This window comes from Corylus avellana, chromosome 1, assembly GCF_965113065.1.
Source record: "Corylus avellana chromosome 1, dhCorAvel1.hap1.2, whole genome shotgun sequence".
NCBI classification, from domain to species: domain Eukaryota; kingdom Viridiplantae; phylum Streptophyta; class Magnoliopsida; order Fagales; family Betulaceae; genus Corylus; species Corylus avellana.
Genome location: NC_142490.1, coordinates 16,797,380 through 16,908,405, shown reverse-complemented (window position 1 = coordinate 16,908,405; position 111,026 = coordinate 16,797,380). Strand labels below are relative to the sequence as shown.

General features: G+C 37.1%; 5 protein-coding genes across 5 annotated transcripts; 4 read left to right on the top strand and 1 right to left on the bottom strand.

Moving 5' to 3' along the window:
• Positions 1-9,242: 9,242 nt before the first annotated feature.
• LOC132169256 (protein neprosin-like) lies at positions 9,243-11,213 on the bottom strand. Its single transcript, XM_059580320.2, has 7 exons — positions 11,058-11,213; positions 10,684-10,770; positions 10,416-10,592; positions 10,152-10,310; positions 10,002-10,055; positions 9,746-9,877; positions 9,243-9,650 (listed from the first exon to the last, which is right to left on the bottom strand). The coding sequence occupies exons 1-7, from the start codon at positions 11,211-11,213 to the stop codon at positions 9,243-9,245; spliced, it is 1,173 nt and encodes a 390-aa protein (XP_059436303.2).
• A 15,664-nt stretch (positions 11,214-26,877) lies between these two features.
• Positions 26,878-32,752, top strand: LOC132169267 (protein SUPPRESSOR OF FRI 4-like). Its single transcript, XM_059580328.2, has 7 exons — positions 26,878-26,916; positions 27,403-27,534; positions 29,079-29,141; positions 30,135-30,498; positions 31,306-31,460; positions 31,541-31,594; positions 32,335-32,752. The coding sequence occupies exons 1-7, from the start codon at positions 26,878-26,880 to the stop codon at positions 32,404-32,406; spliced, it is 879 nt and encodes a 292-aa protein (XP_059436311.2). The 3' UTR covers positions 32,407-32,752.
• Positions 32,753-58,180: 25,428 nt separating this feature from the next.
• LOC132169253 (protein neprosin-like) lies at positions 58,181-60,142 on the top strand. The gene is made up of 7 exons (XM_059580317.2): positions 58,181-58,364; positions 58,647-58,733; positions 58,817-58,996; positions 59,087-59,245; positions 59,346-59,399; positions 59,471-59,602; positions 59,735-60,142. Exons 1-7 carry the CDS (start codon positions 58,209-58,211, stop codon positions 60,140-60,142), a joined length of 1,176 nt encoding a protein of 391 aa, XP_059436300.2. The 5' UTR covers positions 58,181-58,208.
• A 10,588-nt stretch (positions 60,143-70,730) lies between these two features.
• Positions 70,731-72,685, top strand: LOC132169252 (protein neprosin-like). Its single transcript, XM_059580316.2, has 7 exons — positions 70,731-70,915; positions 71,198-71,284; positions 71,368-71,541; positions 71,632-71,790; positions 71,888-71,941; positions 72,013-72,144; positions 72,278-72,685. The coding sequence occupies exons 1-7, from the start codon at positions 70,760-70,762 to the stop codon at positions 72,683-72,685; spliced, it is 1,170 nt and encodes a 389-aa protein (XP_059436299.2). The 5' UTR covers positions 70,731-70,759.
• Positions 72,686-93,253: 20,568 nt separating this feature from the next.
• LOC132169249 (protein neprosin-like) lies at positions 93,254-95,525 on the top strand. The gene is made up of 7 exons (XM_059580313.2): positions 93,254-93,438; positions 94,061-94,147; positions 94,231-94,404; positions 94,493-94,651; positions 94,751-94,804; positions 94,876-95,007; positions 95,118-95,525. Exons 1-7 carry the CDS (start codon positions 93,283-93,285, stop codon positions 95,523-95,525), a joined length of 1,170 nt encoding a protein of 389 aa, XP_059436296.2. The 5' UTR covers positions 93,254-93,282.
• Positions 95,526-111,026: the final 15,501 nt, after the last annotated feature.

The following is a 111,026-nucleotide window of genomic DNA, read 5'->3' as shown; positions in this document are numbered from 1 at the left end:
GGCTTGTGATTGATCATTATTAAATTTTGATCAAAGAGTGATTTTAATAGCTACATCATTCTTAGTAGGACACAAGTAGGACATTTAGAATTACTAGACACATTAGCTACATCATTCTTAGTAGGACACAAGTAGGACATTTAATGCCTATTTTTCCTTTTTGAGTTAGGTCTCTAGCATTTTGGGAATTGAACTGCAGCATTTTTCTTCCTACTCTTCTATACTATGCTGATTAGTCTTATCCCTAAGAAGATGAAGAGCATATATACTCCAGGCAATCAGTTTATAGGAGAGAATAAAGATATATTGTTTTCAATGAAGTGATGATACATGTTCCAAAATGTCTTCCTGATGCACTGTGTAGTACTTTTCAAATAAATTTATGTCTATAGAATGCAAGAACTTCACCCAAGTTAGCTAAAATGCTGAAATGGCTTCCACGCAAAATGGCAATGGGAGAGGTTTTGAACTTCGGTTGTTCTTGGTGTACGGAACTGGTAATAGCCTCAAGTCACCTTCTAGGAAGGAATTTCATCTACAAAAGAGGTGGAAGATGTCAGAAGCTCTTTAGACTTGAGGGTTGGAGGAACTCGGATGTTTAAGTAAGGGGTGAGAGAGATAGCAGATTTGGTAAGAAAAGCATTATTGGTATAGTTGTGGAATTGTAAAAAATGTGTATCTTAGGCCTTATATACAAGCATGTAGAATATTCTAGAGTTTTCTGAAGTGTGCCAGAAGGGTAATGGCTCTAGGTCCATTGGATATTAGGCTCCTTCGATGTACTGGAGGTAAGTCTATTCGGGCCCTTTCAATGTCGTGGGCTTTTAGGAGATTCCTAGGTTCTACATGAGTCCTTCAATTTCCTTACATGATTAGTAAATTTATCAATGAAAATTTTAAGAGCGTGTTGAAAAGTTCATGGTGGGTCTTAGCTTGTTGAGTCCTGTTGGTTCATCTTTGGGACCCTCTATGGGCCGTGGGCTTCAGGTGATTCCTAAATCCCACAATTCTAGAGCCATAACTCGTTGGTATTTGTGTTTGGATTCAAAATGACGGTCAATGTGAGAGGTTATCATGACTTGTTGATAGAATTTTGCCTCATTTTGCTATCCATTAATCTGATATAAAGTGTTTTTAACCAAAAACGTGACCCTTAACTTTATTTTTCTCGTTCTTTTTTGTTTGTGATTGATAATAGCATATTACCTTTTTTTTGTTCATTTTTGTTTATTATCCTTTATTAATATTCTATTTAATCAAAAATTTCATAAGAAGTAAAATTTTTGAAGATTTTGTAAGAGAGAATAGTATAGCTTTACTTTTACCCATCACCCATATACTAAATCTGAGTTAACTTACTTTGCAGGTTCATTGGCTCATCTACTTTGTTACTTTTTTTGGGTTTTCCAGAGCAGGTTCAGCTGATGAGTTAGCGTAGGTAGCAAGAAACAAGTCATGGATAGGATATGGTTGGAAGAAATTTCTCCATGTATCCGTGATGTAATTTTGATCGAGAAACAAAACTCTATCAGTTTTTAATTTTCTTATGATAATACAAATCTTATTATTTCCAAAAAAAAAAAAAAAAAAAAAAAATTATTAAAAGAGAGACATGGAGAGGACATCTAGCGTTATTTTTTATTTTTATTTTTTTTTGATAGATAACCAAATTGTGGAATTTCATCAAATACTATGTTTTTTTTCTAGCACCTTATCTCTAATTTCTAATTTAATGCTATTAGATTTCTACTTTGGGGGACAATTCATATCACGATTGCCTAAAATTCTTAGCATATTATACCGAATATATCTATTCAAATTTCGAACATTATATATTAAATAACTATTTTTACCAGATTTATAATGATTTACCATATATTAAATTACTATTTACCGCATTGGTGAGAATGGAACATAAGATATGCGGCTCATAGCCGGAGTATTGCATGTGCATATGAAAATGCAAAATTTCATTTTGTCAATCCAATTGATACGGAGTTGTATATGTACATCTGACTCACATGCATACAATATTCTAGATGTTGGACGGATATATATCGTGATGAATTTTGGGGACGTGTTATTTTATAGGATGGTCCTGGTGGAATCAAAATAGCTAGCTTGAGTTGTATTAATTTAACGTCCAATTTTCATAATAATGAGTTTTCTCAAATTATTAATGTTCTATATATGTGACCATATATATATATAGGTAGTTTGTTACTGATCACTTACGTTCTACTCACATGGAAGTGGGTTGCATTTATTTAATACATGGTGGAATGCACCTTTTATTAGGAAGCATTATCTTCGATCGGACGATCGAGAATAAAATTATTATTATTATTTTATTTTTTAGCTTTAATTTCACTACATTTTTCATTTTTGTCTTAATTTTCCATTTTTCCAGCTCAATTTCTCATTCATGATATATATATTACTTAAATCCCAATATAATGCAACCGAAAAAAGACTCTTACTTACCAACTGAATGGAAGACATCAAGATAACTTTTAGTTGCATGGGTATGATATATATATATATTGTTTTTCTTTTTTATTCGTTTTTTTTACTAGGTTATTTTAATTTAATAATTTATCCCAATGATCCCAGCTAGCCCACTCTTAAAGGGTTTAATAGTAATTACCAATTACAACAGCTAGCCGTGCATGCCAAACCTTGGTACAGGCATTATTTAGAGTGAAAGTTATGCATGCAATATATATCAGCTAGCCATTAATGATCTATCCAGACTCCACCTCACCATTTGCCAAAAAAGATACGTGGAACTGCCATTAACATAGCCAGAAATGGCAGAAAAAAAATAGTGGAAGACAACTACTGGTTATCCCTCCATGGCAAAAATCAGTTGTTTTTTTTTTTTTTCCACGTCGAACTAATTAATTAAATGATCAACAACTTATGGAACATAGAACATTATGTGCAATATTGGCCTCTCAGAGAACCATATCAATTTGTATTAATCAATAAAAGACAGATGCAGAAGAGAGAAGCACATGTACTAGTATTTCTCATTTGACGAGGAATAACTTCAATAATTACAAACAAAACAAAAACCTGAAATTTTCCATTTTAGTCAAGTGGATGCTTACTTTTTTAGTAATGAGCTTCTTCTTCCGCTACACGTTCTTTTAAAAATGTACACATTTCTTTCAAGCTTTAATAGCTTTGCTGGTAGAGTTTTAAGCGTCCAGTCCATGTCTTTCCAAAAAAAACCAGCCCTCTTGTATTTAAAGCATTTCTCATTCTCTATAAAGTTTCTGATTTACATGGAGTTCTCCCAAATGCTTCTCAGATGATCGATCCTAAAGGGAACTAGCCAAGTGAAAGCGCTGTGTGTTGTGCAAAGATATCAAGGTGAGATTCACTTTCTTTCACCATGAATCTCTTTCTTCTTTTAATCTTCTTTAATTAGCATGTCTTCTTCTCTTTTGGTTGCAATTTGTTCGATCTTCGATCCATAGTTTCTTTCGGGCTAAGCCCACAAAATATATTTCACCATGAATCGCCATAAATGCAGCTTATTCTGTCTTTGCATTTTTCTGATATTACCTTCGAAAGCAGTGAACCCACCAATCACATCACAAAGAATGGGCACCTCCTAGTCACAGAACCGAACCTCCTCGACAAAGACCGGCATTGCGCACAGTGACATGATCGATGCCGTGCAAGGCATGGGTTGGGTGTCATGTGGCCGCCGGTGCCGGCCGCGTGTAAGTGCCGGCGGGGAGGGTGAAATAAGCTAATTCGGGTCATGTAGATGGGTACGTAGTTATTACCTGAGAAGGCCCAGCCCGGTTTTCTAATTATGTCTTTTAAAAAAGGTAGGCCGACTCATTTGATTCAGCCCAGTCTAGGCCTAATTTAGTTTTTAAAAAGGCTGGACCCACCCATTTGGTTCAGCCCAATAAAAAGGAATCCATTGGGATTGCGGGTGGAACCAAGCAGGCCTTCAGCTCTGCCAGGTCCATTTCATTAAGAAAAAACAAAAATGGTTTTGCCGGTTGAGGGCCCGATCTTTCCTTTTGACGATGATAGTTGAAAACTCTGTTAGAACCTAGAATCTGTCTTCACCTTTAAGCCAAGCCATAACTTCTTGATGTTTGTGTTTGGAGCGAGAATGACAATCAATGTGAAATTATCATGACATGCCGATAGGCTTTTGCCTAATTTTACGATCCTCTAATTTGACATAAACTATTTATTTTTACCAAAAACCCGACCCTTAACTCATTTTTTCTAGTTCTTTTTTGTTTGTTATTGGTTCATTTTGTTTGATATCCTTAATTAATATTCTAATTAGTTTTTGAAAATCAGTAAATTATAAATCAAATTTTTATGAGAACTATAAAATTTGAACATTTTGTAAGAGAGAATAGTATAGTTTTATATATATATATATATATATATATATATATATATATATCATTTTTGTCCTAATTTTGAGTTTTGAATATATATAATTTCATATACTCTCATTAACATTGTAGAGTATATCAAATCATCGTATCGGTGATTGCTCCTCTCAGATGGCTCTTACTTTGGTGCGTGCTCATACTTTGGTACGTTCTTCTCTCTCCCATTGTATTATTAATGATGTATTCTCCAATATTCATTTACTAACTACTTATTTAAGTAAAAAAACTGACTTTATTCTTTTTCTTTTCTTTTTGTAATAAACATAATTTTTTTTTTTTTTTTTTTTTAAATTGATCCTCAATTGTAACGAAGGCGTAAACGAACTTAGTAGAAAGTCCAAAGCAATTACAATTACACTAAATGAAAATGATGAAGAATTAATTACGAAAAATGTAAAATCGAAACATTAATCAAAACGAAGTATCATAATGTATCTCCCTTTGTCCCAAGGCATTTTAAACATAACATGCAAATTAATGTGTGCATGCATGTGATAGTTCCTCCAACTTAGTATATGCTTTCTTGCCATGCCACCTAGTTTACTTGCTTCGTGCCCTGAAAAGGGAAAAACAAATAGAAAAATATTAGTTAACAATGAACGTACATTTTATCAAAACAAATTAAGTTAAGCACATAAAACACTTTAATGTAAGATAAATACTAACTTCAAAAATTTTCTGTTACGTACCCTATAAATCATTATTTAAATTTTGATCGAATTTAAATAAATGCATTTGTAATGGGTAAGGATTAATATTACTTTCCTCGTATCACCTTTATATTTACAAGATCCAACATTGATCAAGACCTATCTCACTTAAACTAGTTCGATCTGGACAGTTTGCACTTAACTCTTTAATGTACCTAGCTCCTACGAAATGGCTACTATTATAACCTGAATATTTTAGGCTTTGATTTCAGTAATCCCTGCTAATTGTTAATTCCCAAGTATTTATATATATCTAGAATTTTAGCTCTCTATCTTAGGGTTCGTTTGGGATTGCATGCGGTTTCAATAAGTGCGATTTTAAAAATAGCGTTTTTAAAATCGCTACTTTTTAAAATCGTAAAGGCCTTTGGTAAAACATGTTAAAAAATATTTTTTTATTAAATATTTGTTATGCGAATTCATGATTTTGGTTTAAATTTGCACTTTTTCAAATAAGCACCCCTTAGCTTGTTTATTGATATCGCAGATTTTTTTTCCTATTTTAAATTAAGTGCTTTTTAAATAGCAATGCCAAACGCTTTACGTTTTACAATATCTTTTAAAAACACAGATTATTCTTGCGAAATCGCAATCCCAAACGCATCCTAAGATATTATATATAATTTTCAATTTGATTGGCTTCAAGTTATATATATTGTACCATATAAATTACATTAGACTTCTAGAGCAACCAAAGCATGTATATATGTAGGTCATTCTTTAAACGACCCATATGCATGTGTAGATATCATATGCCTAATTCTAATGTGACTTATACACTAAATGGAAAAAATATATTATATATCTAACATATATATATATATAATTTGCATGCAGATTCATATTATTTGCTCCATTTGTTTCTTTGCTTACGCCGGAGTGCAAGCAAATGATGATGAGGAAAATAAGCATCATCATGATCATGACGATAAGTGGAATGATTCTAGCCTTTGGGTGTTTGCCGCTTATATGGCTATCTTGATAGGCATTACCCTAGTTCTTTTCCTACTACTCTTTTTGTGGCACCGCTTCTGCCATGTGGATCCAGTGGCTGCTATGATACAAAGGTTCCCTGTTTTCACTTTTGTTCCTGGTGGGGAATCCGGGTTTGGAGCCACAGAGTGCAGCATCTGCCTGACGGAATTTGCCGATGGGGAGCATCTCCGGATGCTGCCGTGTGGACACATATACCACCGGCAGTGTCTTAGAGAGTTGGTCGCTTCAGGGAGCATGACTTGTCCAGATTGCCGCCATAATTTTGGCAATAATAATGCATGGGAAGTCAGATAATTAATTAGAGGTTTTATTTGTAAAGCTTTTGCTTACAGAACTTTGTAAAAGAAAAAACCTATATATACTACTTGAAAGCTTATAGTAACCTTTTGATATTAAAATGAAATATAATACTAATTAAAGATGTGTTTTAATTTCCATTTACAAGGGATCTCGTCAATAATCAACAACGAATATCCATATCTTCTATCAAATAATGTATAGTCAAATGTTATAACTTGAATGATTTCATAAACACGTAATAGGATAATTTGTTAGGTTTTAAGGAAGTTTAGATTCTTTCGAGTTTGATAAAGGTAAAGTTTTAACTTCATCCAAACAGACATGCAGTACATGATTCTAACACAGAAATGCATTGACAGTCAAGTAAATCCAACAAGAGGGCTGCCTTACAGTTCAAGTTTCCGGCTGGTATATATGTGTTCTCAAAGGAGCTAACTGCAGAGAAGTCATGGTGGTTGTGAGGGTCTTCTTATACAATTGAAGATGTTCTCTGTGCTGTATTATCCAATAAATCTCCATAATTCATCATTAAGTTAGAAGATCATACTAGCAATTAGAAGAAAAAAAAAAGAAAAGCAGAAAGAAAGAAAGAAAAAAAGTGAGAAGATACTAGCATTTGCTGAAATTGAGGCCTTAGCTTAGTTCTAATTCTCACCTCGAGTAATGTTGAAATTTTCATTGTGAGATTTGAACCCACGCCCCTAGTGTGTGCCTAACAACTTGAGAGTTTCCTTAAGACAACTGGATTAATTACCACGACCGCCAATAGTGAGAGAAGTTGATGTAAACCTATAATACCCTTAGGGTTGGTTTGGTCCAATATGCACACCAAAAGTCATGCATCGTTGAGAAATAAGTGTCAATTTCCTTTTCAGATCTCATTGGTTCTTAGAACCTAAAAGAGCCCCCATGCTAAGGCAGTCCCCAATTAACTTTTTAGTTTTGTCCCACCTAAAGTTCTAGTTTCACTATTGAGAATAAATTCAATAGAGATTTGACACAAATCAAGGAGTTATAATATATAGCTCAGATCGATCTTTTTGTGAAAATTGATATATATTTTTTTTTGTGTAATTTAATTTTTTAATGAGATCTTCCATAGTTGTTGGTTAGTAAATGATAAATCAAATATTGACTATGAAGCAGAGAAGAATAGTTTTTGTTTTTGGAAAGTTTTGGCTTGCTGGGTTCTCCATTGCTGGTCAGTTCTGTATTCTTCTTCCTCATTTGGTGTGTTTGTAGGATTGGTTAAAGTTGTGTTTTCGTCTCTCTCATTTGGTGCAATAGACAGGAGTATCTATTTCTTATTGGATGGCACAAAGAACCAGATATGTTCCAAGTCCCTATAGAAGTTATTATCAATTAAAAAAGATTATGAATCAAATATTTGTACTTAGAGGTTGGTCCACCCTTGAATAGCCTGTCATTGTGACTTCCTCCATTTCTTTTCCCTTAATTCATAACATTATCTTTTCATTAGTTCAATTGTTCCCATAAAGATAAATCACTACAGTTCATTATGAGCCAAATTATAGAAGAACTCGTATGAAAATAAAAGGTTCATAGGATTGAGAACAATTGAATTATAACAAACTTCTTACCTTAACATTGTGATGCCATTTTATTAGCCCTAATACAATGTTCATTGCCATGGATTAGGATTCACTACAATTGGCTGTCCGAATTTCAATAAAAGCCCACTTGCTACATGATTTATTGCATTTGGTCGATACATGATTCATGAGTCTGCTATATATATCGATCAACATCAATTTTGACCACTCTTAATTTGCCTCTTCCGAATCAAGGTTCTTCCCAAGAGGCGACCATTTGCCTCTGCTTGTGAAGCATCAACCATTAATCCATGAAAAACCTTTTGGGCATTTGGGAAAAAAAGTTCATTAGCCTTATTACGCCTTAGGTTACATTTTTGCTAATACCTCTAGTGGTTCCCAAAGAGTTTATGCAAATGCACAAATAATGATGCCCAAGAGTAATTTTTCAGCCTCGCACAATGTCATGACATAAACAACCTAGTCCACCGGCATGCATGGTTCTACCTATCGTTGGCTTCTCCTATACCTATTGTTGCCTTATACTAAACGATTCTCCTCCTAGCCGAATGGTCAACTTCAATGTAATGGATTTAAAAGCCCACCGTATTGATGATATGGGGACTTCCATTTTTTTTTTATTTTTTATTTTTTATTATTATTATTTTTTTTAAATGTCCACACAAGAGGGGGAGATGAGATTCGAACTAATGACATCTGCTTCATAAGGCGCGATCCCCAGTCGATTGAGCTACCCCTTGGGAACATGATATATATGAGGACTTTTCCTTCTTATGCTTTTGTGCTTTTCTTTGCTAATCAAGGGAATCTTCAACTTTCCTAGAAAAAAAAAAAAATTATATTCATGTCTTCCATAATTCCATTCAGTTGGCAAGTAAGAGTCTTTTCTAGGTTGTATTGGGATTTTAAGTAAAAGAATAAACCAAATTTTAATAAATGAAAAAATGAGCTAAAAAAAGGGGAAATTAAGACAACAATGGAAATGTATTTAAATTAAAGCTAGAAAAAAGAATTAAAAAAAAAAAATTCAAAATCATTCTATTCCCAGAGATTATGCTTCTTAATAAAAAGTGCATTCCACACAAAAATTACACATGCAAATGCAGGTGAACACAAGTTACACAATCATGGTAATGGTATAATAACAAAATGGTTATGGTCACATCCAATATTAATAATTTGAAAGTAATTAATATTTTGAAAATGAGACCTTAAAATACAAGTCAAGCTCCTTTGATTCCACCAGGACCATCATATAAAATCGTACGTCCCCAATATTCACCATCATATCCAACATCTATAATATTGTATGCATTTTGATCAGATTTATACAACTCTGTATCAATTGGATTTGAAAAAAGAAATTTCGCATTCTCATATGCACATGCAATACGCCGACTATGAGCTAAATCTATTGTGTCCCAATCCTGTTGACGCGGAAGTTTGCCAGTGCCCATTGGAGGACTAGGTTGGTCCAATGGACTATAAACTTCTCCTCCCCAATCAGCTTGATTTGCGAACTCACTTAATTTGCTAAATAATGTTGGGGGCCAAAAACCAACTACAAAATTCTCATCATCAAAGTACAATGTCCATAGGCATTTTGTTGAATTTGGTCCGTCACATATTCCCTGCCATGAGGAAGAAAGAAAAACAAATAGTATTCGATTATAAGAACATATATTTATGGCTATTTATTTTTCCATGCACATATTAATTTTCTTACCTTATTGATTCGCAATTTTATTGCCTTTCGTTCTGGATGGGCATCGGGGCAGGTCCAGCCTAGAGGTATGTTAGAATTGATTTGTACATATCCGGGACAATCTTGATTAAAACATTGTATTCTTCCATCGATCTGATAAAGTTCACGGAATACAAGTGGTTTTTCTTTTTATCAATAAAAATATAAAATATAAATACTTTCATTTTTTTTTTTTTAAAAAAAAAAATTACTCGACATAGTTATCTACTAAACCCACCGTTACGTGAGTAAATAGCCGGGTCTTGTTGTCTTTGAACAATAAAGGATTTACCTGAAAGGAAATTTACCCCAATCCATATTACTTTTTATGTTGGGATAAAGGAAAAAATCATGACAAATGAAAAACTATTTCACATTAGAGAAGTACCGTGAAACCTGTTTTTATGCTGTCAAGACCGTTTGATAATGTCATCCGGAATGCACTATACTGGGATCCAATGATTCCTCTTGGGTTAAATAAGCGAAAGTAAGATTCAATTCCATCAAGCTTTCTATTGGGATCATCTTTTGTTCGAAGTATTGCATACTACATGACAACAATATGCATGGTAGATTAAAGGACAAAAAAAAAAAAAAAAAAAATGAAACAAGTATTTTTTGTTGCTAAGCACATGCAAGAAATGAAACTTACATGATGTCCAGGTTCTTCATCAATATTCGTCGGATGCATTTTGGCTCTTCCCAAGTCATCTTTATTGACTCTTCTAATCGGAACTGTTCCATAAGGACAACCTACGCCTTTAAACCTAGTATTTAATGGTGAATTCGCATTGGTTCCCCTTCCTTCTACAAACAACTTACGTTTCATCTGTAATAATACACTAAAAGTTAGAACGATATCAATGATAGGAGATGAGATTGTAAAAGAAATAGGTTTCAATAATGAATAGTACTTCAACCTCATATGTAGTATTCTTCCAAAATGGATGATTAAAGCCAGGTTGTTTGTAGAAATCAATACAATCATATATGTCTCCATCTCCTATCTGTAGATGTCAAATTAAATTAATGCAGATTAAAAAGTCAACAAATCGTTATGGTTATAATTAGGATAAAAACAATATTATAACAATTAAATATGGCTTGAGCATATATAGGCACACTACGTACTCTCCATCTCCTACGCAGAAATGCTAGGATAGATAATTTGATTTTTATCATTAATTATCAACTTGGTCATAACAATATTATTGGCATAATATATAAAATTTACTTAGAAAAAATGAATAAAAAGGACTTAATAAAATTAAGGAGTAACTTCCAGAAATCTTACTTGAATGCTTTTAATTGCAAACTTCTCAAGATTTAGAAATTGCTTCTTGAATTCCAACTCTTCCTTTGTAGATAATCCCCAGTCCGCTTCAGTTAAATTGTTGCTAACACAGATAAAGCAAAGGAAGAAAACTATTATGTCCACCCTTAAAGCCATTGCCCTCGACAAAATGGTTTGCCAAATCCGAGTTTGTCACGTATGTATATATAGATGGTATATACAAACTGCATTAATTACAAAATTTGTAGGATTTCCCAAAAATAATGACTCTATCGAAAAGAAAAGGAAAAACATAAAAACTGTATCAATTACAGAATTTATAGGATTACCAAATTCGAATGAATTAGGATCCTATTCCAATTGACCAAACAATAATGACAGATGATTCTAATTTTTTTTTTTTTTTTTTTTTTGAAAAATATTATTCCATTGAAGAAATTATCAAGAGCATAGCTCTAACATGACAGAGCAGACTGCTCTAAAGTTACAATAGAGATAATACATTCCGGAATTTCCTCCAACCAAACTTGTTCCGAGGAGCATGACAGTCCTAACTTTGCCAGTTCATGAGCTGCCATATTTGCTTCCTTCTTTACATGGCAACACATCCATATCCTCATTCTCCCCAGAATTGTCTTGGCATCCTCTATCACCTGACCGTAAAATATGAAATTAGCTCCAGGATCCATGAATGCTTGAACAACCTGTAGCGAATCCCCCTCCATGATAACTTCTTGAAGACCCACGTCCCTACAAAACTCCACAGCCTCACGAGCTGCCGTGGCTTCCGCAACTGTTGGTTCTTGGAGGATGGGAATTTTCTTACTTTGAGCAGCAATGACGGCACCCTGATAATCCCGTATGATCACTCCACATCCCAGGCAGGAATTTTTCCTATCAATCGCCACATCCCAGTTGGCTTTGTAGGTCCCCTCAGCAGGTGGCCTCCACTTGGTCTTAGCTGTCCTTACTGCAGGATCTGATTCACTCAGTTCCACTGCCTTATCGTTGGCAAAGCATAACTGGTCCCGGGTCAGCCTTGCTTCTTGAACAATCTTATTTGGATTTGCAAATTCCCCCCCATGCAACACAGAGTTACGACGTGCCCAGATGCGTTTTGCAACCAAAGCAAAAAGAGACATTTCCTCTTCACTGCACTTCATTAATAACTGAGCCACCACGTCAATGAACTCCAGCCCCACCAACCTGGATATTTGGATCTTTGGATCACAAACCCCCCACACGTCCGAAGAGGAGGAGCATTCCCATAGAATGTGCGCCACAGTCTCCTTCTCCTTAAGGCAAAACAGACACATATTTTCAGCCACAACCTTCCGCTGCATTAATTTTTCCTTGGTCGGTAAAATATCCGCACATGCCCGCCACAGGAAGACCTTGGTAGCATTAGGAACTTTCAGGTTCCAAACAGATTTCCAAACCTGTTCATATCTCGTGCTGCAGGACCCTTCCCCTTTCAAAGACTCCATTCTCATTTTTTCCATGTAGTAGGCGCTGCGGACAGTGAACACACCAGTTGGAGTGGCCCTCCAAATCAATTTGTCATCTTGCCTATAACGGCTAAGAGGCAAATTGCAAATTGTTGTAGCTTCCTGACTTGTGAAAATCACCTTAATCAGTTCGGTATTCCACCCTCCTGTAGACTGGTCCATTAAATCCACAACCTTCGCCTCTTCCCCCAGCCTAATGCATGGAGACTGAATTGAAAACGTTGACGGCGTAGGTAACCATCGATCTTGCCATATACGGACCGTACGCCCATCCCCTATTCTCCATATTAAACCCTCTTGGAGTAGTTCCATAGCCGACAATAGACTTCTCCACGCATAGGCGCGGAAGGCCGACTGCCCAATTTGGTCCCAACAATGAGTTCCGTGGGTAATATTTAGCTTTAATGATTTTACCAGCTAGGCTTTCCTCATCCTGCATTAATCTCCAACATTGTTTTGCCAATAAAGCTTTATTAAAGCAGCAAAGGTCACGGAAACCCATACCTCCTTGTGATTTTGATACCCCCATCCTCTCCCAACTCATCCAGTGAATTTTTCTATCATTGGCCTTATGTCCCCACTAGAATTTTTGCATGATGGAATTTAATTCCCTACACAACTCCTTAGGAAGGAGGAAGATGCTCATGCTATAAGTGGGGATTGCTTGTACCACCGCCTTAAGAAGGACTTCTTTGCCCGCTTGGGATAAGAACTTCATTTTCCAATCCGAGACTTTCTTCTTAACTCTCTCAACTATAGAGTGAAACTCACTAACCCTTGACCTCCCAACCAAAGTGGGGAGGCCCAAATATGTATCAAAGCGCTGTGAGGCTGGGATACCCGCCAATTGTATCAAGAGTTCACGAACCTCCTCCTTTGTATTTCTGCTGAAGAAAATTGACGTCTTTTCTTTGTTAAGCCGTTGCCCCGATGCCCTTTCATATAGCTCTAAAATCCCTGACAAACACTCCCACTCTGCTTGGTTCGCCTTGCAAAAAAGGAGACTTTCATCAGTAAAAAATAAGTGATTTAGTTTTGGACCTCCTACCAATGTCGGAACACCCCTCAAAACTCCCATTCGTTCTGCTTTCTGAAACATTGAGCTCAGCGCTTCTGCACACATAATAAATAAATAGGGGGATAGGGGGTCCCCTTGATGGATCCCTCTGGATGGGTGAATGTACCCCACATGAGTTCCATTGATTAGAATGGAATAATGAATTGTAGTAATACAATTCATAATCAGCTTAATCCATCTGTGATCAAAACCCAATTTTCCCATGGTTTCTGCCAAAAACGACCACTCCACTCGGTCGTACGCCTTGCTCATATCAATCTTGATGGCCATAAAACCTTCCTTACCCCACATGCGAGAGTGCATAGTATGTAAGGTTTCATAGGTAGCCAAGATATTGTCTGAAATGAGCCGACCTGGTATAAAAGCACTTTGGTTACTTGAAATAATTTGGGGAAGAATTTTTTTCAGCCTATTTGCCAACACTTTAGATAATATCTTATACACCACATTACACAAACTAATAGGCTGAAATTCCGTGACTTTTGTGGGGTTTTTTATTTTTGGGATCAAAACAATATGAGTATAATTTATATCTTCATCAATAAAACCAGTAGTAAAAAAATGCATAATAGCCTCACAAACCTCCTGGCCTACCACCTCCCACTGTTCTTGATAGAAGCACGCTGAAAAGCCGTCCGGGCCCGGTGACTTGAGCGGCCCCATGTCTTTTAAAGCTGCAATAATCTCCTCCTTAGTCATGTTTTGAAGCAGCCTCTCATTCATTTCCACCGAGACCATTCTTGGCAAAGCCTCAAGGCATTGAGAGAATTCCACCGGTTGTGAAGTGGTAAAAATATTTTGGAAGTGCTTAATAAATGCTGATTGGACAGCTTCTGGAGTAGTACACCATCTTCCCTCCCCATCTGAAATGCACTGAATTGTGCTCGCCTTCTTTCTTTGATTAACACAGGCATGGAAATATTTTGAGTTTCTATCTCCCAGTTTCAGCCAATGTTCTTTCGCCATTTGTCTCCATTTCAGCTCATCCCGTTCCAGAATTTCATCCACTTCTGCTTGTAGCGTTTTGATGGAGTTAACGTCTAAGAGGCCATCATCTCCATAAAGCTTTTGTAACTCTCCCACCTTTTGGTTTATTATGTTTTCAGATGTGCCCTTGTTTATTTTCCTCCAGACCAACAGCTTCTTTTTACTTCTTTCCAAATTGCTTTTGACCGTTTCCCAAGCACTTCCACCCACCACCTTTTTTCTCCAGACCTTCCTGACCTCCTCTCTTGCCTTCACATTTTTCCCCCACTTTGCATCATATCTAAATCTTTTATGTCTGGACTGGGGCAGTCCCTTTTGCTTCTGAAAATAAATATCCAGTGGGGTATGGTCCGAGCAGACCGAGGCTAGAGCTTCTACTTGTCTTATAGGATAACGTCTAATCCATTCTTCATTTGCCAATACTCTGTCTAGTCTCTCCTTTACAAACTGGCCATCACTCCTCATATTGCACCATGTAAATTCAGGTCCTTTAAAGCCCAAGTCCCATAGTTGACAGGCTTCCAAAGTAGACCGGAAAGCCTCCATTTGGTTTTTTGCTTTTCTGACTGCACCATACTTCTCCTTTTCCTCCAATATTTCGTTGAAATCACCTAAGCATAACCAAGCCTCAGGGGGATATATTCGCAAATGCTTCAGAAGAGCCCATGCATCATGACGCTTCCACACATTGGGTTGGCCGTAAAACCCAGTGAACTTCCACGGCTGGCCATTAACTTCAGATTGCACCACAGCATTGATATGTCTCCTGCTATAATTTTGAATCTCCACAGAAATATCATTGCTCCACAAGAGAGCTAAACCCCCACTTCTTCCGACACTATCCACCGAAAAATCACTAACAAAACCTGTTCGAACTCTAATTGCTGCCATTCTCCGAGCTGATAATTTGGTTTCCATTAAGAACACCAAATTGGGTCTCTTAGTCTTTACCAAACGGCAAAGATCCCGAACTGTCCGAGGGTTCCCAAGCCCTCGGCAGTTCCAACTTAAGGCTCTCATGATGCTTGGCAGGGCTGTGAGCCAGCCACCGCCTGAGTCTGCAGCTCCTTCTCCACTTCCATCGCCGTCGGTTTTCCCCTCTTATTCGAAGAGCCACCGACCTCTTTGCTTTCCACCCCATCATCGAAAGTCTCCTCCTCCAACGTCCCAATTGGGCAGCTCTTTAGTCGTCGTTTTTTGGTCTGACATGGACCCCTTTGATCCATTAGGTGGTGAGCAAAGAGAGTAGCCATGTTAGCAATTGGCTGCTCCGTAACATCTTCATCTACCAGCACTGTTCCACGTGTACCCTTGGTGGACATTACCCCTTCGTTGGATTCCTTCCGCTTAACTTTGATGGACTTACGTGTCTTCTCTGTTTTTGCCTTTTGCATGCCAAAGGATTTTGGTATATTCTCATCAAGAGAACTATTCTCCAGAATCTGCGCTGCCCCTTCCCCATCAGATTTTTGCATTGAATTCAGCGCACCTATCTTGGCCTCTTGTGGGAAATTAATTCCCTCATCACTTTCCCACCTTGCATGTTCGCCTCTTGCACGTTTTTCCGCCAAATCTGCTATGTCATTACTATTATTCTCCATAACCGTTCCGCCATTTTTGTTACCGTTATGGGAATTATTTCCTGAGGAAATATTCTCATAATCAATATTCGTGCAATTTTGGGGATGCCCAAAATTTCCGTTTCGAGTCTCCCCATCGAAACGTCTCTCCGTCGACCCAGCATTCCGGTGAACCTCTACCCACGAGCCCCCACTCCTCTGTCGATCACTCCCTTCCAGTGTCTCCGCATCTTCTCCATGTCCCCACTGGCCCTTATCCGTCCCTCTCAGGGGTGGACTCACCCTCAACCATGGACCGTATTGCAGTTTCGTGGCATCCCCGGAGACGCTCCGTGGTTCCTTGACCGGGCAAGCCTAACCTCCGTGACTGATCCTCCCACACCGATAACAATACCAGGGTATATTCTCGTATTGGAAGGGTGTCCTAATAGATTTATTCTCCAACTTCAGAATTCTCCCCCTAGCGAGGGGTTGAAGAACATCGATTCTGATTTTCACCCGCAAATATTTGCCCCATCCAATACCATCTTCGTTTGTATCCACATCCTCCACTATACCCACCGTAGCCCCCAGCTTCATCCCCGTAACTTTCCCCATACAAGCCAGGGGTAAGTTGAACATTCTGATCTAGAACGCTACCTGTGTGAAAACAATCTGAGTTGGTGGCGTTAAGCCATCAAACTCCTCTACCGCAAATAGATTTCCCTCAAAAATCCAGGGTCGCCTCTCTAACACTCTAGACTTGTCCCAGAAGTGTTCGAACTGAATAAGAAAAATATTGTCTCCTAACACACGAAAAGATAAATGCCCAGTAGGCTTTCACCACCGAATCAGTTTGGCTCTGATGGTCTCTTTATTGACTAATCGATCCCCCAAAAGTTTTCCCACCAAACAGTCTTGACCCTTATGAACCACCTCCACCACATCCTCTATTCTTTCCTCCACTCCAGCACTTTCTTCCTCCATGAGTGTAAGATTATCCCACATTTTCACGAGATCGTCCGCCACATTGCCTCTGTTCATCATCGTTTCTTCTTTGGTTGCCCTCACAATCGTAAAAGACGTGAGAAAAGTTTGCTTCTCATCTAGCAGCCAGAGCCCTAGAGAGAAAATTTTAAAACTAAGACTACCTAAAAGCCCTGATTAGGTAGTCTATTAGCAAATCTATATGAAAAATTAGACAGATGATTCTAATTTATAATTAAATGAAAAGCAATTAAGATGGATGGCCATTAGCAAATCTATATGAAAAAAAAAGTGGAAACTTCACAAAACCAACCATGAAAGCACAATTTGAAGTTAAAAAATCCTCAATTAAGGTATCAAACTTTTAATTTCTTTCAATTATCCTATTTTGTTAGCATTTTATGTTAAATATTGTTAAATTTTCAAAACACTCCTTTTTTTTATTATAAAAAAAATATAATAAAAATTGAAAAGATTCATACGTTTATTTATTTATTTTTATAAAAACATATCTTTGCACTATTTTTGCAACATTTTACAATTTTTTTATTTTTTGAAAATAAAAAAGAAAAATAGTATTTTGGGAATTTTGACAAAATTTAACGGAATAAAGTAATTGAAAGAAATTGAAAGTTCGATACCTTTTAATAATTGAGATTTTTTAAACTTTAGAGGAGTAGTGTCAAAGCGAGTGGAAGTTTAGGGAGATTTTATGAAGTTTCCCCAAAAACATATGTCCATATGAATTTATATTAAAAGAAATTTCTAGGGTATTCTACTATTAGTAGATTTATTTAAATCTCAACCCTATTCAAAACAATAATTAGGGCTAAATACTTTATTCACCCTTATGGTTTAACTTCTTTATTTTTTGCTTTCTGGGGTTTACTGTTTATCACAGGAGGTATCTTTGGTTTGTCTAAAGATGGAAATGGTACCTTCGTCAAATTTTTGTCCAAAATTTGGTGGAACGCCACATCAGCACCAATAAAAAATTGACACGTGTCCATTTAATTAATTAAAAAAATAATTTTGTTTTTTAAAAAAATTAAAAACATTAAAAATAATATTTAATAAAAAAAGAAAAAAAAAATTTGGGGTGGCTCTTGGCCATTTGGAGGGTGGCTAGCCACCCTATTTGGTCGGATTGGGGGTGGCCGAACCACCCTATGGTCTATGTGGGTGGTTCGGCCACCCAGAGTAAATGGGGGTGGCTGAAATCACCCCAAATGGCCGAAGAAATAGCAAAGATCCAACCGGCAACAGAAGATCCGATTCTCATCAACTAAGAATATCGGGTTTCCGACCAATGATGGGTTGCATGGAATGTAGCAATGGTTGAAGATGGGAATCAAGAGCGGAGCTCTCTTTAATGCATTCCTGGCAACCCATAAGGCCTTTTCCAGGTCGGCCGGTCTCGGGCCCCAAGTCTTAGACCAGAGTGTTTCGAGCGATCTGGAAGGTCCAGCGAGGCGCGGAGGTAGAGCCGAGCGCCAGTGGCACGCCAGGTGAGGAAGCCAGGGCTGACAAGCAAGCCAGCAGAGAGGACCGCTCGAAGGTTAGGTGGGAAAACAAACCCAAACTCCACCTCAGCCTTTGTGAACTCAGCATCTAAGAGCTCAGGTTGTACTTGAATACCCGAATTCTGAAAGGTGGATCATGACCTTCTTGGCCAGAGAAGCGAACGAAAAAAGACTGTTGCGAATGGGGAGTGATGTAGCGCCACCCCAATAGGGGTGGATTGGGGTGGCCAAAACCACTCCTAAACCCATTGGGGGTGGTTTCGGCCACCCCATTGGGGCCCTTGGGCCACCATGGGGGTGGCTCACCACCCCCAACCTAGCCCTTTGGGGGTGGCCGAGCCACCCCCTTGGCCATATCGGTTGTAATCACCCTAGCATAGTTGAGTACCATGTCAACTTATAAAATGACACTGCCAAAGCATTCATCTTCTTCCATCTTGCACTATATCTTGTCAAGCCATTTGTGTGTAGACCTGCCCAAAGTCTTTAAGATTTCCAAAGTATGATACGATCCTAAGTGTTCCACATGACTTAAGTACAAGCTTAATCATGTGTATATAAGTTCTTGAGTACACTGCCCTTGCAAGCTAATTTTTAAGGGTGAGTTACATCGAAAATTTGTATAATTTGGTATCAAAGTGATGCAGCCTCATTAAGTGGGAAGCAAATAAAACAATACAAGAATAAGGAGAAATAATTCTTAGATCTTGAGTCTATCAAGGATCTGAGAATTCTTCTCAAAACTATAGAGTTTATCTAAGGTTTTAAGACAAAATATGAAGAAAACTCCACTGAGTAATTCTTATTTAGAGAAAACTGATCAAATAACATAAACTGTCTTTTCAAGACGCTATAATCATGTATTTATAGCCCCAAGACTCCTAATACTAGTAAAGGACGGAAATAAGGCTCCCAAAAACCCTAATCCTAGTAAAACAAGTAAACAAAGTTGGTTTAAAGCAAATTACAGCGAAAATTAACATAGATTACCCCGAGTGCACTCGGTCCCAGGTATAGTACGATCGGTAGCACTACTAGGGACTTGTGCGCTATACCGTGCGCTCGATCACAGGCTCGGTCGTACTTCCAGGGACTTTGGCGCTCGATCACTGATGCAGGGGTGGATCGATCGTAGTTCCAGGGACGACCATCTCCATATCAAGTGCATTGCGCTAGATCACAGTTCTAGGAACTACCTCCGTTGCCGCGCGAGTCTGGGAACGTGTCACCATCTTTTGGGGCGTCTTCACACAATCATCCATTCTGGTCTTCCTCATATACTCCCGGGCATTGTAGTCTACGTCATCCTCCCTAGGTTGAATAGAATTCGCCCTCAAATTCGCATCCTCCTCCAACGAGTCTTCCATAAACGGCACAAGATGCTTGACATTGAACACATCGGACGCCTTGATGTGGCTGAGCAATTTCAACTGATATGCATTGGGGTTGATCTTCTTCACAATCTCTATTGGACCAATCTTGCGAGCCGCTAGCTTATTGTACTCACCAATAGGAAATCTATCTTTAGTTAGAATTGCCCACACAAAATCACCTTCTTCAAATTCCAAAGCACGACGCTTCTTGTCCGCATCCGCCTTGTACTTCGCCATTGATTCTTGTAGATTCTTGATGGTTAACTTGTGACCCTCTTGTATTTACGCAATAAGATCCTCCGCCTTGGTGTGCATCCTTTTTAAATTAGGAAGAGGTGCTAAATCCAGTGGTGCTCTAGAATTACTCCCATAGATGATGGTGAACGGACTAAGGTCGGTGCTCCGGTTGACGGACTGATTGTAAGCGAATTCAGCTTGGTACAACTGCTGGTCCCATGACTTGAGGTGCTCACCCACCAAGCTCCTAAGTAATGCCCCCAATGACAGATTAACAACCTCCGTTTGCTCGTCCGTTTGTGGGTGGTCAGCACTACTGAAATCAAGCCTTGTGTGAGATAACTGCCATAAGCACCGCCAAAAGTGGCTAAAGAATCGCATGTCACGGTTGGAAACTATGGACAGTGGTAAGCCATGGAGGCGGTAGACCTCTCGAAAATATAATTGCGCCATGTTCACAGCATCGGCAGTCTTTTTACATGCAATAAAATGAACCATCTTAGAAAATCGATCAACTACCACAAAGATGAAATCATTACCTTTTTGGGTCCGAGGTAAACCCAACACAAAGTCCATGTTCACATTAGTCCATGGGCCCTCCAGAATAGGTAGTGGCATATATAAAATGACATTTATAGTCACTCATTTTGATACTTGGCAGACCCTACAACAGCGCACCAATTTCTCCGCCTCCTTCCTCATGCTCGGCCAATAAAACTTATCTGCCACCAATTGGAAAGTTTTGTCACACCCCATGTGCCTTTCATTATGGCGCTCTTGAATAATCATCAATCGAAGACTGCCGTCGGGAATGCATAGCTGAGTGCCTTTGAAGAGGAACCCATTATGTAGCCCAAAATCACTTTGAACCCCCAAAGATACATCATCAACAATAGGGCCAAAAAGAGGGCCAGTTGATAAAGAATCCTTTAAAAGGTCAAACCAATTACCTCATTCTCCATGTTGGTCAAAAGCGTCGACTTCTGGCTAAAGGCGTTGGCCACCTTGTTCAAAGTTCCTGACTTGTGTTTGATGGTGAAGGAGAATTGTTGCACATATGCAGTCCACTTTGCATGCCGGGAGGATAGTTTATCTTGACTATTGAGGTGCTTCAACGCCTCATGATCCGAGTACAAGATAAAATCATTGTAGGCTAGGTAAGAGCTCTAATGCCTCAATGATTGCACCAATGCGTAAAACTCCACATCATAGGTGCTATAGTTGAGCCTTGAGCCACTCAACTTTTCACTAAAGAATGCTACCGGTCTTCCACCTTGACTCAATACTGCTCCAATGCCGACTTTGGAAGCGTCACAATGCAACTCAAATGGCAATTCAAAATTCGAAAGGACAGGCAATGTGGCTGATGTCAACTTGAGTTTAATCAACTCAAATGCTTCAGTAGCCGCCTCACTCCAAGAGAATTTTCCCGCCTTCATGCACTCCCTGATAGGCGCCATGGTGGTGCTAAAATCATGAATGAAATGCCTATAAAATGAAACCAATCCATGGAAACTTCTCACCTCATGTAATGTAGTAGGAATGGGCCAATCCCGAACGCCCGCCACTTTCGATTCGTCACCGCCAACACGTCTTTAGATACCACATAGCCAAGAAAAAGCATTGAATCTATCATGAATCTGTTTTCCACTCATCACTTGGCCGCACTCGAATTTGATGATACCCACTCCTTAAATCCAGCTTGGTGAATATCGTTGCCCCACTCAATTGGTCCAACAAATCATCCAACCGAGGAATAGGAAACTGATACCTCACAGTGATCTTGTTGATGGCTCTACTATCCACGCACATCCTCCATGAACCATCATTCTTGGGAGTGAGTAAAGTTGGTACCGTACATGGGCTCAAACTTTCTCGAATATGCCCTTTGGCCAATAACCCCTCCACTTGTTGCCTCAACTCTTCATGATCTTTGGGGCTCATGCGGTAGTGCGGTTGGTTAGGTAGACTCGATCCTGACACCAAATCAATTTGGTGCCGTATGTCACGAAAATGGGGTAGGTCATCGGGTAATTCTACCGAAAATACGTCTGCAAATTCTTTTACTAACCCCTTGGCTTCTTCTAGAACCTCTTCTATTTTATTGCCTTCTTTACCCATTAGTAGGTACCCATATTCTGATTCTAGCAACTCCTTAATGAACTCATGTCTAGTCAACAGAGTTTGACCCATCCCTACTGAAAGTTTGGGCCCTTCTCCCATTCAGGTAGGAGAGTGAGCTTCACATTATCCACCAAAAAACTGTAGGTGTTCTTCTTTCCGTCATGATGCGCATTCTTATCATATTGCCATGGCCTCCCAAGTAGTATGTGGCATGCATCCATTGCCACCGCTACACCTTATACTTATACCTCTTCCTAATGGAAAAGTTCACAAGGCAACGTTTAGATACAATTAACTCGTTGCCCTTTTTGAGCCACTCCAAGCGATATGGTGTAAGGTGCTTCTCCGTCTCAAGGCCCAACTTCCGAACCGTTTCTTCAGCCACGATGTTCTCATAGTTGCCCCCATCAATAACAAGTTTGCATCCCTTACCTTCAACCGTGCAAATTGTGTGGAAAAGATTATGGTGCTGCCCGTCATCCCCCTCTACCTTCCGAGGTGTATAACATATCTTCCTAACCATCAATAGAGGAGTGTCATCCATAGTAGCAAATTCTTTGTTGACCCCACCGAAGTCGTCAAAATTTGCTTCTTGCTCATCTCCATAGCCTTGCTCATTGAAGGCTTTTCCCGAATCCACGAATAGGCCCTTACCATACTTCTCCCTCTTGCGACAATCCGCCATCCGGTGACACAACTCCCCACATCGATAACACTTGGGACCGGTTGTAGCCCTGGGTCGGCTTGGTTGCCCCACGGTTGCGGAATTTTTACTTGGACCGGTCAATTAAGGAGAGGTTTCCCAAGCTGTGAATGACCCCTTGATCGGTTGTAGCTTCCAGTGCCGCCACGCCCAAATGTGTTTAAAGACTCTCGTGCTGACGCCTTCTCAATTAACAACGCCCTTTGGTGGGCCTCCGACACCTTGGCGGGATCAAAGAGGTTCAATGTATCTTGGATTTGTGGCCACAAACCCCCAATATACCGGGACTCTAATTGTTCATCCGACTCGGACAAATCAACTTGTGTCAATAACTTGTAGAACTCTTCCGTGTACTCATCCACGGACTTCGAACCTTGACTCCAATTTTGCAGCCGTTGATACATCGTTCGGAGATAATTGTGGGGCAAAAAGGTGGGTCGCATCTTCCTCAACAATATCTCCCAATCGTCGAGCTTTCTCTTGCCTTTTCGCGCCCTAGCTTGCTTCAACTGCTGCCACCATGTTGCAACCCTTCCTCGGAACTTGGTTGAGACCAAAGAAACTCGTCGATCTTTCGGTACCCTTTTCAAGTCGAGAATCTCTTCAATTGCCGCCACTCGATCTAGGAATTCCTTTGGTTGAAGACCCTCTTGGAATTCTAAAATCTCAAGTTTGAATCCGCTTTCCCACCGATTAGCATGAGCTTGCGCAGGGGGTTGACGACCCTACGTTTGGCGCTCCGCAAAAGGGTTTGCAGATCCATACCCATTATCGTCATCGTCTTCCTCCAGCATGTGTGGTGGGGGTCGGCGTCAACGCTAGTCATGGAGGCATGCGTCGGCCAGTTGGGTGGTGAGGTCTTCAATCTGATCCCTCATAGCCGCAATCTGCCCTTCCTCGCGCCTTCCCTCTTATTCTTCATGACCTGAAACATTGCATTCATACATGTCGTGCAACCTTGCAAAGCGGTTGCGCTTCCTTCCTCTTGTGTTTGGAGCCATGTAAAGTGACTGAGCTCTGATACCAACTGATGCAGCTTGACTAGGTGGGAAACGAATAAAACAATACAAGAAGAATGATAAATAATTCTTAGATCTTGAGTCTATTAAGGATCTAAGAATTCTTCTCAAAACTATAGAGTCTATCCAAGGTTTCAAGGCAAAATATGAAGAAAACTCCTCTGAGTAATTCTTATTTAGAGAAAACTGATTAAATAACATAAATTGTCTTTTTAAGAGGCTATAATCATGTATTTATAGCCTCAAGACTCCTAATACTAGTAAAGGATGGAAATAAGGCTCCTAAAAACCCTAATGTTAGTAAAACAAGTAAACAAAGTCGGTTTAAAGCAAATAACAACGGAAAATTAATATAGATTACCCCGAGTGTGCACGATCGCAGCTATAATGCATTCGATCGCACTACCAAGGACTTGTGCGCTTGACCGTGCGCTCAATCACAGGCTTGGTCCCATTTTCAGGGACTTCTGCGCTCGATTGCTGATACAGGGGTGCATCGATTGCAATTCTAGAGACGACCTTCTCCATATCTGGTGCACTGCGCTCGATCACAGTTCTAGGGACTACCCTCGTTGCCGTGCGAGTCTGGGAACGTGTCACCATCTTTCAGGGTGTCTTCAAACAATCATCCATTCGGGTCTTCCTCATATACTCACAGGCATTGTAGTCTACAACACAAAGCCATACACCAAGTCATGGGGTTAAGTCATATAGTGGGTCATCACTACTAAAAAACCGGACGTTAATGTCATTTGTTTTAGCGTACTTTCACAACAATGACACTAATTAACATCTTTTCTTGTTTTATTAAAGTTCAATTTACTTTAGGGAATGCTCTCAAAAGCTAGTTGCGTCAAAAAAAGTGCAAACACAAGTGTAGGCTCTAACAAGTAATAAATTCTCATTAAGTACGAAGTCGATCCACAGGGAATAGTAGATACCAAAATAAAATTTCTATTATTTTGTAGAAAAGTAATGTTTCTTTTTTTTCAATAAAAAGTAGAGCAATTGAGTAAATAAAGTTAAATTATCCAATCTATATTAATAAAAATAGAGCTAAAGAAAATTAATAGGAAAAGCACTAGGGATTCAATGATCCACTTAGCATTCTACGTATTTTTTAGACATATTTCTTTTAGCTCAACTAGGTAGAAAATCAATTCTCCTAATCAGAATATTTAATAGTAAAATACTAGTAAAAAATAACTAAAGAAAATTGAATATGAGTTTGATTAAAAAAATAATAATTTCAATAACATGTTACAATAAATTAAGCATTCAATATATTTTCGAATCATAGCAAATTAAACAAAGTAAGCATTTGATATAAAGAAAAATCTTAAAATATTCTCATGAAATTATTCTCAAATTAAAGTTATCTCCAATATTCAATCATTAATCTATGAAAAACAAATAAATAGTCTAAAAATACAATAAAGATAATAGGCTTCACCTGGACCTTAGCAAGAGGATTAGCTATTAATCATCATGAAAATAAATTCTAGGGTTAAATACCTTATTCACTCATGTGGTTTAATTTCTTTATTTTTTTGACTCTTAGGGTTTACTTTTTATCACAGGAGGTCATCTTGGTTTGTCTAAAGACGGAAATGGTCATTTCATCCAAAATTTGATGGAACGCCACATCAGCACCAATCACGGTTTGACATGTGTTCATATAATTAATTAAAAAAAAAATAAAAACACAAAAGAAAACATTAAAAAATTATATTTAATTAATTTTTTTTTTTAAAGAATAAAAAATTTGGGGGTGGCAATTTGGCCATTTAGGGGTAGCTGTCCACCCCCTTTGGCCATGGGTATAGTTCGGCAATCCCAAGGTCCAAATGAAAAAAAAAAAGAAAAATTTGCCGGAAAATCCTTGGGGGGGGGGGGGGGGGGGGTGAATCACCCCATGGCCAATTTTTTTTTCCTTTTTTAAAATTTAATTAAATATAAATTTTTTTTAATCTTTTTTAGTATTTTTAATTTTAAAAAAATTATTATTTTTTTAATTAATTATATAGACATGTGTCAAGCCGTGATTGGTGCTGAAGTGGCATTTTGTCAAATTTTGGACGAAATTTTGACAGAGAGACCATCTCCCTCTTTTGGCAAACCAGAGAGACCTCTTGTGGTAAAAAGTAAACCCTAGGGGTCAAAAAATAAAGAAATTAAACCACATGGGTGAATAAGGTATTTAATTCTAAATTCCATAATCAAAATGCTTATAGTAATTACCTTTTGATATTAAATGAAGATTCCAAATTGAATGTTTGGCATTGTACAGAGCATTTTGCTCAATTTGATTGTTATATTAATGAAGAGATAACTCGTTAAGAAAAAAAAAAGGTGACAATTTATTCATATCAATATTTATTATATTACTATTTATTATATTACTATTTACTATGTCTAAAATAATTTATCACAACATTATGACAAATATGCTAAGTAATGAAATGGTAAAATCTCAATCGTTTGGATTAGAAAACAATGTTTAAGATTAAATAAAACTACTTATGGCCTGTTTGAGTGTGCGTTTGAGGGACTTAAACATGTGTTTAACACTTTAAAAGTCAATTTAAAAAAAGTATTAGTTTAGTAAAATAAATTGAAAGCGCTTTTAAGGGTCAAAAAAGCAATAAAAACAAAAAACAAAAAACACCAAAACTCACTTAAAAATAAAATTTTGCCAAAAGATATTTTTTTGACCTAAAAGATGCATCCTTCAAATACAGATGATGAACCTGGACATCATGTAAGTACTATTTTTTGTGCTCAATCGGAGATAAGTCTACGCTATTGTAGTGATGCAAGCAAGTTAATAGGATCATTATTTCATGCAGTATGCAATACTTCGAACAAAAGCTTATCCCGAAAAAAAGCTTGATGGAATTGAATAGTACATTTCCTTATTGAACTCAACAGGAATCATTGGACCCCAGTATAGGGCATTCCAATTGACAATTTCAAACGGTCTTGACAGCATAAAAACAGGTTTCACGGTAATTCTCTAATGTAAAATAGCTTTTCAATAGTGATGAATTTTTTTTTCTTCTTATATTCGAACAGAAAAAGTAATTCAAATAATGTAAATTTATTTTAAGGTAAATCCTTTATTGTTCAAAGACAACCAGACTTGGCTATTTACTTATGTCACGGTGGGTTTTAGTAGATAATTGTGTCGAGTAATTTCCTTTTCCTTTTCCTTTTCCTTTGTTACATTTTTCTTGAACTTAACCAGATTGATGGAAGAACACAATGTTTTAATCAAGATTGTCCCGGATATGCACAAATCAGTTATGAGATACCTCTAGATTGGACCTTCGTTAATCCAGATGGAAAAAACTATTCCGAAAATTTGCGAATCAGTAAGGTAAGAAAATTAATATGTGCATAACGTTCAATTCATTGGTTTACGAAACCAATCCAATGAAAAAAGCAGAGAGCCATAACTACATGTTCTTATAATTGAATACAATTTTATTTAATGGCTTCCACATGGTAGGAAATAAGTTGCGAACCAAATTCAACAGAATTTCTTTGGACATTGTACATCACTGAGCATAATTCTATAATTGGATTTTGGCCCCCAACACTACTTGGAAAATTAAGCAAGTATGCCAATCAAGCTGAGTCAGCTGACTGGGGAGGAGAAGTTTATAGTCCATTAGACGACCCTAGTCCCCCAATGGGCACTGGTATTCTTCCACATACAAAGTCTTGGAACACAGTTTATTCAGCTCATAGCTAGTGGATTGCATGTGCATATGAGAATGCAAAATTTTATTTTGTCAGTCCAATTGATACTGAGCTGTATGCATCTGATCCACAGACATACAATATTGTAGATACTGGATATCATGATGAAAATTGGAAACATTTGATTGTATATGATGTTCCTGGTGGAATCAAAAGAGCTTGAGTTGTATTTTAACATCCCATTTTCATAATAATGATTTTTCTCAAATTTTTAATTTTTTTTTTTTTATTGTACCATCATTCTGTTCACATTTAAGTGGGTTGCATATGTTGGATTTATTGGTAGAATGCAACTTTTATATATTAGGGAGCTTGATCTCTCAGGAATAGAATGATTTTCATTTTTTTTTAAGCTTTAATCTAACTACATCTCTATTGTCGTCTTAATTTTAGCTCAATTTCTCATTTATGATAATTTTTTACTCATTAATTCATGTATGTAGGTCATTCTCAGATCTTGAAACCTCATACATTAAAACTTTATTAAATGACCCGTGCATTTGTAGATCTATACCTTAAACCCTACAATATGCAAACTAGAGGTAAAAATCATCAAATTAACTCAAAGTTTCATACGTCCCCAAGGGGTAGCTCAATCGACTATGGACCACGCTTCATGAAACGGAGGTCACTAGTTCGAATCCCTCTTTCCTTGTATGGACATGTTAAAAAAAAAAAAAGAAAAAAAAAAAAAAAACTCAAAGTTTCATATTTTGTTACCTTAAAAACCTGCTCCCCGAAAATCTTGGTTAACAAAGTTTAAACTTTGCTGTTTTCCTCCTCTGCTTGTTTTCTAATGACATGCACTATTCATCACGTGATTGATATTGAAGGCAAGGATTTCTACACTGCTTGGAATAAGGCTTAAGCTAATAGAAATATATAGATTTAATCATTTAATTTATAATCTAACACTTTGGCTGTGCGACAAACGCTTAGGCAACTAGATTTTCCTCTGATTTTTATGCTACACATTTATGCTGCATTTGGTCTCTAGTGAAGTAGATCCTGCGTTCTCAAAATTTTCACTTTTCATAGTAGTTTGTAGAAAAAAATGCAAAAAACAGTGTTCTGTGCTCTGCAAGATATGTGATTAATGCATACATGATTAGCTTACATTTTGATTTCTTTTCTTTTCTTTGGGGGCTTTGGTTACAGTTACAGTTCTGCAATGCCAGTGCCTCCAGCTGCTTGGCCAATTCCACCTCGTCCCCAGCCCTGGTACCCACAGCTAGGGGTGTAAACGAGCCGAGCTTGAGCGAACTTCCCTTGTTCAGGCTTGGCTCATTTAAATTTTACTTGAGCTCGAGCTCGAGTCAAGCTCAAGGGCGAGCTCAAAAAATTGAGTTCGAGCTAATAATAAGTTGAGCCGAGTTAGCTCGCGAGCTGGCTCTTATATTTAATGTTTTTGTTTTAATTTTTTTTTAAATTTCAAGTACTCTTAAACAGCTTAAGACGTTAGTTTGCATATGAGTATTTGCTTAGCCTGGATAGTCGAGTATGAAGCCTGAGTCAATACAGCAAGGCATTTGGTTTCAAAGAGAGAGGATATGCATCCTTTTATAGATAAGCAAACTTGGAGATTGATGTTTTCTTAACAATGTGAGACAAGTTAACAGGTTGCATTCAGACTGCATTGGGACAACGCCCCCTACAAAAAAATATTTTTTTAACATCTCTCTCTCAATCCCCCTCACTAGTCACAACGGATCTTCCACTTGAACTCTAATTTCCCACTTTCTCACTCTCGCTCACCAGACAGGTAGTGATAGTGTTTGGGTCTGTTTGATTCTTCAATAGTTTATGTTTTTCGCAATCTCCCTCAATAGTTTCTGCTTGATTCTTTTTCCTTTCGTTTGAGTCTGCTCTAATTAAATCGAGGTCTTTTTGATGATTGCTCTCTCTCTCTTTGATCATGAGGGGTCTAAAATTTTTCATTATCTAATGCTTAAATATAAATGCAATTTTAAGGTTTTAATAATTATGAGATTTATAATTAATTATGTATTACTTAGTTTATATATATATATATATACACGAGCTTATACGAGCTGTTCACGAGCTTAGCCGAGTCGAGCCGAGCTAGTTTCGTTTAATATTCGAGCCAGGATTTGTGTTCATGAAGTGCTTCATTTAATATTCGAGTCGAGCACGAGCCGAGTTTATGCGAGCCGAGCCCGAGCTTGCTCGCGAGACGCTTCGCTCACTTAACAGCCCTACCCACAACATCCAGCTGTTTCAGTTCCTCCTCCTCCCCCATTGGGTTATGCACAACAACCATTGTTTCCTGTGCCGAATGCGAGGCCTCCTTTGCAGTCACCGGCATCATCTGCACTACAGCCTTCACAGATAACTCCTCCAGGACTGCCCGTGTCCACCCCTTCTGCCCCTGTATCACAACCATTGTTCCCTGTTATTGTGAACAATAATATACCTACTCAAAGTTCACCTTTTTCTGCTCCTATGCTTTCAACAAGTATTATGTCAAGCTCTCCAGCAGAACTTAAAGGCTCAATTGATCCACATTCAGGTGCTAATGCTTTGGTGACAAGTAACTACCAAGCACCTAACATTCCAGGTTGGATATGTTTTACAATTGATTTCTGCAAATTGGTTTTTTCAATTCTGGCTTTCTATTGATTCTCATAGTGGTTGATTTTGGAAATAGGTCTCGAATTGAGTTTTACAAAAATTTCAGAATACTGTAACAAATTGTTAGGTTGTGATTAAAATAATTTGAAAATAAACGATTAATCAAGAAATTATGTCATAATATATAGTCATGTTGTTTGAGTTGTACTGGCATGGCTAGATGTTAATTTACATTGGTGGAAACAATCGTGTGTATTCAATCATGTTTAATTGAACTGCTACCTTGTATCTCTTAGTTTGGAGACTTAACAACGCCATACATAGGAGTCCAAATTGGTATCTCCTTTGTTTTATTTAATTATATCTACAAGAAATCTATCTAAATACTGTTATTCTATGAATTTGACTCTCTCTCTCTCTCTCTCTATCTATATATATATATATATGTGTGTGTGTGTGTGTGTGTGCATGTGTCTACACATATACCTACAAAATCATCACCTATTAAATGTGAAATCAACCAACTATTACGATAGGAATAACTTTGCTGCTGTTGTGCATTAGTTGGGCCACAATGCTACTTCAATTTGGTTTGTTTTGGTTATAAGGTGGCTGGGTAATTTTCAATGGATTCCAGTTCAAGAAGTTGAACTTTGATAACTAGGTGTTTGGCTGCTTTGGTGTGGACTTGCCCAAAAATACATCTCACTCCTAATTGGTGTCTTCATAGTTTATAATTATGTTGATTTTGTGAATCTCTGTAATTTAATGTATTTTTTTGAACTTACATTAGGTGGGCCGTTGAGCAATTCCCATTCTTATGCATCTGGTCCAAATACTGGTGGTCCTTCAATTGGACCACCCCCAGTAATTGCAAACAAAGCTCCTGCCACTCAGCCAGCCACTAATGAAGTCTATCTAGTTTGGGATGATGAGGCAATGTCCATGGTTAGTTGTTTTCTCCAAATGCCCATTATGGATGCTTTTGTCTATTATCATTGCTAAATTGGTACACCTGGTTATTGCAGGAGGAAAGAAGAATGTCCCTAACGAAGTATCAGGTGCATGATGAAACTAGCCAGGTAAGTTATACTACCTCTTTAATATATGGAGATGGTTTCGCATCTAACCCAATGGGTAGGCTTTACTTTTCGTGTTTTCAGATTCAATTCTTTACGCTTTCTTTCCTATTTGGAGAGGTATTTTCTGTATGAATCTTCAATTGCTTCCTCTTTAAAAGAACAACACAATTGGTTAAGAATATATTAAACCATTTAATTGTTCCATTTTTCTTCTTCCCACCCATTCGGTTGATGGGCATATAAACTGCCATCTTCGGTTTGCACGCAATGACACCACCCTTGTTGGGCATCGAAAAATGCAAGTAGGTACTTACATTATTTTTGCTGGTAATTAGTAATTACAATTTTGTCAAGCTTGCTACTTATCAAAAAAACAATTTTGTCAAGCTTGCTGGAATCAACTCCAGGATTCTTCAACTAGCATTTGTAGTCACTTAAGAACAATTTGTATGTATTTTCTCTTTTAAAATTTGAATTTACCTGTTGTTATTCATTCTCCCTATGCTTGATTCCGAAATGTGGGGTTTTGGGTGGAACAAGATCTTACCCATCAGATTTTTGCGTATTCGTACAATTTGTTTTATGATCGAACAGTGAATTCAGACTTGGCCAGGTCAGCTTCTTCTGCAAAGTTTGGTATATCTTGCTTAGGACCAAGCTTTATGACGTATCTGGTTTGTCCAAGGGGTTGACAGTGAGGGTTCCTTTCTGATCATCCCTATTGTGATTATATGTTGCAGATGAGCTCAATTGATGCAGCCATAGACAGAAGAATATCGGAAAGCAGGCTTGCTGGTCGAATGGCCTTTTAGATGAAATGGAGGCCATGGTGAATCATTTCTGTCGATGCATTGAAGTACAAGACGCAGCCCTGGTCTTCATTCTCACCCGCTCAACATTTATTTGTGCTGTATTCTTTGCAAGAGAGGTTGGAGCAGTAAATTTTGTTAATTATGAAATGGGAGGGGTCTCCAGAGAAGTTGCAATAACAATTTTTTCTCTTTAATTTTGGGTTAAACGTTTTAGGATCTAGTTTTGAACCCCTCTTGACATCGCATCTAATTGAGCCCTCTGGATACATATGTATCATTGGATCTTTGTAAACAATTACTTGCTCCCTTGTCTTTTAATATTAACGAAGAGATAGCCTTCTCTCTCTCTCTCTCTCTCTCTCTCTCTCTCTCTTCTGTGGTCTTGGCATTGATTTTTGTTAGTCTAATGTCAGTAGTAGGATTTCTATCATCTTTCTACTTTGATCTTCATTAATGCTATTTGTTCAGAAATAAAAAAATACCCATAAAATAGATTAATAGAACAATGGGATTGCCGGTTGCTTAAAGGAATATATTTTAGATCTGGGCATAGAGATTGCTCTTGAGGAGTATCTGTTTCAATTCTATCTGAACACAGAAGAGGGTCTTTATGTTTTATTTTTTATTTTTTGAACTTGATAAAACATTGGGTTGTCATAAATATAATGTGAAGGGGCTAAATTATTCAGACTATATAAATTGATACTTACATCAAAGTTCAAGGGTGATAATTGTGTTTCCAAAAATGAATTACGTGAATTTCAACGGAGTAAATGAAGATACAAAGAAGTGAATTAAAATGGATGTAGAAATAGCTTGACTTCATAATATAATTTCCTAGCCGACGCAATTGGTTTAGCGGCTTTAGCCTATCTTTCCTTTTTGAGTTACGTCCCTAGCATTTTGGCCATTGAACTGCAGCATTTTTCTTCCCATTCTTCTATACTATGCTGATTAGTCTTATCCCTAAGAAGCTAACAGCATACTCCAGGCAATCAGTTTATAGGAGAGAATAAAGATATATTGTTTTCAATGAAGTGATGATACATGTTCCAAAATGTCTTCCTGATGCACTGTGTAGTACTTTTCAAATAAATTTATGTCCATAGAATGCAAGAACTTCACCCAAGTTAGCTAAAATGCTGAAATGGCTTCCACGCAAAATGGCAATGGGAGAGGTTTTGAACTTCGGTTGTTCTTGTTGGTGTATGGAACTGGTAATGGCCTTAAGTCACCTTCTAGGAAGGAATTTTATCTACAAAAGAGGTGGAAGATGTCAGAAGCTCGTTAGACTTGAGGGTTGGAGGAACTTGGATGTTTAAGTAAGGGGTGAGAGAGATAGCAGATTTGGTAAGAAGAGCATTATTGATAGAGTTGTGGAATAGTAAAAAATGTGTATCTTAGGCCTTATATACAAGCATGTAGAATATTCTAGAGTTTTCTGAAGTGTGCCGGAAGGGTAATGGCTCTAGGTCCATTGGGTATTAGGCTCCTTTGATGTGCTGGAGGCAAGTCTATTCGGGCCCTTTGTATGTCGTGGGCTTTTAGGAGATTCCTAGGTTCTACATGAGTCCTTCAATTTCCTTACATGACTAGTAAATTTATCAATGAAAATTTTAAGAGCGTGTTGAAAAGTTCATGGTGGGTCTTAGCTTGTTGAGTCCTGTTGGTTCATCTTTGGGACCCTCTATGGGCCGTGGGTTTCAGGTGATTCCTAAATCCCACAATTCTAGAGCCATAACTCGTTGGTATTTGTGTTTGGATTCAAAATGACGGTCAATGTGAGGTTATCATGACTTGTTGATAGAATTTTGCCTCATTTTGCTATCCATTAATCTGATATAAAGTGTTTTTAACCAAAAACGTGACCCTTAACTTTATTTTTCTCGTTCTTTTTTGTTTGTGATTGATAATAGCATATTACCTTTTTTTTGTTCATTGTTGTTTATTATCCTTTATTAATATTCTATTTAATCAAAAATTTCATAAGAAGTAAAATTTTTGAAGATTTTGTAAGAGAGAATAATATAGCTTTACTTTTACCCATCACCCATATACTAAATCTGAGTTAACTTACTTTGCAGGTTTATTGGCTCATCTACTTTGTTACTTTTTTTGGGTTTTCGAGAGCAGGTTCAGCCGATGAGTTAGCGTAGGCAGCAAGAAACAAGTCATGGATGGGATATGGTTGGAAGAAATTTCTCCGTGTATCCGTGATGTAATTTTGATCAAGAAACAAAACTCTATAAGTTAATTTTCTTATGATAATACAAGTCTTATTATTTCCAAAAAAAAAAAAAAAAAAAAATTAGAAAAAGAGAGACATGGAGAGGACATCTAGCGTTATTTTTTTATTTTTATTTTTTTTTGATAGATAACCAAATTGCGGAATTTCATCAAATACTATGTTTTTTTTTCTAGCACCTTATCTCTAATTTCTAATTTAATGCTATTAGATTTCTACTTTGGGGGACAATTCATATTATCACGATTGCCTAAACTTCTTAGCATGCATATTATACCGAAAACATCTATTCAAATTTTGAACATTATTTATTAAATTACTATTTACCATATTTATAATGATTTACCATATATTAAATTACTATTTACCGCATTGGTGAGAATGGAACACAAGATATGCGGCTCGTAGCCGGAGTATTGCATGTGCATATATATGAAAATGCAAAATTTAGTTTTGTCAATCCAATTGATACGAAGTTGTATAATACATCTGACTCTCATGCATACAATATTCTAGATATTGGACGGATATATATCGTGATGAATTTTGGGGACGTGTTATTTTATAGGATATGATGGTCCTGGTGGAATCAAAATAGCTAGCTTCAGTTGTATTAATTTAACGTCCAATTTTCATAATAATCAGTTTTCTCAAATAATTAATGTTCTATATATGTGACCATATATATATATATATACTATATAGGTAGTTTGTTACTGACTTACTGTACTATATATCGTTCTACTCACATGTAAGTGGGTTGCATTTATTGATTAGAAAAAAAAAAAGAAAAAAAAGTGGGTTGCATTTATTTAATGGTGGAATGCACCTTTTATTAGGAATCATTATCTTCCGGCCGATCGAGAATAAAATTATTTTTAGTTTTTTTTTTTTCATCTTTTCTCTAGCTTTAATTTCACTACATTTTTCATTTTTGTCTTAATTTTCCATTTTTCCAGCTCAATTTCTCATTCATGATATATATATATATATATATATATTTTTACTTAAATCCCAATGCAACCGAAAAAAGACTCTTACTTACCAACTGAATGGGTCGATATATATATTGTTTTTCTTTTTTATTCGTTTTTTTTTATTAGGTTATTTTAATTTAATAATTTATCTCAATGATCCCCAGCCCATTCTTAAAGGGTTTAATAGTAATTACCAGTTACAACAGCCGTGCATGCCAAACCTTGGTTCAGGCATTATTTAGAGTGAAAGTCATGCATGCAATATCAGTTAGCCCTAGCTCGAGAACACCATTAATGATCTCTCCACCTTGCCAAAAAAGATACGTGGAACTGCCATTAACATAGCCAGAAATGGCAGAAAGAAAATAGTGGAAGACAACTGGTTATCCCTCCATGGCAAAAATCAGTTGGTTTTTTTTTTTCCACGTCGAATTAATTAAATGATCAACAACTTATGGAACATAGAACATTATGTGCAATATTGGCCTCTCAGAGAACCATATCAATTTGTATTAATCAATAAAAGACAGATGCAGAAGAGAAGCACATGTACTAGGAATAACTTCAATAATTACAAACAAAACAAAATCCTGAAATTTTCCATTTTAGTCAAGTGGATGCTTACTTTTTTAGTAATGAGCTTCTTCTTCCTCTACGCATTCTTTTAAAAATGTACACATTTCTTTCAAGCTTTAATTGCTTTGCTGGTAGAGTTTTAAGCGTCCAGTCCATGTCTTTCCAAAAAAGAACAGCCCTCTTGTATTTAAAGCATTTCTCATTCTCTCTAAAGTTTCTCATTTACCTTCCAGCTAGCGTCGTCTCATGGAGTTCTCCCAAATGCTTCTCAGATGATCGATCCTAAAGGGAACTAGCTAAGTGAAAGCGCTGTGTGTTGTGCAAATATATCAAGCTAGGTGAGATTCACTTTCTTTCACCATGAATCTATTTCTTCTTTTAATCTTCTTTAATTAGCATGTCTTCTTCTCTTTTGGTTGCAACTTGTTCGATCTTCGATCCATAGTTAATAGTTTCTTTCGGGCTAAGACCACAAAATATATTTCACCATGAATCGCCATTAATGCGGTTTATTCTATCTTTGCATTTTTCTGATATTACCTTTGAAAGCAGTACTGAACCCACCAATCACATCACAAACAATGGGCACCTCCTAGTCACAGAACCGAATCTCCTCGACAAAGACCGGCGTTGCGCACAAGGCATGGGTTGGGTCATGGGTGTCATGTGACCGCTGGTGCCGGCTGTGGGTAAGAGCCGGCGGGGAGGGTGAAATAAGCTAATTCGGGTCATATAGATGGGCCAAAAGGTAGTTATTACCTGCGAAGGCCCAGCCTGGTTTTCTAATTATATCTTTTAAAAAAGGTGGGCTGACTCATTTGATTCAGCCCGGCCAGTGCAGGCCTAATTTAGTTTTTTTCAAAAGGCTGGACCCACCCACTTGGTTCAGCCGAATAAAAAGGAATTCATTGGGGTTGCGGGCTGAACTAAACAGGCCTTCGGCTCTACCAGGCCCATTTCATTAACAAAAACAAATGGTCCGTTTGATAAACGATTTTGTTTTGATTTTGGTTCGATACTGTAGCAAAAAATGATTGATGTGAAAAAAAGTAAGAATAATTTTTTTTTTTTTAAAAAAAAAGTGAAAGTAAGAATGTTTGGTATGGAAAAATGAAAAAAATTTTGTTTTGTAGTGACTTTTTTATTTGAATAATAATATAAAATGATTGATGTGATGTAAAAAGTAAGAAAATATTAAAAAAATAAAAAAATAATATAAATAGTGTAGATCCAAAATCATGGCAAAATCGATTATCAAACGGAGCCAAAAAGGTTTTGCCGGTTAAAGCCGACCTTTCCTTTTGACGATGATTGTTGAAAAATCTGTTAGAATCTGGCTTCATCTTTAAGCCAAGCCATAACTTCTTGGTGTTTGTGTTTGGAGTGAGAATGACAGTCAATATGAGATTATCATGCCATGTCGACAGGATTTTGCCTCATTTTACGATCCTCTAATTTGACATAAAGTATTTATTTTTACCAAAAACTTGACCCTTAACTTATTTTTTCTCCTTCTGTTTTGTTTGTTATTTGTTCATTTTTGTTTGATATCCTTAGTTAATATTCTAATTAGTCTTTGAGAATCAATAAATTATAAATCAAAATTTCATGAGAACTATAAAATTTGAACATTTTGTAAGAGAGAATAGTATAGCTTTAGAGTCATGATATATATATATATATATATATATCATTTGTGTCCTGATTTTGAGTTTTGAATATATATATTTCATATACTCTCATTAACATTGTAGATTATATCAAATCATCGTATCGGTGCTTGTTCCTCTCATGGCGCTTACTTTGGTGCGTGCTTATCTCTCTCTCTTCCATTGTATTATTAATGATGTATTCTCCAATATTCACTTGCTAACTACTTATTTAATCAAAACCAAGCATCATAATGTATCTCCCTTTGTCCCAAGGCACTTGCTTTCAATAATAACATGAAAATTAAAACTCCCCAAATTTTTTTACTTTTTTACTTTTGCTCCCAAACTATAAAAGTTAGTACAAACTAGAGCTATAGGCCGCATCAAGTAGGAATCAAAATCCTACTCGGGTAAAATGTATAAAATCCAATAGCTCAACATTTGGGCGTATGTTATTCTAGCTTGAGTGTCTAACCAGTTTTAGCAAATCAAAACCCGCAATCAAATATACGGTATATATATATATATAGATTCTAATTAACAAGCTAGCTCCACACTTTAATTTCCCCATTCATTTTCTCTTCATTTACTGATTAAAAAGATTGATTCTTCTAATTTTACTTATACATGCACACCGCAATTAGCTAAATGGAAAAGATATGGTTATCTAATGTATATTAATGTTAACTTACTTTGCAGATTCATATTATCTACTTTGTTAGTCTTTTTGCCTTTGCCGGGGCGGGAAAACAAGAACCTTCTAACGACGGACATGCAGGCAATACGAAGAGGAATGATTCTGACCTTTTGGTGTTTGTCGTTTATATGGCGGTCTTCATGGGTATTATCCTAGTTATTTGCCTACTAGTCCTTCTTTGGTACCGCTGCTGCCGCGTGGATCCAGCGTCTGCTATTTTGAAGAGGTTCCCTGTTTTCAAGTTTGTTCCTGGTGGGGAATCCGGGTTTGGAGCCACCGTGTGCAGAATCTGCCTGACGGACTTTGCCGATGGGGAGCATCTCCGGATTCTGCCGTGTGGCCACATGTACCACCGGAAATGTCTTAAACAGTTGGTCGCTTCAGGGACCATGACTTGTCCAGGTTGCCGCCATAATTTTGGCAGTAATAATGCATAGGAAATCAATTAGAGGTTTATAGACCTTAGAGAGTTGGTCACTTCAGGGACAGGGAGCATGACTTTTATTTATAGAACTTTGTAAAAAGAAAAAGAAAAAAACCTATATATATACTACGTACTGAAAAGCTTATATACTGTAATTACCTTTTGATATTAAAATGAAGTATAGCTAGCACAAAAGAAGTGTTTCCCATTTACAAGCTATGTACTTGAAATTTATAACAATAGTTTTCCTCTCTTCTTTCTCTGCAACTCAACTCAGCTGTTTCTTCTTTTTAATTTCCCCTTTCTCTTTCTTTGGTTCTTCTTCTTTAATTAATTATCACTTGTGCGTTTGTTTTGGTTTGATTGTGAATAAACTGATTGGGAGAATATATTCTCTTATTGAATCTTGGCAAAACGAAGTGCACAAAAACTGCACTTTGGAAGTGGAATAATAAATAAAACGGAAAGCATTTTGGGCATTTTAACCCAAAAAAAAAAAGAAAAAAAGGTGAAATTAAAAAGGGAAAAAATCTAGTGTTTTCTTGCCTATTTTATTATATTGTACTAGGTGGTTTTAGATGATGTGTCAGTTTTTTATTGGATGACGTAAAAGTGAGCTTTTACAACCGAGAAATGCTACAATATAATAAAAACTCTATATTTTGTTCATAAAAGGTCATGTGGCAAGATGATGCAGATCGCAGGTTCCCTAGAATTGCGATCGATCGCACATGTACCTGCGATCGAGCGCAATTCCAGACATTTGCGCACCAAGTCCTTGGAACTGCGATCGATCGCACTTGTACCTGCGATCGATCGCACACGGAGCTGCTTATGTTATATTCCGCGCTTTAATTAGGTCAAGCCGTCTTTATTTCCTTGTTTTAGTAGGATTAGGGTTTTGGGAGTCAATATTTCGTTATTTTATTAGGTTTAGGATTTTGGGGGTATTTATGTCATATTTTATTATGTTTAGGGTTTTGGGCTATAAATATATGCTTATAGCCTCCAGAGAAAGACAGTTGTTGTTTATTATTGATTTTTATTAATGAGAATACTCAGAGTTGAGTTTATTTCTCTTTTCCTTCAAAACCTAGAGAGTATCTAGCTTTTGTCAAGAAGAATTCTTAGATCTTTAATAGAATCTAGATCTAGAATTAGTTATCCGCTACTTTATTGTTGTTTTTCGCTGCAGCCTACTAAGTCACACTGTATCAGTTGGTATCAAAGCTCAGTTACTTTCCATGAATGGGGAGGAGCAACCGCTTTGCAGACATGAACGAGGTGTACGTGCGCACGGAGACAGTATGTAAGGAGCAACCGGCAATTCGTTTGAGGCACATGAGTGGTGGGCCGAACAATTGTCGTCGCCAACCAAGACCGCGATTCGCGGAGGCGGAGGGCAAATCTATCGATGAACCTTGGCAACACACGGAGGATCAATTCAGGGCTATGGGGGATCAAATTGAAGACCTCACTACCCAATTATCCAACTTGTGTGGTCAATATGGGAATGGATCTAGAAACTCGTTTGCGGAGCACCGAACGCACGGACGTCAGCACCTTGCGCAAGCTCATGCCAATCGGCGGGTAAGTAGATTCGAACTCAAAATTCCGAAATTTGACGAGGATCTAGAACCCGACGAATTTCTGGAATGGGTTGCTGTTGAAGAGGTTTTTGAATTCAACGGGGTGCCCGATGAACAACAAGTCTCTTTAGTGGTACATACATTCCGGGGAAGAGTTGATGCGTGGTGGCAACAACTGAAGAAAACTAGGAAGCGGGAAGGCAAATTGAAGATCAATAGTTGGGAAAAACTATTGAAATATATGCGGATCACTTTCTTGCCCTATAGTTATACCATGGGTCAAAAGTCACAAAATTGGAGACAAGGGTCTATGGCTGTGACGAAGAAAACAGAAAATTCCTACAAAAAAGAGGTATTTAGGGAGACATGGAATGAAGCGAAGAGTCCACGACAGGGCAATTGGACCCTTACTTGCCAACCACAAATCCATAAACCGAATCCATATTCTGTGGAGAAGGAAAAAGAATCTGTGGATGAAGAGTTTGAGGAGCCCGAATTCATTGATGAAGAGTTCAGACATGAAGATGTTGAAGATCCTTCACAAGGATTCGTGGATTGGGATTCCCCACCAACCTATGATGACGATGTCAATGAGAAAGAACCGATTGAAGAACCTTTGGCATCCGACCTAGAGGACGAGTACGAAGAGGATGGATTTTCTCCCATGCTCGACGGCATCTATCCCGAAGAAGATGACCAAGAGGAAGAGTACAAAGAAGATGGTTGTTCTCCCATGTTTGGCGGCCTCTACCCCGAAGATGATCAATTGGAAGAGGAAGAGCCCACAGGTGACATCGACAATTATGAAGAGGCTGATGAAGACTTTTCAGGTGAAGTGTTTAATTATAATGATGAAGAGGGTTATGTTGATTTTCTTGGTGTTGAAAGTATTTTAAATTCTCCTAACAACAATTGTGATGAGTTCTATGCGGATGAGGAGAATTATATGTTCACAAGGGAAACAACGGTTGACCTGTCCTCGAGTATCTTCATGGCACGTGAAAGGGAGAAAGAACGAGAGAAGAATGGCAAATCTGAAGTATTGCCAAGTGGTGTGTGGGGCTTTCATGACAACCATCAAGGTATTTCGATGATGAGAAGCGTCACGTATATTTTGGGGTGTTGTATTGTTTTGATCTTAAGGAAGAGCGAGTGGAATGAGTTGACTGGACATCCGAAGGACCGTGGAAAGAACCGGCCGAATTCGAGGGCGAATTCTCTCCAACAAAGGGAGAATGATGCAGATCGCAGGTTCCCTGGAATTGTGATCGATCGCACATGTACCTGCGATCGAGCGCAATTCCAGACATTTGCGCACCAAGTCCTTAGAACTGCGATCGATCGCACTTGTACCTGCGATCGATCGCACACGGAGCTGCTTATGTTATATTCCGCGCTTTAATTAGGTCAAGCCGTCTTTATTTCCTTGTTTTAGTAGGATTAGGGTTTTGGGAGTCAATATTTCGTTATTTTATTAGGTTTAGGGTTTTGGGGGTATTTATGTCATATTTTATTATGTTTAGGGTTTTGGGCTATAAATATATGCTTATAGCCTCCAGAGAAAGACAGTTGTTGTTTATTATTGATTTTTATTAATGAGAATACTCAGAGTTGAGTTTATTCCTCTTTTCCTTCAAAACCTAGAGAGTATCTAGCTTTTGTCAAGAAGAATTCTTAGATTTTTGATAAAATCTAGATCTAGAATTAGTTATCCGCTACTTTATTGTTGTTTTTTGCTGCAGCCTACTAAGTCACACTGCATCACAAGATGCCACATTATATTTTTTGTGGAGAAAAAAAGAAAAAGATAAAACAAAAAGAAGATGATGTGGCATCTTACCACATGGACTTTTTATGGGCAAAATATGGACTTTTTATTAGATTCTAGCATACCTCTTTACAACCCATCCTCATTAAAGGTATTCTCATAAATAAAACCGAAGCATTTTGGGCATTTTAGCCAACAAAAAAAAAAAGGTGAAATTAAGGGAAAAAATCTTGAAAGGGTAGAAATTTCCTCCAAATCAATCGGAAGGAAATATCCTTCAACCTATTTAAAATAATGCAAAGTGTCTATAAACAATATATTTAAAACGCTCATTAAATTTTTAAGGTCATTAATTGCAGTTTACGAACTTAAACTAATGTTTTAAATGTTTATAGACACTTGACACTATTTTAAATGGGTTGGAGAATATTTCTTCCAGGTTTGGAGGAAATTTCTGTCCATATTTTTTTTTTTGAAAAGTTGAGATTCTTATTCAAAAAATCACCGTGGAAAAGTACATTCATGGAGGGGGAATGACTTCCTCCCTCCTTACAATACCATAAATGCATGGTGGGATCTCCTCCCTCCATGAAACATCTATGACATGATCGGTAGCATTTTTTGCTAACCCGTGCGCCGCAAAATTTGCTTCCCTTGGACGGTGTACTACACACACATTATCCATAGACTGCATCCCATTCTGAATATCTTCTATGAAGTGCCCATAACTACTTCGACATGGATTCGGAGAAATAATTGCCTTGATAATCTGCTGAGCATCTCCTTCTAGTATACATCCCGCGCCACCCAGCTCCTTACCCATCATCATGGCATACACCCCAGCCATAGCTTCAGCGGTAGCCGGATCAAGGAGCTGATTGATTGTGATACTCCGTGCTGCATAAATTTTGCCCATTGAGTCTCTAGCTATAATCCCTAATCCAACACATCCTTTGTTTTTGGAGATTGCTGCATCCCAGTTCACCTTCAAGATATGCCGAGTAGGTGGCTGCCATTTAGCACTTGATAACTCCTGCTGAACCGGCGCATTTTCATTTGTTCCATCCGCCTTTTCATTTGCATTCCTATATTCCTCCAAAGACATGCCTGCATTCCGGACCAACTGGTTTGGGGGGGTAAAAATCCCTCCATGTATCACCGTGTTTCTTCTTAACCAAATCTGCCTGGAAAGGACAGCAAACATTTCTAACTCCTCCAGTTCGCATCTCCCCATCATTGATTCAAATACCTTATAAAAAGAAAACTCTTCACACACCCTTTTTTGAAACTTGATTATGCTACCACCCCAGACATCTTGGGCAGTGGGACAACTCCATAGTATGTGTTCCGTCGTCTCTTCATATCGTTCACATAAGGGACATAAACTTGTGTTGATCACTCCCCTTTTAAACAAATTAGCCCTTGTAGGGAGGATATTATGGCAAGCTCTCCAAGTGAACATTTTAACAGCATTTGGAACTCTTAAATTCCAGCACGCTTTCCACACCAGACTATTTGTGTTTGGACTAGACCCTCCACCCATTTCCATAGCCTGAAACTCCACCTCCATGTGATATGCACTCCGAATAGAGAATTCACCATTAGAAGTACATCTCCAAATCATGCGATCTTTTGGACAAAGTAGGCTGAGCGGAATATTTTTTATTAAATCTGCCTCCTCCTTAATAAAAATGCTGTCCACAAGAGGGCCATTCCATGCTTTCAAGTCTTGGTCAATAAGCTCCACTACTCTTGCTTGGGCCGGCAACACCCGAACTGGAGTTTGTATGGCGAAAGTTATTGGTTGCGGGATCCATCTATCCCCCTCATATTCTTACGTCTCTACCATCCCCTATTCGCCAAATAAGCCCCCGACTAAGAACTGATTTTGCAAAGGAAGGTCGTTTCCCCATATTTGCCTCCAAAATCGAAACATTGGGGTGGTACTTGGCTTTGAAAATTTTTGATACCAGAGATTCCGGGTTTTGTAACATTCGCCAAAGCTGTTTTGCTAAAAGTGCCTTGTTAAAAGTCACCAAATCCCGGAAGCCCAATCCTCCATTCGCTTTTGCTTTTCCCATCCGTTCCCAGCTCATCCAATGAGTCTTGGAAGTGTTCTCCTTATGCCCCCACCAAAACTTTTGCATCATCCCATTGATCTCTTTGCATAACACCCCCGGAAGTTTGAAGACGCTCATGCAGTAAGTGGGTATAGCTTGGGCCACCGCCTTCAATAAAACTTCTTTCCCAGCCTGTGATAGGAATTTTACCTTCCAATTATGAATGCAGTTCCACACCCTATCTTTTATGCTTTTGAAAGCTTGCACCCTCGACTTTCCTACCAAAGTGGGTAGCCCCAAATATTTATCATAGCTATTTGATGCTGGGAGACCCGACAATTGGGAGATTTCGGCCTTCTTCCGTTAGGAGTGTTGCGACTAAAAAATAGAGAGGTCTTCTCCTTATTTAATTTTTTGCCTGAAGCAAGTTCATACTTTTCCAGTATTTTTGTGAGTCGTCTCCATTCCACCATGTTTGCTTTACAAAATAGGAGACTGTCATCTGCGAAAAAAAGATGACTGATACGCGGCCCATTTTTTGATGTTGGAACACCCGTGATTATCCCTCTACTTTCAGCTCTTCTCAGCATTGCACTTAAAGCCTCTGCACAAATAAGAAACAGATATGGTGATAATGGATCACCTTGTCTTAAACCCCGAGATGGGACAATATGTGCCATTGGTGAACCATTAATCACCACAGCATAAGTGACAGAGGTGATGCACTCCATGATTAAATCAATCCACCGCTGTGAGAAGCCCATTTTTACCATGACGACCTCCAAAAAGCCCCACTCCACCCGGTCATATGCCTTACTCATATCAAGCTTTATACCCATAAAACCCACCTTACTCCACATTCTAGTATGCATTGAATGTAGAGTTTCATATGCAGCTAGAATGTTGTCAGTTATCAATCTGCCTGGGAGAAAAGCACTCTGAGTACATGAAATAACATGAGGTAGTATGGGTTTGAGCCTGTTTGCCAAGACCTTGGAAATTAATTTATACATCACATTACACAGACTAATCGGTCTATAATCTGTCACACAGACCGGGTTTTTAATTTTTGGAATAAGAGTAATGTTAGTAGCATTAATACTTCCATCCAAAGAGGCACCATTTAAAAAGTTTACAATTGCATGGCATACCTCCGGACCAACTGTGGCCCAATTTTGTTGATAGAATTCTGCAGAAAAACCATCCGGACCCGGGGCCTTCATGGGCGCCATCTGATCAAGGGCTTGCTTCACTTCAATTGCCATAAATTCCTTTGTCAGATTTTGGTTCATAACATCTGTCACCTTGCTCTCCAATCCGCTGTTGCAGTCTTCTATTCCACTCGGCTTGGCTGATGTAAATAAGGCTTGGAAAAAATAGACAAAAGCATTGCCCACAGCAGCTGGCGAGTCGCACACCTGCCCATAAACATCCTTAATAGAGATCACCTGATTCCTCCTCATACGTTGTTTGGCACACGCATGGAAGTATTTTGTATTCCGGTCCCCATTTTTTAACCACTCTACCTTGGCTCTTTGCCTCCATTTAAGGTCTTCTTGTTCCAGCAACCCATGCAAATCAGCTTTAACCTCTTCTTCAGCTTGGTAGTTCGGTTCTCCTGGCTGGGCTTGTAATTCTTCAAGGAGTGCAGTTTTTTTCCTTATAATTTCCTCATTGGACATCACCTTCTTTTTGCACCCATACCTTCAAAGAATTTTGGCAGGAAGTGAGATTGTTGTTGACCCTTGTCCAAGGGTTTTCGTCTCTTTCTTTTACCTTCCAGGCCCGCTGAATTGTTTCTTTGTAGCCCTCCAGCTTAGTCCATCTTGCTTCAAACCGGAATTGCCTCTTTCTCTGTCTGCTAGAGCTGCCCACCGGATCAAAAGAAATAAAAATGGGGTTGTGGTCTGAACTTCGTCTCGCCATAACTAAAACTTCTGTCTCAGGATAGAGTGCACACCATTCCCCATTGGCGACTGCCCTGTCTAGTCTTTCTTTCGTGAAAGCCCGTCCATGCCTCCCATTGGTCCATGTGAATTTTGGACCCCGAAATCCCATATCGCTTAAATTACAATCCGTAAGGGCCTTCTGAAAATCCTCCATGAGACTTCGAGCCCTTCTCCCCCCTCCCCACTTCTCACCAAGATGTACAATTTCATTAAAATCCCCCATGCATAGCCATGGTATTGGGGAAAGCAGTGCAATATGGCGTAACAGAGCCCATGCCTCCCTTCGTTTTGCTGCTTCGGGGTGCCCATAAAAGCCGGTGAATTTCCATTCATTCCCATCATTCGTTTTTTTTATCACCGCATTGATGTGTCGACGACTATAATTTTGTATAGTTACTTGAAACTCATCATGCCAAAGAAGAGCCAACCCTCCACTACGCCCCACACTTTCAACCACAAACATTTGATCGTATCCCAATTTTATTCGTAAAAACTCAATTTTTTTATTCATCATTTTGGTTTCCATAAGAAAAACCTAACGGGGTTTCTTTTCCTTTACCATTTGGCAAAGGTCGCGAACTGTCTGAGGGATCCCAAGCCCCCGACAGTTCCAACATAAGGCACTCATTGATGACGGCGGGGCTGTGACCCAGCCTCCGCCATACTAGTTTCTGCAATTACATTTGATTTTCCTTTTTTTCTTTGATCTCTGTCTGCCTCTACTACCAAAGAGGAGCCTTTTCTTTTTCCTTGCTGCAGTTGATCCCCCCGTATATGCTTGATTCTCCACTACTGTCACGTGCCTTACGTCTCCATATTGGTGAATTACTCCCCTTCCCATGTTGTTGTAGGTGCCCCGTATTCCCTTTTCTGTCTCTTTGGGATACTTGGCGATTTTGGGCTGCAGGTGGCGAGACAATGTGCGTTGGGCCCCCCACATCATTGAACACCTTTGCCATATTATTCTGAATTTTTTCCACGTATTCCTTCTCAGCTGTGCCCCATACCATTTTTTCTTTTAATGCATTCCACTGGCCCACGTAGACACTAGAGCCTTTTGTGGTTTAGAAATTCCCCATAATATCTTCTTCTTCATTAATTCTCGAATCGCCGTTAACATTAAAATCCCGATTTTTCAGCCCTATATCGCTGTGATTGGGCGAACCAGAATCTCCCCCTTCAGACAAGCCTTCCGTATCTTCATTATACCTCATTACTTTCTTTCCATATTCAGCTCTTTCCGTTTCGGGCGTTACTGTATTCTGCGAGGGAAAAGATTCCTCCTCTTCTCGCATTGGTTGCTCCTCCGTGCCGGATTGCCCACCACCGTGGTGCCCCTCCTCCCGTCTTTCTCTTCCTCTTCTGTCGGTGGAGTCTGCCCCCCACACACTTTCTGTCCTCCGGTCATGTGGACGTCCTCCCCCAGACCCCACTCTATGCTTAGCCGCAGAAACCTTGAGCCAAGACCCAAATTGTGCCTCGCTCTCCATTTCTTTCATCTTTCTTTCTCCTAGACCATCACACCTTTTATTTCCATGCCACACTACACCACAGGAATAACAGAATTTTGGTAGCTTTTCATATTGAAAAGCTACCCAAATCTGCTTATTCTTCACCATTATTGTTCTTCCTCTAGCCAGTGGTTTTGAAAGATCAACCACAATTTTCACCCTTAAAAATTTGCCCCATCCAATGCCGTCATCTAACACATCAACGTCCTCCACCATCCCAACAGATGATCCAATCTGCATTCCTACCTCCTTTCCCATACAAGCAAGAGGCAAGTTATACATTCGCACCCAAAGTGCCGCTCTATCAAATTCCAATTCCGAAAGAGGAGTCAGCCCGTCAAACTCAGCCAAAGAAATAAGATAGCCATCAAAGGTCCAAGGCCGACCTTCCATGATTCTAATTTTATCCCATACATGCTCAAATTCAATGAGATAAAGGTTAGAACCCACCTCCTTGAATGTTACTCGTCCAGTCGGCTTCCAAATCCAGATCAAAGGAGTCCTGAAAATATCTTTGCCAATATACTGATCTGCCAAAAGTTTTCCAACCAAACATAATTGGCCTCGTTGAATAATGGGATCCATCGTGCTCTCCTTGATAACCATTGCTACACCTTCCTCCTCAGACAGTGAGAACTTACCCCAAAGGGTCATCAACTCCTCAGTTTTGTCTCCCATCCCCTCACTGGCACCCTCTCTCCCACCAATCGTTATCGATAACTCTCCCCTAAAAAGGTTCAAGAACAAAACTCTATCTCTGTATGCTCTAGCAGGAGTCACAACGAAACCCTAGCAGAGCTTAGAGAGAAGAGAAAAATAACCCTCAATTAAACTCACAATCTTAGGGATAAAGCCAATTAAGCTAAATTTCTGTCCATATTGAAATGTAGACATTGCAAATTTTTAAACTCCGAGAGTATGATTTCAAAAAGGCCTATACTTCGAGGGATAAGTGAACTTTTACCTACAATTTATTACTATAAAATAATTAATAATTGCACTCTAGGTTTTATGTAATTAGAAAAAAGCTCCTTATATATCATACTAATGCCTCTAAATAATTCTCTCCATGATCCCAAGTGATGAATAAGGTATCCATATATGATATGCTGTTACATTTACATCTTCAATTTTTGAATCTCAATTTTCTTAGACGTATTGAATACCATGATAGATATATAGATGTACCCCAGTGGCGCTTGATTTTTGTGCGATTATTGCCAGGCGAATTTGGTTCCATAGAAATACAGTGATCCGTGGGGGAGAATTCACTCATCCACTCCGTGTAGTTCAAGAGGCGGAGGTACTTCTGTTGGAGTATCGAATGGCAAATGTAAATGAAGAGGAAATGGTTTTACTCCCTCTCCCCCCCCCCGCCGGCCCACATGCTTGGTCTCTCAAGTGGTAAACTCCATAACAAGGTTGGTACAACTAATTGACGGTTGGAAGTTGGGATCATAGTGAGAGACTACATAGGCTAGGTAAGACTATTGGTATTGTCCAAGAATATGTGATGGCGGAAGCTGCGGAGTTTAATTAGTTGACATTTGGGCTTGCAAAGCATTATTTTGGAGGATGACTCGTTGCAGGTAGTCAATGGTCTTAAAAAAATGGGCCAAACTTAATTAAGTAGATACAGACAAATTGTAGAAAATACTAGAGACGTATTAAAAACCCTTCAAAGCTGCCAGATTTGTCATTAAAAGGGAAGCTAACTTTGCTGCACATTTGTTAGAAAAGGCCGGGGTAAAACAAATCATGGATAGGGTCTGGGACTTTGGATAGAAGAAATTCCATGTTGTATTCGTCATGTTGTTTTTCTAGAGCAATCTTTTGGTCTTGTTGTTTAGAGCTCTTATGCTCTAGATGATTTTTCTGAATGAATGAATGACGAAATTTTTCTCAAAAAAAAAAAATTCTACATTATCATTTACAACAACTCCCATCAAAGAATTGAATTCTTTAAGTAATTAATTTTAGTAACCGCTTTACTAAAACTATCACAACATGTACTTAGATGACAAATTATGTACTCAATTACCTGAAAATAACATCTTTTTATTTAGGGAAAAGTATACTCTACCCCACAAAGTTTGAGCCGATTTTCAATTAGACTTCCAATGTTTCAATTTCTGCAATGCACCCCCCCAAAGTTTGAGCCGATTTTTAATTTGACCCCAATGTTTCAATTTTTGCAATGCACCCCCCAAAGTTTGAGCTGATTTTCAATTCAACCCCCAATATTTTAATTTTTGCAATGCACCCCCAAAGTTTAAATTTTTTTCAATTTCGCTTCTCTGTTAGTCAATGCCTTCTTATCTGACGGAACTGTGGTCACGTGATCACTTAAGCCCATTCTTTCCCCAAAATGCCCCCACCCACACGATTAATCCTTTACCCTTACCCAAGCTCACGTGCTTCTACCCAAGTTAGCTCACCTCACCATCACCAACACGCATCTCACCTCACTTAGAGCAACTAGGGTTCTTGCGCTGATGAGAGAAAGCACGCTGGTTCAAGGGCAGACGCAGACATTAGTGAGAGTCATGGTGCATCGCTTGGTTCCACTCAAAGCAGAGCTTCTTTTCACCACAACCGCTTTGCTATTGTGAGCGGCCAATGATTGTGAAAGCAGCTCAAATAGAGAAAATTTTTGGGCTTGAGTGATAACGTGCGGGTCATGTGATCACAATTCCATAAGATAAAACGCCATCGACTAACGGAGAGGCGGAATTGAAAAAAATTTAAACTTTTTTTTGGGGGGGGGGGGGGGGTGTATTGCAAAAATTGCAACATTGTGGATCGAATTGAAAATCGGCTCAAACTTTAGGGGGGTAAAGTGTACTTTTCCTTTTTATTTATTTTTATGAGTTCAAGGACATCTATATCTCTTATGGAGATTACATGAATCCTTATTGAAAGTAATTGCTCTGTTCCCAAGAGGTAGCTCAATCAGCTAGGACCGTGCCTAATGAAGCGGATGTCACTAGTTTGAATCCCTCTCCCCCCTCTTGTGCGGACATGTAAAAAAAAGAAAAGAAAAGGGAAAGTAATTGCTCTCTCCGTTAATACTCAATGAAATTCACCAAATATTCCAATGTATTGACCATGGAAATCTCTTTTGTTGACAAATCAAAGTGATTAAGATTTCATATCAGATTCCATTATTCTCATTGGATTGGGTGATAGTATTTCATATCAGATTCCATTATTCTCATTGAAATTTTTTGTCCCAATTAGTAGATATATATGAGTAATGTGTTTAGGTGATAGTATTTTGTAAAACACAATCTCATGTTAATTAGTCGAGTTCAATGTATTTTGAATGCACCAATATATTAACTACAAGTCTCCATTTCTATGATCTAGACAAATTATCATAACATATAATAGTAATATATATGTAAAAAAAAAAGGGAAAAAAGTACACATACGGCATACCTCCCTCAAACTACAACTCCATTGTTAGTGTCCCTCCTCAAATACTAATTGTATCAATGTCTCCTCTAAGGACAAAAATACCCTTCATAAAATTAAAAAAACTCTTCAAATTATTTTTTTTAAAAAAAGAAAAACTAAAAAAAAAAAAGAAAAAAAAAAGAAAAACCAATTTATAAGGATATGTTTAAAAAAATAAAAATAAAAATAATTATTTAATTTTTAGTTTTTTATAAAAACAATATAGAATTGTTTTTTTTTTTTTTAAAAAGGGAAAAAACAAAATCAAATATATATATTAATTTAAAATTTTTATTTAAAAAAAAAAGGGAAAAAAATTATAAGGATATTTTTATTTTTTACTTATTTTTTTTTTTAAAAAAAAAAGATACAGAAAGAAAAACTAAAAATTACAGAATAAATGAAAAAACAAGAAAAACCAATTATAAGGATAGTTTTTTAATTTTTAATTTTATTTTTTTATTAAATTAAATTAAAATTTCAAATGTTTTTTTTTTTTTTGTTTGTTTAATTTATAAGAATATTTTTGTCTTATTGAAAATTTTTTAGTCATTTTTGTCGTTTTGTTAGGCTTAAGAGGACATTGACATTTGTTGGTGGTTTAAGAGGGATATTATTGACACAATTGATAGTTTGTTGAGAACATTGACAATGAAGTGGTAGTTTGAGGAGGAGAGTGGGGGAGGAGGGGGTATGTGTACTTTTCCAAAACTATATATTTGTATATTTGTGTGTGTGTGTATTAATATGTAGCACCCCAGATTTTTAAAGTCTTATTTTAGAGATATTAAATTTATGCTATGATTATATTAATATTCATATTAGGCAATGATATAAATTCTTGGGAAATTTATGAGAGTGGTAATTAGAGAATGGTAATTGGTGAAATAATAGGATAGTAAATGGTAGGTATAAGGATGGTAGAATAAGAAGGTAGAATAGTATAGGGTAGGTAGAATAGTATAGGGTTGGTAGAATAGTATAGGGTAGGTAGAATAGTATAGGGTAGGTAGAATAGTATAGGGTTGGTGAAATAGTAAAATGAGGGTATAATTGTAAATTGAAGGTAGAATAGTATTTGATTTTCTCCTATAAATAGAGCTCTTCTCCTTCACAATTTTCACCACTCATCTCCTCTCCCATCTCTTGCATATATTCTTCCTTCTTCCGCTTTTTACTCGGTCTTTCTTCTTTCTAAGAGTGTTTACTCAGAACAGAGAGAGAAAGGGTGAGACCAAGCGCTACAAGAAAGAAAGAACACAAGAGAAACCGAGAGTGAGATGGGAAATTTAAGACAGAGAGCTGAAGAGGAAGAAAGAGAGTTTAGGCGAGAGAGAGAGAGAGAGAGAGAGAAAGTCAGTGAAGGGATTGTTATGGGTATGGACCAACTGCAGCAGAACGGGTTTCAAGTAATTACCTTTGATGATCCATTCATGTAATCCACTGTAAGTATTCTTACTTATTGAGTATGATATTGATATCCAATAATACGGATTTTTGTGGTTTTATAACTTGTCTAGCATTTTGCTATATATGATTCAACAATGATTTATATTGTCGGAAATCAATTGACTCACTACTTCACAGTTTTTTGTAGTGCTTGCAGGAATGGAAAATCAAGGTAATTATGCAGTTGTGATTAGAGATTCATATTGAGATGTACAAAGATTCCAAGTTGGTTAAGTTTTGTCTAGAGTTTAGACTGTCGGATAGATTTGTATAAATGCCTTGTACGACATAGCTTTGGGTATTTTTGTATAAAGAAAAGTATTTTAACAGTATTTTTTTGTATTGATAATTACAGTTTTTCCGCTATATGAGATTATTTCAGCGTAACATTCGTGTTTATCTACAAGATAAAAGAAGAGAAATATCGGGATGTTACAAAATGGTATCAGAGCCACCTAGTAACGCCAGGTCATGTGGTATTGAAGCACTGCATGACGTGGACCTGACGAGGACGTCAGGAGTTTAAGAGGGGGAGTTTGTAACACCCCGGTCCCATATTGGGAAGATGAGAAGAAGCCCACATTGAGTGGGTAGTTTATAGAGATAGTCATGGGTGCTAAGTCCCACATTGCCTAGTTACTAGGTGAAACTGGGCTTTATAATGAATTCTAGGGAAGCTCCAAATTGACTAGTCCTTTTGGGGTAATAGCGCAGATGTGGCTAGCGCTTTTCCCTGGGATGTTACAAATGGTATCAAAGCATTACCCAGCCTGAGATGGTGGGAGTGTGCACAAGCCTATGAGGGTCGCTAGTGGACACACGTTGGTGATGCCAAAAGTGGGTTATATTATAATGGTGTCAGTTAAGACACAATGAAATGTATAAGGGCCAAAAGTTAAGGGCCGAGAATGAAGAAATTCCCTGAGGATTGCCAACGGTGACACTGGTGCCCAAGAAGAGTGCTTGTAGAGTCTCACATCGCCTGGGTATGGAATATGTTATGATATTTATTTATGAACAGATTGAATTTAAAAATTTTTATAGTAACTTGAGTAAGTTATGGTTCAAGTATGATTTGTTTTTAATTTGGGTTGCTCAATTTGAAGATAGGTGGTAATTTATGGGCTTTAATTTCGAGGACGAAATTCTAATAAGGAGGGAAGATTGTAGCACCCCAGATTTTTAAAGTCTTATTTTAGAGATATTAAATTTATGCTATGATTATATTAATATTCATATTAGGCAATGATATAAATTCTTGGGAAATTTATGAGAGTGGTAATTAGAGAATGGTAATTGGTGAAATAATAGGATAGTAAATGGTAGGTATAAGGATGGTAGAATAAGAAGGTAGAATAGTATAGGGTAGGTAGAATAGTATAGGGTTGGTAGAATAGTATAGGGTAGGTAGAATAGTATAGGGTTGGTGAAATAGTAAAATGAGGGTATAATTGTAAATTGAAGGTAGAATAGTATTTGATTTTCTCCTATAAATAGAGCTCTTCTCCTTCACAATTTTCACCACTCATCTCCTCTCCCATCTCTTGCATATATTCTTCCTTCTTCCGCTTTTTACTCGGTCTTTCTTCTTTTTAAGAGTGTTTACTCAGAACAGAGAGAGAAAGGGTGAGACCAAGCGCTACAAGAAAGAAAGAACACAAGAGAAACCGAGAGTGAGATGGGAAATTTAAGACAGAGAGCTGAAGAGGAAGAAAGAGAGTTTAGGCGAGAGAGAGAGAGAGAGAGAGAGAGAAAGTCAGTGAAGGGATTGTTATGGGTATGGACCAACTGCAGCAGAACGGGTTTCAAGTAATTACCTTTGATGATCCATTCATGTAATCCACTGTAAGTATTCTTACTTACTGAGTATGATATTGATATCCAATAATACGGATTTTTGTGGTTTTATAACTTGTCTAGCATTTTGCTATATATGATTCAACAATGATTTATATTGTCGGAAATCAATTGACTCACTACTTCACAGTTTTTTGTAGTGCTTGCAGGAATGGAAAATCAAGGTAATTATGCAGTTGTGATTAGAGATTCATATTGAGATGTACAAAGATTCCAAGTTGGTTAAGTTTTGTCTAGAGTTTAGACTGTCGGATAGATTTGTATAAATGTCTTGTACGACATAGCTTTGGGTATTTTTGTATAAAGAAAAGTATTTTAACAGTATTTTTTTGTATTGATAATTACAGTTTTTCCGCTATATGAGATTATTTCAGCGTAACATTCGTGTTTATCTACAAGATAAAAGAAGAGAAATATCGGGATGTTACATAATATGTTATAGTATTCATTAATGTTTAACTTAATGGTTTAGGATTTTCAAAGCCATACTATTTTTTTTTTTTTTTTGAGAATTGCAGACTTTCATTTATATTGGCTGATGCAACGCAGAAATCTCTGCTTGCAAAATTTCACAGATACATGCCGGCGGGTTGGTAAACCACACCATATCTACTTTGTCTTTCACTGCTAGGGCAGCGAGCCCATGTGCTACTCTGTTTTGCTCTCTGCGCACGTAGTGCATTTCCCACACCGGAACATCTCGCAACGTGGTGCGTATGTCAGCTATTAACTGGCCTCGTAAGCTATCATCTGAATCATGCGAATTGACTGCCTTAATAACATTCTTGGCATCGCCCTCTAACACTATCTTCCGAAGACCCATCTCCACACACAATGCTGCCGCCATATGAGCTGCTAGTGCCTCCCCTGTTGTGGGATCCAGAAAACCCTCTCGAGTCTGGCATTTTGCAGCCCACATTCGTCCTTGCTCGTCACGTATCACTGCTCCCAGCCCCATGCGGCCAGTTCTCCTATCAAAGCCAGCATCCCAATTAGCTTTTAAAAAGCTCTGGGGCGGGGCTGTCCAGGAAAACAGGGGTGGTTCACCAATTGGTGCCGGTTGTGCACAGCTTCCTGCCCTACTCATTTGGAATGTTTCTCCGGCAAGACTTGCCTGTTTGATTAGTTGATTAGGATGCATAAACACTCCATTATGTAAAGCTTCATTCCGTCGTAGCCATATACGCCAAGAGATACTCACAAACTGGGCAAAGTCCTCACTATCACATTTTTGGAACATACCTTCCACCACCTGCATAAAATTTGGCCCATCAAACCAGCTTTTTTGAAAAATAATTTTTCCCACGCACCATACGTCCCTTGCAGCCGGACATTGCCATAAGGTATGAAAAACAGTTTCAACTTCTCTTTCACAGATTGGGCAGTAGGGCTCCTTAATGATCTTCCGTGCGCAGAGGTTTGCGCGAGTGGGGAGTATATCGTGGCACGCCCGCCAAATGAAGTGCTTCTCCGAGTTTGGTATTTGGAGCTTCCAAAGGTGACTCCAAAAGGCTCCCGTCCGATTATGTTGAGACCCCCCCGCCTGAGATGCCATCTCAACTTCTTTTTGGATGTAGTAAGCACTACGTACCGAAAAAATCCCAGAAGCGGTTCCCCTCCAGATAAGCACATCAGGTTGGTCAGTGGCACTTATCGGGATAGATTGGATTGCCCTCATCTCCTCCCTTGAAAAAATCTGTTCCAGCAGGGCCAAGTTCCACCATTTTGTATTAACATCAATAAGCTGACTCACCGTGGAAGTATCCGGCAGAATTCTGGGGACTGATTGCACTTGATATGTAGTCGGAGAATTGAGCCATCTATCCTCCCAAATGCGAATGTTTTTCCCATTACCAACTCTCCACACCAATCCCTCCCGAATAAGATCACATGAGTTTTGGATACTCCTCCAAGCAAAGGACGGTCTTTTCCCTAGAGTGGCTTCAAGAATCGAACACTCCGGAAAATATTTCGCTTTCATTATCTTTGCAATAAAACTATCCGGAGTTTTCCAAAGACGCCATATCTGCTTAGCCAATAAAGCTTTATTAAAAACAGACAAGTCACGAAAACCCATACCTCCTTCAGCCTTTGGCCAACTTAATTTGCTCCAACTCATCCAATGGATTCGTTTGTCCTTGTCCTTATGTCCCCAAAAAAACTTTGCCATCAACGAATTTATTTCTGCACATAATGTCTTCGGGAGCATAAAAATACTCATGCAATAGGTCGGGATAGCCTGTACCACTGCCTTCAAAAGAATCTCCTTCCCAGCTTGAGATAGAAATTTAGTTTTCCAGTCTTGAAGGCGCTTCCATACCCTCTCCTTAATACATTTAAAGGCACTAGTTCTTGACCGCCCCACAAGGGCCGGAAGCCCCAGATATGTGTCGTATCTTTGATTGATAGGGATTCCAGCTACCTCTTGAATAGAATCCTTGTCAGCCACCGGAGTATTCCTACTATAGAAAATAGCAGTTTTATTGGCATTCATTTTCTGACCCGACGCCTCTTCGTATAATTGCAATATGGAAGACAAGTGATTCCATTGCAACAAGTTAGCCCTGCAAAATAATAAGCTGTCGTCGGCGAAGAAAAGGTGGCTAATTTCCGGGCCCCGTGTCGAAGTTGGAACCCCCATTAACCTTCCATCTGTATTTGCTTGAGTGATCAAAGCACTTACCTAATATAAGAGAAATGCTATGGATCAATAAATTTTTCATATTTTGTTCATATTCTCCTATAAATTCAATAGATCAACTATTAGATTTATAAAGTTTATCATTGACTTATGTAAAATCCATATAAGTCTACAAATCTAATAGTTAATTGTAAAAAAATATGGGTCAAATATGGGGAACTTATTGACCCATAGCATTTCTCCCTAATATATTTAAGATGATGACTCATATCAAGATTTCCTAGAATTTTTAGGCTATTGTACGAATTTCAAACATTATTGTCAAATTAAATGGTGACGATTTATTCATATCAATATTTATTATATTACTACGTTTAAAATAATTTATCACATCATTATGACAAATATGGTAAGTAATGAAGTGGTAAATCTGAACCGTTTCGATTTGAAAATATATAAAGGTTAAGATTTGAATAAATCTATACTTAGTAGAATACCCTCAAAATTCCATGAAATATAAATTCATATATGGACTTACCTTTTTTTGTCACTTAGAAATTCGTGTGCTAAACGTCATCCATATATCTTGAATGTAGTTCATTTAATTATAATAAATTTATAGATAAACTAAAATCATCATTTTATTATTGTCATTATTATTTGGTTAATTATAATAAGATCCTATTCCAACGTGCATGGTAATCCTATAACTTCAGTAATTAATAATACTGTTTGTATTTAAGGTTGCAAAATATTGTCTATGTTTTTTTGTATTCCATTAATGTACGTCATTATCATTAGGAAATCCTAAAAATTATGTAATTAATGCAATTTGTATATTAAGGGCAATTCGACGATATATATATACCTTCTCGTCATGTAAGTCATTTCCGTAATGCTCTTATATGCATATAACAAATTCAGATTTGGCAAACCAATTTGTTGCTCATGGCTTCAAGGGTGGATATTATAGTTATCTTCCTCTGCTTTATCCTTGTCTGCAACAATTTGGTTGAAGCAAACTGGGGATTATCTACGAAGGAAGTGTTGGAATTCAAGAAGCAACTTATAAATATTAAAAAGTTCGCAATTAAAAGCATTCAAGTAAGATTTCTGCAATTTGAAGCCCTTTTCATTCATAGATTCTAAGTAATTTCTTTTTAATTTTTTTTTTATTATGCAAATATTATTGAACTTGTGATTGTTATGACGAAGTTGATCACGATAAAAATCAAATTCCCTATCCTAGCAACTGATCTATAAAGGAGATGGAGAGTCTCACTTATGCTCAAACCATATTTAATTGTTACAATATTATTTCTATCATCACCACAACCAGTACTTGCTGACTTTATAATGTACATTTATTTGATATAACATCTATAGATTGGAGATGGAGATATATACGATTGCATTGATTTCTACAAACAACCTGGCTTCAATCACCCTTTCTGGAAGAATACTACTTTTGAGGTTGAACCAATGAAACCTTTTTCTTTTACAATCTCATCACATACCATTGATATTTTTTCTAACCTTTTAGAGTATTATTATAGATGAAACAAAAATTGTTTGTAGAAGGAATGAGAAACAAAGATATTGGCCATGGGTTTAAAGGCGTAGGTTGTCCTTATGGAACAGTTCCGATTAGAAGAGTCAATGAAGATGACTTGATAAGAGCCACAATACTTTCAAAGATACATCCATCAAATATAGATGATGAACCTGGACATCATGTAAGTACTATTTTTTGTGCTCGATCGCAGATGAATCAATGCTTTTGTAGTGATGCAAGCAAATTATAATAGGATCGTTATTTCATGCAGTATGCAATACTTCGAACAAATGCTTATCCCGAAAGAAAGCTTGATGGAATTGAATCGTATATTTCCTTATTGAACCCAACAGGAATCATTGGATCCCAGTATAGGGCATTCCAATTGACAATTTCAAACGGTCTTGACAGCATAAAGACAGGTTTCACGGTAATTCTCTAATGTAAAATAGCTTTTCAATAGTTATGAATTTTTTTTTTCCTATATTTGAACAGAAAAAGTAATTCAAATAATATAAATTTATTTTCAGGTAAATCCTTTATTGTTCAAAGACAACCAGACTCGGCTCTTTACTCATGTCACGGTGGGTTTTAGTAGATAATTGTGTCGAGTAATTTCCTTTTCCTTTGTTACATTTTTCTTGAACTTAACCAGATTGATGGAAGAACACAATGTTTTAATCAAGATTGTCCCGGATATGTACAAATCAGTTCTGAGATACCTCTAGGTTGGACCTTTGTTAATCCAGATGGAAAAAACTATTCTGAAAAATTGCGAATCAGTAAGGTAAGAAAATTAAGATGTGCATAACGTTCAATTCATTGGTTTACGAAACCAATCTAGTGAAAAAAGCAGATAGCCATCACTAGATGTTCTTATAATTGAATACAATTTTATTTAATGGCTTCCACATGACAGGAAATAAGTGGCGGACCAAATTCAACAGAATTTCTTTGGACATTGTACATCACTGAGCAGAATTCTATAGTTGGATTTTGGCCTCCAAAACTATTTGGAAAATTAAGCGAGTATGCCAATCAAGCTGACTGGGGAGGAGAAGTTTATAGTCCATTGGACCAGTCTAGTCCCCCAATGGGCACTGGTATTCTTCCACATACAGAGACTTGGAACACAGTTTATTCAGCTCATAGCTGGTGGATTGCATGTGCATATGAGAATGCAAAATTTAATTTTGTCAGTCCAATTGATACTGAGTTGTATGCATCTGATCCACAGACATACAATATTGTAGATGCTGGATATCATGATGAAAATTGGAAACGTTTGATTGTATATGATGGTCCTGGTGGAATCAAAGGAGCGTGAGTTGTATTTTAACATCCCATTTTCATAATAATGATTTTTCTCAAATTTTTAATATTTTTTATTGTACCATCGTTCTGTTCACATTCAAGTGGGTTGCATATGTTGGATTTATTGGTAGAATGCAACTTTTATATGTTAGCTAGGGAGCTTGATCTCTCAAGAATAGAGTGATTTTCATTTTTTTTAAGCTTTAATCTAACCACATCTTAATCTTAGCTCAATTTCTCATTTATTATATGTTTTTACTCATTAATTCATGTATGTAGGTCATTCTCAGATCTTGAAACCTCATACATTAAAACTTTACTAAACGACCCGCACATTTGTAGATCTATGCCCTTAAACCCTATAGTATGCAAACTAGAGGTAAAAATCATCAAATTAACTCAAAGTTTCATATGTCCCCAAGGGGTAGCTCAATCGGTTGTGGACCACGTCTCATGAAGCGGAGGTCACTAGTTCGAATCTCCCTTTTCTTGTGTGGACATATCAAAAAAAAGGAAAAAAAAACTCAAAGTTTCATATTTTGTTACCTTAAAAACCTACTAGCCGAAAGTCCTGGTTAACAAAGTTTAAACTTTCTCGGTTCTACCCGATGGGCAGCATGTGGCCCAAAATTTTCCTCCTCTGCTTGTTTTCTAACGACATGCACTATTCATCACATGATTGAGATTGAAGGGAAGGATTTCTACGCTATTTGGAATAAGGCTTAAGCTAATGGAAATATATAGATTTAATCATTTAATTTATAATCTAACACTTTGGCTGTGCGACAAACGCATGTGCAGTTAGATTTTCCTCTAGGTTGGCCAAATAAGGGTTTTGGCTAGGTGATTTTCAAACTCACGATTGGGATTTGAGTAATTTTGAAACTTAAAGAAAATTTTGCCCGGATTAGTGAGAGATTTTTGGTTGATTTTGAACTTGATTGTAATGAAACAAACACTCCCACAAGTCATTAGATTTTCTAGGGTCGTTATCATAGTAAGCTTGCAACTTAGTCCTATTATAAATCATCATGTCCATCCATATATTTTTTGTTTAAAAAATCCAACTTTTGTAGGTCCTACGTATCCAATGATTAATTTAGATAGGAGATGAAAGAATATCATGTCTTGAATTTAGACGATTTCGTAGGATTTTGTAGTTTAAATTATAGAGAAGTGTTTGGTATCATGGATATGCTATTTAGCATTCTTCTACACATCTTTAATTTGGCCAACTTTTTTTAAATTTATTATTGAATCTGTGATACTCACATGTGGGTCTCACAAATTGAATACTAAATTTCCAGGCCACTGATTCTGGAACTCCTGTTATAGCTGTAATTAGACCAAAAAAATGTGTTTTGATTGTGGAGTTTGCTGCTCACTATTTTACTGAAATCAATCTCATAATGAAAGTAAATTGGCTAATTCTATTTACATATAAAGAGGGTAAAATCATATACAATACTGAGAATGCAGATGATTTGTTTTGAACCTCGATCCATTAATTGTCATAATTATAATCCTGTTAGCTATAGCTCCTACGTACGTACCATGTTGTTTTACAGCCATATCCGATGAAGTCCAAAGTCTCTCTCTTTCTTGTTGGTGTGTAATAAAATTCTTTCTTTTAGTGGCACTAAAAACCTTCATTACAGTCTATGTGATAAATTATTGAGCAACACGATCATTTGGCCAAAGATAGGAAATTTTTATTTTACCGTAACTGCTAGTCTCTGGCTGATTGACCTACTAGAGCCATTTTGTAGTAATCAAGAGGTGGAGAATTTTTTTTTTTTTTTTTGTTTACATGTCCATACAAGAAGAGGGGTTGAAGAATTCAAACTAGTGACCCCCATTTCATAAGGCATGGTCTCCATCCGATTGAGTTATCCATTGGGGATCAAGAGGCTGAGGGTTAACCATAAAAAGATGGCTAAAAAAATTTACTTTCAAATGGTCTTTAATTCATACTTAATCCTCATCATTTAATCATACTTTTAATGAAGGAATTTTTGTCTATTTAATGTGAAAAATTAATTTGATGCCCTTGATCTTCCAAATTGCAGTTTAGGTGCGAGTTAATTTACTTTGGCATGCTTGCATATGATAATTTCTTTAGGAAATCACATTAATAGGTACAACATTAAACTTTTTTGTAATCGACCAAAAACTCCTTTTCTTGTTCAAGAGTACTTAGGGTACTACAATTTTTAGCAGAAGTTTTTTACAAATTGATGAACAATTATCATATCATCCACTAAACAATTTAATTTACTTGTCAAATTTTGTTGCTTAAAGACTTTCACATCCTATATTCTTTAATGTGGCATTGCCACGTAAACTTTCCAAAAAAGGGTTCTAATGTGGCAGTGCCCTTCGCCCAAAACAATTTATCTAGCCTCTCTAGCTCATGGGTGGCCAACCCTCCAACCGAACCTCTGGAGGTGGTTCAACCACCCTCAAATTCATTGGGAGTTATCGCGACCGACCATCCTCAACATTCAATTTGCTAGTTGCGGCCACCCGAGCATTCGAATATGGTGGTTGCATCCACAGAAAAGTATATTTAAAAATTATTGGAAGTAATTTCTTGGAAATCTCTTGCCAGTGCAAAGTCATGTAATAGGAGTTTGTTTTATTTACATTTGTTTTATTTGGAGTCTTTCACGCAACCTACTCTCCCCTTTACCCCATTCATCCATTTTGAGGAATAATTTCCTTTGTCTTTTATCTTAATAATCAAAATTTTAGTTACATTAATTAATTTATTGAATTCATTATTAAGACGCAGTTTCATCAAATGGGCTGTACCCTAGAAAATTATAGTTTTTAACCTAGAAAATTATGTTTGAATTTTGTAATTAGTTTTTAATTTACAGCCCAAATTAAAGAACTAAAAGATGAAGAACGCTATCAAAACCTTAATTTTTCATCCTTTTATTAGGGAGCATTATCTTCCGATCGAGAATAAAATATTTTTAATTTCACATTTTTCATTTTTGTCTTAATTTACCATTTTTCCAGCTCAACTTCTCAATCATGATATATATATTTTTTACTTAAATCACAGTGGAACCGAAAAAAGACTCTTACTTACCAACTGAATGGAAGACATCAAGATAACTTTTGCTTTGTACTTAGTTGCATGGGTCGAGATATATATATATATATATATATATATATATATATATATATATATATATATATATTGTTTTTCTTTTTTATTGGTTTTTTTTTACTATGTTATTTTAATTTAATAATTTATCCCAATGATCCCCAGCCCATTCTTAAAGGGTTTAATAGTAATTACAAATTATAAAAGCCGTGCATGCCGAACCTTGGTTCAGGCATCATTTAGAGTGAAAGTCATGCATGCAATATCAGCTAGCCCTAGCTCACCGTTTGCCAAAAAAGATACGTGGAACTGCCATTAACATAGCCAGAAATGGCAGAAAGAAGATATTGGAAGACAACTGGTTATCCCTCCATGGCAAAAATCAGTTGGTTTTTTTTTTCCACGTCGAATTAATTAATTATCAACTTATGGAACATACAACATTATGCGCAATATTGGCCTCTCAGAGCAAATGGTTCTGATCAATTTGTATTAATCAACAAAGAGACAGATGCAGAAGAGTTTTTAGTAATGATCTTCAATGATTAAAAAGATTAAATCTTCTAATTTTACTTATACATGCATACCGCAAGCTAATATTTTGAATGTCTACTATACTAGATGGAAAAGATATGATTATCTAATGTATAATGTTAACTTACTTTGCAGATTCAGACTATCTTTTTTTTTGTAACAAACCGAATTCCATTAACACATAAGAAGATTACAGGACAGACACATTAAGCTAAAAAGCTTAGACAAATTAACCCAATCTAAAAAGACTATAAACTCCTCAACGAAGGTGCAGATGAAAGACATCTGCGAATGCAGCACGAGAAAACCCTTGCCGCGGCGCAATCTGATGGATGAAACCATCGGGAGTACGAATACTCCAAAGAAGCATCTAAACAGACTTTCAAAAAAGCCATGGAAATTTAGATGAACGGTAACAGTGGAAAAAAGGTTTCCAAAAAGAAACCAAAAAAAGAGGGAAAGAAAATCCACAACACTTATGAGGAGTCTGAAATCTAATCGGATCGGGGTTAACAGATAACAAAACAAACAAGTTACAGAATAGTAAAACAACAGCGTTACAGAAGATAAAAGCAATCTAAAAAGCATAGAAAAATGTCCAAAAACCAGCAACGGCAGAGAAGTCAGAGACGCTCGGGCCCACGAACCGGAGAGGGAACCAGAAGATCGGCGAAGGAGGTGGGTGGAGGTGGAGCGGCGAGAAAGACGCCTCACCTGCCGGCGCGTGGGGGACACGCGCCCGCGAGTAAGATCTACTCGCAGGCGCGTGCTAAACACGCATCGGCGCGTGGACGTGGGGTGGGCGCGTGCTAAACAGACTATCTACTTTGTTAGTCTTTTTGCTTTTTCCAGGGCGCGAAAACAAAATCCTCCGAACCGACATCCTGGCAATACGAACTCGAATGATTCGGTCCTTTTGGTGTTTGCCGTTTATATGGCGGTCTTCATAGGAATTATCCCAGTTATTTGCCTACTATACCATCTTTGGTTCCGCTGCTGCCGCGTGGATCCAGTGGCTGTTATTTTCAAGAGGTTCCCTATTTTCAAGTTTGTTCCTGGTGGGGAATCCGGGTTTGGAGCCACCGAGTGCAGAATCTGCTTGAACGGACTTTGCCGATGGGGAGCATCTCCGGATTCTGCCGTGTGGTCACATGTACCACGGGAAATGTCTTAAACAGTTGGTCGCTTCAGGGAGCATGACTTGTCCAGATTGCCGCCATAATTTTGGCAATAATAATGCATAGGAAATCAATTAATTAGAGTTTTATTTGTAAAGCTTTGATATATTTATAGAACTTCGTAAAAAGAAAAAAGAAAAAAGAAAAGAAAAAAAAAAAACCTATACTACGTACTGAAAAGCTTATAGCTAGTACTTACCTCTTGTTATTAAAATGAAGTATAGCTAGCTAGTACAAAATATGTGTTTCCCATTTACAAGCTATGTACGTACTTGAAATTTATTACAATATAGTTTTCCTCTTGTGTGGCAAGACTCCACTCCCTCTCTTCTTTCTCTGCAACTCAACTTAGCTGTTTCTTCTTCTTTTTTTTTTTCTCTCTTTCTTTCGTTCTTCATCTTTAATTATCACTTGTGCGTTTGTTTTGGTTTGATTGTGAATTACTGATTGGGAGAATTCTCTTATTGAATCTTGGCGGCTTGCTTCCAATTCCTTATTGAATCTTGGCAAAACGAATTGAAGTGCACAAAAACTGCACTTTGGAAGTGGAATAATAAATAAAACGGAAGCATTTTGGGCATTTTAACAAAAAAAAAAAAAAAAAAGTGGCTGAAATTGGAAGGAAAAAAATCTTGAAATATAGACATTACAAAATTTTAAACTTCGACAGTATGATCGATTGCAAATGCGCCTATACTTTCAAGGATAAGTGAATTTTTGCCTACAATTTATTTCTATGAAATAATAATTGCACTCTAGCTAGGTTTTATGTAATTAGAAATTAAAAAAGCTCCTTATCATACTAATGCCTATAAATAATTCTTTCCATGATATTCCTAAGTGATGAGTAAGGTATCCATATATGATATATTGTTGCATTTACATCTCCAATTTTTGAATCTCAATTTTCGACTTAGATGTATATGATGCCATGATAGATAGATATACCGGAGAGGAGCTCGATTTATATGCGATTATTGCCAAGCGAATTTGGTTCCGTAGAAATACAGTGATCCATAGAGGGAGAATTCACTCATCCAAACCGTGTAGTTCAAGAGGTGGAGGTGCTTCTGCAGGAGTATCGAATAGCAAAAGTAAATGAAGAGGAAAGTGGTTTACTCCCCCCACATGCTTAGCCTGTCAAGTCGAAAACTCCATCACAAGGTTGGTATCAGGTGAACTGGGATGTAGCTAATGATCCCACTAATCGACGGTCAGAAGTTGGGATCGTAGTGAGAGACTACATGGGCTAGGTAAGTGTTGCTAGAAGCCAGACTATTAGTATTAATTGTTCAAGAATTTGTGATAGCAAAAGCAATGGTTGCTTTATGTGCTGGGGAGTTTAGTCGAGATTTGGGCTTGCCAAGCATAATTTTAGAGGGTGACTCGTTGTAACCTGCAGGTAGTCAATGATCTTAAATGGGCCAAATTGAAGCAGATACGAGTAAATTGTAGAGGATACTAGAGAGGCACTAAAAACCCTTCGAAGCTGCTAGATCTGTCATATTAAAAGGAAAGCTAACTTTGCTGCACATGGCTTAGAAGAAGCCGGGGTAAAACAAATCATGGATAGGGTTTGGAGAGAAGAAATTCCTTGTTGTACTCTTGAGTTAGTTTCTTTTTTTTTTTTTTTTTTTTTTTTTTTCTAAAAAGCAATCTCCTCTTGTCGTTTAGAGCTCTTTTGCTCTGAATGAATGAATGATGATTTTTTTTTTTTCTCAAAAAAAAAAAAAAAACTATTTTAGTAACCACTTAATTTACTCGAACTATCACAACATGTACTTAGATGAAAAATTCTATATTCAATTTCCTGAAAATGACATCCTTTTTTCATTTTTTTTATTTTTTTATTTATTTTATTTTTATTTTTATTTTATTTTTATTTTATTTTATTTTATTTTTATTTTTTTTGAGTTCAAGGACATCTATATCTCTTATGGAGATTACATGAATCCTTTATTGAAAGTAATTGCTCTCCATTAATACTCAATGAAATCACCAAATATACCAATGTATTGACCAAGGAAATCTCTTTTGTCGACAAATCAAAGTGATTTAGATTTCATATCAGATTCCATTATTCTCTTTGGATTGGGTGTCTTTGCAATTTGTAGGAAATTTATTACAAATCGGCCTTTAAGAATGACATTTGTTGTTTAACATGTAAAAACACATATTTTTTTAATAGTACGTGCTCCTCATATGCTTAAAAGACACAAATCACTTTTAAAGTTGGTTTGTAAAAGTTTTCTACAAATCAATTTGTAGAAAATTTTTGTGGCAATTAGTGGATATGAGAAATGTGTTTAGGTGACAGTGTTTTATAAAACACAATCTCACGTTAGTTGAGTTCAATGTATTCTGATTAATGCACCAATGTATATTAACTAGAAGTCTCCATTTCGATTATATATGTAAAAAAAAGAAGAACGAAAAACCACTCCTTTTATTTTATTTTTAATTTTTTTTAATTTTTTTATTATTATTATTATTTTTATGTTTGTAGATGTTTTTCGATCAGATCAGCAACTTCGGTCTCTTCGCTATGCGTCCATCCATCTTCCACCGTGTTGTGCCGTCCATCTCCTCCCTAACCGCTGCTTCTACTTACTGGTTGTTTATTTGTGATATATATATATATATATATATATATATATATATATATATATATATATATATTGAACAAGAGGTTTCTTCTCATTAAATTTGGCGTCCTCATAAGCAAGAAAGAATAATTAGGTGTGAGGGGTTATTTCTTACGACTTGGATATTTCGGTGTAAGAAGTTATCTCTCACGGCCAGTTTAAATAAATTTTGTTAGAAAATTTGGCTACTCATGTCTTAAATCTAGTTTGCTCGGAGTAGATCTGCTCTTTAACTATATTTGTACATGAGTTAGCGCAAGATTGAAGTCATAGATAGCACTTGATTGTGAGAATTGTTTTTTGCATCTATGACTTTGTAACCTCATAGCATGTGGCTATGATTTTGTAGAGCTTTATGATTTGTACTGTAAGAGCTTTATGCTCGTGATCTTTAATAATAAGAAAAAAAAAAAAAAAAAAGTACACATACCCCCAAACTACCACCCCATTGTTAATGCCACCAAAAAAAAAAAAAAAATACCAATTGTATCAATGCCACCCCCCCTAAACTACCAACAAAATGTCAATGTCCCCTTAAGAACAAAAAGACCCTTCGTGAAATTAAAAAATTCTTCAAATTAAAAAATTAAAAATTAAATTATAAGGATATATTAAAAATTTAACTTTAATTTAATTTTTTAATAAAAAAGTATAGAAATTTTTTTTTAAAAAAAACGAAAAAATAACATAAAAAGAAAAACCTATTATAAGAATATATTTTTTTAATATTTATTTTTTAAAAAATAACATAAAAAATTAAAATTAAAAAAAAAAAAAACAATAAGGATAGGTTTTCTAATTTTTATTTTTTTAAAAAAGGTACAGAAAGAAAAACTAAAAATTAAAAAATAAACGAAAAAAAAAGAAAAACCAATTATAAGAATAGTTTTTTTTTTAATTTTTCTTTATTTTTTAATCTTTATTTTTTTTAATTTTTATTTCTTTAGTTTATAAAGATATTTTTGACTTATAAAAATTTTAAGGGTCATTTTTGTCTTTTTGCTGAGCTTAGTGGGCATATTAACACAATTGGTAGTTTATGAGGAACATACACAATAGAATGATAGTTTGAGGGTAGTATGTGTGTTTCCACCACCTCTCCCCTCCCCCCCCCCCCCCCCTAAAAAAAAAAAGCATATAGTATTGGAACATGATCCCTCAATTAGTTATAGTATAAGAGTATTTTTGTCTTTTCCACTTTTTGAGTGAACTAAATAATTAACTGGATATTATCCAATTTGTTTGAACTTGTGAAGATCCTAATTCTATAGTATTAGGATGTTATAGTATTCATTAATGTTTAACTTAATGATTTAGGCTCTAAAAAGTAGTTCAATCGGTTAGAGACCACGTATCATGAAGCCGAGGTCACTAGTTTGAATCACTTCTACCTCCCCTTATGTGGATATGTCAAAAAATAAAAAATAAATTAATGATTTAAGATTTTCAAAGCCATACTACATAATATATTTAAGATGATGACTCATATCAAGATTCCCTATAATCTTTATTTATTTTTTATTTTTTGAAATTGAGATATTGCTTTCTCATTAAAATCATAGAAATTGACCCTATAATCTTTAGGGTATTGTACAAATTTCAAACATTGTTGTCAAATTAAATGCTGACGATATATATATATATATATATTCAAATTTCATTAATTGATGAATGATACATTACAAAGCAAAATCTCTTAGAAAATTATAGCAAAAGTTACGAGGTTACAAGTCATAGATACATACATAACAATTTGACATTCAAGACCTATGTATCTATGACATCAATATCCGTCAACCACAAACCTTCACTTGTAACAACCTATCTGTTCCAGTTAGACTCAACTCAATGGATAGGTAGCTCATATTTCTCGGCACTAGAAGTATAAAATCTAATGCCGAAACTTATCCTCCTTAACGCGAAAGTTAGGAAACTGTTCACATTCACAACCCAAAGGTCTGGACAATCCTTATTTAAACAAGTTACAAAGAAACTACTAAAAACAAATTAAAATAAAGAAAACAACACAAACTAGCAGACAGCAGCATCGGTGGAGGCGAAACAACAACCACGCATGTGGAACACACACGAGACAGTGAAGCTCCCATGTCGGCGCGTGTAGGCTACGCACTGGCGCGTGGTAGTAGTGTTGTGACAAGGAGGGCGGCGGCAGGTGGCGGAGAGGCTGAAAAAGGTGGGGGAGAGGCGTGTCGTTGGCTTGACAAGCCCGAAAAGAACAGATCTAGCTTAGATCAAACCGGATCTAAAATTCCCAAGGCGACTATAACAAAGGAAAATGAGACGACTAGAAGAGGCGACAAGTCGACAAGGTGGAAAGGGTGGCGTGGCTGCTACTAAAACCAGTAATATTGGGGATCAAAAACAGCAGACAAAACAGAAAAAAAAACAAGTGCATAAAAGCAAAAGAGGGGAGGAGGGGGGAGGAGGCAGACCATCCCTCGTCCCTAAAGGAACTTACCAGCGAGAAAAAATTAGAGAGAAATTAGAGAGAGGTGAGAGGTTCTCTCTCTAGGGCTGGCTGTAAGTCTTTTAATATTTATTATATTACTATTTACTATGTTTAAAATAATTTATCGCATCATTATGACAAATGTGGTAAGTAATGAAGTGGTAAAATCTCAATCGTTTCGATTGTAAAACAATGGTTAAGATTTGAATAAATCTATACTTAGTAGAATTAATACCCTCAAAATTCCATGAAATATAAATTCATATCGACTTACATGTTTTTGTCACTTAGAAATTCGTGTGATAAACGTCATCCATCTTAAATGTAGTTCATTTAATTAATTATAATAAATTTATAGATCAACTAAAATCATCATTTTATTATTGTCATTATTAGTTGGTTAATTATAATAAGATCCTATTCCAACGTGCATGGTAATCCTATAACTTCAGTAATTAATACAGTTTGTATTTAAGGTTGGAAAATATTGTCTATGTTTTTTTATATTCCATTAATGTACGTCATTATCATTAGGAAATCCTAAAAATTATGTAATTATTGCAATTTGTATATTAAAGTAATTAAATTCGACGATATATATATACCTTCTCGTCATTTAAGTCATTTCTGTATTGCTCTTATATGCATATAACAAATTTAGATTTGGCAAACCAATTTGTCGCTCATGGCTTCAAGGGTGGATATTATAGTTATCTTCCTCTGCTTTATCCTTGTCTGCAACAATTTGGTTGAAGCAAACTGGGGATTATCTACGAAGGAAGTGTTGGAATTCAAGAAGCAACTTATAAATATTAAAAAGTTTGCAATTAAAAGCATTCAAGTAAGATTTCTGCAATTTGAAGCCTTTTTTATTCATAGATTCTAAGTAATTTCTTTTTAATTTTTTTTTTATTATGCAAATATTATTGAACTTGTGATTGTTATGATGAAGTTGATCACGATAAAAATCAAATTCCCTGTCCTAGCAACTGATCTATAAAGGAGATGGAGAGTCGCACTTATGCTCAAACCATATTTAATTGTTACAATAGTATTTCTATCATCACCACAACCAGTACTTGCTGACTTTATAATGTACATTGATTTGATTTAACATCTATAGATCGGAGATGGAGATATATACGACTGCATTGATTTCTACGAACAACCTGGCTTCAATCACCCTTTCTGGAAGAATACTACTTTTGAGGTTGAACCAATGAAACCTTTTTCTTTTACAATCTCATCACATACCATTGATATTTTTTCTAACCTTTTAGAGTATTATTATAGATGAAACAAAAATTGTTTGTGGAAGGAATGAAACCCAAAGATATTGGGTTTAAAGGCGTAGGTTGTCCTAATGGAACAGTTCCGATTAGAAGAGTCAATGAAGATGACTTGATAAGAGCCACAATACTTTCAAAGATACATCCATCAAATATAGATGATGAACCTGGACATCATGTAAGTACTATTTTTTGTGCTCAATCGCAGATGAATCAATGCTTTTGTAGTGATTCAAGCAAATTATAATAGGATTGTTATTTCATGCAGTATGCAATACTTCGAACAAAAGCTTATCCAGAAAGAAAGCTTGATGGAATTGAATCGTATATTTCCTTATTGAACCCAACAGGAATCATTGGATCCCAGTATAGGGCATTCCAATTGACAATTTCAAACGGTCTTGACAGCATAAAGACAGGTTTCACGGTAATTCTCTAATGTAAAATAGCTTTTCAATAGTTATGATTTTTTTACATATATTCGAACAGAAAAAGTAATACAAATCATTTAAATTTATTTTCAGGTAAATCCTTTATTGTTCAAAGACAACAAAACTCGGCTTTTTACTCATGTCACGGTAGGTTTTAGTAGATAATTGTGTCGAGTAATTTCATTTTCCTTTGTTACATTTTTCTTTAACTGAACCAGATTGGTGGAAGAACACAATGTTTCAATCAAGATTGTCCTGGATATGTACAAGTTAGTTCTGAAATACCTCTAGGCTGGACCTTCCTTAATACAGATGGAAAAAACTATTCCGAAAAATTGCGAATCAGTAAGGTAAGAAAATTAATATATGTGCATATATAACGCTCAATTCATTAGTTTATGAAACAAATCCAATGAAAAACAGATAGCCATCACTACATGTTCTTATAATTGAATACAATTTTATTCACTGGCTTCCTGGCAGGAAATGAGTGGCGAACCAAATTCTACAAAATTTCTCTGGACATTGTACATCACTGAACAGAATTCTATAATTGGATTTTGGCCCCCAACACTATTTGAAAAATTAAGTGAGTTCGGCAATCAAGCCAACTGGGGCGGAGAAGTTTATAGTCCATTGGACCAATCTAGTCCCCCAATGGGTACTGGTATTCTTCCACAGACGTGGTCTTGGAACACAGATTATTCAGCTCTTAGCTGGTGGATTGCATGCGCGTATGAGAATACAAATTTTAATTTTGTCAGTCCAATTGATACAGAGTTGTATGCATCTGATCCAGAGACATACAATGTCGTAGATGCTGGATATGAGGATGAAGATTGGAAACGTCTTATTTTATATGATGGTCCTGGTGGAATCAAAGGAGCTTAATTGAGTTGTATTTTAACATCCCATTTTCGTAATAATGCGTTTTCTCAAATTTTTAATATTCTATGTGACCATCGTTTCTGTTCACATTCAAGTGAATTGCATATGTAGGATTTATTGGTAGAATGCACCTTTTATATATTTGGAAGCATGATCTCCTAGGAATAGAATGATTTTTTTATTTTTTATTTTATTTTTTTTTCTAGCTTTAATTTAACTACATCTCTATTGTCATCTTAATTTCCCCTTTCCTAGCTCAATTTATCATTTATGATTTTGTTTTTTTTGGTTCATTCAAACTCCCAATGCAATTGATTAGAAAAAAATAAAAAAATAACTCCCAATGCAACCGAGGAAAGACTCTTACCTGCCAATTAAATGGAAGGCCTTTTATTTTGCCTTTTGTTTCTTTTCTTATCTGGGCAAGCTGAAGATTCCATTGATAATTAGTAAAGAAAAACACAAAATCATATGAAGGAATAGTCCCCAAATACCGTTAGTATGGTGGTCTTTAATGAGGTTGCTGCTGTGCCAGGACAGGTAGCCTTTAAGATAAGGCGACCATAGGTTTAGAACCATGCATGGTGGGCAAAGTAGTTTATGTCATGACATTGTGTTGTGCTGTAGTAGAGGCCGTGAAATTACTCTTGGGCATCATTATTTGTGCATTTGCATAAAATCTTTGGACACCACTAGATGTATTAATGTGACGAACCTGGTGTTTATTATTGATATTTACCCTGCAGAGTGTTATGATAAGGTCTCTAGGCTTGTTTAATAAATAAATAATCCAAAGAGTTATCTCTACTTCTCATTTCGGATAACAATGCTGCAAGAATGTATAAACTAAATCACAGATAATAATTAATATCGAGGGTAGTACTACTAGACTGCAATATTTTTCTTTTCTTTTTATTAGAGTTAACAAATACTTGTTAAAGTCATCTTCTTGATTATATCGAATCCGTTATGCTGCAAGTGTAATATTAGCAGCTAATATCTTTCTCTCCTTACTCCTCTATTAAAGGGGCTGTCCATGGTTCAAGCCAAAATTCTCCCACTAATGAGAATAGGGTTTTGTGTGTACTAGCTGGAAATTAAGGAGAGGGGACTTAGCCTATAGATATAAAACTATATGGGGAGTCTACTAATTACAAAATCTTAATCCTAGCTAATAGAGTTATTGGCCTACATATTGTCTACTACATCAAGTAGGAATCCGAATCCTACTTAGGTAAGATGTATAAAATCCAATAGCTCAACATTTGGGCGTATGTTATTCTAGCTTGAATGTCTAACCAGTTTTAGCAAATCAAAACCCACAATCAATATACACTCAATAAAAAAATTAAAAAAAATTCTAACAAGCTCCCCCACTTTTCCCCAATAATTTTCTCTTCATTTTATGATTAAAAAATTAATTCTTCTAATTTTATTTGTATGTCTACTAAATGGAAAAGATATGCATATCTTGTTGAGAAATAATCTCACATTGCCTGTGGGCATGTTTATAAAGAATGAACAACCCTCTCTTGTAGAACCGGTTTTATGAGATGAGTTAGGCTCACGAATTTCTTCATGGTGTCAGAGCCTACTACAGGACGAATGTGGCCCGCACTACTTACCCCGTGACAAAGACCAGGAAAAATACCGGCCTGCACGTGAGGTAAAAATCATCAAATTAAACGACTGTAGGGTGCACTACTTTATTAAATGACTCGTGCATTTGTAGATCTATGCCTTAAACCCTACAATATGCAAACTAGAAGTAAAAATCATCAAATTAACTCAAAGTTTCATATGTCCCCAAGGGGTAGCTCAATCGGTTATGGACCACGCCTCATAAAGCAGAGGTCACTAGTTCGAATCCCTCATCCCTTGTGTCGACATGTAAAAAAAAAAAAACTCAAAGTTTCATATTTTGTTACCTTAAAAACCTGCTCGCCGAAAATCTTGATTAACAAAGTTTAAACTTTCTCGGTTCTAGTGGCCCAAAATTATCCTCCTCTACTTGTTTTCTAACGACATGCACTATTCATCACGTGATTGAGATTGAAGGGAAGGATTTCTACGTTGTTTGGAATAAGGCTTAAGTTAATAGAAATATATAGATTTAATCATTTAATTTATAATCTAACACTTTAGCTGTGCGACAAACGCTTGGGCAGCTAGATTTTCTTCTAGGTTGGCCAAATAAGGGTTTTGGCTAGGTGATTTGCAAACTCACTATTAAAGGGATTTGAGTAATTTTGAAACTTCAAGAAAATTTTGCTCAGATTAGTGAGAGATTTTTGGTTGATTTTGAATTGATTGTAATAAAACAACCACTCCCACAAGTCATTAAATTTTCTAGGGTGGTTATTATAGTAAGCTTGCAACTTAGTCCTATTATAAATCATCATGTCCATCCATTTTTTTTTTGTTTAAAAAATCCAGACTTTTGTAGGTCCTACGTATCCAATGATTGATTTAGATGGGAGATGAAAGAATATCATGTCTTGAATTTACACGATTTCATAGTATTTTGTAGTTTAAATTTTAAAGAAGTGTTTAGTATCATAGATATGCTATTGAGCATTCTTCTACATGTCTTTAGTTTGGCCAACTTTTTTTAAATTTATCATTGAATCTGTAATACTTGAAAAACTTTGAGAAGTTATATTCAAAGTTGATAATATTACAAGTACATTGATGTAGCATATATACTACTAGAATTAAACCTGATACACAACTAACCCTAATGCAACAAAGTCAGAATCCTTTTACACTAGGGAGAAGGAGATCTTCTAATGCGCTTTTTTGTTGTCCAAGTCTACCAATGGTTGATCTTCTTTCCTTCTTCAAAAGATTTGATCATAGCCAATTGGTACTCCCAAAGTTACTTTACATGCTGTCATAGGAGGTTGAGGGATATAGAAAATCTTTCCATATTGAGTTTCAGCTTTATTGCAGCTGTGAGATTGGCTTGTGCACCTATCTGCGCTCGATAACAGCTAGCCTGCGATTGAGCGCACTCGAACTTTCTTCTCTTCATTTTCCTCTATAAGTGCGCTCAATACTGTGCTCGAGCGCACTAGGACTGCAATTTCCCCTGTTACTATGCTCGAGCCTGCGCTCAAGCGCACTTGTCCTGCACTCAATCTCTTGAGTCCTGCGCTCGATCTCTTGAGTGCTTGATATACTTTAACAATACTCACATGTGAGCCTCACATATTGAATACTTAATTTCTAGGCCACTTATACTAGAACTCCGGTTATAGCTATAATTAAACCAAAAAAATGTGTTTTGGCTGTGGAGTTTGCTGCTCACTATTTTATTGATATCAATCTCATAATGAAAGTGAATGGACTAATTCTATTTACATATAGAGAGGGTAAAAATCATATACAGAACTGAGAATGCAGATGATTTGTTTTGAATCCCGACCCATTAATTGCCATGATTATATTCCTGTTAGCTATAGCTCCTACGTACGTACCATGTTGTTTTACAGCCATATCCAATGAAGTCCAAAGTCTCTCTCTTTCCTGTTAGTGTGTAATAAAATTATTTCTTTTAGTGGCACTAAAATCCTTTATTACAGTCTATGTTACAAATTATTGAGCAGCACTTTGATCAATCGGCCAAAGATAGGAAATTTGTATTTTACCATAACTAGTCTCTGGCCGATTGACCAACTAGAGCCATTTTGTAGCAATCAAGAGGTGGAGGGTTTTTTTTTTACATGTCTTTACAAGAAGAGGGAGTGAGAGATTCGAACTAGTGACTCCCGTTTCATGAGGCATAGTCTCCAATCGATTGAGTTACCTATTGGAAATCAAGAAGCTGAGGGTTAACCATAAAAAGATGGCTAAAAAAATTTACTTTCAAATGGTCTTTAATTCATACTTAATCCTCATCCTTTAATCATACTTTTATTTTGATTGATAATATTTCATTGATCACAAAGAAGACAGAGCAGACTGTTCTGGAACATCAAACATCCAACGCCTCTCAATGCCTTGTTTATAGGCCTCTTTGGCCAAACCAGGTGCCGCTGTGTTACACTCACGGGTAACATGATGACATTCTCAATCTGGGAAAAGAGAAAGCAGTGACTTCGTGTCTTCAATAAGCTGACCATACGGCAACATGTGGGGATTTCTGGAGTTCACAGCTGTCACCACATTCATGGCATCTCCATCCAGTAAAAGCCTCTCAACCCCCATCTCATGGCTGAATCTCACGGCATGGAACACAGCTAGTGCCTCGGCAGCAGTAGGTTCAAGTTATCCTTGTATTACTAAGCTCTTCGCTCCATAGACATTGCCACCTGTATCTCTTATCAATATGCCCACTCCCATCAAGCCTTTTTTCGAATCCAGAGCGGCGTCCCAATTTGTTTTAAGATAACCCTGTTTTGGCGCCGTCCACCTCTTCACGACTTCGGCCTCCACAGGGTGAGTTTCCTTTATATCTTGCCGCAGCAACCTTTGGTATTCCTCCTTGGCATCCTCTACTTCACGCAGCAGCACTGTAGGGTGCTCAAAGGTCCCATTAAAACCCAATCCATTCCTACGTAGCCAGAGTTTCCTCGCAGTTCGCACGAACCTCTTGTCCTCTCCTAGACAGTACCTCTTTGAAGGAACACGTTTGCCACTTGAAAAAACTCCAGCCCTTCTACAATTTTTTTTCGGAAACATTTGGCACTCCCACCCCAAACGTCCATTGCAGAAGGACATGACCAAAGTATGTGGCAAGTGGTTCCTTCATACTTTTAATGAAGGAATTTTTGTCTATTTAATGTGGAAAAATAATTTGATGCCCTTGATCTTCCAAATTGCAGTTTAGGTGCGAGTTAATTTACTTTGGCATGCTTGCATATGATAATTTCTTTAGGAAATCACGTTAATAGGTACGACATTAATCTTTTTTGTAATTGACTAAAAACTCCTTGTTCAAGAGTAATTAGGGTATTACAACTTTTACTAGAAGTTTCTTATAAATTAATTGATGGACAATTACCATATCATCCACTAAAAAATTTAATGTACTAGTCAAATTTTGTTGCTTAAAGACTCACATCCTATATTCTTAAACTCTCCAAAAAAAAAAAAATGTTCTTTCACATCCTATATTCTTAAACTCTCCAAAAAAAAAAAAAACACATTCTAATGTGGCAGTGCCCTTCGCCCAAAAAAATTTATCTAGCCTCTCTAGCTCATGGGTGGCCAACCCCCCAACCGAACCTTTGGAGGTGGTTCTACCACTCTCAAATTTATTGGAAGTTATCGCGATCGACCATCCTCAACGTTCAATTTGCTAGTTGCGGCCACTGGATCTCTCCAATCTAGTGGTTGCAGCCATAGAAAAATTATATTTAAAAATATAATTTGTCAGTGCAAAGTCATGTAATAGAAGTTTGTTTTATTTGCAATTGTTTTATTTAGACTCTTTCATGCAATCTTCTCCCCTTTACTCCATTCATCCATTTTGAGGAATAAGTTCATTTGTCTTTTATCGCAATAATCATAATTTTAGTTACATTAATTAATTTATTGAATTCATTATTAATACACGGTTTCATCAAATGGGCTGTACCCTAGAAAATTATAGTTTTTAACCTGGAAAATTAGGTTTGAATTTTGCAATTAGTTTTTAATTTACAGCCCAAATTAAAGAACTAAAAGATGAAGAACGCTATCAAAACCAATCGTGGTCTTTTTCACATACTCTGACGGTCTTCTTTTTCTGTTCCTTTTTTTTTTTTAGTGAAAACTCTGACGATCTTCTGAAGGCAACATATGGTAGCATTCATTGCTTAGCAAAATAATATTTTTCGTGTACCCAAACAACAAATGAATAAAAGCAAAACACGTCTCACATTCCAAAAAGGGTGATTAATTAAATAAAGCCCAGTTTTTTTTATTTTATTAACCCTAAGTGATACTTATGTAATTACCCAACTACGAAAGTATATCCTTAATTTTTCATCCTTTTATTAGCTAGCATTATATATTGTCCGATCGAGAATAAAATTATTTTTATTTATTTATTTTTCTAGCTTTAATTTCACTACATTTTTCATTTTTGTCTTAATTTTCCATTTTTCCAGCTCAACTTCTCATTCATGTTATATATATATTTTTTACTTAAATCCCAATGCAACCGAAAAAAGACTCTTACAGCTTACCAACTGAATGGAAGACATGCGCGCATCAAGATAACTTTTGCTTTGTACTTAATTAGTTGCATGGGTATTATATATATATATATATATATATATATTGTTTTTCTTTTTTATTGGTTTTTTTTACTATGTTATTTTAATTTAATAATTTATCCCAATGATCCCCAGCCCATTCTTAAAGGGTTTAATAGTAATTACAAATTACGACAGCGGTGCATGCCGAACCTTGGTTCAGGCATCATTTAGAGTGAAAGTCATGCACGCAATATCAGCTAGCCCTAGCTCACGGTTTGCCAAAAAAGATACGTGGAACTGCCATTAACATAGTCAGAAATGGCAGAAAGAAAATATTGGAAGACAACTGGTTATCCCTCCATGGCAAAAATCAGTTGGTTTTTTTTTCCACGTCGAATTAATTAATGATCAACAACTTATAGAACATACAACATTATGTGCAATATTGGCCTCTCAGAGAACCATATCAATTTGTATTAATCAATAAAAGACAGATGCAGAAGAGAAGCACATGTACTAGTATTTCTCATTTGACGAGGAATAACTTCAATAATTACAAACAAAACAAAAACCTGAAATTTTCCATTTTAGTCAAGTGGATGCTTACTTTTTTAGTAATGAGCTTCTTCTTCCTCTACGCGTTCTTTTAAAAATGTACACATTTCTTTCAACCTTTAATAGCTTTGCTAGTAGAGTTTTAAGCGTCCAGTCCATGTCTTTCCAAAAAAGAACAGCCCTCTTGTATTTAAAGCATTTCTCATTCTCTCTAAAGTTTCTGATTTACATGGAGTTCTCCCAAATGCTTCTCAGATGACCGATCCTAAAGGGAATTAGCTAAGTGAAAGCGCCGTGTGTTGTGCAAAGATATCAAGGTGAGATTCACTTTCTTTCACCATGAATCTATTTCTTCTTTTAATCTTCTTTAATTAGCATGTCTTCTTCTCTTTTGGTTGCAACTTGTTCGATCTTCGATCCATAGTTAATAGTTTCTTTCGGGCTAAGCCCACAAAATATATTTCACCATGAATCGCCATTAATGCAGCTTATTCTATTTTTGCATTTTTCTGATCGATATTACCTTTGAAAGCAGTACTGAACCCACCAATCACATCACAAAGAATGGGCACCTCCTAGCCACAGAACCGAACCTCCTCGACAAAGACCGGCGTTGCGCACAGCGACATGATCGATGCCGTGCAAGGCATGGGTTGGGTGTCATGTGGCCGCCGGTGCTGGCCGTGTGTAAAAGCCGGCGGGGAGGGTGAAATAAGCTAATTCGGATCATGGAGAGGGGCCAACAGGTAGTAGTTATTACCTGCGAAGGCCCAGCCCGGTTTTCTCATTATGTATTTTAAAAAAGGTGGGCCGACTCATTTGATTCAGCCCAGTCTGCCCAATTTAGTTTTTTTAAAAGGCTGGACCTACCCACTTGGTTCAGCCCAATAAAAGGAATCCATTGGGGTTGCAAGCTGAACTATGCAGGCCTTGGGCTCTGCCAGGCCTATTTCATTAAGAAAAAACAAAAATGGTTTTGCCGGTTGTGGGCCCCATCTTTCTTTTTGACGATGATAGTTGAAAAATCTGTTAGAATTTGGCTTTATCTTTAAGCCAAGCCCATAACTTCTTGGTGTTTGTGTTTGGAGTGAGAATGACAGTCGCTGTGAGATTATCTTGCCATGTGGATAGGATTTTGCCTCATTTTACGATCTTCTAATTTGACATAAACTATTTATTTTTACCAAAAACCCGACCCTCAACTCATTTTTTCTCATTCTATTTTGTTTGTTATTGGTTCATTTTTGTTTGATATCCTTAATTAATATTCTAATTAGTCCTTGAAAAACAATAAATTATAAATCCAAATTTCATGAGAACTCTAGAATTTGAACATTTTGTAAGAGAGAACATTTTGCCTCATTTTGGAGTCGTGATATATATATCATTTGTGTTCTAATTTTGAGTTTTGAATATATATATATATATATATATATATATATATATATATATATATATATATATTTCATTTACTCTCATTAATTAACATTGTAGATTATATCAAACCATCGTATCGGTGCTTGCTCTTCTCAGATGGCTCTTACTTTGGTTCGTGCTCATACTTTGGTGCGTGCTTAATTTTCTCTCTTTCATTGTATTATTAATTAATGATGTATTATCCAATATTTATTTGCTAACTACTTATTTAAGTAAAAAGACTTTGTTTTTTTTTCTTTTCTTTTCTTTTTGTAATAAACATAGTTCAAAAAAAAAAAAAAAAATTGATCCTCAATTGTAACGAAGCTGGCCGTTAATTAGGGGTAGGTTTTTTTTTAAAAAAAAAAAAATTTTGACATGCGTTAGGGCTAGGTTTGTTAACTTAGAGCCTAGGCGTAAAAGAACTTAGTAGAAAGGTCAAAGTAATTACAATTACACTAAATGCAAATGATGAAGAATTAATTACGAAAACAATGTCAAATCGAAACATTAAGTATCATAATGTATCTCCCTTTGTCCCAAGGCACTTATTTACAATAACAACATGAAAATTAAAACTCTTTAAATTTTTGTATTTCTTACTTTTTCCCCAAACTATAAAATTTAATTCCGCCCTGCAAACTAGAGTTATAGGCCTATATGCTGTCTACCGCATCATGTATAGGAATCAAAATCCTACTCAGAGTAAGATGTATGTATAAAATCCAATAGCTCAACATTTGGGTGTATGTTATTCTAGTTTGAGTGTCTAACCAGTTTTTAGCAAATCAAAACCCACAATCATTATATATACTCTCAATAAAAAAAAATATGAATTATGTTAACAAGCTCCACACTTTAATTTCCCCATTCATTTTCTCTTCATTTAATGATTAAAAAGATTAATTCTCTTAATTTTACTTATACATGCACACCGCAATTAGCTAAATGGATAATATATGATTATCTAATGTATATTAATGTTAACTTAATTTGCAGATTCATATTGTCTACTTTGTTAGTATTTTTGCTTTTGCCCGAGCGCTAGATGACAATCCTGGTATGAAACAACCTGACAATAAGAAGTGGTATGATTCTAGCCTTTTGGTGTTCGCCGCTTATATGGCTATCTTGATAGGCATTACCCTAGTTCTTTTCCTACTACTCTTTTTGTGGCACCGCTTCTGCCATGTGGATCCAGTGGCTGCTGTAATACAAAGGTTCCCTGTTTTCACTTTTGTTCCTGGCGGGGAATCCGGGTTTGGAGCCACAGAGTGCACCATCTGCCTAACGGAATTTGCCGATGGGGAGCATCTCCGGATGCTGCCGTGTGGACACATATACCACCGGCAGTGTCTTAGAGAGTTGGTCGCTTCAGGGAGCATGACTTGTCCAGATTGCCGCCATAATTTTGGCAATAATAATGCATAGGAAGTACTCAATTAATTAGAGGTTTTATTTGTAAAGCTTTAATTTGTTTACAGAAATTTGTAAAAAGAAAAAAAAAAAAAAAAAAAACCCTATACTACGTACTGAAAACTGAAAAGCTTATAAAATGAAGTATAGCTAGTACAAAAGAAGTGTTTCCCATTTACAAGCTACGTACGTACTTGAAATGTATAACAATAGTACTTTTCCTCTCTTCTTTCTCTGCATCTCAACTCAGCTACGTTTCTTCTATTTTCCCTTTCCTCTGCTTCTCTTTCCCATTTCTCTTTGTTTCGTTCTTCTTCTTTAATTATCACTTGTGCGTTTGTTATGGTTTGATTGGGAGAATTCTATTACGTACTGAATCTTGGCGGCTTGCTTCCAATTCAGTACTATATATATATATATATATATATATATATGCAAAACGAAGTGCACAAAAACTGCACGTACCTTGTAAGCGGTAAATATTGATTATTTTACAAAAAGTGTGGTTTTTTTTTTAAAAAAAAAATAATAAATAAAACGGAAGTATTTTGGGCATTTAAAAAAAAAAAAAAAAATCAGGTGAAATTAAAAGGGAAAAAATTCTTAAAATACCAACATTGCAAATTTTTAAATTTCGAGAGTAATAGGCTTTCTCATGTGTTTACAAAATTTGGCTCATCTCATTATGAGCTTAAAACTAAACAAATGACTATACTAGTCCACACAAAAGGAATAAATACAACACAATTTATTACTAAAAAACTAATAATTACACTCTAGGTTTTATGTAATTAGAAAAAGCTCCTTACATAAAGCTTCTTATATATATATATATATATATATATATATATATATATATATATATATTGACATGTCCGCATAAGACGGGAGAGGAGGATTTGAACTAGTGACCTCCGTTTCATTAGGCGTGGTCCCAGCCGATTGAGCTACCTCTTGGGCATATATGATATATTGTTACATTTACATCTTCAATTTTTGAACCTGATCAATTTAACCACATTATCATTTATAACTAGGGGTGGGCACGGGTCGGGGCGGGGGGGGTATCGGCCTTTTTCCCACCCACCCTGCACCCTGTTGGTTTTGGATTTTTCAACCCGTCACCCGAGCAAAATTAACAATATCCGCGCAGGTTCGGGTTGTGTGGAGCGGGGTGAGGCGGATCGATGCGGGTTGTGCGAGTTGGGTTCTTTTCCTCCATTTTCGTCTCTTTTGCAGGTTTCTTGCCCTCCATTTTCAAACAAACCCTACATCAGAATACCAAGAAACAAACAAACACAACCCAACATCAAACCTATATACAATGGAATAGAAAACCAAAGAATAATTAGATCTTAATGATAAAAGATATCTTTTGGTTCCCATTCATGAAAGAGGTCTAGAAATAGAGAGAAAAACCTGGATTGTGGTCTGTGGAGTGGAGGTGGGAGCGGCGCAACAGCCCGTGATTTGAGGTGGAGCGGCGGCGCAGACGAGAGACGGAGAGACAACATACTAGAGAGAGCGAGCAAGAGCGACGGAGAGAAAGCAAGAGACGAGAGACTGAGAGAGGAAGAGAGGGAGAAACGGTAGCTGAAAGTTAGAGACATAATAGAGAGATAGAGTTAGGAACTTAGGTTTAGGGTTTTTTTAGTTTTATACTTGGGCGGGTAGGATCGGGGCGGGGCGGGTACCCGCAGGAAATAAATCTCTATACCCCCAACCCGCCCCACCCCGCATGGGTTGGAGAGATCCTACCCGAACCTGCAAAAATATACATAAAACCCGCTCGGGGCGAGGAGGATCGGGGCGGGGCGAGTTGGGCGGGTTGGGTGGGTTTTTGCCCACCCCTATTTATAACACTCTTATCAAAGAATCCAATTCTTTAAATTAAATTAAAGGAAAATTACAGTTTACCCCCTCAAAGTTGACAGCGTTTTTCAATTCGAACACTAAAGTTTCAATTTTTGCAATCCACCCCCCAAAGTTCCAAATTTTTGCAATTTGAGCAATTTTATCCAAAACTTCCCATATTGCCCTTATTTTTTTTTTAAAAAAAAAAAAAATTCGTGGTGGCCGTAACCACTACTTTGGTCATCTGGTCATTTTTGCACCCCCAAATTTGTTTTCGTTTTCATAAAAAATAAAAATAAATAAAAAAATCAGGGGTGATATGGGAATTTTGGGATGATATTGGTTGAATTGAAAAAAAATAGAACTTTGTGGGGGCGGATTGCAAAAATTGAAACTTTGATGTTCGAATTGAAAAACGCTATCAACTTTGGGGGGGTAAACTGTAATTTTCCCTTAAATTAATAACCACTATACTAAAACTATCGCAACATGTACTTAATGAGGAGTGCTAGGGAGCCGGAGAATTTTCTCAAATTCTCTCCCGCCTGATATGGAAAATGTGGGTGGCAGACATAGAGAGAGAAAGGTGTTTTTTTTTTTTTTTTTTTCTCCTTCTGAAGTGCTTTCCATGTCAGGCGGGAGAGAATTTTCGGGAAAATTCTCAGGCTCCCTAGCAGTTCTCCTCGTACTTAATTAGATGAAAAATTCTATATTTAATTAAAAAAAAAAAAAGACATCTCTTATGGAGATTATGAATTCTTTATTGAAAATAATTGCTCCCCATAATAATACTCAATGAAATCACCTCCAAATATTCCAATGTATTGACCATGGAAATCTCATTTGTCAACAAATCAAAGTGACTACGATTTCATATCAGATTCCATTATTATCGTTCCCAAGGGATAACTCAATCGGCTGGGAACTACGCCTTACAGAGGTCACTAGTTCGAATCTCCCCTCCCCTTCTTATGTGGACATGTCAAAAAAAAAAAAAATCCATTATTATCTTTGGATTGAGTGTCTTTGCAATTTGTAGGAAATTTTCTATATGAATGGTGATGATTTATTCATATCAATATTTATTATATTACTATTTACTATGTTTAAAATAATTTATCACATTATTATGACAAATATGTTAAGTAATGAAGTGGTAAAATCTCAATCGTTTTGATTGGAAAACAATGGTTAAGATTTGAATAAATCTACTTAAATACCCTCAAAATTCCACCAAATATTTTTTTTGAATATAAACTAAAACTTCTATTCATGCTCAAAAGAGCGAGAAATTGATCACCTTGCCGAATACCCCGATCCATTATCCCCATACTTATTTCTGATCTATGCAGAGGCATTAAGCTCCCTACTTGCTAGGGTAGACAGGGAGGGTGTGTTGATAGGGGTTCCTACTTCTCCGAGGGGACCCCGTATCAACCACCTATTATTTGCTGACAATAGTTTGCTTTTTTGCAGAGCTGATTTGAGACATTGGAACAAACTGTCCATTATTCTTAAAAATTATGAAGCAGCTTTGGCGCAAAAATTGAATGCTTCCAAGATGGCTATTTACTTTAGCCGAAACACCCCATAGGCAAACAAGCAGCAAATTCTTGCAATGGCTGGTGTTCCTAGTTCACAGAAATATGAGACATATTTGGGTCTCCCAGCTTTGGTGGGGAAATCTCGTATAAAAGCTCTTACGGGAATTCTTGATAAAGCTTGGAAGCAGCTCCAAGATTGGATATTAAAACTCCTTTCACAGGCGGGAAGGGAAATTATGCTTAAGGCCGTCATACAAGCAATACTGACATATTGCATGAGCGTCTTTAGGCTCCCTAAAACATTGTGCGGTAAAATTAATTCCCTCATGCAAAAATTTTGGTGGGGGGATTCAAAAATACCTTGGATGAGTTGGAGCAAAATGGGTGCCTCTAAAGCAAAAGGGGGATTGGGTTTTCGGGATCTTATATGCTTTAATAAGGCTCTCTTAGCGAAGCAATGTTGGAGGTTATGGTACACGCCGGACAGCTTGGTGGCTACTATTATGAGGGCTAAATACTATGCCAATGGTGTAACCTCGATAATCGTGTAATCTCCTCACTCTTGGCCAAGCTGGTATTACGAGAGAAAAAAATCGAGGTCTTTTCCTTGTTCAATTTCTGTTTGGAAGCCATTTCATACCTATCCAGAATTTTTGTGAGTCGTCTCCATTCCACTGAATTGGCCTTGCAAAAAAGAGACTATCATCTGCAAAGAAAAGGTAGCTTAATTTTGGTCCCTTCCTCAAGGTTGGAACGCCTATAATAACTCTCGTATTTTCTGCATGGTTAATCATTGAACTCAGTGCCTTCGCACACAAAATGAACAGAATGGAGAAAGGGGATCTCCTTGTCGCAACCCTTGGGTCGGGGTAATATGACCCACTGGTTGTCCATTTATAACAATGGAGTAGGAAACTGTGCTGATACCAGCCATAATCAGTCTTATCCACCCATCTGTGAATCCCATTATACGCATAACTGCTTCCCAAAATACCCACTCTACCTGATCGTAGGCCTTACTCATATCCAACTTAATCCCCATGAATCTCACCTTACTCCACATTCTTGTATGCATGGTATGCATTGTCTCGTAGGTTGCTAAGATGTTGTCTGTAATGAGCCTCTCTGGGAGAAAGGCACTCTGATTTGGAGAAATGATCTTAGGGAGTACCATTTTGAGCCTATTTGCCAAAACTTTTGATATTATCTTCTATAGCACGTTACATAAAATGATGAGTCTGAATTCATAAACAGAAGTAGGATTTACATTTTAAATTCCACCAAATATAAATTCATATGGACTTTAGAACATGATACTTGACATCCCATCACTCTCCTACTAGAATCTTCTCTCTAGGGTTCTCTCTCAAGAAACCTAAAGGTGAAGCGGCTAACCTCTATCCTTGTCCAAGGGTGAGAGGCGACTGTAGGGATTTTATCCAACTCGTTTGCAAATAGAAGGAACCGTTGTTCGGAGAGAGGTAGCATTATGGCGGAGGATCTGACGAGACAATGGGAGAAGTTGAGTCTGCTTAAGGAAGAAAGTGTGGAGGTGGAGGTGCCAGAATCAGCGATAGAGCCATTGGTGCAAAGGGGAGCAGCGTGTGTATTCGGCAAATTGCTGGCTGACAGAAATGTGGGCAAGGAGATTTTGAAGACTCCATTGATAAGGGCATGGCAACCAACTAGAAGGGTCACGTTCAAAACCTTAGGAGTTAATCTCTTTCTTATAGAGTTTGAGAACGAGTGGGATAAATGTCGGATACTGGAGGGACGACCCTGGAATTTTGATGGCGACCTGGTATCACTGGAGGATTTTGATGGTACAATCCCGCCATCTCAGATGGAGTTTGAAAGAGCAGCCTTTTGGGTGCGCATGTTCAACTTACCTTTGGCATGCATGAGCAAGGAGATGGGGGAGCGTATAGGGGCGTCGGTTGGTACGGTGGAAGACGTCGAAGTGGACGAAAATGACTTCGGGTGGGGAGAATACCTCCGAGTTCGCATCATTCTGGATTTGTCAAAACCACTGTCAAGGGGAAGGTTCTTGAAGTTACGTGACACATCTATATGGATTCCGTTCCAATATGAAAAGATCCCGCGGTTCTGCTTTAATTGCGGAATCATTCGCCATGGTGCCAAAGGGTGTCAGAAACCAGGAGGAAGAAGAACAGGGGAGAATGGATCGGAACCAGAGTTTGGGCTATGTCTCCGGGTACCTCCTCCAAGCAGCAGGATTTGAGGTGTTGGTGGTGGACATGGATGGAGGAGGTCTCACGGAGAAAGGAAAGGCCACGCCAATTCCTCGAGTGCTTTTAACACGGCGCATCAAACCAAAGAGGAGAATGAAAAAGGGGACGGCAGTGCAGAGGAGGATACCGGAGATAGGTTTACTGGTACTTCGCCGGCGCCGGCAAGAGGGCAGGACGGACCCACAGATCAGGGAAGCAGTCCGTCACTTTCCAAACAGAGCAGCACCATTCATGGGAGTCAGAAGGGGAAAGAATGGGAAGATTCTGCTAGGGGAGTCAAAAAGGCGGAAATCAGGGGAATGCCAATTATGGGGCGCAGGAATAAGGGAGATGAATCAATTAATACACGGATTATGGAGGAGGCGGTGCACAAAAATAGTAACGACAAGATCTTGGCCAATAAGGAAAAAAGCATATATGTGGGTCAATGGGACACCATTAAGGAGAAGATGATCTGGCAGGTCATGGGCAAGGAGGTTGACGTGGAGGAATTGCAAAGAAAGGGAAGTGGAGATCAATTCTTGGTGGGCCACGCTCTAGGGGATGACAAAAACGTGGGCAGTGGTAGTAAAGGGGCCAGTAACAAGAAAAAGAAAACCCAAGTGAAAAATAAAGGCTTGCCCGAAAATAAGGTTGGGGAAGGACTTACGGGGGGAGGAGAATCAACGGGCAAAAGGAAAGCTAACAGCGTCTCCTTTGATAATGCCCGCGAAGAAGGAAAACGAAACAAATATGGAGATGAGGTGCAGGAGTATTGGAGTGACGATTCGGCGGAGGCTGTTCAACAGCCCCGCCATCACCAATGAGTTTTTCAAGTTGGAACTGCCGAGGGCTTGGGAACCCTCGGGCAGTTCGAGATCTCCACCAGCTGGTGCGAGAAAAGAGACCCGACTTGGTCTTCCTTATGGAAACCAAGATACATAATAAGAATTTAGATTTTTTGCGAATAAAGTTGAGGTATGATAACATGTTTGTGGTGGACAGTGTTGGAAAAAGCGGAGGTCTTTTATTGCTGTGGAGAGAAAATATTCGGGTAGTTATTCAAAATTATAGTCGTCGCCACATTAATGCTTTAGTCAGTGTTGGAAGGGAAGGGGCGGACTGGAAATTCTCGGGCTTTTACGGACATCCGGAGACAGCCAAAAGAAAAGAATCTTGGGGCTTACTTCGCCATTTGGCTGCTATGGCACCAACCCCATGGTTGTGCTTGGGAGATTTTAATGAGATACTTACTTTATCCGAGAAGTGGGGAGTTGCTACGCGGGCGAATGGACAAATGGAGGCGTTTAGAAGAACCCTAGAAGACTGCCAGTTATGTGATTTGGGGTTTAAAGGACCCAAGTTTACTTGGAATAATGGGAGAGATGGTAGGGCTTTTACCAAGGAGCGGCTGGATAGAGCCTGTGCTAATACAGAATGGAGATCCCTCTTCGTAAATATGGAGGTTCAAGTATTGGCTAGTCGCAGCTCCGACCACAATCCCATTCTTGTAGTGCTTAATGAAAGGAGGACTGGTGGTAGGAGAGAAGCAAGGAGGTTTCGTATAGAGGACAGTTGGTCGGTTAAAGCAGATTTCAAAGAAGTGGTGCACAAGGCTTGGAAAGAAAAAACGAGAAGAGGAAATCACTGGGAAATGATCCAAGGTAAACTGAAGTCATGTAAAAAAGTGATCCAGATATGGGTGGAAAAGAATACCAAAGCAACCCATAGGCTCATCAATGCAAAAACCAAGGAGCTGGAGGCTCTTCAAAGGGTACAAGGATCCGGCGGAAGTGCACAAGAGAAAGTCCTTAAGGAGGATATTGCTGAATTGCTGGAACAAGAAGAATTATCTTGGAAACAAAGGGCGAAAGCAGAATGGCTACGGCATGGGGACAGAAATACCAGGTACTTTCACGCATGTGCCACACAACGAAGGAAACAAAATTCTATTGATCAAATTCAGGACGCCGAGGGGAAGATGTGCACCATGGCCACTGAAATTGAAGAAGCTTTTGTGGGGTATTATAAGATGCTGTTCACAACGGCTAGCCCAACTAATATTGAGGCAAGTACTGCAGTCCTTGGCAGGAAGATGAATGCGGATATGAACATACTTTTGCTGGCTGATTTCACTTCGGAGGAGGTCAAACAAGCTTTGGATCAAATGGCTCCTTCCAAAGCTCCCGGACCGGATGAGTTTACGGCGGGGTTTTATCCAAAACATTGGGACACGGTGGGTCCCGAGGTATGTGATGCCGCTTTATATTTTTTCAATTCTGCCTGTATGAATGGTATGATTAATGCTACCAATATTGCTTTGATTCCTAAGAGTACTAATCCGATTTCTGTAGCCGACTTTAGGCCTATTAGCCTCTGTAATGTGCTGTACAAGATTATTTCTAAAGTTTTGGCAAATAGGCTTAAGGTTGTTATGCCTATGATTATTTCCTCAAACCAGAGCGCTTTCCTTCCAGGGAGGCTAATTACTGACAACATCCTAGCAGCCTACGAAACCATGCATTCCATGCAGACAAGAATGTGGAGTAAGGTGGGGTTCATGGGGATCAAGCTGATTATGAGTAAGGCATACGATAGGGTGGAGTGGCGGTTCTTGGAGGAGGCAATGAAGAAAATGGGCTTTGACGTAAGATGGATTAAACTGATCATGGCTTGTATCAGTTCAGTCACCTACTCCATTGTAGTGAATGGGCAACCGGTGGGCAATATTATTCCGACAAGAGGATTGCGCCAGGGAGACCCCCTCTCTCCCTATTTATTCCTCCTATGTGCTGAGGCATTGAGTGCTATGCTCACCCACGTGGAGACCACATGAGTTATTACAGGGGTTCCTACGTCGAAGAAAGGGCCACGATTGAGTCATCTATTTTTTGCCGACGATAGCCTGCTGTTTTGCAAGGCTAACTCTGTGGAATGGAGACGCCTCACCAAGATCTTGGATAAATACGAGACAGCATCCGGCCAGAAATTAAACAAGGATAAGACTTCGATATTTTTCTCCCGCAACACTGACAGGGCCAAAAGAGAGGAGATTACTCGGTTGTCAGGATTACAAGCAACAGATAAATATGAAAAGTACCTGGGACTCCCGACACTAATTGGGAGGTCGAGGAACAAAGCTTTTCAGGGAATTAAGGAAAAAGTGTGGAAACGACTCAATGATTGGAAGATTAATTTCCTTTCACAAGCCGGAAAGGAAATTCTGATCAAGGCGGTGGTCCAAGCAATTCCGGCATATTGTATGAGTGTATTCTTACTCCCCAAATCTTTGTGCAAAGAACTAAATAGTCTTATGCAGCGTTTCTGGTGGGGACACAAGGATAACACCTCCAGGATCCATTGGATGAGCTGGGAAAAAATGGGGATCTCGAAAGCTAAGGGTGGCATGGGATTCAGAGATTTAACGATGTTTAATCAAGCACTTTTGGCGAAACAGCTATGGCGCATAATGCAAAATCCGGACTCCTTGGTGGCCCGAATTATGAAAGCCAAATATTTCCCACAGACTAAGATTTTCGATGCAAAGTTTGGAACGCGGCCCTCATACGCATGGAGGAGTCTCCTCTCTTCGAAGGTGATTTTACAGCGAGGTGCTATATGGAGGGTTGGGGATGGGAGGGATATAAGCATCTGGGGAGATTATTGGTTGCCTACACCAACGACTTTTAGAGTCCAATCACCGAAAACTCCCTTGCTGGAAAATATGCGGGTCTGTGATCTCATAGATCCAGAGCAGAAATCGTGGCGGAGACACATCTTAGAGGACCATTTTCTCAGCACAGAAGTTTCAACAATTCTTAATATACCAATTAGCCCTCTACTCCTTCGTGATAAGCTGATTTGGAGGTGCACAAAAAATGGAGATTTCTCTGTTAAGAGTGCATATCACTTGGGGATAGAAATGAAGGAGAGCCAATTACCGAGCAGCTCAGTGAAGGAAAATGAGGATGAGATATGGAAGAGGTGTTGGGGTATGATGGTTCCTCCAGCAGTCAAGATGCATATCTGGAGAGCTTGCCACAATCTCCTTCCTACGAAGGACAATCTATTTCGCAGAGGAGTGTGTGCTGACCAGATTTGCCCGTTATGTTTGCGGGATACTGAAACAGTGATGCATATCACCTGGGAATGCCCTTCTGCGAATGATGTGTGGGGCGGTAGTATTGTTAAGTTGCAAAAATGCATCACAAACGGAGGGTCTTTCAGGCAACTTTTCTCGGACGTCCTCAGACGGTGTGAGAAGAGGGAGGTTGAATTGTTTTCCGTTACTGCGAGAAAGATTTGGATGCGCAGAAACAGAGTAGTGCACGGGGGTTTATTCCAACACCCTAACCAAGTATTGAAAGAAGCGGAGGTTGGGCTTGAGGATTTCCGGAGACTTAATGTTCCCACCAGTCATCAGGAAGACCACGCAGCTGAGGCAGACATAGCGAGATGGCAGCCACCGCCTCCCAACACAGTTAAAATTAACTGGGATGCCGCGGTGGATCCTTATAACAAGAGCATAGGTTTGGGTGTTATTGCAAGGGACGAGAGGGGAAAATTCCTAGTAGCTTACAGCAAACACCAACAGATTGATGTAGAACCAGTGATAGCGGAAGCACTTGCTGCTCTTCATGCAATTATTCTATGTCAGGAGGAGAATTTCCAGAATGTGGTTTTTGAAGGCGACTCACTGCAGGTAGTGCAAGCAATTAATTCGGATTCTCAGTGTAATAGCAAGTATGGGCATTTGATAGAAGACATTAAGACAGGCACTAGGAGTTTAGCTTCTTCAATCTTCACCCACGTCAAAAAATCGGCCAACGAGGCTGCGAATGCTCTAGCTGCTATGGCTAGGACCCATGTCACGGATATTGTTAGATGGGATTTTACCCCACACAGTATTGGTGGTATTGTAAGCAGGGAGGAGCTTAGTTCCCCCTCTTGATTGTTGCTCAGTTGAGCTTAATAAAGGTTTCTGAATATATTCCTCAAAAAAAAAAATTCATATGGACTTACATTTTTTTGTCACTTAGAAATACATTAAACATTATCCATCTTAAATAATAAATTTATAGATAAACTAAAATCATCATTTTATTATTGTCATTATTATGTGGTTAATCAAAATGGGATTCTATAATTTCTATTCCAACTTGGTAATCCTATAACCTTTTTAATTAATACAGTTTGTATTTAAGGATGGAAAATGTCTATGTTTTTCTGTATTCCATTAATGTCATTATTATTAGGAAATCCTAAAAATTAAATATGTAATTAATGCAATTTTTATATTAAGGCCAATCGGACCATATGCTTTCTCCATGTAATGTCATTTCCTTACTACTCTTATATGTGTATAACAAATTCAGATTTGGCAAACCAATTTGTCGCTCATGGCTTCAAGGGTGGATATTATAGTTATCTTCCTATGCTTTATCCATGTCTGCAACAATTTGGTTGAAGCAAACTGGGAATTATCTACAAAGGAAGTGTTGGAATTCAAGAAGCAACTTATAAATCTTAAAAAGTTTGCAATTAAAAGCGTTCAAGTAAGATTTCTGGAATTTAAAGCCTTTTTTATTCATCGATTCTAAGTATTCGTTCGGAATTGCAGTTTCAATAAGTGCGATTTTAAAAACTGTTTGAAATTACTACTTTTTAAAATTGCAAAGGCGTTTGGTAAAACATGTTAAAAAATATTTTTTTATCAAATATTTGTTATGCGAAATCGTGATTTTGGTTTAAATTCGCGCATTTTCAAATAAGCACCCCTAGCCTGCTTACAGAAATCGCAGAATTTTTTTTTTCTATTTTAGATTAAGTATTTTTTAAATGCCAATGTCAAACGCGTTACGTTTTGCGATATATTTTAAAAATGCAAATTATTCTTGTGAAATCGCAATCTCAAATGCACCCCAAGTAATTTTTATTATTATTGTTATTTTTTTTTTTATAATGCAGACATTATTGAACTTGTGATTGTTTTTTTTTATTATTATTATTTTATTGTTATGATGAAGTTGATCACGATAAAAAACCAAATTCCCTATCCTAGCAACTCAATAAAAGAGCTCAAACCATATTTAAATAAGTGTTACAATATTATTTCTATCATCACCACAACCATTTGCTGACTTGATAATGTACTTTCATTTAATTTAACATCTATAGATTGGAGATGGAGATATATACGACTGTATTGATTTCTACAAACAACCTGGCTTCAATCACCCTTTCTGGAAGAATACTACATTTGAGGTCGAACTAATGAAACCTTTTTCTTTTACAATCTCATCTCATGCCATTGATATTCTTTCTAACCTTTTAGAGTATTATTATAGATGAAACAAAAATTATTTGTAGAAGGAATGCAAACCAAAGATATTGGGTTTAAAGGTATAGGTTGTCCTTATGGAACGGTTCCGATCAGAAGAGTCAATAAAGATGACTTGATAAGAGCCAAAATACTTTCAAAGATACATCCATCAAATATAGATGATGAACCTGGACATCATGTAAGTACTATTTTTTGTGCTCGATCACAAAAGAATCTATTCTATTGTAGTGATGCAAGTGAATTAATAGCATAATTATTTCATGCAGTATGCAATACTTCGAACAAAAGCTTATCCCGAAATAAAGCTTGACGGAATTGAATCAGATTTTTCCTTATTTAACCCAAGTGGAATCATTGGATCCCAGTATAGGGCATTCCAGATGACAATTTCAAGCGGTCTTGACAGCATAAAAACCGGTTTCATGGTAATTCTCTAATGTAAAATAGCTTTTCAATAGTTATGAATTTTTTTCCTATATTCAAACAAAAAAAAAGTAATACAAATAATGTAAATCTATTTTCAGGTAAATCCTTTATTGTTCAAAGACAACAAGACTCGACTATTTACTCATGTCATGGTGGGTTTTAGTAGATAATTGTGTCGAGTAATTTCCTTTTCCTTTTTTACATTTTTCTTGAATGTAACCAGATTGATGGAAGAACACAATGTTTTAATCATGATTGTCCCGGATATGTACACGTCAATTCTGAGATACCTCTAGGTTGGACCTTCGTTAATCCAGATGGAAGAAACTATTCCGAAAAATTGCGAATCAGTAAGGTAAGAAAATTAATATAATTTTCTAAACTAATCCAACGAAAAAACAGATAGCCATCAATACATGTTCTTATAATTGAATATGATTTTATTCACTCGCTTCCACATGCCAGGAAATTCATGGTGAACCAAATTCAACAAACTTTCTTTGGACACTGTACATCACTAAACAGAATTCTATAATTGGATTTTGGCCCCCAACACTATTTGGAAAATTAAGCGAGTATGCCAATCAAGCTGACTGGGGAGGAGAAGTTTACAGTCCATTGGACCAGCCTAGTCCCCCAATGGGCACTGGTATTCTTCCAAATACGAGGTCTTGGAACACATATTATTCAGCTCTTAGCTGGCGTATTGCATGTGCATATGAGAATGCAAAATTTCATTTTGTCAACCCAATCGATACAGAGTTGTATGCATCTGATCCACATACATACAATATCGTAGATGCTGGATATTTTGAAGAAGATTGGGGACGTCTGATTCTATATGATGGTCCTGGTGGAATCAAAGGAGCTTGAGTTGTATTTTAACATCCCATTTTTGTAATAATGAGTTTTCTCAAATTTTTAATATTCTATGTGACCATCGTTCTGTTCTCTCGGAAATAGAATGACTTTCATTTTTTTTTTTTTTTTTTTTTAGCTTTAATTTAACTATATCTATATTATTATTGTCTTATTTTTCCCTTTTCTAGTTCAATTTCTCATTTCTGATATTTTATTTATTTATTATTATTGTCTCATGTACGGAAATAGGACAGACAATTTTGACACGACCCGCGAACCTGACACGAAAAAACAGGTATTGGGTTTGGGCTTATCGGGTTTGGGTCATAATCGGGTATACCTGGTTAAAACCCTGTAATTTCGTGTCTGGCGGGTCGACCCGCTAGACCCAGTTTTTTTTTTTCCGTAAAGGATAACTGGATAAGCATAAGCCGATAGCCATCTCTCACTCTCTGCTTGCTCTCTCTCTCACGTCTCGGTCTCTCACTCTCCCTCCGTCTCCCTCTCGAGTCTTGAACAGGGAGTAGGCCACAGCTAGAGCATGGGCAGCACGGTCACCTTGCCGAAGAGCTTCAGCGCCAGCTCGTCGAGGACCTTGAGGTGCAGCGACGATGACGATTTGAGAGAGCTCATCAGAGCTGCCTCGACTAGGACTTCGGTTGATAGGATTGGCGTGGATATGATTCTCAAGCAGCAGGCGGCGCAGTCGGCGATGATGATGGCCGGATCGAGGGGTTTGCCCAAGAGCTCTAGCGTCGGAATGGGCAAGATCGACGAGGACAGGCCGTGTGATTTTGAAGAAGTTGGCATCGGCACCAAGAAGGCGAATTTGTTTTATCCGATAAGCAGAAGCTACGCAGTCACAAAGAGAAGTGTTGTGTTTTGATCATCATCTCCTGCAACCAGTCTTGTAAAAGAATAAGAGATGCATGTTGGGTCGGGGGGTTGGGAGAGTAAGAATTACTCTCTTATTGGTTGGTTTTATTAATCTTTTGTCGTTTGAAATGTTTTGTATAAAAGGTGAATGAACTAGAATTGGGATTGTTTGTTAATTTGTTGTCAAATAGAATTCGTGTCGGGTCGTGTCTACTCGATTAGACCCGGTTATTTTAAACGGGTAAAACGGGTCGTGTCGGGATACCCAGCTATTTTCATGTCAGACCTGATTACCCGTTTAGCTAAACGGGTCGTGTCTATGTATAGGTTAATCGTGTAATGGGTACCCGCGGGTCATAATCGGGTTGTATCAGGTACCCATTTTGCCACCCCTATACGAAAATGTCTTAAAGAGTTGGTCGCTTCCGGGATAAGCTAATTCGGGTCATGGAGATGGGTCAACAAGTAGTTATTACCTGCGAAGGCCCAGCCCGGTTTTCTAATTATGTCTTTTAAAAAATGTGGGCTGACCCATTTTGTTCAGCCCATTGCAAATCTAATTTAGTTTTTTTAAAAAGGACCCACCTATTTGGTTCAGCCCAATAAAAGGAATCCATTGTGGTTGCGGGCTGAACGAAGCAGGCCTTCGGCTCTGCCAGGCCCATTTCATTAAGAAAAACAAAAATGGTTTTGCTGGTTGAGGGCCCGATCTTTCCTTTTGACGATGATAGTTGAAAAATCTGTTAGAACTTATAGAATTCGGCTTCACCCAAGCCATAACTTGGTGTTTGTGTTTGGAGTGAGAATGACAGTCAATGTGAGATTATCATGCCATGTAGGGGTGCAAAGGCGGGCGGTTTTTAACCGCCTGCTAACCGCTAACCGCTATAACCGCCAACCGCCTAACCGCCTAACCGTCTAACCGCATTAACCGCTAACCGCCTAACCGCCATAACCGCCTAGCGGTTAGCGGTTAGCGGTTATTGGGTCTACTAACCGTAACCGCTAACCGCTAACCGCCTTTTTATATAATATATTTTTATAATTATAATTATAAAAATATTTATACATATAACATAATCACTTGATCATTAAATCACAATTTTTTTAAAAAATAATTAAATCACAATTTGAGTATTAATATATTATCACTATAATTTATATGATTATATCATATAATCACTTGATCATTAAATCACAATTTTTTTTAGAAAAATAATTAAATCACAATTTGAGTATTAATATATTATCACTATAATTTATATGATTATATCACATGAGATTGATTATTAAATCATTTGATTATATAATAACAAATTATACATATATAATATAACATAACTCATAAGTATACTAATTCATACTAATACAACAATTAAATATCTAGAGACTTATTTCCAATGTATGTTATAAACCTATAAGTCTATATAAGTCTACATATGTATATGAATAATATAAATGTATAATATCAATAGTTAATCATATGATTCAATGACAATTCAAATACTTTATTCAAGACTTCAAGTGAATCATATTATTAATGTACAATGATGATATGATTCGTATAATATCAAATTAAGTAATTGACATTGGATTAAACAATGACCAATGTGTTACTTATAAACATAATTTAAGTACTAATGTATTATCATTATAATTTTAGTAATTTATATATTATCACTATAATTGATATGATTATATCACATGATGACTTGATCATTAAATCATATGATTATATAATAATAAATAATACATATATAATATGACATAACTCATAAGTCATAAGTCTACAAGTTAATCATATGATTCATGTACAATGATAATCACAATTGATTCAATTGAATTAAACAATATGTTACTTATAACTACAAGTCTACAATTTAATTAAAGCATTATTAGATACTTTAGGAATTTAGGATTTAGGAGTTTGAACATTGCCATTTACCATTAGATATTAAGTTCAATTCAAAGAAAAAAGATTATAAGTAAATATGATAAGAATTTAAATAATTAATCATATGAATCATATGATATAATTTAATGAGACTATATGATTATATAATATCAAATTAAGTAATTGACATTAGATTCAACAATGTGTTACTTATATTCACAATTGAAGTATTAATGTATTTTTTGAACATTTTTTAGAAAAAGAAATTTAACCATTTTTTGAAAGAAAAAAAAAAGAAAATTAACAATTTTGAACAATTTTGAATTTATATATATATATATATATATATATATATATATATATAATTGCTTATAGTTATATTATATGCATATTGAATAATATAAATGTATAAGATAAATATTTAACTATATGATCCAATTACAATTCCAATACTTAATCAATTATTCATGTACAATGACAATGACAATGTGATTCATATAATATCAAATTAAGTAATTGACATTGGATTAAACAATGTGTTACTTATAACTACAATTGAAGTATTTTTGTTTGTTTGTAAGTTTATAAGATCAACACTTAATCATATGATCCAATGACAATTCAAATATTTATAGCAATTGGGCCCAAGAAGATATTAAAAATACAAGAAAAAAAAATGAGGGTAAAAAAAAGCCCAAAAAGCCAAAAAAAAAAGCCAAATTTTAAAAAGGCGGTTAGCGGGCGGTTATCTATTTCACTAACCGCTAACCGGCCACTAACCGCTAGGGCGGTTACGGTTAGCGGTTATTGCCACTAACCGCTAACCGTAACCGCCTTTGCACCCCTAATGCCATGTCGATAGGATTTTGCCTCATTTTACCATCCACCAATTTGACATAAGCTATTTATTTTTACCAAAAACCCGACCCTTAACTCATTTTTTTAAAAACCAATTACTAAAGCGGGTGGCGGTTATAAGCGGTTAACGGTTATCAAGTCGGTTATAATCGACCCTCTTGAGCAGCCCTAATTTAAAGTGGTAGTTCAATGGTTCCAAAAAAATCTCTATTCTAGCTTGGTAAGGAAGGCACTATGGTAATTATTAAGGAAGATATTATTTTTTTATTTTTTATTTTTTTGGGAAAGAAGATATTAATTATTAAGTAACCAACGTACAAAAGTACTTAAACGCGCGTGAAAATCATGCATGCAAATGCAATATCAGCTCTAGCCAAAAACCCTAACTACTGGATCAAAAAGATACGTGGAACTGCCATTAACATAGCCAGAAATGGCAGAAAGAAAATAGTGGAAGATAACTGGTTATCTCTCCAAGGCCAAAACCAGTTGTTTTGCCACGTCGTATTAATTAATGATCAACTTATGGAACATAGAACGAGTGCAATGTTGGCATATTGCCCTCTCAGAGTAAATGGTAATTCTGATCAATTTGTATTAATCAACAAAAGACAGATGCAGAAGCACATGTACTAGTATTTCTCATTTGACCAGGAATAACTTCAATAATTACAAACAAAAACCTGAAATTTTCCATTTTATTCAAGTGGATGCTTACTTTTTTACGAAGCCCTCTTCTATTTAAATCATTTCTCATTCTCTCTAAAGTCTCTGATTTATCTTCCATCATCGTCTGATATTTACAAAGTGGATTTCTCATGGAGTTCTCCTAAATGATATCAAGGTGAGATTGGTCACTTTCTTTCACCATGAATCTCTTTCTTCTTTTGATCTTCTTTAGCATGTCTTCTTCTCTTTTGGTTGCATGCAACTTGTTCGATCTTCCATAGTTTCTTGTTTGTGCCCTCAAAATGTATTTTCCAGTTTTTTGTTTCTGCTCATCTCTGGTCTGTTTAGATAGATTGATTTGGTATAATTGTTTTGCTTGTTAAAGGACCTCATGAAAAAAAAAATATTTTGAGTCAATATAAAGTAAAAGGCAGGATTGTTGAAGACTTTGAAATCCTCAGGATCAAACATGGAATGAAAACCAGGGAGGCATTTCTTCTGCTTGGATAATGTACGTGTGCTTGTGCATCTGTCTTCTTCTTGGATTGGTTCTTAATTTGCTGTTCAATTCAAAGGGTTGGGCCTTGTTATTTGGTTGAATTTTTCTAGTCTGTGATTATGGTTAGACTTATTAATTTAATATCTAATAAAATGGTAATTTAGTTAGTTGGTTGAATTTCTCTTGTATGATTACCTAATTAATAAATCTATTTGGCCACAAATTCGAAGATCCAAGATTCGTTGGGAGGAAATCGACTTTCCACAGCTTGGTCAGTAGAACTTCACCATTATTCCTTGCTCTGATCGATCTCCTACTGGTGATCAATGGCTCTAATTACTACTTTGGTGCGTTCTTCTCTCTCATTATATCACTTTATTTTCTTTTTTTCTTATTTTATTTTTTATTTTTTGTAAATTAATGTTTAATCATTACTTTTTGTTTTAAAAAAATTGATAGTTAGTTGTAATGAATCGGGCCAAATATGCCTAGGTTTGTTATCTTTGAGCCTCGGAGGCTCAGTAGAAAGCCCAGAACAATCATAATGTATTTCCCTCAACCTTTGTCTATATATAATATATGCATTATTCTCAGTCACCTAGTTGCCTGTCTTCATGATCTGAAAAAGCAGAAAAATAAAAGATATGAACGAAAGCTCTTTAAATAATACTCCCAACCAATTTATAAGCTTTAAAAATTTTCATATATATATATATATATAAAACAATAATTTGCAAGTAATAAACATTTAAAGATTATGAATTTCTATAAACAATAATCATTAAATGTAAATAAATCTTGCATTTGGAAGGGGTAAGGAATATATATATATATTTTTTTTGACATGTCCGCACAAGAGGGAGGGGGGAGGGGGATTCAAACTAGTGACCTCCGCTTCATTAGGTAAGGAATATATTCTTTAATTAATTACCTCATATCCTTAAAAGCTTAAAATGCTCAGCGATCATTCATTTAACTTCACTACAAGTTTGAAGATTCAAGCCATGCATGCATGCATATCTCACTTAACCTAGTTAATTCTGATCTTACAAAAACCTCCTTAAAGTGGTTGCCCGAAATATTCTCCTCCTTTGCATATTTTCTAACGGGATGCACTCTTCAACGCGTGAATTAGATCGAACACAAGGATTTCTTTGGCTGTTTAGGCTAAGGTTTCACCAAAAGAGACTCAGAAATTCACTCCCATGTTGCTATGCGGCAAGGCTTGGCTAGCTAGAGTTGTCCTCTTCTCAAGAAACATTTTCTCTAGGGTGGTCGAATATGGGTGAAAAGTTTTAGAAGATTAGGGTTTTGGCTAGGTGATTTTCAAGCTTACAATTAAAGGGGTGTTCAACCGGGGCGGTTATAACTGCTCTGCTAACCGCTAACGGCATAACCGATTTGGTAAGCGGTTATTAAAAATTGATAACCACCTAAGGCGGGTTGGTTAGCGGTTTTAGGGGTAGGAAAAAATGGTTAATAACCGCTAACTGCATAACCGCTTTGGTAGGCGGTTATTAGAAACTGATAACCGCCTAGGGCGGTTAGCAAATTTAGGGGTAGGGAAATGCGGTTAATAACCGCTAACCACCTATCCTTATATATATATATATATATATATATATATTGTATTTTATATTTTATATTTGAATATGTTGGGCTTATTTAATATTTTTCTATGCTTTGAATTTGGAATTTGTATTTGGATTTCCTAATGTTGGTGTTTGTTTGGATTTGAGATTTGTATTTGTTTGTGCTAGGACTCTTTTCATTTGTATATGGATTAGTGGATTGCTTAAAACTATTTAAAATAAGCCCAAAAAATAGGCATAATGAAGACCTAAAACACGTAAAAAAGCCCATATAAATAAGTAGCTATAAAACTGTCGGTTATTGATTTTAGTAACCTCTAACTGCCGGTTATAAAATAACTGCTAACCGCCTAAGCAGAGGGGTTGCCGTCTTAGGCAGCTGCCGCAACCGCTTGTACAACCTTAATAATTAATTAAACTTAAAGAAAATTTTGCCAAATCTCCTAAAACCAATTACCAATATATATAAAACCAATTAAAAAAAAAATTATTCTAACAATTAAGCTCCCCACTTTCCCCAGTCATTTTCTCTTAATTTAATGATTAAATAGATTTTTTTCTTCTAATTTTACTTATATACCCATGTACTAAATCTGAGTTAAATTACTTGGCAGGTTCTTTGGCTCACCTACGTTGTGTATGGGTTTCTCAGAGCAGGATTGGCTGTTGATGAGGATAATTGGTACAAGTCTACGCTTCTAGATATCTTTGTTGCTATAGCGCTGGCCTCAATATTGTTTCTTCTGCTAGCACTTTTATGGCGTTGCCATAATTCCCTAATCCATATAAATCCAGTGATTCCAGTGCCTGCTATTATACATAGGATGCCTACTCACACGTTTGTTCCTGGGGAAGACGTTGGTTTTGGAGCCACAGAGTGTCGTATCTTTCTGGCAGAATTTGTAGCTGAGGAACATTTACTTATATTACCATGTGGACACATGTACCACAGAGGATGTCTCAGAGCTATGGTCGCTTCAGGGAGTTTTACATGTCCAGATTGTCGTCGTGGTTTGCGATCTTAATAATCACCAACAAACATCGATCTTTTCGTCAAATGTATATGTAGTTTTTTTTTTTTTTTTTTTTGTGAGTAAAGGTATATGTAGTCAAATATACAAGGTTGACCTTTCAACGTCATCCAAACATGGGGTTGAAATGGTGAGAAACTCCAGCAATATTCAAAAAATAAGGCTTTTTTTTTATTCTTTTTTTATTCTTTTTGGAGAGAACAGATGAGGCTCATTTTTTTTTTTTTTAACAAACTGCCTTCATAAAAAAAAAAAAAAAGAGATTATAAGATAGACATAAAGCTAAAATAAGCTTCGACAGAATAACCCATTCCAAACAGACCACTAGCACCTCAATGAAGGAAAAAGTGAAGGTCACCTGCGAATGCCGCCGATAAAGGCCGCGGCACAATATGATGGATACTATCATCGGGAGTACTAATACTCCTATCAAACATCTAAATAGGCTTCCTAAGAAGCAGTGGAGATTTAGATGAAAGGGAACAATGGAAAAAAAGTTTTCTTCACATACAGTGAGTCTGAAGCCCAACCGGTTAGGGTTAACAAAACCCCCATCTAGACAGACCACTAGGATCTCAAAGAACCGGAAAGAAACCAAAAAGAAAAAAAGATCTACTTCACAGACAAAGATTCTGAAGCCCAACCGGATCAAGTTAAACACTAAGCAACAGACCAACAGAAAATTACAGAAAGTTACACAAAATAACAGGGAAAAACTCAAAAACAATGGCTGCGATGGAGAAAGGCATCAGAGGAAACTACTTGGCGCGTTAGATCCACCCGCAGAAGCGTGTGGTCCACGCCCCAGAGCGTGGCAGTCGGTTGGGGCCGCAGAGAGCTTCGCCGGAAAGTTGGAACGCTGGTGATGATGGAGGAGGGGTGCGTTTCTGGCTGGGGCTGATGGAGAGAAGGAGATCGGACTTTGAAAAAGCCAATCTTCAAGACTACATAGATTCGGCCGGCGAAGCGATGGAGGAGGCGATCCATGGCAGGGGTGAAGCGGGAGGAGACAATACATTGCGGCTTCTGTTTCGTGAGGGTTCGGGATACATCGTCATAGACGATGGATAGATCTAGAGAAAACTCTAGAGAAAAATGAGTTCTCTCATGAAGAGAGAAGCTCAAAAGGAAAAGAGGCAAAAAACATGAAAAGTGGGTGAGAGGAGGAGGGAAACTAGAAGGTTTGCCCTCCTCCTCAAGCTGTTCCAGCTGAGCTTGAGACAGGAGAGAGAAGAGAGCTTTTTTCGGCTAGGTTAAACCCCTCTCCCAGATGAGGCCCATTTAAGAAACATTGTAGTCAGGTTCTTTCTAAGGGTGTTAAATTAGCATTCAATGTTGGTAAAAGTTCAATATTATTTTAAGGGTTAAATACCTTTGACCCCTTATGATTTAACAATTTTATTTTTTTCCTATAGGTTTTAGTTTTTATTACATGTGGTACCTCGGTTATTCGAAAAGACGGAGATAGTACTTCCGTCTAACTTTCGTCCAAAATTTGATGGAAATTAACGTCAGCGCTCCTAAAAACTCGACATCTGTCCATATACCTAATTAAAGAATAAAATTAAAATGAAAATGATTAAAAATATTAAAAATTAAATTAAATTATTATTTTTTTAAAAAAAAAATTTGGAAAACGGGTGGCTAGGAGCCACCCCGTTTGGCCTAGGGTATGTTGCGGCCACCCCAGACCAGCCGGTCTAGGGGTGATGCAAGCCAGTTTTACCATGTAACATGATAATTAATTGACAAAATACTAATAATAATAATAATAATAATATTTTTTGTTTCGGAGCACAAGAAATAAAACTTATATTATGTCCAGGTTCTTCATCAATATTTGTTGGATGCATTTTGGCTCTTTCCAAGTCATCTTTATTGACTCTTCTAATCGGAACTGTTCCATAAGGACAACCTACGCCTTTAAGCCTAGTATTTAATGGTGACTTCGCATTGGTTCCCCTTCCTTCTTCAAACAACTTACGTTTCATATGTAATAATACTCTAAAAGTTAGAACGATATCAATGATATGAGATGAGATTGTAAAAGAAAAAGGTTTCAATAATGAATAGTTCAACCTCAAATGTAGCATTTAAAATTACGACAAATTAAAATTCAATAATAATCATCTCAAATTTAATGGTGATTGTAAATGCCACATCACATTTGAGATGACTCTAAAAGAATTCTAATCCTACTTATATCATTACTCATAATGACAATAACGAAATGACGATTCTAATTTATAATTAAATGAAAAGCAATTAAGATGGATGGCCCTTAGCAAATCTAAATGAAAAAAAAAAAAGTGGAAACTTCACAAAACCCCCATGAAAGCACCATTCGAAGTTAAAAATTCACAATTAAGGTATCAAACTTTCAATTGCCCAATTTCGTTAGGATTTTCTGTTAAATATTGTTAAAATTTCCAAAATACATAGGTTTTTTTATTATAAAAAAAAATTGAAAAGATTCAGACTTTTTTTTTTTTTTTTAATAAAAACATATCTTTGCACTATTTTTGCAACATTTTACAAATTTTTTTTTTTTTTTTTGTAAAAAAATAAAAATAATAATAATAAAAAAAAAACCTTATTTTGGGAATTTTGGCAAATTTTAACGAAATGGGGTAATTGAAAGAAATTGAAAGTTCGATACCTTGAATTAAGAGTTTTTAAACTTTAGAAGAATAGTGTCAAAAAGAGTAGAAGTTTATGGAGATTTTATGAAGTTTCCCCAAAAACATATGTCCATATGAATTTATATTAACGGAAATTTCTAGGGTATTCTACTATTAGTAGATTTATTTAAATCTCAAACCTATTCAAAACAAAATAATAATAATATAATTAGGGTTAAACAGAATTCTATACTGGAATTTTGGCCCCCAATACTATTTGAAAAATTAAGTGAGTACGCCAATCAAGCTGACTAGGATGAGAAGTTTATAGTCCATTAATGGACCAGCCTAGTCCCCCAATGGGCACTGGTATTTTTCTATATACGGGGTCTTGGAACACATATTATTCAGCTCTTAGCGCGTATTGCATGTGCATATGAGAATGCAAAATTTCATTTTGTCAACCCAATCGATACAGAGTTGTATACTTGTATGCATCTGATCCACATACATACGTACGTACAATATCGTAGATGCTGGATACTATGAAGAAGATTGGGGACGTCTGATTCTATATGATGGTCCTGGTGGACATCAAAGGAGCTTGAGTTGTACTTTAAACATCCCATTTTCGTAATAATGAGTTTTCTCAAATTTTTAATATTCTATGTGACCATCGTTCTGTTCTCTAGGGAAAAGAATGATTTTCAATTTTTTTAATTTTTTAATTTTTTTAAATTTTTTTTTATTAGCTTTTATTTAACTATATCTATATTATTGTCTTATTTTTCCCTTTTCTAGTTCAATTTCTCATTTCTAATATTTTTGTTTTTGTGTTGGGAGATAAAGCGGTTATGAATTTTTAAACCGAGTACATTAATATAAATATTAATTTGAACACCACAATAGCCCAAAAGCCTAAGCTAATGGGCTTCATAAAAATAGTACTTGTGAGTTTCTTCACATTGACTCACTCAATTACTTGTGAGTTTCTTCACATTGACTTAACTTCACATCTCTTGTTTGCCTTTTTACATTTCCAAGAGTATCCCGTGTCAAGAGTTGAGAAAGCGGACACAACTCCGAAAGCCCGAGGTGTCCAGAACCATGGCTTTGATACCACTTGTTGGGAGTTAAAGCGGTTATGAAGTTTTAGCTAAGAGTACATTAATATACATACTTGAACATCACTCTAGCTAGCCCAAAAACCTAAGCTGATGGGTTATGGTCTACTTAGGTATATTAACTACTATTTTTCTTTATATTTTTTCAATGTGGGACTCAACACTCACAAATGCACTTACAACAATCTCCTCCTCATTTGTGAGTCTGTTTATATTGACCAAACTCCCCATCGCTTGTGAGTCTTTTTACATTTTCAAGAGTGTCTCGCGTCAAAAGTTGCAGATGCAGTTACAACTCCAAACCCGACACGTACAGACACCTGTCCCAGAAAGCTAACAATAACTTTGATACCACTTGTTGGGAGACTGGGAATGTTGAGTCTCACATAGAAAAAATATAAAAGAAAATAGTATTTATTATACCTAAGTAGACCTTAGCCCATTAACTTAGGCTTTTGGGTTAGAGTTGTATTCAACTAAGTATATTAATGCACTATTAGTAACAACTTCATAACCGTTTTATCTCTCAACATTTTGTTTATTCAAACTCCCAATGCAATCGACCGTGGTTAATCAAAATGTGTATCTAATTTTTAATGTTAACGTGCTTTGCAGATTCATATTATCTACTTTGTTAGTCTTTTTGCTTTTGCCGGGTCACGAAAACAAAATCCTTCGAACCGACATTATTCTGGCAATACGAAGTGGCATGATTCAGACCTTTTGGTGTTTTTCGTTTATATGGCGGTTTTCATAGATATTATTCTAGTTGTTGGCCTACTAGTCCTTTTTAGGTTCCGCCGTGTGGGCACATGTACCACCGGAAATGTCTTAAAGAGCTGGACGCTTCAGGGATAAGCTAATTCGGGTCATGGAGATGGGCCAACAAGTAGTTATTACCTGCGAAGGCCCAGCCCGGTTTTCTAATTATGTCTTTTAAAAAAGGTGGGCCGACCCATTTTGTTCAGCCCATTGCAAGCCTAATTTGGTTTTTTTAAAAAAGACCCACCCATTTGGTTCAGCCCAATAAAACGAATCCATTGGGGTTGCGGGTTGAACCAAGCAGGCCTTCGGCTCTGCTAGGCCCATTTCATTAAGAAAAACAAAAATGGTTTTGCCGGTTGAGAACCGATCTTTCCTTTTGACGATGATAATTGAAAAATCTGTTAGAACTTATAGAATCTGGCTTCACCTTTAAGCCAAGCCATAACTTCTTGGTGTTTGTGTTTGGAGTGAGAATGACAGTCAATGTGAGATTATCATGCCATGTCAACAGGATTTTGCCTCATTTTACACCTCTAATTTGATATAAGCTATTTATTTTTACCAAAAACCCGACCCTCAACTCATTTTTTAATAACTGATTACCAAAGCGGTTGACGGTTATCGTATAACCGACCCTCTTGAGCAACACTAATTTAAAGTGGTAGTTCAATGGTCTCAAAAAAATCTTTATTCTATTTTGAAAGAATTGCTGATATTATTGCATGCTCAAAAAACACGGATCAACAGTTATTCAGAGCACTCCACTCAGAAGAACAAAGTTCCCTTAACATATCAGGGAAATCACAGTCCCACGTTGTATCCAAATGTAGCGTCGTTGCCATCTTAGCCACCATATGGGCAGCCTGGTTTGCCGCATGGTTCACGTAAGCCATCGTCCAGCTGTTGAAGTGTTGGAGTGCAGACCGAATATCTTCTACCAGGTGGCCTATGCGGTTCCAATCAGGAACAGCGGCCATTACTGAGTCGATAACCATTTTTGTATCCCCTTCCGGATTAATCCTCAAGAATCCCCTGTCTCTAGCTAGTTGGAGGGCCATGCTCGTTGCTACTGCTTCAGCTGCAACTGGATCAAATAGACCCTGGTGCGTCACACTCCTTGCTGCCACCAACTCACCCTGGGAATCCCGAATAACTGCTCCCAGCCCAGTCCATCACATCTCCATCCTGACGGCAGCATCCCAATTCACAGTATAGTACTTGGGCTGGGGAGGTTTCCACTTTTCCACAACCATACGTCAAGTCTGCACACTAACCCATGGCAAGCCCTGCTGGGCTTGTTGAAATTCATGAATAATTGCCCTTGCCTGCACATGAATAGCATCTGGCGGGGTGAAAGAGCCTCCATGGATGAGTTCATTACGCCTTAACCAAAGTCTTCGAACTATGACCACAAAAACTTTGAACTCCTCCTCGTCACATTTTGCCAGCATTCCTTCTGCAATCCGCAAGAAATCAGGGTCAGCATAAGAACTTTTTTGGAACTTTATACAACCCCCACTCCAGACATCTTGTGCAGAAGGACATTGCCACAATATATGACTTATTGTTTCTGCATCACGGCCACAAATGGGACATCTCTGATCAGTAAGCACCTTTCGACTGTACAATTTAGCTCTTGTAGGTAATAAGTCTTGGCAGGCCCTCCAGAAACATACCTTCTCCACATGTGGTAGCTGAAGTTTCCATAGAATTTTCCAAACAATACTCTTGTTTCTTTGATAAGAGCATTCGGGCCACTGTGCAAGTTCCCATTCCTTTTGAATGTGGTAGGCACTTTTAACTGAAAACACCCCTCTGGTAGTACCCCTCCAGATTAGCCTATCTTCCTGGTCCAATTTGCTAATGGGAATAGTCTGTATCAAATCTTGCTCTTCAGCCAAGAAGAGTTGGGCCAATAAACTCTACTTCCAAGCATGGCCCGTTTCATCAAAAAGAAGGCTTACCGTTGCGGACGAATCTTACTCCGTGGGGGCAGATTGGACCCGGTAGGTAGAGGGGTTAGGTAGCCATCTGTCTTCCCATATTCGCGCCGTCTTTCCATTCCCAATCCTCCATACCAGCCCTTCCTTCCTGAGAGCACAAGAGCTATAAATGCTCCTCCAAGCAAATAAAGGTTTTTTTTGGTAGAGGCGCCTCAAGGATCAAACGTTCCGGAAAATATTTTGCTTTCATAATACGTGCCACAAGGCTGTCCGGCATAGTCGACACCCTCCAAACTTGTTTGGCTAGGAGGGCTTTGTTAAAAGTAGTGAGATCCTGAAATCCCATCCCTCCGCACGCCTTGGGAACCCCCATTTTACTCCAACTCATCCATGAAATTTTTCTATCGTTTGCCTTATGACCCCACCAAAACCTTGTCATAAGGGGGTTGAGTTCGGAGCACAGCGATTGTGGAAGGAGCAAAATACTCATACAATACGACGGGATAGCTTGGATGACCGCTTTCAAGAGTATCTCCTTCCCAGCTTGAGAGAGGAATCTTAACTTCCAATCTTGGAGTCTTTTCCGCACCCTCTCCATTATATTTTTTAAAGCTTTCATTCTAGATCAACCCGCCAAAGCTGGCAATCCCAGATACTTTTCATATGTATAAGTAGCTGGAATCCCTGCAAATTCAATAATGGTCTCCTTCTCTCCCATAGGAGTATTCTTACTGAAAAAAATTGTGGTCTTGTTATTGTTCGTTTTTTGCCCCGATGCCTCCTCATAAATCCACAGAATAGCCGACAAATTACTCCACTGGGCATGAGTAGTCATGCAAAACAACAAACTGTCATCTGCAAAAAATAGATGGCTAATCTTGGGTCCCCTTCTAGAAGTGGGAACCCCTGATAATAGCCCATCCCTATTTGCCCGTGTCACCATGGAACTCAAGACCTCCGCACATATGAGAAATAGGTAGGGAGAAATAGGGTCTCCTTGCCTAAGCCCCCTCGTGGGAGTAATATCTCCACACGGTTCCCCATTGATCAAAATCGCATAATGGACTGAGGAGACACACATCATCACCAACCGTATCCACCTCTCATCAAACCCCATTTTCCTCATTACTGCCTCCAAAAATCTCAATTCTACTCGGTCATATGCTTTGCTCATATCTAATTTAACCGCCATAAAACCCTTTTTACCCTTCAATCTAGTATTCATAGTATGTAGGGTTTCATAAGCAGTTAAAATATTATCTGTAATTAGTCTCCCCAGCATAAAGACACTTTGAGATGGGGAAATAATATGAGGAAGGACCTTCTTAAGCCTATTGGCGAGTACTTTTGATACTAATTTATAGACTACATTACAGAGGCTTATGGGTCGGAAATCATACACACTTTCCGGATTACTGGTCTTGGGTATGAGTGCTATAAAGGTCGTATTCATATTAGAAGGCATAATTCCAGAATTGAGAATATCAAGTATACCTCTACATATGGTAATTATTAAGGAAGATATTATTATTCTTTTTTTGGGGGAAAGAAGATATTAATTATTAATTAACCAACGTACAAAAGTACTTAAACACGTGTGAAAATCATGCATGCAAATGCAATATCAGCTCTAGCCAAAAA

Coding starts and splice junctions, on each gene's coding strand:
- LOC132169256 (XM_059580320.2), bottom strand. CDS start 11,213: ATGGCTTTAAGGGTGGACATAATAGTTTTCTTCCTTTGCTTTATCTGT. Junction 10,771..11,057: donor TTGCAATTAAAAGCATTCAA/GTAAGATTTCTG, acceptor TGACATCTACAG/ATAGGAGATGGAGACATATA. Junction 9,878..10,001: donor GGCTATTTACTCACGTAACG/GTGGGTTTAGTA, acceptor GAACTTTATCAG/ATCGATGGAAGAATACAATG.
- LOC132169267 (XM_059580328.2), top strand. CDS start 26,878: ATGCATCCTTCAAATACAGATGATGAACCTGGACATCAT. Junction 27,535..29,078: donor AAAATTTGCGAATCAGTAAG/GTAAGAAAATTA, acceptor CTTTGGTTACAG/TTACAGTTCTGCAATGCCAG. Junction 29,142..30,134: donor CCACCTCGTCCCCAGCCCTG/GTACCCACAGCT, acceptor CTCACTTAACAG/CCCTACCCACAACATCCAGC.
- LOC132169253 (XM_059580317.2), top strand. CDS start 58,209: ATGGCTTCAAGGGTGGATATTATAGTTATCTTCCTCTGCTTTATCCTT. Junction 58,365..58,646: donor TCGCAATTAAAAGCATTCAA/GTAAGATTTCTG, acceptor TAACATCTATAG/ATTGGAGATGGAGATATATA. Junction 59,603..59,734: donor AAAAATTGCGAATCAGTAAG/GTAAGAAAATTA, acceptor TCCACATGACAG/GAAATAAGTGGCGGACCAAA.
- LOC132169252 (XM_059580316.2), top strand. CDS start 70,760: ATGGCTTCAAGGGTGGATATTATAGTTATCTTCCTCTGCTTTATCCTT. Junction 71,791..71,887: donor GCATAAAGACAGGTTTCACG/GTAATTCTCTAA, acceptor ATTTATTTTCAG/GTAAATCCTTTATTGTTCAA. Junction 71,942..72,012: donor GGCTTTTTACTCATGTCACG/GTAGGTTTTAGT, acceptor TAACTGAACCAG/ATTGGTGGAAGAACACAATG.
- LOC132169249 (XM_059580313.2), top strand. CDS start 93,283: ATGGCTTCAAGGGTGGATATTATAGTTATCTTCCTATGCTTTATCCAT. Junction 94,148..94,230: donor GGAAGAATACTACATTTGAG/GTCGAACTAATG, acceptor GTATTATTATAG/ATGAAACAAAAATTATTTGT. Junction 94,405..94,492: donor ATGATGAACCTGGACATCAT/GTAAGTACTATT, acceptor TATTTCATGCAG/TATGCAATACTTCGAACAAA.